Source organism: Gigantopelta aegis, chromosome 8, assembly GCF_016097555.1.
Source record: "Gigantopelta aegis isolate Gae_Host chromosome 8, Gae_host_genome, whole genome shotgun sequence".
NCBI classification, from domain to species: Eukaryota; Metazoa; Mollusca; class Gastropoda; order Neomphalida; family Peltospiridae; genus Gigantopelta; species Gigantopelta aegis.
The window spans coordinates 53,103,876-53,248,054 of record NC_054706.1 but is presented as its reverse complement, the minus strand read 5'-3'; the positions used below and the strand labels follow the sequence as shown (position 1 = coordinate 53,248,054).

The 144,179-nt window shown below is 35.9% G+C and overlaps 5 protein-coding genes across 9 annotated transcripts; 3 read left to right on the top strand and 2 right to left on the bottom strand.

Moving 5' to 3' along the window:
* Positions 1–1,224: 1,224 nt before the first annotated feature.
* On the bottom strand, positions 1,225–17,095 carry LOC121379201 (N-acetylglucosamine-1-phosphotransferase subunit gamma-like). Its single transcript, XM_041507699.1, has 9 exons — positions 16,977–17,095; positions 12,685–12,739; positions 12,157–12,288; positions 11,326–11,409; positions 8,587–8,680; positions 6,999–7,196; positions 4,443–4,598; positions 3,376–3,475; positions 1,225–1,395 (listed from the first exon to the last, which is right to left on the bottom strand). Exons 1-9 carry the CDS (start codon positions 17,074–17,076, stop codon positions 1,289–1,291), a joined length of 1,026 nt encoding a protein of 341 aa, XP_041363633.1. The 5' UTR covers positions 17,077–17,095; the 3' UTR covers positions 1,225–1,288.
* LOC121379202 (4,5-DOPA dioxygenase extradiol-like) lies at positions 16,639–20,736 on the top strand. Its single transcript, XM_041507701.1, has 3 exons — positions 16,639–16,696; positions 17,621–18,097; positions 19,809–20,736. The coding sequence occupies exons 2-3, from the start codon at positions 17,668–17,670 to the stop codon at positions 20,207–20,209; spliced, it is 831 nt and encodes a 276-aa protein (XP_041363635.1). The 5' UTR covers positions 16,639–16,696; positions 17,621–17,667; the 3' UTR covers positions 20,210–20,736.
* A 5,622-nt stretch (positions 20,737–26,358) lies between these two features.
* Positions 26,359–52,993, top strand: LOC121379118 (zinc finger CCHC domain-containing protein 24-like). 4 transcript variants are annotated; one of them, XM_041507597.1, is made up of 4 exons: positions 26,359–27,180; positions 33,243–33,431; positions 49,384–49,548; positions 52,756–52,993. In XM_041507597.1, the coding sequence occupies exons 1-4, from the start codon at positions 26,851–26,853 to the stop codon at positions 52,867–52,869; spliced, it is 798 nt and encodes a 265-aa protein (XP_041363531.1). In that variant the 5' UTR covers positions 26,359–26,850; the 3' UTR covers positions 52,870–52,993. The 4 variants fall into 4 exon arrangements, with proteins under 4 accessions (XP_041363531.1, XP_041363530.1, XP_041363528.1 ...); XM_041507596.1 differs by having other exon boundaries at positions 33,243–33,440; XM_041507594.1 differs by having other exon boundaries at positions 26,360–27,180; positions 33,243–33,440; positions 52,732–52,993.
* Positions 52,994–66,179: 13,186 nt separating this feature from the next.
* LOC121379029 (microsomal triglyceride transfer protein large subunit-like) lies at positions 66,180–123,009 on the bottom strand. Of its 2 annotated transcripts, XR_005958798.1 has the most exons (20): positions 122,580–123,009; positions 115,502–115,686; positions 114,385–114,594; positions 113,134–113,253; positions 112,553–112,692; positions 110,551–110,639; positions 109,444–109,520; positions 105,598–105,758; positions 102,702–102,870; positions 98,864–98,974; positions 97,188–97,403; positions 96,561–96,775; positions 95,773–95,870; positions 94,764–94,885; positions 93,493–93,723; positions 91,434–91,588; positions 90,115–90,285; positions 88,121–88,269; positions 67,475–67,523; positions 66,180–66,461 (listed from the first exon to the last, which is right to left on the bottom strand). XR_005958798.1 is itself a non-coding variant. In XM_041507471.1 (19 exons), the coding sequence occupies exons 1-18, from the start codon at positions 122,638–122,640 to the stop codon at positions 88,122–88,124; spliced, it is 2,679 nt and encodes an 892-aa protein (XP_041363405.1). In that variant the 5' UTR covers positions 122,641–123,009; the 3' UTR covers positions 66,180–66,461; position 88,121. The 2 variants fall into 2 exon arrangements, 1 of the variants encoding a protein (XP_041363405.1); XM_041507471.1 differs by lacking the exon at positions 67,475–67,523.
* A 134-nt stretch (positions 123,010–123,143) lies between these two features.
* LOC121379030 (tRNA methyltransferase 10 homolog A-like) lies at positions 123,144–138,033 on the top strand. Its single transcript, XM_041507472.1, has 7 exons — positions 123,144–123,471; positions 125,681–125,846; positions 127,353–127,424; positions 128,155–128,226; positions 132,405–132,551; positions 135,267–135,372; positions 137,649–138,033. The coding sequence occupies exons 1-7, from the start codon at positions 123,284–123,286 to the stop codon at positions 137,981–137,983; spliced, it is 1,086 nt and encodes a 361-aa protein (XP_041363406.1). The 5' UTR covers positions 123,144–123,283; the 3' UTR covers positions 137,984–138,033.
* Positions 138,034–144,179: the final 6,146 nt, after the last annotated feature.

Below are 144,179 nucleotides of genomic sequence, written 5' to 3'. Positions count from 1 at the left end.
TAGCAAGGGATCTTTGATATACCAGTCGTGCACTGGCTGGAACGAGAAATAGCGCAATGGTCCCATGAAGGGAATCGATACCAAATAGACTGCATCAACCAAGTGCTTTACCACTGGGCTACATCCCACCTCTGGTCTAGACATGAGACAAAGCTTCTTGCCACATATTTTTCTGATGGCAATTAAGAGAGTTTTTCCAGTATTGCATACCATAGCAACATACCAGTAATGGTGCATTAGTTCAATTAGAAAATTATCCAAAGCATCCCAATAATAACTGATGGATCAAGTGCTCGTAGACGAAATGGTCCATGTCATATTTGGTGAAGTCCAGACTGACATTATTCTAATCTGTTGACAAAAGTTGAGACATCGTACAAATTGTATGCAGGCGACATCATTAGATTGGAGTGAGTTTTATAAGCATAGGCCTGGTAAAACAATCGAAAGTCTGGCTTGCAGAGACTCAGTATTATAAAAATACTTATTAAAATACTTTTTGTTCTTAACCTAACCAAGCCGGACTAAAATTAATTTACTGGTTTAATAAAAAATGTTTTATTTAACTACACACTCCACACTTAGTTACGGTTATATGGTTAAAGACCACACGGATATTGAGAGAGGAAACCCACTGTCGCCACTTCATGGGCTACTCTTTTTGATTAGCAGCAAGGGATCTTTTATATGCACCATCCCACAGACAGGATAGTACATACCACGGCCTTTGTTACACCAGTTGTGGAGCACCGGCTAGAACAAGAAATAGCCCAATGGGTCCACAGACGGGGATCGATGCTAGACTGACCATGCATCTGGCAGGCACTCTAAAAGAATGGGAGTTAACATGGAAGATTTTTAGTGGTTTGTCTTTCTTTGCTAATAATGCCAAAAAAAATAATTGCTGTGAAATGAATTTAACTAGTGAAACGGCTTGAGAGGTATAATAAGCAGTACAAAGTCTTATTTTAAACCACGGATATGGGGGGAGAAAGGAAGGAAGTGTTTTATCTTGTGAAATAACTGTTTTGATACCAGTAACGTTAAAAATTGAGCAAAATAATTGAAACTAATAATAATAAAAGACTGCAAATACACTTATGGGTACCTGAACATCTTTTTGTAGATTAAAAAATATATATTCTATCCTCTTCAGTTGTATATGTGCAAACTTACTTTTAGAATAGATGTGAACTATAGGTACAATATAAGGAAAAAGAAAAATATATAAAATAATTTATTCTCATTATGTACACTATGAACAGAATGATGAATAGGCAAGAAATGGTTAATCACTCTGGAGTCTGCCTGTATTAAGTTGTGTAGAACGTGTACTATTGACCGTTTCAGCATTGTTGGATTCGTTAAGGTTAGTCTTGACAGTTGAGTTTCCATCTGAAGTAAAGTTAAACATACAAACATATTGTGACAAATAAATAAATTATTTTTACAGTTTAAAAAACAAAAAGTAAAGTAAAGTTTGTTTTATTTAACGACGCCACTAGAGCACATTGATTTTTAATCTTATCATCGGCTATTGGACGTCAAACATGGTCATTCTGACACTGTTTTTAGAGGAAACCCGCTGTCGCCACATAGGCTACTCTTCTTTACGACAGGCAGCAAGGGATCTTTTATTTGCGCTTCCCACAGGCAGGATAGCACAAACCATGGCCTTTGTTGAACCAGTTATGGATCACTGGTCGGTGCAAGTGGTTTACACCTACCCATTGAGCCATGCGGAGCAATCACTCAGGGTTTGGAGTCGGTATCTGGATTAAAAATCCCATGCCTCGACTGGGATCCGAACCCAGTACCTACCAGCCTGTATACCGGCCTGCCATGGCCACCGCCAGTTTAAAAAACAACTGCAGTTATCAATGGCTTTGGAGCAAAAAACGTGTCCAAATCTTAATTTGTAAGAACCATAACTCCAGAAATCTTATGGTATGAAAATACATCTGGGATCTACTTGACTCAGTATCAACTTAAAGGGACATTTCTGAGTTTGTTGCATTGTAAGATGTTTCTGACTAATAAAATATTTCTACAATTAAACTTGCATATTAAATATATTTTCTGGTTTAGCATATCCATGTCTGTATTTTCACTGTGTTTCTGGTCGTCTTAATATTTGTAAGAAGCCCAAACTGGATTTTGTCTTCAAATAATTTCGTACGTATGAAAAATATTAAAATGATCAGAAACGCGTTTAAAGGGACATACCCTAGTTTCAAGCCGTGAAAATTTACACTAACTTTAATTAATCTACAAACCTGTAATACATTTGGATAAAGTTATAATTGAGTGAAACACGAGTCTGTGTGACTTTGAAATGGTGAAATACCCTATAAAAATTGATTAAAACTCGACTTCATAAAAATATGAGAAATGCATTTTGCGATATTAAAAACACCAGGATGACCAAAAACATTTTGAATGTACAGAAATTGATAGTGTAAACCATAAAATCTAAGTAAAGTATGATTTCAGTTATCACAAACGGCTATAATAGTAAAATATATGCTTAAAAACTAGGGTATGTCCCTTCAATATACAGCCACTAATATTTTATGTAGAAAAATATATTTGATATGTAATTACAATTGTTAAAAAGTCTTTGTTAGTCGATAACATCTTAAAAAAAGTGCAGCAAAATCAGGAATGTCCCTTTAAGCTATACATTACACAGGGATGGGGAACCTTTTTTTTAGGGGGGGGGGGGGGAGATCCTGAAAAAAACCCTTAATATCCTAGATGAAAAACTGGCAATACCCCCCCCCCCCCCCCCCCCGAAAACCCTGCAAAGTTTTCTGGCTTCATGTACAAGTATGGAAATAATTATTTGAAGAAATTATAAAATATTTTAAATTAAATGAAGAATATTATTTGTTTAACGACACCACTAGAGCACATTGGTTTATTAATCATCGGCTATAATTTTGACATATAGTCTTCAAGATGAAACCCGCTATATTTTGCCATTAGTAGGCAAGGGATCTTTTATATGCACCATCCACAGACAGGATAGCACATACCACAGCCTTTGTTATACCAGTCATGGTGCACTGGCTAGAACGAGATATAGCCCAATGGGCCCACAGACTGGGATTGATCCTAAACAGACCGCGCATCAAGCGAGCGCTTTACCACTGGGCTACGTCCCACCCTTAAAAGAAAAACTAAATGAATAACTTGACGAACTGGTTACAACACAATCTTTTGATCAGGATGTTATTATATTAACAGAACATGGTTGTCTCGAAGGCATTAAAATTAACAATGTTAGGATGAACATAATTATGATGTCGTTTCAAATCAAAGCAAAAGTATTTTAGTAGAATCTAGACCTCAGAGTTTCATGATGCTACATACCTTTACTTGTTTTTTCTATGCCATTTTGGCTGTCTGTAATACCATGCAGTTCTAATAACGTTCTAAGTCCTGCCATTTCTGTTCTGAGGTTTGTCAATTCCTGGGGAATGATAATGAAACAAAAAACATTTGAAATCATCACATGTTTATAGAATACATTTAAAAACATTTGATTTAGCAGTAGAGAACTATCTCGGGTGGTGTGTGGGGGAGGAGAGGGTATTTATTCTTTCCTGTCAGATTTACTTCAGTTTAGCAATCATTATAATGGCTATTTGTAAAGACCCTACATAAAGTATATTTTTAATGGAGGATGAGAAATACTTTCCATTAATGTTATTTCTCGTGCGCATTTCCACTCGTATATACACTAATACGATTACTTGTTATATTGGGTACAATCAAGGCCCTTTACATACATTTCCCCCAGATTTTCTTCCATTTGTTGTTGATTATAATTTTATTTCTGTGATCCCCATAATGCACATTATAAAGTTGTGGATTCTCCTCTTGAAAGTGTATCAAAATGTTCTGTTGTAAACTTCCCAACTCTATTTTCAATATTGCTGTCCATGTTCCAGTACAATTAGGAGGCGAGATGTAGCCCAGTGGTAAGGCACTTGCTTGATGTGCGGTCGGTTTGGAATCAATCCGAGTCAGTAGGCCCACTGGGCTATTTCTCGCTCCAGCCAGTGCACCACAACTGGTACATCAAAGGCAGTGGTATGTGCTATCCTGTCTATGGGATGGTGCATATAAAAGATCCCTTGCTGCTAATCGAAAAAGAGTAGCCCATGCAGTGGTGACAGCAAGTTTCCTCCCTCAATATCTGTGTGGTCCTTAACCATGTGTCTGACGCCATATAACCGTAAATAAAATGTGCTGAGTGCGTTGTTAAATAAACAATTTCTTTCCTTCCTTCCAGTACAATTAGAAAATATCTGGACAATTACCTCCTCAATTTTCGCATGCGAAAATGCGTGTACTACATCGATAAACTTGATTGCAAAATCGAGTTAATGTAAAGTGGGCTTAAGACCTGGGTAAGAAAGTGCTATGGGTGAGACCTGTTTACACTGGTCCAGAGTTTCAAGATCTCCCTTTGCTTGCTTCTCTTCCTGTATAGCTTTTTCATTGGCTTCATGTAACAGGTGTTGTCTCACATCTGCTGACAATTGGAGTCCTGCATCTTCAAAAACTTTGTTCAGTCTTTTCTTGTAACCCTGGAAGATGAAACATATCCACAGCAGTTAGTTGTAAGCACTTTAATCAAAGCAAAATATAATATATATTTTGTTTCAATCATTTTAAACAAAATTAAACCAAATATTTGTGTCATTCAGAACAGATATTCAAGAATTATAACTACTGCAACAAATATTATTTTTAATTTTATCAAAGCAAATGCAATTACATACTTTAAAACCCAAATAATAGGGGATATCTTTTCTTAAAGTCGTAATAGTTAATAAAATAAATCTTTTAAGAACAGTTTGCCAAGAACTTTAACCACTTTAAAAAAAAAGTTTATCTCCTATTAAAGGTAGACTAAACTCCAACAAGAGCCTTATGTGTTGGAAAGATGCATACCCGGCCCACCAACACATACTGACACTTTAACAAATGAAAAACGCGTAATTTTAGAATTAATAAAAAACCATGATTATTCCTGCTAACTGGGGGCAGCCATTTTGTTTCGGTGGTGGTGGTATAGCTTGGGGCAAAGTGACATCAGCTCAGGTCCAACTTCTCTATTATGCACAGTGTAAACAAATGCTCTAATTTACAACAAGGCACTTCGCTTTCATCAACCTGACTTGCAAAACAACATAAATGACTTGACAGTTTAATAAACTATTTAACTAAATATATTTCAATTTGCATCAATATAACGAGTTATAGTATTTTTTTCTTTTAAAAAATCCAAAGAAAAAATGCATATTATTAGGCCTATTGGTAGGATACGTTCGAGCAAAAACGACCACTCACGATACCCAAGTGATAACTGGTCAATTTTGTGATTTTAGATGGGAAAGTCTACTTAATCAAGGGTTTTACAGAATTACTTACAGTAATAAAGCTGGTAACGTCCATTACGATTTGAGGTTATCACACAATACCCTATGATCTTAATAAAAGAGGCACGTCTTTTTAGTGTGACTAGACACAGTGTCTAGGGACCGTCTAAATATACACCTGCCAATCAAGAACCACAGGTACAGGCCACGGAAAGAAAAGAAAAGACCAATTAACCAAGAAAACACTCCGACTATTATTTCAGTACGTGGGTTAATTTATATACAAAATATAATAGTTATTTCAACACTGACAATGGTGGTTTATTTTGTATTGAAAAATAAACCACATATACACGTTGCTGTGTTATTGGGATTGTTATTACAGAACATTGCGATACATCCGCAAAAATCAGGTATGTTTTGTTTCTTCAGTTCGAAGACTAATTCCTGACATGACACGTTAGGTAAAATGTAACCACCAGCTTGCCAGAGGTGTATTCACTGGGATGGTACAAAATGGCTGCGCGCGTTATATATAATAGCCGTCACATTTAACCGTTTTATTAATTAACTATACGATTATACTTGTTGATATTAAGCAATAATGTGCATTATGTATTGTTGAATATGCACACCAGTCCAAAAGCCTTGCTTTAGCATTCCTTTAAAGGGACATTCCTGTTTGCTGCAATTTTTAAGATGTTATCGACTAACGGAGACGTTTTAACGATTGTATTTACATATCAAATATATATTTCTGCATAAAAATATTAGTGGCTGTATATTAAACATGTTTCTGATCGTTCTAATATTTGTACTAGAAATATTTTATTAGTCCGAAGCATCTTACAATGCAGCAAACTCAGGAATGTTCTTTTAAAAAGACTGTCCTGAGTTTGCTTCTAATGTTAAGATGTTTCTTTCTAACTAAACTGCATATTAAGTAAAAAAAAATATTACGAATATCAGTCTACAGTATATATACAATGTGTTTCCAGTTGTCTTAATTTTTGTAGTAGACCAAATTTGATTTTACCTCGCAATAATTTTATATGGATGAAAAATGTATATATTGGGGAAATAAAATGAAGTTAAAACTACTGCAAACATTAGGACAAACAGAAACACTGAACTTGAGAATGTTCTTATTTCTCATTCTATAGTATACATAAAATATACAAGATACATGTAATATACACAAACATGGGCAATATCTGAAGTGAGAAGTTAGGCCAGACGACTCTCTGTCCATTTGGGCCTGATTAAACTTTTTAAATTTCTTATAATTATTTCAACCCTCAAAAATCATGACGGCAGTCAGCAGTGTTGTTACAAAATTATTCCGCGAGAGAAAATTTTATTATTTTAGGGTATTTATAACTACATTAATGTTGTTTATATACTTTCCTAGTTTCTATATTTTTTTAATTCCCTTTGTTATTACCAGCTTTCAAAATCAACAGATTTTTAAACATGTTAAATTCCCATTTGAATGAGTTTTTGATTTTTGTAGTAATCAATAGGGTGGTTGTAATGATCAAACACAAGTAGGCAATCTAATTGAGAAACATTGGCTTCAGGTAAAACAACAAAAACAAGTCCCACCTTTTGTGTAATTTCCTTCCTGTCTAGCTGTCCTTCCAGTTCATTCCACCTGTCCTGTAGATCTGCTGTTAAAACTGGATACACCAACATGGCAAACCGATGACACACTAGTTGTGTTCTAAACGTCAGTTCGTACTCACAGGTTCGTGATTCAGTGACATTAGTTACTTCACTCTTATTACCACAGACAAAAACAACCTGTTTGTACAAAGTGTATATATAAAACAAACATTGTGATCATCAACATAAGTATACACATTATATTATATTCTTACACACCCATTGGTGAGAACATCATTCGTTATTTTGGATAACATACTTGTTTACACATGTACGTGCAGTGTTCGAGATTAACGGTATCCCGATATCCCGGGGATACCAGAATTTAATTTTGGATACCAGACTTCAAGAACCCAGTATCCCACTGGGATGCCATATAATACTAAATTCTCAGGTGGGATACCAGATTTTGAAATGTTAGTATCCATTTGGGATACTGGCCAAGAAATTTAATCTCGAACACTGACGTGTGTTAATAATTTCAAGACATATGACTGGCTGCTCCTAGATGATGACCAGGTCACCGATGTCATACATCCTACGAAAAAAACGGCACATTTGAAATCGATTACACTGTGACGTATAGTTAACCTGACAATCATTTGTCGGACGTGTAAATGCAAGAGCTGCCAATAACTTTTAGTCGAAAAAGATGTTAAAATTTGCTTAAAACCTGGTTTTTGAGGATATATAAGAAATGTATAATAATACATCTGTGTCCGTTAGATACCATTTATCTCACCACTCATTGTTTAAAAACATATCAAACTCGCTTTCAGCCATTCATGTATTATTCTCTATTTGACTCTTGCAAAATACAAACAACAGTTACTAGTTTTAATTTTAAAAAATCTTTTTTGCCGTCAAGAGACATCGTTTGCTGCCTTGGTAAAACATACAAGTCTTAATTTTGTTTTTGTCTCCATTATGTATTCTTGTAATGTGCTAATAATGCATTTACCTGCATGTCCTTTTACCAATAATGAATGCAACAGCCAGTTGAAATGCATCATGGTTTCCACAATTTGCAGTCAGTTTCATATAAATGTTTTAAATTAAAACCTTTGTTATAAAACACAGGCCTCAGTGAATTGAAAATCTGCATAATACATTTATGGGCGACTCAAAAATAAATTCTGGTAATCCATTTCTTTTGTGTGCATAACCCATTATGTCTGTCAATTTAATATGCAAAAAAATTAGATTTGCTTGAGCAATGCATGAATTTTTTCTTTTTTTCTTTGGCATAGCCAGGATTTTAAATTTGGGGAGTGGGAGTGGCAAAAACATGGTCTGTGAGTGTTATTGGGGAAAAGGAGTATGTAAAACATGGTGGGGGAAAAAGAGGTGTGATTGGGGACATAGCCACTCCCCTCCCCCTCTGGCTACGCCAGTGGATTATTCTCAGTTTTCAATTCTATGTCATGATCAGCATATAGAGTACATGCTTTTGTACACAGAAGAATACTGTAGAGAGGTGAATATTATATAAGAAAGTTTTTACCGAAGGTTTAACTGTATGCCTTACCCTCACAGATCTAAATTTCTCGCCACACGAATCTCCCTCTCTCAGCAACATGGCAGTGAATGTGTTATTGCTAATCTCCCATTCTTGCCAAACGCTAAATGATAAAATAGTTGACTTTTTAAAACATGGTTCAAATATAGGCCTACTTTAACCTGTATTTTTACTATTGTACCTTTTCAGTGAAGTAACATGTCCAGGATAAAGTGCTTGAAGCTTAGAGTGATACAAGCATGGAAATATATTAACACAATGATTATAAGGTCTACACTGTACAATAATTAGATACATTAATGTGGGTAAGGATAAGGCCATTTAAAAAAAATAAAAAATTTATTATAATAGAAAAATGTCTTAAATATAAATATAAATAAATACATACGGTAAATATAAATATAATAGAAAAATGTATAAGTTTGACTCTGCCAATTACCAATCAGTTACCAGGCCTTGACCTTAAGTTTTTTCAGTGGTAGCCCACCGGGCTACCAGGTTATAAAATCTAGTAGCCCTCAGTAAAAATTGGTAGCCCCATAACTTGAAAAAAAGAGAAAAAACTCAAAATCATATATTTTTATTTAAACATTTAGGGTGGTTGTTTTTAAAATTATGAGCAATATACTGTGAAATATATATATATATATATATATATATATATATATAATAAAAATAATTTTAAAAAAAAATAATAATCCATGTCCACATTTAAAACTACTGGCTGGAAACCACCACCACCAAAAACCCGACCTATCCTACCTACAGTAACTTGTTTGGTACAATTCCAGAAACACACAATAGTATTTGTTTGTTTTTTAATTACTATTAATTTTGTTTAGATCTAATCTCGTAATGAAGGCTTACAGAATAATTATTATTGAAACACTTCATACGGTTTTCACGTGCAGAACTTAGAAAAACGTAAAAAGAAAATGTGATTCTTAAGAAAAGTATTTTAATGTGTGTCCAGCACTAGTGCAGAACTGTCTGCTAATCGTACGATCCTGAAGATCGATATTGCATATTTTAATACTTAAAATGGCTGTAACTATCTTTAATAGGTGCCATTTCGAAGAATCTTAACAAAACTTTCCTTTATTCTAAAATAATAGCGGTTTTTATTGACGACAATAAACTTGTAAATGCCATAAGCCAATTATCCCAGACAGAGGATCGCCATGTGTGTTTGTGTTATCACGTGACACGATCAGATGCCATTTTGAGCGAGGATATCACGCGAAGCAATAGTAAACGATAAGAGAAATTTAATTAAAAATAATTTGTAAGAAAGATTAATATTTTTAACATTGAAAACATTTGTCAATTTATACATTTCTTTAACATAATATAGATATTAATTTTGTAAACAATAATCTGATAATTTGCATAGGTAGCCTAGAAGAAAATAAACAGCGATTGAGTTATGGTTTAGTTTAGACTTCAGCTGGCGGCAAATAGTCTTGATAATACAAGGCATTAGTTATAAGTAGGCGTCAAAACAACGGGCCATATTGTTGATTGTCATAAATAATTACGAATAGATAACCTATGACCCGAATGGAAATTCTATGACCAGTACGAACCCTGTATATCTGGCCACTAAATTACTTCAAATTATTTGTATTAGTCCGCTATGTTAAAAAAACATCATACCACTGGCAAATATATTCCTTTGTTTCTCTTAATCATATTGCGCAACCGCCAACTGTTGGTCAGACTAGGGGAGCAATTAACAGTTTCAGCAACTCGTGGCAGTAGAGAGCGTGCACATGAAAGGGTGGAATTTCAGACACCGATCACTTAAATGTCTTGCCGATTGTGGAGGGTGCATAGTACCAAAGAAGAGAGTACCGTGTCAAAGTTCGACGTGCACCGTCAAATATTTACGGAGTAAAAGCAGCTGTGGGTGTGATTGGTAGTAATATGTGACATTGATTATTTGTGCAAATACTATTATCCATTGACAATAAATAAATACACTTTTATTTGTTATACAGTTGTTATGCAGTATATACCAGAGGTTGAAACTAATGCGGGGTACCCCCAAAAATGGAACTGCAATTTTCAGCAAAAATGACGGTTGCTATTAAAAACATAAATTAAATCTCTTACATGATACGTGACCCCCCATTTTCTTGCAGCTAGATTAGATGTGAGGTGCCACACTTTCTATTGCTGTACTTCCTGGGTGTGTTGAAACGCTGCTTATATCAGTTTTATTAGTAAACGTTAACATTATCGGCAATAGGAATTGATTTGGTCTAATGGAACCTATAGTGACTGGACATGTCAAATCATTTGGTAGCCTGGTGGACTACCGGGGTTAGACAACTGGTAGTCCGAGTGAGAAATCGGTAGCCAAAAAACCCCGGGCTACCGCTAAGGTCGAGCCCTGGTTACTAGTATAAACATCCATTGCATGGGGGGAATGCGTTAACTGTTTCTCCAGTTTAGATAATGGGATTGATGTAAACTGGTGGTTGTGTTTATGTGTACATAAAGATAAGATATATTCATTTAAATAGTTATTAAAGGTAAATTTAGCAATTAGTGGGTTCTATCCTGGTGAACACTGTAGGTGCACAATGCTTTTAATTCAAATCCTTAAAACCTAATATACGTCCAACCAGTTGTGTAATTGAAAGTTCATCAGTTGGTGTAAACTGTTTATAACTGATGGTTGATTATGAAATTCCATTCGATTCCTAACACTAATATTTACTGATATAATGATAAAATACATACCCAAGAACACCATTATATGGGTTCCATCGTAGACCTTGCTCATGTTGAGAAACATTGTAGAATGGACAGAACTTGTACTTGTATCTATTAATAGAAATAAAATAAAATAAAAGTACAATACTAACATGGCAATAGATTTGCTTGATTCTTACATTAAATATGATACAACTGTGAAGAGCATTAAAATATGTGTAGGGAAGAATGTAATATATGATCCAAAAATCTTGGAAGACTGAAATAATTAACATTCTGACATACTAGCAGAGGCGGATCATGGGGGGCCCCCTAAAGTTTGCGACAGTTATAATTTTATTATCTATTAATTTTCTTCTTTTTTTTTTACAATCGCCCATCCAAACCTCCACCGAAGTTCCCTTGGCATTCCACCTCATGTCATTGGGGCCCCCCTTAAATGGATTTTTCTGGATCCGCCACGGACTAGTACAACTTCCAAACGAAAAATATTTAAGACATAGTTTTATTCCTTATTTTACCAGCAGGATCATACCAGATAAGCCTTGTATATTAAGATAATAATTTAATTTATTATAAACAAAGTAACAAAATACATTTCATTTCTGAAATATTACAGTAATAACATTTAACAACAAGGTAACAAGTATTTACTACATGCAGTCCTCGGAATAAAAAAATCATCTTCCTATGGCAATTTAGTACAGATAATAACAAAGTAAATATGTGATAATAAAAATGGGACAGAAGATAATTTTGCAACAGGTTTTTGTGATGACACAAATTTTCAAGGGTTGTACATGTAATAATCAACTCTACATGATACTTGTAAGAGGTGTTACAAGCAGATGAACTTACGTTTCATCTGTTTTTGTAAAACATTTTCCAAACAGTCTCTTCAAATGAGGTGGGCCGGAAAAATTGGCTGGTTTCACTCGCAACTTAAGAGATTGGTCTTGTGGCTGGTAAAAACTACCCATACCAGCATACCTACAAATACAAGTAAACACTAATAAAAGATATAGTCAATTTAATTAAGTCAAACAATTCGGTATTCTGCAGGCATTTAGTACTATACATATATAAAGCATTTAAGTATTAGTAAAACAATGAAAAAAGATTCTTTATATCACAGCTCTCGCGATTCAGAAATTAGCCCTAGTAAAAACAAATGCTATGGCAACAGTTGTTTGCTTCAGCAAAAATACACTGCTTTGGATTTTGTTAATGTAAATTCATGTATATCTATACATGAATTGATATTACATTGCCTTTTATGTCACTGTGGTATGATAATCTACTTTTAAACATATACCGAAAGTTTTAGGATTGATGTCATGAATATAGGCAATTAGAAAATTATAGTTCCGAACAAGAAAAACTTGCCCATATGTTGATGGCTCATCTACTATCTTCATTTCCACCATAGAACTGAGAACCCCTGCAAAGCAGAACACAACGTATTGTAGTTATGACAATGTATACTACTCAAAAGAATTTAAGGGTCAGACGATATTTTCGACATTATTTTCTGAATGTCAATTATATTAGCTAGACCATAATGTCACGCATGGTATTGTTCCATTTTGACGAAAGTGGGTCTAAGCAACCCATAAATGAATTAAAATCCACTGTCATTGACACTGTCGACTAGTTCTAATGGCGAAAACATGCTTACATTTGCACGTAAATTAGGGCGAAAGCGAAAGGTCTGCTAAGTGCCCATTACTTGCTTTTTCACAAAGCGCTTCATTTGCACGCTTTGCACGTGTATTCCATGTTCCCAATGCTGAATTTCCGTATAATTGGAGCGTTCGTGTACGGTGCACACTCCAAATTCGACAATGGTACGACTTCAACTGACTATCGAAGATCGAGGAAGGGCTATTGCTTGGCTTCAGGATGGCAATACGCAAAGAAATGTTGCTCTGAGACTTGGTGTCAGAGTGTCGTTGGCCGACTGTGGCAACGGTACCAAGCAACGAATTCTGTTCGAAATCGTCCACGTTCGGGAAGACCCCGAAGCACTACAAATAGAGAGGACCGCTACATCACCAATATGGCTCTACGTCAACGCACAACCACTGCACGCCGATTACGTGACAATCTGCGGACTGCGACTGGAACTCGAGTGTCTGATCAAAACATACGCAATCGTCTGAGAGCCAATAATCTACGCTGCCGTCGCCAGGCTGTTCGACCACCACTCCTACCACGTCACAGAACGGCCAGACGTCACTGGTGCACGCTTCATCTGCGGTGGCAACGTGTTCAGTGGGGTCGAGTGATGTTCACTGATGAGTCCAGGTTTAGTCTCCAGTTCAACGACGGTCAGGTTCGTGTCTACAGACGTCCTGGGGAGCGCTTCGCTGACGTTAATGTTAGACAACGTCACCGGTTCGGTGGTGGCAGCGTCATGGTGTGGGGCAGCATCTCTATCCACCACAGGACCCACCTCTATGTGGTGGATGGCAATCTGAATGGAATCCGCTATCTGAATGAGATTATCCGGCCGTTGGTTCTCCCAGGCCTTCAGCAGATTGGCGGCGGGGCAGTTCTGCAGGATGACAATGCCAGACCCCACCGCGCCAGGGTGGTAACGGACTTTCTCAGACAACAAGGTATCGCCAGGATGGATTGGCCAGCATATTCGCCTGACTTGGCCCCAATAGAGAACGCCTGGGACGAATTAGGCAGGAGAGTTCGGGATAACCATGCCCCTCCGGCCAACCTTCATGATCTGGGTCAACTTCTTAAGGCAGAGTGGCAGGCCATTCCCCAAGAGTTCTTCAGACGTCTGATCAACAGCATGAGGCAACGATGTGTCGAGTGTATTCACGCCAGGGGTGGATTCACACACAATTAAACGAATGTTCTAATGTGTAAAATCCATGTTTGACAACCTTCAACTTTGACAGCATGTCATGTGACTTTCTTGTATACAGTGACGTTTATTTGTGGGTTTTTGTAAATATGGAACAATAAATAAAAAAATTGGTGTAGTTTACATCATCAATCTAATACACTCTGAAACTTATTTGGTTATAAATTTTTGACCCTTAAATTCTTTTGAGTAGTATACATACAGATAAGAGGATGTAACTTTAACCTGAGGGTTGAGATGTAGCTCAGTTGTATAGCGTTAGTCTATGTGATGGGTCATAGGATCAATTGTCCTTGTTGGACTTGGGAAGGGGGAGGGGGGTGCTTGTCACAACTGCTGTCTATAATGGCAAAGTACATATAAAGGATTCCTCGCTGCATTTTTAGTAAAGGCTAGCTTGTGTGGCAGAAGCAGGTTTCCAAATTTTCTCTCTTGATCAAGTGTTGATTTAGGCATGTTGTACACCAACTATATATATACATGTAGTTTGAAATGTATCATTAAAACAAATATTCCTGTGGTGGATCCAGAAAATCCATTTAGAGGGCAGTGTTCGAGATTAAAATTTTTGGCCAGTATCCCAGTTGGATACTAACATTTCAAAATCTGGTATCCCACCTGAAAATTTAGTATTATATGGTATCCCGGTGGGATACTGGGTTCTTGAAGTCTGGTATCCAAAATTAAATTCTGGTATCCCCGGGATATCGGGATACCGTTAATATCGAACACTGGAGGGGCCCCCAATGACATGTGGCCGAAGTGCACAAATGTTCCCAAAGGGTATATTAGGATTCTCCAACATAAACAAAAATGAAAAAATTAAATAAAATTATAACTGTCGCAAAATGTTATTATTATCTGGAAAAAATAATAATTTAAAGCTGAAATCTTGAGCATATACTTTAACCATTAGGACAGACAGTCAAGATCAGTTACCTTTCCATTTGGTTGAACAAAATTCAGAAATAAATGCATGCGAGTAGTCTGCTCTTTTTCAGGGGAGACAGCATGTAGTTTGCAAACACGCAAACGTGTAACTTGTTGACATTTTTGTGGTAATTTCAGTCCATGCAAATGTAGTGCTTTTTCTGTAAAATGGGTTCACTCAATTCAGATTTAGTGAGTGTATTTGTTTAAACCAACATCCTGGGAGAAAGATCTGGACAGCAGGGGTTGTCCTTTTCAGAGTATGTTGCCGCCATGCAGGCAAAGGTGCATAAAACACAATCCATGGGCCCACTGATATTAACAAAAATGCTTAGACAGCCACTAATGCTACATGTATATAGTTTGTTTTGTTTAACGACACCACTGGAGCACATTGATTAGTTAATCATTGGCTATTGGATGTCAAACATTTGGTAATTCTGACACATAATCATCAGAGGAAACCCGCTAGTTTTCCTAATGCAGCAAGGGATCTTTTATATGCACCATCCCACAGACAGGATAGCACATGCCACAGCCTCTGATATACCAGTTGTGGTGTACTGGCTGGAATGAAAAATAGCCCAATGAGCCCATCGACGGGGATCGATCTCAAACTGACTGCACATCAAGCAAGCGCTTTACCACTGGGCTACATCCCACCCCTACGCTATATAGAAACATATAGTGTAAATAATTGTAGACTGTGGTCAGATGATGCTGGGTGTTGTTTTTTTTGTCTCCCAATTTCTGATAAAATGGTCATGTAGCTTGGCTCTGATAGTAGCCTATATAGTCCTTTCAACGCGGAACATCTTTTTTCATACTATGGAATTTACTACAAATATTTTTTTGTTATTTTCAAAACACTTTTACTTTTGTTCTTACATTAAACCAAACTGAAATTATTTACACATTTTATTAAATTTCTGTTACATTCATTACAATATAACATCATTCCATTGATCCAGACATTGTGATCAACGGGAGTATGTTCAATTCTCGATGAACATAAAAATTACGTTGTCAGGGAACGTTATATCTAATGATGTCATTTTATATCGGCAAGTTGTCTTATTCAATAAGTTATTGAGCGTTACTGTTTGTGGACCAAAAATAATTCATAATAAAGTATGAACTTTTAGTTTTATTATTAGCAAGTGTGATTCAAATTTAATTATATGTATTGTGTTGTTTCTTTTACATTCATCTGGGTATGAACAAAAAAAAGTCATCCGCAAACTTTAGTGAGAATGGCTTCGCCAATTCACACATTTTGTGGATGATTTTGTTTTGGTTCATACCCCTGTGAATATAAAAGAAATAATGGAGAATCCTTAATTAAATTTGACATTTTGGTGTTTAAAATATATTAATTGATTCTTGAATTCTTCTTCTTTTTTTCTTTTCTTTTTTAATAGTCTCAAGAACAAGAACTAAAATGTTGCATGACAATATACAAATTAATTATCTAGACAGTATCACTGGCAAATTGACAACTTATTTGGGGTCATTCAGGTCAAGGACGTTTTTAAGGAATCACGCGCAGTCGAGTTTAGTAGTTACTCAGTCTTTCATGTTTTTGTAAGTTTGTAGCTCACAGTAGTACGATTTAGACATGTTACTGTTTATATCATTGCACACCGCACTATGGTTGCCACTTCTATTGTCCCCAAACCATAATTGACAGTTTCCACTGCGGAAATTAACATTTAACTTGGGGATGAAGTAGCCAACTGGCCATGTTTTAATTTTAAGCAGAGACACCCGGTCACACCGACAGTCACAGTCAGTGGGTTTGGCAGAGCACTGTTAATCGCTAGAACTCAAAATATAAAAAGCTTGTTACCAGGACCATACTTACTATTGGGTGACATGCTCAATAATAAAAATGCTGCCATGGACAATATCACATTATCATAAAATAATATTTTATTAGTTTTAATGCTTGTTAAAGCATCCATATCGCTTTTGTGTGTGTGTGTGTGTGTGTAATTTCCTCCTTTTTTCTAGATACACCATAACACAAGTAGCATATTTCAGCTCGTATATTAATGAAACTGTGCCTATATCCACTGAACTGAACTGAGCGTTCTATATTTATCACGCTAATAGTTTTCCTTCCGGAAATGAGACAATACCCAAAGTATATTTTCATAAATCCGTTATGGTATATACCCACGAATCCTAAAGCTAACAGGTGTCTGTTGAAGGAAAGCCACCCTCTCTGAGGTCAATGACAATTTGAGTCTTGTTTACAGATCAAGGTATGGAACTACATGTATCTTGTAGTTTCATTATTTGTTGTTGTTTTGTTTTATTTTTATTTATTTATTTTGAGGGTGGGTGGGTGTGTAGGTGTCCGACTCCGGTGAATGAAATCAATTTAATGTTGCTTAATTATAAGTAGCCTATATATTTAGTTTCCTATCTTCATACAATCTAATTAAGATCGGCTCAAACAGATTTATCCATATTCTGCATTGTCTTCTCTTAATTTATTGCTAGGCTACAGTTCACCTTCACCAGGCTCCCACTCTACATAGTTTTGAACCATGACTGAATCGCAACCCACGATATTTCTTTCCCATGGAGCAGGGCCATCGTTCTTCATCAGTACTAAAGATATGCCCCAGCTAAAAGGCCTCGATAAGGATTCGGCTGCTGCAGATTTCTTTAAAACTCTGGTTGCCAAGGAGAACCTTCAAGAACCCAAAGCCATTCTTGTGATCAGCGCCCACTGGGAGGAACGCGTTCCCACTGTGCAGACGACAAAGAGTCCAAGTCTGTACTACGATTACCAGGGATTCCCAGAAGCCACGTATCGGCTGTCATGGCCTGCACCAGGAGCACCGGATGTTGCTCTGAGGGTAAAGACACTGCTGGAGTCGTCTGGTTTCAAATGCAACACCAACAGCGAGAGAGGTTTCGATCACGGGGTGTTCGTCCCGCTTGTCCTCGTGTACCCCGAAGCTCGAATTGCAGGTGTGAAGGATGTTTATATTATTGGTCGAAGAAGTATATACGTTTGTCATTTGATAGAATACACATGTAACTTTTTGAGAGCTTTTTATATTTTATTGCCTGCAATATACTAGTCGAGTATGCTACGCTTGAATTCTTAAAATATAAATTTTGGTGTGGGAAAAACGATGTTTTATAAACATTACAATAGCGCCGAATTTATGAAATGCATTAGTAAAAACAGATAGGCCTATAGGTGGTTCCAGTAGTCGACGGTCGGTTGACTACTGTTGCCAACCTGGGGCCTAATTCACAAAGGTCTCTTAGGCTCTGTTAGACCACAACAAAGCATCCTCTTTGCAAGTCTTTTAGCATTGCACTGCGAGATCGCAAAGTTGCAAGAGTTGAGCGAATTAGGCCCCTGATTTTGATTTAGAGTGTGCGATCTTCCGCAGCTGTGTGCATTGATTCCGTTTTCAGGATACTTGCAACAATAATACTGAATGTGAATATAGAAGTATTCTTTGCTTGCCAAGTAGGCTACATGTATATTATATACAACTGTATAATATCTCAGACAGCAGTTGCCCAACATTGATTTTGTTTGAAACTTTAATTGTCGGAATTATTGTTTGTGAAAAGACTGCTGGCTACTAGAAAAAAAGCCTGCTTGTCAATGTCGAAACCAATATTCTTTGGTCCACTACTGGCCCACCATCTGGGACATGCAGCCTTTCGCTTTAGGACAAAAGGTGAAAAATCACACTGCTTAAAATGTAATGTCGCCGAGGGTTCAAACGAGGGATATGATGTTTCTTTTTTACGTACTTAATTACTTACTACTCATTACGACCTCTGGTGTTGAGGGTATCGACATTCATTAATTTATAAATACTTATTTTCGTGATTTTATCTAATCAAGGTTCAAGCACGCTGTCCTGAGCTAACTGTATAGGACACCCAATGAGTCCTTAAACTCGCTTTGAGTGGGAGATGATACCGGGCTAACGCAGTACCTCCCAACCTTAAAGGTACAAACCTTAGTTTTTAAACACTAAGGCATATTTTTAACCTAGACTCTAGTTTCAACCCGTAAAAATGGACACTAAGTTTCATTAATTTACAAACCTGTAACAAATTTGGATACAACAAAGTGAAACAAGAGTGTGACGTTGAAATACTCTTACAAATAGACTAAAATGCGACTTCATACTCGTTACTTCTCAGACGCACGTGCTTTTTTAAAAATATGAAAAATGCATTTTGTGGTATTAGAAACACCAGGATGACCAGAAACACTTCGGTTGTACGGAAATGGATAATCTAAACAATAAAATATAAGTAATGTTTGATTTCAGTGATCATAAACGGCTCTAATTGTGAAAAATATGCCTTAGTGTCTAAAAACTAGGGTCTGTCCCTTTACGTTCGATGGCTTAAGCACTTTACCACCGATGCTAGTGGTACCGACAAAGTTCCTCTACCTCAGTTAATCTTATGCCATTCGCTGTATGGTGACCCAACTGTGATTTGACGTTTTGCAATCCTCACAATAATTGACGTATCGAAGTCTGCTTTTTCTGTGGATGTGGTAATTTGTGTAGTCGTGAACACAATCTCTAACTTCATCAGAGAATTCTGTCCAAGACAGGTATATCTGTAAAATATGTATGGATATATATTTGTAGAAATACGTACCTGTAGTATATTAATTTGCCTTTTTGTTTTCCAGTGTGTCAGCTGTCGCTCATGGGCAGTCTGGATGTGGAAGACCACCTGAAGCTTGGCGAAGCTTTAGCTCCTCTAACACAAGAGAACGTCCTCATCATTGGAAGTGGCTTCACCACCCACGGCGGCAACATGTTGGAGCAGCCGGGACCAGCCGCGCCCTGGACGCTAGAGTTCCAGTCTTGGCTGCACGATGTACTCACGACCCCGCAGTACACGGCAGACGACAGGAAACAGAAACTCATTCGTTGTAAAACAAACGAGTTTTTCCGTCTAGCCCATCCGAGGATAGAACATTTTCTTCCCATAGTTGTCACTCTGGCTGCTAGTGGTTACAGAGCTGGGCGGGTGTTATTTTCTGAATTCTTTTCGAAAGTTGGAATTCTGGAACACTACATGTTTTGAACTATCCGTTTATTGTGTTATATATAAGTAAAATTTGAACTATGGTTTAAAAAAACCACAAAAACAAAACAAAAACAAAACAAACAAACCCTGTACCAGTTCGAGGATATTTTGAGGCCTTGTGCGACTTTTCATGTTGTATGCTCTCCTTAGTAACCATGGTAACTTGTGACAATGTAATAGTAATACTAAACCTTAATCAAACATGTGTTTTGTTTAACGACACCACTAGAGAACAACGATAAAGCATCGGCTTTTTGATGTTTACTATTAAATATTGGGAATTCTGACACGTGGTCTTCAGAGCAAGCCTGCTTAGCATAATAGCGAGTTTGATTTTTTTTTTACACTTTCTAAATCAAGTATTACAATAGACCTCTGTCACATTCCACTGCGTATGCCCGTGTTGCGGAGCAACTCGTGTACGCTAACCGTGAACTTACGCGAGATCTCGCAAAAATAGCCCTGTGTACAAGTGTTTTTTGTTTTTTTTTTTTTTTTTTGGGGGGGGGGGGGCATAAACAATGGGAGGCAACGCAATAGGAATGTGAATATCTCCATGATTAATTATTCTATCAGTAGGGAACCCGAAAATTCTGTCGACATCCAACAAAGACTCTTCTTCTTTTCGTTCCTTCTTGTAATGATATCACAGAGAGATGTTTGCTGCCAGAATGAATCTCAGTGACACTGAGGATCCCTGGTCTTATTGGAGACATTTGTGAATTATTGCTTATGACGAAATAAAACATATTTTGTTGTTAAAGAGACATTCCTGAGTTTGATGCATTGTAAGATGTTTTCGACTAATAAAATATTTCTACGATTAAACTTACATATATATTTTCTTGTTTAGAATATCAGTGTCTGTATATTCAATGTGTTTCTGGTCGTCTTAATGTTTGGAAGAAGCCCAAAGTGGATTTTGTCTTCAAATAATTTGACCTAGTACTAATATTAGAACTACCAGAAACACGTTTAATATACAGCCACTAATATTTTATGCAGAAAAATATATTTGATATGTAAATTACAAGTGTTAAAAAGTCTCTCTTAGTCGATAACATCTTAAAAATTGCAGCAAACTCCGGAATGTCCCTTTAACGCCCAAGAAACCATCTGTTCGGATCCGTACACAATAAATATCGGATGGGCGGAAATAATATTAATGTGCGCGCGTGTATGTATGCAGATATTTATCGTATTTAATATGATTTAAATATTCATAAAGCATTATACGGATAAATACATTCAGGATTCTTGTCGGGATTTCTTATTACCCAGTTATTTAACGACACACTAGAGAACAATGATTAATTAATCATCGGCTATTGAATGTCAAATATTTGTTAATTCTGACTTCAAAGGAAATCCGCTACATTTTCCCATTTGGAGCAAAGCTAACAAATGTATATGCACTTTCCAACAGGCAGAATAGCACATACCACCGCCTTTGATATACCTGTCGTGGGGAACCAGTTAGGATGGGACACCCCCAAATTAATCCGCTGAGGAGGTTCGACCCAAGCACCTCAGGCGAGCGAGGTTTTTTCTGCTTTCTCTCTCCCATTTTTTTATTGTTTCTATCAAACTAAAGGGGATCTTATAATAATAATATTAATGATGATGATGATGATAATAATAATAATAAAAATACATTATTAGTGTACCCGGATTTTTGTCTTACTGCATCCCTAGTTATTTTCGGTTTGGGATCGATCCCCATCAGTGGGCCCATTGGGCTATTTCTCGCTCCAGCCAGTGCACCACGACTGGTACATCAAAGGCCGTGGTATGTACTACCCTGTCTGTGAGATGGTGCATATAAAAGATCCCTTTCTGCTAATCGAAAAGAGTAGCCCATGAAGTGGCGACAGTGTGTTTCCTCCTTCAATATCTGTGTGGTCCTTAACCATATGTCCGACGCCATATAACCGTAAATAAAATGTGTTGAGTGCGTCGTTAAATAAAACATTTCCTTCCTTCCCTAGTTATGTTAGACTGGGTATAGTGGCCCTGCTCACATGTAATATACACTGTTAACGGTATTACTGATAGAACACACGGGAGAAGGTTTTTTCATTCATTCATTCATTCATTCATTCATTCATTCATTCATTCATTCATTCATTCATTAGGGGCTGGATCTAAGTCAGTCGGTAGAGCGTTCGCATGAAGTGGTTTCGACGTTGTTTCGAACCACCTCAGTGGACCATTCTCTGATTGGGCTTTGGTCCAAACCAGAGCTCAACTACTGTTATATCAAAGTTCGTGGTATGTGCTGTGCTGTCTGAGGAAAAGTGCACATAAAAGATCCCTTCACGCTGATGAAAAAATTTAACCGGTTTCCTCTAAGACTACGAGTCTGAAATTACCATATGTTTGCCATCCAATAGCCGATGATTAATAAATCAATGTTCTCTAGTGGTGTCGTTAAACAAAGCAAACAAACTGCTGTTATATCAAAAATCATGGTATATACTGTCCTATCTGTGGAAAAGTACACAAAAGATCCCTCTTTGCTAATGAAAAATGTAGCGGGTTTCCTCCATCGAGTCAGAATTTACCAAATGTTTCATATCTAATAGTCAATGATTAATAAATCCAGATCTCGCCCCCCCCCCCCCACTTTCCCCCACCACCTTTATATTTGCCTGTCGCCCCTTAATACGTGTAAAAGACAGACACACACACCCATACAATCATGGCTACACCAATGATGGTAATTATTTTAATCAAGAACACCCCCCCCCCCCCAAAAAAAAGACCCCACCATTTATTTATTGAACAGGTGCGCGTTTTCCTCAGTGTAACGTTGACCTAAAAACACTTTGAACGTAATAAATTGTAGTACTATGTTCTGTAAAAACTATTGACCGGTCATTTTTGAGGTCTCCTCTAAATATAGTTATTGTTATACTTTTCTTAGCATAGTTATTGTTATACTTTTCTTAGCTAAGCATGCGGCAAATTCAACACATGCAATTACAATTAGTAATGATATACATTGTTTCAATTTTTATTTTGGTGTTTATTTTTTAAATTAAATAGGTTACCAGCGTGCTCTTTTAAATATGTGTTTTTTATGATAAGTTATTTATGTTTTTAACCTCTTTTTATAATAGGAAATAGGAATTTAATAGGGCGGTGCGCTGCTCCTATCCTAGGGTATGCAACATGGTTCTATACCATACTTGTATGCGCTAGGTTTCTAAATTAAAGTGGTGCCAGCGTCCGATGAATGGCATAACGTTCTGTTTCTCCAGGATTATGGAGAGGCGCCCCTGGACTTGGAATCGCCAGGATACGTTTTTATATTGCCAGACTCACCAGACGCTTAACTTTCCCTGTTTAAATACTTTTTTTTTTTTTTTTTTTTTTTTTTTTATTATTATTATTTTTTTTTTTTTTTTCCTTCTCTGGTAGAATCGTTGGCCCTTGGGCCTAATTTTTGATGGGGGCACCGAGACTGGAGGGCACGACGGTTGGGTTGGCCGGGGGGGGTGCTGGGTGGGTGGGGGATACTCCACCGGAAGATGGTTAGGGCGGTAGGCGTAGGCGGTTTTGGTCGTAAGAGTTGTTAGGTTTGTCCGGGGGACTGCCCCCCCCCGGAACCTTCCCCGGTTTCGGCCACACCGAAGTCCCCAATACGATGGGTGCCCCTAAGGATGGGGGCACCGAGACTGGAGGGCACGACGGTTGGGTTGGCCGGGGGGGGGTGCTGGGGGGGGTGCTGGGTGGGTGGGGGATACTCCACCGGAAGATGGTTAGGGCGGTAGGCGTAGGCGGTAGGCGTAGGCGGTTTTGGCCGTAAGGGGTGTTAGGTTTGTCCGGGGGACTGCCCCTCCCCCCCCCCCCCCGGAGCCTTCCCGGTTTCGGCCACACCGAAGTCCCCAATACGATGGGTGCCCCTAAGTAAAACATATTTCCCTATTAAAAAAACCTTTTTGTGGCTGAAGCCTAACCTCTTAGTCACCTGCCACCCCTATTATGAGGGCTAATTAATATATTTAAAAAATTATTTTAAAATATATTTATATTTAGGACTGCCCGATCTAAATTTGCGTTACAAATTGTTAGTTGTTTGATGTATATTAAATATTGTTTGGGAAAATAACGCAAAAATTATTTATTGTAAAGTCCTTTTTCCCTGTTTGTTTAAATATCAAAATTGCCCCAGTAATTGTTCTGTCCCAGGTTGGACTACTGGCATCCGGTGGCCGAACCTGGGATAGACATGCTCGAAACCTTCGTGGTATAGGAGCATGTAAATATTTTATTGATTGATATACATTGTATACATGTATGTGTGTATATATGTACATATTCAGTGGCGTAGGAAGGTGCCAAAACGTGTGGGGGTGGGGGCACACTTTTATATTTAAACACTTTTCCACTATTATAAACCAAATATAAAGCAAAATATCTCAAAAGAGGGCACATGCCCCCCCCCCTCCCCCGCCCCGCTTCAAACGCCAGTGATATACGTGTATGTATACACCTGTTTTCTTGCGTAAAAAAATTACTAGTCTCAAAAACCTGAACATTTGTTTACCACTGTGACAGTTATGTCAATATAGTAATACATGTTTTGAGTTCCTAAAGTATTAAAACGAAAAACATAATAAAAATAAAATAATGATTTTTTTTTTTAAACCACACACACACACACGCGCGCGCGCGCAAAATGAAACTACTGAAAAACGACCCCCCCCCCCCAAAAAAAAAAACCCACCCAAAAAAAACAAAAAAAAAAAAAAAAAAACACCCACAAACAAACAAACATCAAAAACAGAAATAAACAAATAAGTAATGTTTAAATTCCCTAAAATACCTATTAACAATTAATATTTAGGCGACTGTGCAGGAAATTGTACAGGTGGGATGGGAATCTGGATACGTCTTTAAGCATAGGCGTACGGGCTCCCATTTTTGTAGGGGGCAGGCTTGTTTTTGTCCGAATTAAATAAAAATGCCCGAATCTGGATAACAACTTTTTTTTCATATTAGCATTACTGCCAAATAGCTATATAGGATAGCAAACAAATCACTACGCATTTTTATATGGATTACAACTAATTTTGCGAGTAGAATGATGAAAATACATGATTAGAATGCCTCAAATTGGTACATTTTGTCCGAATATCTCTATCGTTTTTACCCCAATTTGAGGTTTTGCTCCAGCACTAAGGGGACAGTCCCTCCCCCCTGCCCCCACTGTCTCGTACGTTTATATATATTTTTTTGGGGGGGGGGAGGGGGGGGGAGTTCGGCTCATGCTCCTCCGAAAAATACACCGGGGAAACCCCCAGAAAACTCGGTTGGAGCGGAGGGTTCGACCCCAAAGCCCTTTGCATACGCGCCTGATTTAAAAAGTAATATTAATAGTCGTGGTCCAAGTCGCCAAATGCTAGAATTTTGCGAATATATTTCATTATTAATTTAATTCTTCATTCAAAGATAGCATGTCCTTTACACACACATTATTGCCAATATAATAGGCAGGTTAGGTCGGGTTATTATTTTCTACTTTTTCTTCTTCTTCTTCTTTTCATCTATATAAATAAAAAATAATCGGCCTTTCTTGTTTTTAGGTAGAGTCGTGTTTCCGAATTTTTTAAATTATTGTTATTGTTTGTTTGTTTATTTTTGTTTATTTATTTATTTATTTATTTATTTATTTATTTATTTATTTATTTATTTATTTATTTTCAAGTGTAGAACAGAACACGACTAATCAAGTAAAGGTGTTAATATAATAAGAACACCCAGCAGTTTTATATTACTAAAACAACCATCTTATACAGTGTAACATTATGCATGCATGCCTTGTTCAAAACGGCATTTACCAAGGCGGTCCTATTTAAAACAAATAAACTACTCTGATATACGCATATAAAGAACGTCTAAAAGGTTAAAAAGTTGATTTCCTGTGCTTGCTTAGCAAAATGCGCTTGAGGTGCTTGGACAGAACGGCTAATGAAAGACGTGATCAAATTCTATTAGTCTTCTCGTTTTTTGTTGTTTTGTCCATTAAACTATAAATAGTCTATAAACACGTGGCATTTGTGTTCTTTACAATTGACTGTACAGTCCTGTTTCAAATAACAAAACAAAAGGCTCAACAGGTTTATTGGTGTAAGGGCAGGGGTCTTACGTAATTACATCAATTATGAGGAAGAAACTTTTAACTCCAGTGACCATAACACTCCACCGAAGCGTCTTGGATTACGGCAGCAACATGGAGGAACAAGAGGTAACCCAGTTTGCCGAGTTACCGTCAAAGAGGCAGTTGCCGTGGCAACAGATGAACTTTAGGTCAAGATTCAGATCCAAGACAGAGCTCTTTGACTGACAGACATGGGCGTGGCTCAACTGATGGAGAACTACGATTAGACGAACTTTAGGTCAGAAGGGGGCGTGGCTCTATAAGATGCACAACTGGGATAACATTGGGATCATTTTTCTTCGTTTTTATTGACAGGAATGGGGCGTGACTCTGCTGTCACGGAGATCTATGATTGGCACGTAGTGGAACCGATCTCTTGGGAACTACTCTTATTTCGGTCATTTTTCGGCACAGAGCTATACGTCTTTTTACAAGTTGGTGACTGGACCAGGTTGAGGTCTTGATTCCCAACATGAAGGAAATGTCGTCCCTCGCTAGCATCGACACGTCGGCGTCAGTGTACCAACCGGCGCAGCTACTCAACTGGGTGTACCTCACCCTGGCCGACTCCAACGGTCCCCAGGGCCTCCAGAACAGTCAGTCCGTGTACACCGACCCTTGGACGGCCAACCAGAACAACCCCCAGTCCGTGTCTTCGCTGAACACTGTTAGTGTTAGTTCCCTGCTGCAGAAAACCAACCAAAATATCTTCACCGTGAACCACCACCACATCCCCGCCGCCACCGATCCCTGGTCCAGTCCACCTCAACACACAGCTATCCACGGCAACGTCAACGCAACGGTGAGTCTGAAAACCAAGAATTTTAAAAGATGAGGGTTTTTTTTACATCTTCCCCTGCACCACGTTTTTTTTCAAAGTTAAATATTACACAAGAAATAAGAAAATATTTGAATTTTTTAGTTTCCTTTTTTTTCAGATTTTTAAAATATTTTTAAATATTTAAACTATATTAAATTAGCTTATTTATTTACTCTCTTTTTTTTTTGCGCTTTTCTTTTATCTAATTAAATAGATTATAAGGTTGGGTTTTTTTAATTTTGAGAAATTCTGCATTTTTATGTCCTATATGTTAATGTTTGGAAAAATTTGGCATTGCTTATTTATTATTTTTTTTTTTTTTTAAATTAGTTCCTAATACAGTAATACATTTGTATTAAATCATAATTCACATTAAACAATTTCTTTCAAATAAAACTAATATTTGTAATAATGAATGTTTTCAGTTATATTGCTATTTATATTGATACATTCATTTTTGTTGATCCTCAGCTGAAGTTAATAATAACAGATTAGTTTATTGCAGCCAGTTGTGGACTACCTTTTTTGTAATTTTATTTTTTTATAATTATAAAATGTCTTAGGTCCTAAATTACAAAAATAATTAAAAAAATTAAAGGTTCAATTTAAGTTTGACCAAATGTATTAATATTTATTAATGTTTGTTGTGAAGGATCATACTTTAATAACATGCCTATAAAAAATCAGCCAAATTTCATTTACCCAGTACTATAATTTGAAAATCTAATAGGCCCAGGGTGACTGATGGGCAAGTCATGTCAAGGTTAAAGTTTGTTTTGTTTAATAACACCACTAGAGCACATTGATTTATTGGATGTCAAACATTTGGTATTTCTGACTCGTAGTTATCAGAGGAAACCCATTACATTTTTCTTAATGCCGCAAAGGATCTCTTATATGCACTTTCCCACAGACAGGAAAGCATATACCACAGCCTTTGACCAGTTGTGGTGCACTGGTTGGAACGAGAAAAATCCCAGTCTATTGAAATGTCAATGTTTGCATTTGGACTGTTATTTCAGTGAATATGTGATGGAATTTGTTTAAAAGTCATTTAATTATTATTAGTAGTAGTTTTATAGTATTTAATTACAAAACATTACATTTAAAAAAATATTTTTTAAAATTAATTAGTCAAAGATTATGTGTGGGGTTGATTAATTTGTAGTTGTTTATCACAAAAACAAACTAAAAAATTGTGAACTGTGGCAAATGCAACTTTAAGAAAAGTTCAATGTATTGTTAAAAAAATTACTGTTATGGTTTTGGTAATCATGTTTTTTAATTAGCATATTGCTGTCCAAAGTGCACAATAAAGAATATTTTTGAATTAGTTTATTTTGTATCTAGATTATAAACAATTTTAATTTCTAATATGAATAAATAAATCGACTATTAAATTTTAAATTAGTAATGAAGGTGGTGTTAAACATTTAATATACATTTAATTTATTTTTAATTTATTAAACAAAATATTTATGTACTATTTAATACACTAAAACAGGGCTCACACCAAAAGTAATTTTGTTGTGTTATTTTAATATATATTTGAAAGTGTTTCTTAAAATCCATCTCTTTATTGCAATGTAGTTCAACTAATGTCTAAAATTAGTAATTCAACAGTTAATTTTGTCTTTTCATCCTAAAAATTAAAAAAAAGATATCACAAAATACACATACATTTTGGTAAAGTGAAGGCACCAAAACTATATTGTAAACTGAATTAAAATTGTCACAAATTTTTTATTAAAACCAGTAATTAATACTTTGTAAAACAAAAAACCTTTAGAAGTTGGTAATAATAAAAGAACGCCTAAGTTTATGTTATCAAATTTATGCATTATAAAAGTGTTAAATTGACCAAACAAGCCAGTGAGATCAAATTGATTACAACTATTGCTCTACAACTGTTATGTTGTATTAAAGAAAAAACCCACTATGCTACTTTATCATCTTGTGTAAATAAGGCAGCAATCTATGTCGTAAGTGGACATTTCATTTTCATTTCAACTTATTTTCGTGCTTATATCCAAGCATGCTGTCCTGGGCACACTCCTCAGCTATCTGGGCTGTCTGTCCAGGACAGTGGGTTAGTTGGTGGTTGGTGAGAAAGTAGAGGGTGTAGTGGTCTTACACATACCTATTGAGTCGTTAAAACTCTCTCTGCATGGAAATTGGTACTGCTGCGAACTTGGTACCTACCAGCTTGATGTCTGATGACTTAACCATGCCACCACTGAGGCCGGTGTAAGTGGATATGGTTTTTTCTCTCATTTGGACACTCGTTTATGCATTTCACACCCAATTAGTGCTGATTAAACACTGCAAGGTGTCATGAAACAAACATTTCTTAATTTCCATCGACTCTCCACAAGGACAATATAACTGTCAAAGGGAATTTTTTTGCAGCAGTTGTGTGGAAATTGTTAAGAACTTCCCTCTCTCAAGACTTGCTATTGCTTCCTTTTCCTGTAAGGCTACTCCTTCAGAACTTCAAAACCCCATAATCCTCTCTCTGTAACAGCAGTTTATGCAATTAGGCAGTTTTCAAATGGGTTGTGTGCTAATGAAATGAATGCAGTAATATTTCCCTATAATTTTTATCACTTATCTTATACGACAGACTGATAGGCCGACTGTAAATCATTCTTCAAGCCCCCCCCCCCCCCAGTGTGGCTTATGTTATGTATATGTCTCAATTGGGCAGTAAAAACTTACATTTCAGGGTTAAAATAAACCTTCAAGCCCCCCCCCCCCCCCCCCCCCAGTGTGGCTTATGTTATGTATGTCCCAATTGGGCAGTAAAAACTTACATTTCAGTGTTAAAATAAACCTTCAAGCCCCCCCCCCCCCCCCCAGTGTGGCTTATGTTATGTATATGTCCCAATTGGGCAGTAAAAACTTACATTTCAGTATACACGTGTGTATGTGTGTGTATATATATATATATATATATATATATATATATATATATATATATATATATATATAACATACATGTACATGTATATATATATATATATATATATATATATATATATATATATATATATATATATATATATACATACATGTACATGTATATATATATTATATATACATGTGTGTATATGTATACTTTATATTCAGTACCTTTTTTTATCTGTTAATTTTTAAAAAGTAATTACATAATTGTGAAAAATAGATATGACAAGCTAAGCATAATTTTTGGTAAAGAGAATTTATGAATTTCTATCTCCAATCTGGGTCATATAAATATGCATCATCAGATGCATCATCAAGGGATGTTGGTATAAGGGGTAGGAATTTATGTTTCACCTTCCTGTGTTAAAGGTCAAAGTCGTTTACCAAAAACAGAAATACAGGGCACAATATTTCACGCGAACCGCCGTTCTGTTCGCGTGTCGGTTATGCAAAATTAAATTTACGCGAACCACAAATGGGTTACGTCGTGATCTTTAGACGTTCAGAAATTAAAACTTGCAGACTTCATGATTACAGGAAGTTTATTCATGCAGACATACTACTAGTATTCTGACAAATGTTTTAGACTGATTCTTAGATACTTGATGCGTGGCAAACCAGTAGACAACGGTATATTGCAACGGTTGTGACTTGCAACCAAAGGTTCAGTATAGAGTCGAGCCAAAAGTTTTAAAGAAATATGCACGGACCGCTAAGGCGCCTAAATTATCTGCTGCTATTCTATTGCGTTTGGTGGTACTAATACGCTTCCATACTAAAGGAATATATGTAGACATACTATTGGATTGCCTATAATTTTACAAAGGTTGAAAATGGTTTTAACGTAAACAAAAATGCAAAAATGTCACAAAAGCTGAAAAATACTAACATCGCATAATGAGCTTTAAATAACAAACATTTGGAATGTGACTGTAATGTAGAAGTACCATCGATAAAGTGAGGAACAGTGCTCTACCCTCCTACTCTGCCCCCCCCCCCCAATGATAAATTGAGGAGCCGTGCCCTACCCCTCCTCTGCCCCCCAAATAATAAATTGAGGAGCCATGCACTACCCTCCTAATCTGCCCCCCCCCCCCAGCAATGATAAATTGACAAGCCGTGCCTTACCCCTCTACCCCCAATGATAAATTGAGGAGCTGTGCCCTATTCCGCTCTATTGTGGAACAGCGGCTCTCCCCCTCCTCTGCCCACCACCCCCATGATAAATTGTGGAACAGCCCTAAAGTGGTCTTTCTTTTTGTGTTGTTATAAGATTTATTTTTATTAATCTAATCATGCACCAATGAGTAGCCTGTTTTATAGTTCAGAGGAACTGGACATTTGTTGTTTGGGTTTTTGGTGGGGTTTTTTTTAACCTGCTGTATACTAAATTTTACATATCAGTGACAAATGGTAGCCTTTATTTGTTATTTATAAAAGAAAATTATTAGTCTAATCATGCACCAGGGAATGGGCATTTTTCCTCCAAATGTATCTATTTTGTTTCACTACTGGGCTGATATTTAGTCCTTTTACAACAGTGTTAACTTCCACAAGCTGCACAGAGGTTCTAGAATACGGTGGCCCGATGCCCGAGGACAGTGGTTTTTAGATTCGGGCAACTACGATCATACGAAAACAATAGAAACATCTACAAGTCACTTCTTTCGATTTGCAAGCATTAAAGAAACTGTTTTATAAAACGTTTTCTTTTGTATTTTGTTTTAACTTTGTTTGAGCTAAAAATTATGTATTTAAAATATAATTTCAACGTAACTTTGAGGTAACCGATCAGGTAATCCACAGGTTACGCAAATATAATTCATGTAACCGAACAATTGGTTACCTAGGTAAAAACCACGTGAACTGACTTCCGGTTACCTCAGATTTCGAAGTATTGTCCCCTGGAAATATCAACTAAAAATAGAAATAACATGTCACTGCTTTAGTGACTGTATATATATATATATATATATATATATATATATATATATATATATATATATATATATATATGAGAATTTATAGATTATAGTTATTATGAAGAAGTTCAGTTGAAGATCAAGGTCATCTGTTACTAAAAAATAGAAATATATCATCACACTAGGAACTTTATTTCTTATCCAATGAAATTGCATGAAATTTCATTTTGGACTAGTATCAGGACATGAAGAACAAGTTTGTGTATTGCTTTTCTGTGTCACAGGTCAAGGTCATTGTTTACTAAATATTTGTTTTACAACCTTCCTCTAGTGACTTCAATTCTCATCCAGTTCACATGAAATGTCACTTATAGAAATAGGATCAGAACATCTTGAACCAGTTTATGTTTTGTCTTTGTGTCAAAGGTCAAGGTCACAGTTACTCAAAATATAAATTGCAATATCACTACTAATTTCATTTCTCATCCAATGTTCATGAAATGCGACATACAGAAATAGGATCACACAGTTTTGACGGGATTTTAAGTGTTTCCATGAACACAGACTGTGTATAGCCTCAGCTAATGGGGGCTGGCTATCTACACGACAGCAGCAAACATTTTGTTTTCAAGATCTTAATTAGCGATATTTCTGGTCAACTGAAAATTGATTAGCAATATTATTCCTGTTTTTAAAATTGTGTAGTGATCTCTGTAAGGTGCGTAGCGAATCACAAGGTGATACTGAAAAAAATGTAAGACTATCACACTATCTAAACTTTTCCATGTATATGCGAGTAAATGCGCTTTTTCATTTCATCTAAAAAAACAACATGATGTTCAATACTGTTGACCACACAAGGTTCATTTGCATGTTTTCACGGTTTGAAGTTTATGATGTGTGCCTTATATTATAAATTATAACCAGTTTAGATTTGTTAGCATTGAATATCTTTATTTGTTTATTTATGTGAAATACTTATACGTTTGCCATCTTGTCAAAATATATGTATAATTGTATTATGTACCTCATATGCCATGGATTACGGCCTGATAGTAAATAAAGTAAGCAGTTTTTTTCCAGCCCCTCACAAATCCCTGATCATGGGTTAGATCTAGTAAATATATATAAAAAAGGGCTGACCTTGTTTTATTTCAGAACCACTATGCAAATGGCAATGTGTCCACTCTCTCTACAACGTCTCCGTACGGCAGCATCCAGGATCTTGCTGATCACTTCAACGACCTGTCACTGTCCTTGGAACGGAAGCCTAGCAAGCGCCCCCCTTCCACGTACCTCTGTCACCTGTGCTTCAACAAGGGCCACTACATCAAAGACTGTCCCCAGGTAGGCAAGGTATACCTGTTTTACTATTATCTAGACGTTCTTGCTGTGTGTCCATTGTTTTCTCGTTCATCTTTTTTTAATTTTAAGATTTTTTTGGTGTTTTTTTGGTTTAATGACACCACTAGAGCAAATTGATTAATTAATCATCGGCTATTGGATGTCAAACATTTGGTAATTCTGACTCATAGTCATCAGAGGAACACTGGTACACTTTTCCCATCAGCAGCAATTAATCTTTTGTACTGCCTTTCCCATAGACGTGAAAGCACATACCACGGCCTTTGACCAGTTGTGGTACACTTGCACTTGCAAATTTTATTAGCCTTTTTTTTTTTTTTAACTTAGCCAATGGCTAATTTGGCTACCAACAGCATGAGCCCTGGGTTGGAATGAGAAAAAACCTAATCGGTTGAACAGATCCATTGACGTGGTTCGATAGATCCATTGATCCATTGACGTGGTTCGATAGATCCATTGATCCATTGACGTGGTTCGATCCTGCGACGCAAGCACCTCAGGCAAGCGACGCAAGCACCTCAGGCAAGCGACTGAGCTAAATCCTGCCCCTTGTATTTTATTTATTAAAACATGACTGACATAATGTTGAAACTAGCTGCACATTTTGTTGTTTTAAATCCATCCTTTTTTTTTGGTTGGGGGGATTTAGTGCATTTCCTCAAAGATTATAGGTCAGATTATCGAACGTTTTAAAAACTAAAGAAATTTAATGACGCACTCAACACATTTTATTTACGGTTATATGGAGTCCAACATATGGTTAAGGACCACACACATTGAGAGAGGAAACCCGCTGTCACCACTTCATGGGTTACTCTTTTCAATTAGCAGCAAGGGATCTTTTATATGCACCATCCCACAGGCAGGATAGTACATACCACAGCCTTTGATATACCAGTCGTGGGGCACTGGCTGGAATGAGAAATACCCCAATGGGCCCACCACCGGGGATCGATCCTACACCGACTGCGCATCGAGAGAGCGCTGTACCACTGGGCTAGGTCCCGCCCCAAATGTTTGATATCCAACAGTTGATGATGAATTAATTAATGTGCTTTAGTGAGGACGTGGGGCAAATCTGTCCAATCATTTTTTAAAACAAAAATGTAAAAATGTTTACTTTTTTTTTAATTGAAGAATCTTACTACAAGTCAATGTGGTGACCTGGGGAATGGAAATTTGAGTGTCTGAAGGGCTCGAACCTGTTAGCAGGGTTTGGGGACATGCTTTTTTTTTTAGAAAATTTAGAATTTCAGGCATTATGGCACTTCCAGCCTTGTACAGTAACAGAGAAAAAGTGGGCAGCATGGTCCCTGTAATTCTGCCCCCACAGCTCCCTGAATTGTTTAGGTAACTCTAATATTAATAGTATTGTGCTTATTTTCACTTAAAAGTTAACTGAGAGAACATTTGTGAGTGTTGCCTATATCGTGATTGGGGGCCTTGTGATTTTTTTACTAGTAATTTCTGCTCAGTGGCATAGGGATGGGGGAAAGGTCCATGGCATCCATGTCCCCAATCAAAATTTAAAAAAAAAACCTACTAAATTTAATAAAATCATACATACAAAAATCTATGCATACATGCATAGTGTGAGTTGCCCCCCCCCCCCCCCCCCCCCCACCCCCCCCCCCCATATTGGTTGCTCCCCCCAGTATAAAATCCTGGCTATGTCAGTGTTTCTGCTGCACTCTTCTGCTGTGTTCCAGCCATAAAACGTGTTATGGAAGTCGGTCAGACCTCTAGCACTGAGCGGAGACCTACCTGTGTCAGTTGAACTGCAGTTCTGTATAAACACGTCCATCAGTGGTACAGACACATGTAGAACCTATATATGTGTACCAAGTTTGTTAAATTTTGTTTTGTTTTGTTTAATGACACCACTAGAGCACATTGATTTATTTGTCATCAGCTAATCAGCTATTGGATGTCAGACATTTGGTAATTCTCACATATAGTCTTAGAGAAGAAACACGATACATTTTTCCATTAGTAATAAGGGATCTTTTATATGCACCATCCCACAGACAGGATAGCACATACCATAGCCTTTGATATACCAATCATGGTGCACTGGCTGGAACTAGAAATAGCCCAATGAGCCACTGATGGGCATTGATTTTAAAAACGCATGTGCGTCTGAGAAGTAACAGTTATGGATTTGAGTTTTTGTCCATTTTTAAGGGTATATCACCCTTTCAACGTCACAGACTCTTGAATCGCTCTGTTGTATCTTTATCCAAATGTGTTACAGGCTTGTAGATTAACTAAACTTGGTGTCCATTTTCACGGGCTGAAACTAGGGTCTGCACCTTTAAACAAATACTCCTTTCCTTTATTTGTTCTGCTACACGTAATAGTGAAAAAGTAAGTATGCTAGTATACCTTTCTGAGGGTATAGTGGGAAGGAAATGTTTTATTTAACGACGCACTCAACACATTTTATTTACGGTTATATGGCATCGGACATATGGTTAAGGACTACACAGATATTGAGGGAGGAAACCCACTGTCGCTACTTCATGGGCTACTCTTTTCGATTAGCAGCAAGGGATCTTTTATATGCACCATCCCATAGACAGGATAGTATATGCCACAGCCTTTAATTTACCAGTCGTGGTGCACTGGCTGGAGCGAGAAATAGCCCAATGGGCCCACTGATGGGGATCGATCCCAAACCGACCGGTTGCAAGGTCAGTCACACATGATGGACCTATTGGATCATTTTCTCTCTTACCAGCAAACATTCTTGGAAAGCTGTCCATCTATATCACAGAGTTGTCTTGTTCCAAACCTGAAAAGAAAGACTGTATTGTATGAATCATAAAGATGTTGAAATTATGCCAAATAATCAACTGTAAACTGACTAATAGTGTTTTATGGTGGTTATCATTTGAAGTTCTCTGCTTCTACCTAATGTTTTTTTTTTTCAGAGCAGTTTATGAATCATGTGTCTTTTCTTTCTCATACTCAGAACTTGTGAAATTGTGATGTAGATAACAATGAAAGGTTTTATCAACTGACAAAACATCTGTAACAGGGTATCAAATGTCAGCTGCATGGCAGTGCATGGTCTGGTGCCAGACAGAAATTTGCAGCTGCATGTGCACAATTAGTTACGTCTGCACACTAACAGCTGGAGTAGAGTCTCTTACAACTGCAGAAATGCTGCACAATGTGCTTTCCTGTCTGTGGGAAAGTGCATATAAAAGATCCCTTTCTGCATTAGAAAAAAAATGTATCTGGTTTCCTCTGACGAGTCAGAATTACCAAATGTTTGACATCCAATAGCTGATGATTAATTAATCAATGTGCACCAGTTGTTCCGTTAAAACAAAAACTAACTAAACTTTTTAAAAATGCTTGAAGTTTCTTAATTTTTCAACAGTTTTTATTTTTGAAAGTGGTTCATTTAAAATTTGTATGTGGGTGCCCTTTGTAGGAGTTCGTTCATGTGACCTTTTACCCTTGGTCTTTTCTACTAAAATATTTTCTAGATCTGCCCTTGCTACAACTACAGAACTTTTATCTGCTACAACTGTAGAACTTGTGTCTGCTACAACTGCACAACTTAAGTGTGTGACAACTGCAGAACCTATGTAGGCCTAACTTGTGTGTACTACAACTGTAGAACTTGAGTTTGTAACATATGCAGAACTTATATGTACTGCATCTGTAGAATGTAATTCTACTACAACTGAAGAATCCAAGTATGCTTTAACTAGGAGACTTGAGTGTCATTCAATGGCAGAACATGTCTTGTCACAAATCCAGAATTTATGATGTGTGCTACAACTGTAGAATTTACTTCTGCAGATATTTTGTGGGCTACAACTGCAGAATCTACATGCATGTATACTTTACTTGTAACTGCAAAACCTGTGTATGCTGAAACTGCAGAAATTGAGTTTATTAACACTACAGACTATTTCTATGTAACAACTACAGAACTTATGTATGCTACAACTGCAGAACTCCTCTTCATAGTCCATTCCTTGACGTGGTGAGGGGGCTTGTGTGTCTCAGTGACCCAGAGAGCTATGCCAATAGGAGCTTTGGCTTCTGTTAGGGACACCCATGCTGGACTGGTCAATGGGTAGAGACTAGACTGATATGGACTAAGAGTGAGGTAACCCTAACAGAAACCATGAGTGCTGAAGTCAGAGGTATTGGGCCGCACGGCGCACTCTATAATAGACCACAATACCATGCATCGACAGCTATTATGACTACACTTATGATGCCAAACGTGTGTGTTCTACAATTGCAGAACGTGTGTGTGATACAACTTCAGAACTTATGATGTGTGCTACAACTGTAGAATTTGTGTCTGCAAAACCTTTGTGTACGGTACTACAATTGCAGAACCTGTGTATACTTTACATGTAACTGCTAAACTTGTGTGTGCTGCAATTACAGAACTCAAGTCTATTACAACTGCAGAATATTTCTCTGTTACAACTTCAGAACTTATGATGTGTACTACAAATGTAGAATTTGTGTCTGCAGAACCTTTGTGTACGGTACTACAATTGCAGAACCAGTGTATACTTTACATGTAACTGCTAAACTGGTGTGCTGCAATTACAGAACTCAAGTCTATTACAACTGCAGAATATTTCTCTGTTACAACTGCAGAACTTATGATGTGTGCTACAACTGAAGAATTTGTGTTTGCAGAATCTTTGAGTACCACAATTGAGGAACCTATGTATGTTACAACTGCCAAACGTATGTGTGCTACAATTGCAGAACTTGAGTGTGATAAAACTTCAGAACTTATGATTTGTGCTACAACTGTAAAATTTGTGTCTGCAAAACCTTTGTTTGCTACAATTGCAGAACCTATGATATGTGCTATGACTGTAGAATTTGTGTCTGCAGAACCTTTGTGTATGGTACTACAATTGCAGAACCTGTGTATACTTTACATGTAACTGCTAAACTTGTGTGTGCTGCAATTACAGAACTCAAGTCTATTACAACTGCAGAATATTTCTCTGTTACAACTGCAGAACTTATGATGTGTGCTACAACTGTAGAATTTGTGTTTGCAGAATCTTTGAGTACCACAATTGAGGAACCTATGTATGTTACAACTGCCAAACGTATGTGTGCTACAATTTTCAGAACTTGAGTGTGATAAAACTTCAGAACTTATGATTTGTGCTACAACTGTAAAATTTGTGTCTGCAAAACCTTTGTTTGCTACAATTGCAGAACCTATGATATGTGCTATGACTGTAGAATTTGTGTCTGCAGAACCTTTGTGTACGGTACTACAATTGCAGAACCTGTGTATACTTTACATGTAACTGCTAAACTTGTGTGTGCTGCAATTACAGAACTCAAGTTTATTACAACTGCAGAATATTTCTCTGTTACAACTTCAGAACTTATGATGTGTGCTACAACTGTAAAATTTGTGTCTGCAAAACCTTTGTGTACTACAATTGCAGAACCTATGATGTGTACTACAAATGTAGAATTTGTGTCTGCAGAACCTTTGTGTACGGTACTACAATTGCAGAACCAGTGTATACTTTACATGTAACTGCTAAACTGGTGTGCTGCAATTACAGAACTCAAGTCTATTACAACTGCAGAATATTTCTCTGTTACAACTGCAGAACTTATGATGTGTGCTACAACTGATGAATTTGTGTTTGCAGAATCTTTGAGTACCACAATTGAGGAACCTATGTATGTTACAACTGCCAAACGTATGTGTGCTACAATTGCAGAACGTGAGTGTGATACAACTTCAGAACCTATGATATGTGCTATGACTGTAGAATTATGTCTGGTGAACTTTCATGTGCTACAACTGCAGAACCTGTATGTGTTGCAACTGCAGAAATTGAGTCTATTACAACTACAAAATCTTTTTCTGTTAAAACAACTATAGAACTTGTGTCTGCTACAACTATAGAACTTGTGTCTGCTACAACTGCAGAACTTGTGTCTGCTACAATTCCAGAACTTTTGATGTGTTCAACAACTATAGAACTTGTGTGCTATAATGTGTTACAACTGTAGAATGTGTTTCCAGAACCTCTGAGTTCTACAGCAGAAGAACGTGTATATGCTAAACCTATGTATACTAAGCTAAAGGGCATGACTTAACCCAGTGGTAAAGTGCTCACTTGATGTGAGGTTGGTTTTGGATTGATCCCCATCGGTGGGCCCATTGGGCTATTTCTTGTCACAGTCAGTGGACCACGACTGGTATATCAAATGCTGTGGTATATGCTATCTTGTCTGTGGGATGGTGTATATATAAAAGATCCCTTGTTACTAATAGAAAATGTAGCAGATTTCCTCTCTAAGACTATATGTCAAAATGACCAAATGTTTGACATCCAATAGCCAATGATTAATAAATCAATGTGCTTTAGTGGTGTTGTTAAACAAAAACGTTTCTTTCTTCCTATGTATATATATATATATATATATATATATATATATATATATATATATATATATATATATTGCAGATCTTGTATATGCTATATCTGCAGAACTTAAGATCTGTGCTACAACTGCAGAACTTTGTGTATGCTATATCAGCAGAATTTATTATGTGTGCCACATCTGTTGATAAATATACCGGTATACTGAACAGCACAACAAACACAAATACAGTCTAATCCACTTTATTGCATATCGGTTTATAGCATAAATCTGTTATTTGCATATTATTCTGCTGCACAGAACCATTTACATGTATTAATTTGGTTTTCCTCAACATTTCACTTTCTTCTTGTGCCTTTGGTTATAAACATAACATGAGTGGTGCACAGACAGAAAAGCTCAACTTGAGCAGTGTGGGCCAACTTTTGCACAGCTACTGCCCTCCGCTGACTTGGCATCAGGCGTGACACACTATCTGTCTGCTGAACACAACCCTGGGCTTGGTTCAGAGATAAACCTTGTAATGTAATAAGCACCAAGAGTACTCTTATTATGATGGTGTATGCTAACACCTGTAAGAATTATTTCGCCAGAACCTCTCCTCTCGGCACCTTGCCGTTCATTGGTAATAAGGACTGGTTCACCTGTTTTCTAGTAGACCAGGCAGTCTTTGCTTTCACATGTGTGCAAATGTGCCAAGGGAAAATGGATCAACTGAGTGTGTGTGTGTGGGAGAAATAGATTCCACTTGGGTCTAATACTTCAGTTTTAGTACCATCGGATCATACCTTTTAACTGCACCTGTTGGTCCGTCTTTTTCATCCATCTGTTGGGGGCAGGACGTAGCCCAGTGGTAAAGCGTCTGCTTGGTGTGCGGTCGGTCTGGGATTGATCCCCATTGGTGGGCCCATTGGGCTATTTCTAGTTTCAGCCAGTGCACGACGACTGGTGTATGAAAGGCCATGGTATGTGCTATCCTGTCTGGGATGGTGCATATAAAAGATCCTTGCTACTAATGGAAAAATGTAGCAGGTTTCCTTTCTAAGACTGTCAAAATTACCACATCTTTGACATCCAATAGCCGATGATTAAAAAATCATTGTGCTCTAGTGGTGTCGTTAAACAAAACAAACTTTTTCATGCATCTGTTATGATCAGTGTTAACAAATATTTGAGAAAGTTGAAGTTTGTTTTGTTTAACAACACCACTAGAGCACATTGATTAATTAATCATCGGTTAGTGGGTGTCAAACATTTGGTAATTTTGACACATAGTTATCAGAGGAAAACCGCTACATTTTCCCATTAGCAGCAAGGGATTTGTATATGCACTTTCCTACAGACAGGATAGCACATACCGCAGCCTTTGACCAGTTGTGGTACACTGGTTGAAATGAGAGAAAAAAAAACCCCATCAGTTAGATGGATCCACTGATGTGGTTTGATCCTGCAATGCAAGCACCTTAGGCAAGCACTCAACCGACTGCTAGAAAGTCACTAGGCCTCACAGAAGCCTGGGCTAGTGTCTTATATATCATAGTAATACAGTTGATAATTTCCACTATCCCAGACCAAAAAGTCACTAGCTGGAACCAAGTAGATTTGTCAAACCCTGATCCATCCATCAATTTTAGTATTTTCTAAATTATATTTGGTTTAATTTGGCAGCATTTTCATGGATTTAAAACAAATACATTTTTGGTTTCAAACTAAATGTATTTTATGCTTTCAAAATGTATAAAAGAAGTGAAGGAAAAAACGAAAGAAAGAGAATGTATCTGTATTTCATAACTGTGTATAGGCTCTGAAGTTACTTAAAATTCACAAATTCTTATATAAATGATAATAAATAAATAAGAAACAAAGGTCCTCACTGGCTATGTGTATATTAGAATGCCCCTACAGCCAAACATACCATTTGCATGTGTGTACAGTCTGATGATATCAGCAGATGTTCTGACATTCCAATCCAGTCACCATGGTTACTCATATTTTCAACAGCAAAAGGAGGCCTGGTGAAATTTTATCCTGTTTAGTGCAATAGGTAGATTTATGTTGGTGAAGATGCAAGCATTCTGCAGCAGACATGCACATAACATTGTAAATCACAATATGTTTTTGCAGATGTGTCAGGCTCTTTTTTGTGGGGATTCCCCCCCCCCCCCCCCCCACACCTCCTTTCTCTCTCACTCACACTCTCACTCTCACTCTCACTCTCACTCTCACTCTCGCTGGCTTTCAACTCGTAGAATAATCTTGTTGATTAAAAACGAGGGGATTTTTTTTTAATGTAGTGCTCATACTGGAACACATTTTGGTTCAGCCAATTTTCACATTTATAGAATATTTCCTTGAAAATTGTTAAAATATGACTAATGTAAGGAATATTTTATTAGCCAAAGACTGCAATGTTATATCCACTTTTTATAAAAATTAGCAATTTGCTAATTTGGCAATGGACAGGGTGAGCCTTACACACTTATGTGCACTTCCCCCTGTTTAATCTGTGCCTTCTGCACAAATTGTAATTAGCACCACATAGTACATGTGTACATAGGTGTCACCAGTGGGAGGGGTTGGTGGGGGGGGGGGATGTTACAACCATCTCTTTACAATTATACATTCAATCCCCCCCCCCCCAACCCAGTTAATATATAATTGCTCCTCCCATAGTCATGACATCTTTCAATGCCTATGGAATACATGTACTATTTATATTTTCACAAACAAGATAGCACATACCATGGTCTTTGATGTTAGAAAACTATTGATTTTTTTTTTTTAAATCCAAATTACCAGCAGTTTGCATTAGAAATGCGATCTTGATTGCACTTTTTTTCTTTAAAGATGTATGTAGATGCTGTATTCCAAGGCTTGAAATAAAATAAAATATGACCTATTATTTTTGTATAATGACACCACTAGAGCACACTGATTGGTTAACAATCAGCTATTGCATGGCAAACATTCAGTAATTTTAACATACAGTCTTAGAGGTGAAACACACAGCATTTATTTTTCATTAATATACACAAGGGATCTTATCTGCACTGTCCCACAGACAGGACAGCACATACCATGGCCTTTGATATACCAATCATGACACATTGGTTGGAATGAGAAATGACCCAATGGGACCCACCAACAGTTGATCCTAGACTGACCGCTTTACCACTGAGCTACTTACTACCTACCCCTTGTAAACAGCAAGCCAACAAAAATATTTTGTTGCCAAGAAAAATATAACCCCAAGATAAAAGAAATTGTGATGGTGTGAACAATTAGGATGTATTTTACACTTTTATATCATTGTGGAATTGAGATATAATAGCATCACAAGCTAAATTGCAGAAGAGATAATTGTATATACATGTATACAGCACACATATTTCTTGAAAAATGACATGCAATTTTTTTTTAAAGTTTAGTAGGCAGATTTCTATTTCATCTACTTGGTCTAAAACTTGCACTGCTTTTGCAGGCCATTATTTCATGCTCTGTGTTCAGATCAAAGTGTTTGCTTCAGATTGAAGCGAGTTAAAAAGTTAGTTTGTTTTGTTAAATAATGATGCCACCAGAGCACATTGATTTCTTAATCATCAGCTAATGGATGTCATACTTTTGATAAGTCTGACAAAGTCCAAGAGGATACCTGTTACATTAAGTTTCAAGTACACTGTCCAGGACAGTTGAGTTAATGATTAGTTTTGTTATTGGTTAGTGAGAGAGAGGTCAGTGTAGTGGCCTTACACCTATCTACTGGGATATGAACCCAGTACCTACCAGTCTTTAACTTGTGTCTGGTGGCTTAACCACTACACCACCAAGGCTGGGTTTTGGTGTTTTTTTCCATTGCAGCAAAGCATCTTTTATACTCAATGGCAACAGTTATTGTGACATGGATTGTTGGGAATAATAAATTTGTGATTGGATTTATGGATGTAAACCAGAGAAAATGTGCATGAAACGGCTGAAAGAAATGCATCTAAGCGGTTGTTGCAGCGATTGCATGCTTTGTGTAAGAAACATGGAATATTCGGGAGAAATCCTGTCCAGTGTTCACCATAAAAGGCCAGACATTTAGTTGTAAATCATTGCCACTCTGTGCAGCCTTCAGAAGTCAGAAAAACACCATTAGTGAACTGTTTAATGCAATTTCGTCATGCCACGCCTCAGTCATAGCGAGTCATAGGGATGCTTGAATCTCAGACCTTGCAGTGTGACGTCGCACATCAATTCAACATCCACAGATTCTACGACCAAAACGTCTCAGGCAAGCGATCTGCCTAAAACTTGGATTGACTCAGTGTGGAGGTGTAAACCAACTTCTCTCTGCTGTCTGACTAACCACTGCCTTACAACTGAGAGAGTGTGTTAACTCAGTGTGGAGGTGTAAACCACATACACCAACTTCTCCCTGCTGTCTGACTAACCACTGCCTTACAACTGAGAGAGTGTGTTAACTCAGTGTGGAGGTGTAAACCACATACACCAACTTCTCCCTGCTGTCTGACTAATCATTGCCAAATGGTGGATCATGTTTCAGAAACCAGACTTGTTTATGGACTGACTCTCTGATAACAAAATATAGTTTAACTATTCACCTGTACCAAATAATATATAGAACTACATGTATATATATCTATAAAAAAAACCAACCCAGAAAAAAAACCCAACATGTGGCACATAAACCTTTGAACATTAACAACACCAAAGAATCATATTCCACACAACACCGTGACTTGAGATAGGAAAAGTGAGCCTGATTTGTGGGCACCCACAGGGTCAACATTTAACCAGGTCATGCCAGAGGTCTGGCCAGCTGGTTATAATCAGGCTATCGGGAAGATATCTTATGACAAGACCAGCTCCGGCTATTATTTCAACCAAATCTTGGACATAACCAGCAGATAATTTAACCAACCGCACATGCTAGACTTGTAAACTGGTCAGAAAATTATTTTTCTTTACAACTTTTTGAAGAAAAATAAAATACTGTAATCAAATTTTTTTAAATTTCTTTACTTCTTCAGTAGTTGTTTTAATGGTAGCCTTCTTTGTTTAATAAACTAAATTCATAATTAGGAAGGAAAATTATTTTTGTTTGTTTAATATGATTTCAAGCTTGGAAGCAATACAGTCATTCTGTAATTATTAGTGTGGGAAGAAGGAAATGTTTTATATGATTTCAAGCTTGGAAGCAATACAGTCATTCTGTAATTATTAGTGTGGGAAGAAGGAAATGTTTAATATGATTTCAAGCTTGGAAGCAATACAGTCATTCTGTAATTATTAGTGTGGGAAGAAGGAAATGTTTTATATGATTTCAAGCTTGGAAGCAATACAGTCATTCTGTAATTATTAGTGTGGGAAGAAGGAAATGTTTAATATGATTTCAAGCTTGGAAGCAATACAGTCATTCTGTAATTATTAGTGTGGGAAGAAGGAAATGTTTAATATGATTTCAAGCTTGGAAGCAATACAGTCATTCTGTAATTATTAGTGTGGGAAGAAGGAAATGTTTAATATGATTTCAAGCTTGGAAGCAATACAGTCATTCTGTAATTATTAGTGTGGGAAGAAGGAAATGTTTAATATGATTTCAAGCTTGGAAGCAATACAGTCATTCTGTAATTATTAGTGTGGGAAGAAGGAAATGTTTAATATGATTTCAAGCTTGGAAGCAATACAGTCATTCTGTAATTATTAGTGTGGGAAGAAGGAAATGTTTAATATGATTTCAAGCTTGGAAGCAATACAGTCATTCTGTAATTATTAGTGTGGGAAGAAGGAAATGTTTAATATGATTTCAAGCTTGGAAGCAATACAGTCATTCTGTAATTATTAGTGTGGGAAGAAGGAAATGTTTAATATGATTTCAAGCTTGGAAGCAATACAGTCATTCTGTAATTATTAGTGTGGGAAGAAGGAAATGTTTAATATGATTTCAAGCTTGGAAGCAATACAGTCATTCTGTAATTATTAGTGTGGGAAGAAGGAAATGTTTAATATGATTTCAAGCTTGGAAGCAATACAGTCATTCTGTAATTATTAGTGTGGGAAGAAGGAAATGTTTAATATGATTTCAAGCTTGGAAGCAATACAGTCATTCTGTAATTATTAGTGTGGGAAGAAGGAAATGTTTAATATGATTTCAAGCTTGGAAGCAATACAGTCATTCTGTAATTATTAGTGTGGGAAGAAGGAAATGTTTAATATGATTTCAAGCTTGGAAGCAATACAGTCATTCTGTAATTATTAGTGTGGGAAGAAGGAAATGTTTAATATGATTTCAAGCTTGGAAGCAATACAGTCATTCTGTAATTATTAGTGTGGGAAGAAGGAAATGTTTTATATGATTTCAAGCTTGGAAGCAATACAGTCATTCTGTAATTATTAGTGTGGGAAGAAGGAAATGTTTTATATGATTTCAAGCTTGGAAGCAATACAGTCATTCTGTAATTATTAGTGTGGGAAGAAGGAAATGTTTAATATGATTTCAAGCTTGGAAGCAATACAGTCATTCTGTAATTATTAGTGTGGGAAGAAGGAAATGTTTAATATGATTTCAAGCTTGGAAGCAATACAGTCATTCTGTAATTATTAGTGTGGGAAGAAGGAAATGTTTTATATGATTTCAAGCTTGGAAGCAATACAGTCATTCTGTAATTATTAGTGTGGGAAGAAGGAAATGTTTAATATGATTTCAAGCTTGGAAGCAATACAGTCATTCTGTAATTATTAGTGTGGGAAGAAGGAAATGTTTAATATGATTTCAAGCTTGGAAGCAATACAGTCATTCTGTAATTATTAGTGTGGGAAGAAGGAAATGTTTAATATGATTTCAAGCTTGGAAGCAATACAGTCATTCTGTAATTATTAGTGTGGGAAGAAGGAAATGTTTTATATGATTTCAAGCTTGGAAGCAATACAGTCATTCTGTAATTATTAGTGTGGGAAGAAGGAAATGTTTTATATGATTTCAAGCTTGGAAGCAATACAGTCATTCTGTAATTATTAGTGTGGGAAGAAGGAAATGTTTTATATGATTTCAAGCTTGGAAGCAATACAGTCATTCTGTAATTATTAGTGTGGGAAGAAGGAAATGTTTAATATGATTTCAAGCTTGGAAGCAATACAGTCATTCTGTAATTATTAGTGTGGGAAGAAGGAAATGTTTTATATGGCGTCAGACATATGGTTAAGGACCACACAGATATTGAGAGGAAACCCGCTGTCGCCACTTCGTGGGCTACTCTTTTCGATTAGCAGCAAGGGATCTTTTATGTGCACCATCCCACAGACAGGGTAGTACATACCATGGCCTTTGATATACCAGTCGTGGAGCACTGGCTGGAATGAGAAATAGCCCAATGGGCCCACCGACGGGGATCGATCTCAGACCGATTGCGCATCGAGCGGGCACTTTACCACTGGGCTGCGTCCTGTCCCCATAATAAGAGTAAATGCAATAGAGGTTATTGGGAAAAGTAACAGAAAACTCGCTATACCATAGTTTCGCTGAAATCGGAGTATTTCAGCAGAAAACATTTTCATTTATTTAGATTTTTATATTTAAAAAAGTACAATAAAAGAATAAATTATGTTTTTGTTTTGACCATTTTCTATTGAAATTTATTGGCATGAATAGCTACGCATAACCATACAGTTATTTTTAAAAAGCATTAATATATATGTGCTACTTGTTTTTAATTTACATCTCCAATGAATAAATTTGTCTTCTTGGATCACTTTCAAATCTTACCCATTCATGCATTTATGTTCCAGCCAATATACTGTGACTGGTATATCAAAGGCTATGGTATGTGCTATCCTGTATATGAGATGGTGCATATAAAAGACCACTTGCTACTAATGGAAAAATGTAGTGGGTTTCGTCTCTAAGACTATATATATGTCAAAATTACCAAATGTTTTGATATCCAATAGCCGATGATGAATAAATTGATGTGCTCTAATGGTGTCATTAAACAAAACAAACTTTAACTTTTAAAAAAAATACTTTAAAAATGTACATCTCAAATTAATATATACTCTTAAAAAAAAAATAGGGGAACACTAATAAGGTATATTAGCTATAATAATAATAATAATAATAATAATACCGGTAATAATAATAACTTTATTTAATGAGGGTGACAGGTTTAGCACAAGCTAATCTTCCACTTGACCCTCAACAATACATTGAAACACTGGAAAAGAAAATACATATATACTAAGTACTATACTATTACGATAAATGCATACATACATATTGACTAGAGAAATCTTATATTTAACAGACATCTGTTAGTTGTATAATATTGACACTAAAGTCTCAAAACATAATTATTATATAGAATAAAAACTAATCAGCCAAATAAACGTCCATGAGATATTGTTTCAGGCTGCATTTAAAGTTTGCAAATGACTTCTGGTGTCTAATATCAAGGGGTATTGCATTCCATATCCTGAACACCTGAGTAACTGAAGGATTTTTTATATAGTTCAGTATGAGGCCTTGGTAGCTGAAGTTTGTTTTTGTTACAGGATCTTGGGTAATAATTACAGGTTTCAGATATTGGGGTAAGGAGAGATGTAATGTATTCTGGGGAGAAGCCATTTAGTGCTTTATATACCATTATGCCAATGTGGTATTTTATTCTGTCAGGGAAAGGTAAAATATTAATGGGGAATGGTTATATGATAATAGTGAATTAATTGGGCAAACATTACAACCGGTAGTTCAGTATTACAGTAGGTTTTATGACTACCAAAGATCTTGAAGGACGAATGGGGTCAGAAGTGAAATTTGAAAGTATGGCCAGTAGAATAAAAAAAGACTGACCTTCTTGGAAATTATCAAAATCGAGAATGACACGTGTACGGGGCAACTGCATGATGCATGTGCAAACTATGGAATGTATTTCGGTGTGTTGATAAACAGACCTGAATGTTCTTTACTAGGATGTCTGTGGTTAAAACGTATGTTCAGTCTAATAGTTGATATTAACATTAATATTTCAGATTCCCCTACTTTTTTTTAAGAGTATATTTGGCTGCTTGAGTCACTTCAAAATCTTGCCCATTCATGCATTTATTTATTTATTTACTTACTTACTTACTTTTTACTTACTTACTTACTTATTTATTATCAAACTGGTTTTACCTAACTTGTGCACCCAGTATTTAACTAACAGCTCTTTTTGCAGGCCAGACCGAAAGGTGAAAGCCTGACCCCATACCAGGGCAAGAAGAGGTGTTTATTTGCTTACTTACTTACTTACTTTTTACTTACTTATTTATTATCAAACTGGTTTTACCTAACTTGTTCACCCAGTATTTAACTAACAGCTCTTTTTGCAGGCCAGACCGAAAGGTGAAGGCCTGACCCCGTACCAGGGCAAGAAGAGGTGTTTATTTACTTGCTTACTTACTTTTTACTTACTTACTTATTTATTATCAAACTGGTTTTACCTAACTTGTTCACCCAGTATTTAACTAACAGCTCTTTTTGCAGGCCAGACCGAAAGGTGAAGGCCTGACCCCGTACCAGGGCAAGAAGAGGTGTTTTGGAGAGTACAAGTGCCCCAAGTGCAAGAGGAAGTGGATGAGTGGCAACAGTTGGGCTAACATGGGCCAGGAATGCATCAAATGCCACATCAACGTCTACCCCCACAAACAGGTGAGCTGCTGTGATGAACAGTGGCTTTAACACTGGCATGTACATGGACATCATTGAAATAAGATTTCTGGGATGATAAAATTGGCGGGTCTTTTTTTTACAAGCAATTTCTTGTAACTTTTATTTTGAATTGCTTTAGAAGCATATTTTGGGGGGATACATCTACCAGATCAAAGGCCCAAGCCCCCTGCCCAGCCCCAATTTATAACCTCTGATAATTATAATTTTGCACTTCATAAAATTTTATCAATATTTCTGCATTATTTCTTGTATGTCGAAATTTGTAATACATTCTTTGCATTATTCAATGAGAGTGCTTTTTTAATTTGCTGCTTGGCACGTGTTTGGTATGAGTTTATGATTGTTGCCAAGTTGTGGACTGCTTCATTTGAATAATAAAGTTGTTATAAAATCTAAATAAAAATTATTTTTATATAAATGGGAGTGGACTGTCTAAATTGCAAGTTGGGGTTTAAATATTAAAAATTTAAGTACAATAATAAATTGACAAGATGTGTGCATAATTGATGATTACTCTCAATAATAATCCTCATTTCTCTGTAAAGTTAATCTTTTTGAAAGTACCGAAAGGATTTGTCTTAACTTGGTGATAACTTATTTCAACAAAAACATAATTAAATGGAAGTGTGTGGATGGAAGGATGTGAACAATGCTCACAATGTTACCACCATGATCAAATACATACAGTCAAACCTGTACGAAGCTATCCACCTGTCTAAATAGCCACTTAAATTTGTCCTAAACAGTTAACAGTGTTTAATGACTTACAGATGGAATTCCTGCTTTTTGAAATGTACAGTGTTTCTGGGTTTTCCACTAATACTTTGCATACATTCTGAAAATAATCTTCCATTTTAGATCATTTGGCACCCAGTGTTTTGGGGTATGGCGCTATAGAATTGAATGCAACCACAGAGTATGGGGGGGGGGGGGGGGGGGGGCTTCCGCCAAAATAAACTGGGTTAAGTTAGTATTAGGGTTAAGAAAATCACACATTAATGATTAGAATAATTAATTTTGTCAAAAGGTTAACTTAAAAAAAAAAATCTGCATAAAAATTTGGTATGGCGCCATATCCATTTTACCCTCTGGCAGAACCCCTGGTGCCACCCGATCATCAATGTTAAAATTTCCTGATTTTACTCCTTTTTTTGTTAACCCACTTTCATCTTTGTTCAGTGGCCACCTGTTTTAAGAGGCCACTTTTGATCATTACGTAGTCTGTTAAGACAGGTTTGACTGTATATCCAATAAATGTTCATATCAAGACATTCAAATGTAATCTTTTAATAAAGTGAAAAAGACAGTGTTTTTTTTGGCCAGAAAATTAAAGTTGCTCTTATTACTAAAATATTATTAATTCATAGTTGCATTCATTGTTACCAGTTTATCAGCAGTATGTTTTCCTAAACTGACCGACTTGAAAGTATAGTGAAACCTCTCCAGACCGGACCCTCTGTAAACCGGAATTCCACCAAAACCGGACATTTTACAGAGCCCCTTTTTAAAAACCAGAACAAAACTTAACCTCTCTAAACCAGATCCCATTAAAACCATATATTTGTCCTGTTTCCAAGGGTGTCCGGTTTAGAGGGGTTTCACTGTAAATGATAAATGATAGAATCCGTACTTTACAGCTTTCAGTAGCATTATAAAAGTGGTCATAGAGAAAATAGTCCTGACGATCTTGACTTTGAATGGTTCTTAAAATATATTTTTAAGCAGTTGAATAATGTGTAAATTTACCAGTTACTTTTGTAAAAGCATTTGATCTTTATTATCATTCATTATATTTTGATATTTTGTTAATAAAACAAACAAACAAAAACAATGGCAGAACAAATTGCTATTAAAAATAAAGGAGTAATTTGTCCTAACTGTCTTACCTTCCTGACAAAGTTTGATTTGGTTTTTATTCCTGTCATGAGTAATCTTTGCAAGTATGCCCTTTCCTTTTGCACACACTTTTGATTAGCAAATATTGTTTTGTCAGAGATTTATAGGTGAAATAACATCTGAACTATTTGCTATATTTCTTTCCAAAAGGTTGCAGAATTCACTCTTGCATGATTTGGCATGGTGTTTCATGGGTTCCATTTTACTTGGATTTACAATTTATTTTGATTCTTATGATCATTTTCAGTTTCAATTTATTTAAATTAACTGATCTAATCGGATTTTAAAATGTGCTGCTGGGTTTTTTTCTTAAAATTTTAATTGCTTTATACTTTTAAGAGTGATAATGATATTAACTGTTAAAATTTATTGTTAGTTACAAATAATGTTCTGTAAAGTCGTAAGCAATGCATGATGTGCAGATTTTGCTTCTTTATTTTTCTGTTCCATTAATTGATCAGGTGTGGCTTGCTTGATCCTTTTTCTGTAATCTTTACGGTTACTTCACATAAACAAATATCTTTATCAACTTACCTGAAACAAGTGAGCCAGATAACAAGTTTTATTTCATACATTCCCAAAATTAATTTGGAAGTTTATAAAGTCGGCATCTGCTGTAAGTTAAATTTGTTTTTGTTTAAATTGACAAGTTTTGGTTAGTTTATCTGCCACTTGCACTTTATTTTATGTTATATGCAGATCTGAAAAACTAGGTTCATTTGGATATATTCATTGTCACATGTAGTCAAACAAATTAATTACAACTTTTGAAAAATCTTTTGAAAAAAATAATTCAAAATCAAGTACACCTTTAACCAAAAAGTAATACTGATCCAGAGAGCTTTCCAATGATTTTTATTCTGTACAAATAATACAAATAAAAAATATCTTAATTCAATGCACAAAACCATTTCATTTTTATTTGTCAGAACTGGTCAAAGGCCGTGATATGTGCTTTCCTGTCTGTGAAAAAGTGCATATAAAAGATCCCTTGCTGCATTAGGAAAATGTAGTGGGTTTCCTCTATTGGCTACGAGTCAGAATTACCAAATGTTTTACATCCAATAGCCGATGATTAATTAATCAATGTGCTCTAATGGTGTCGTTAAAAAAAAGAAATAAACAAAAGAAGTAATTACCAAAATTTAGCTTACATGTTACATTTTCATCACACTTATCCCTGATTTTCTTGTGTGCCTTATAACCTGCTTGTTGTGTTTTTGATTTTTGCTAACCCGTTTTAAACGTTTTGTTTTGTGTCTGAAGACACATCTGTTTTCGTGTCACCAGCGCCCCCTGGAGAAACCCGACGGCCTGGACGTCAGTGACCAGAGCAAGGTCCACCCGCAACACCTCTGTGAGAAGTGCAAGATGCTGGGATATTACTGCCGCCGTATGAACTAGATCTGTTGCTGGAACAAGGATTGCACATCATTGGGGGAAAATGGACTTTGAAATGTCACGGACATAATGGCTAAAGAAAATGGACATGAATATTACGAAATAAAGACTTTATTCTCTATGACAACAAAGGTGCTACTGTTTCTTTAGAGTGCTCCCAGCTTTATGTGCATACTGCAATGCTTCTGCCTATATCTGTTTTGTGTGACGTTTATGCAACATCAAGTTTGGTATTCGATAACAAATGGTACGTACAGGCTGAGTGATCATAAACAAAGTTTTAAAAACGGGCATCTTGAGAGTCAACTAAATTTAATTTCTCTGAAACTGTTCCAGGCAGTTTTTTCCCAAAAAACATTTATTTGGAGAGGCAAATTTTAAGCATATAAAATTTACAAATATTTGACTAAATTAATTACAAGATGTTTATTCAATTTGTTCAGTTATAAATTCTGCATCAGTACATTTTGACTGGATTACAAAAATATATTTTGGTTCATTCAATGTAGCCTACTATTGTAAATTCATTTGGGTTTCAAACATTATTTTACAATACAAACATACAACTATAAGTTAATTAGGCTGTTGAATGAAATCATGGAATTTGATGCCAACTTTCAGAAACATTTAATCCAGTGTTAAAAATCTTTTTGACTCTTGCTTGCAGTGACTATTTGACCTCAGTAGACTTTGAGATTAGCATTAAGCTCCACATTGCAGAAACAGTTCTAGTCTTGGTGTGATACAAAATATTTTTTATGCTGTGTGTTATGACGTTTTATCCTAATTATTAACATTATGCCTTAAGAAAGCTATGCAATTTAAAAAAAAAAAACCAAGAAGAAAGCTATGCAATTTAAAAAAAAAAAGAATAAATAAAATATAAAATACAGTAAAATAAACAATTGAGAATATTATTGTAATGTATTTACACAATTTTGTGCTGTAACCATTCCCATTACACACTATCAACAACATGAAATACAATGATAAATTTAGCCACAAGTCCCAATGTGATTATAATATACCCAAAATCATTGTTTACTACAATGTATTTCGAACAGCAAAATGATGTTTGACAATTTTTCCAAATTTTATGGAAAGGCAAGTGCCTCTATCCCAGCATTTAAGCAAAATGTAAATGTAAATTGAAGTTGTTAAAATATTTCATAATAAATCTGCCAAAAATTGGCATAGTTGACAAGACATTATTTAATATTTTGTTTGGTTATGACTAAATTTAGCTACTTCTCTTCCTACAATAACCATCAAATGGCTATAATAAGAACATATCTATTCAGTTAAACCCTAAAATCCCAAACCTTGATGACTGTCATATGTATGACCTTGGTGACTTTGTTTTCCAAAACTGTCATCAGACTGTTGCACACAGTTAATGTTTACAGTGATACAATCAAAAATACACGTCTAGCACTTAACAAAAGTATCTCACCTAGACTTAATAGAAGCCCAATTAATGCAAAATAGGTAACATAAACTTTTTTTTTCGAATCAAATATTTAATCCCCTATTACTGAATGTACACGGAAATATAGCTAATCTATTTAGCCAGTTGATAGCAACAATGTAACAGCACATGTGTTCAGCTACAAAACACATCACAATTATATTTTCAAAATTGCTGTATGCATTCATGTATGCTCGATATTTTTGTACGAAAATATTCCCTGTATTGACTTCAGTATTATGTATTTTTTGTTGTGCCAAATACATTATATTTTATTTCGTTGGCAGGAACCACTGCCAATTTCATTGCATTTATATTTGTATTCAGGGCAAGCTCTGGGCGAGCAGAAAATTCCTGCAAGATATCTTTTATTAAACTTTTAAAAAATTTAAGAAATCCAGTTATTTTCAAACAAAATTATAAATTATTCACCAGATTGAAATAAAATTTGCCAATTGGGTTTGAAATTTTCTCTGGGCAAGCAGAAAATGATTTTATTAAACTTAAAAAAATTGAAGAAACCAACTTATTTTTGAACAATTTTTTTTACATAAAATTATTTCACCAGATTGAATTGAAATTCACCGACTGTGAATTTTGCGAGTGACAGAGCTGGCCCTGATATTGTTGTGTGTATGAAATGTTTTAGAGCTGAAAAGGCCCGTCATTGTATTCATTTTCAATGGACCAGCCAGTCTCGTGAGAAATGCCATCTCACCCAGACTTCCCAACATTCTATCGCTGACCAAGAATTGGTTTTGATTTGTAAATTTCTGAACAGTTATATAAGTTTGCAACAAAGAAGGCCTTTGTCATTATTCAAGGGTTATTCTGAAGGTTTCTGTACTATGTATATATTTGATTTTTTTTCAATTGATCACTTGATGGAGAAGGACTGTATAAATTATGTCTTCTGTGTTGGTAATGATTTTATCATGATTTATTAAAAGAGAGCTTTTTTAAAAGCAAGATTTTGATGTATCAATATTTCCATCCACATTTTTTTTAATGGTGTTGAGTGGAGGCTCACAAAGATGGTTCAGGTATTGACAAAAGATTTCACTTTATATCTAGTACTAGGTCCATTTCAAACATCATATATTTTCGTATCATTTCTGTTGTGGCATTATTATCTGTATAATTTGATTTTCTTTTTATTAATATTGCAGATTTTATATAAAATATATAGCATGGAATTGTACATGCTAAGCACATTTCATTCCTGTCTTCACTATTCACTGTTAAGTTGCATGTTACATGTTTTATATTTTATTTATCATTTTCCAATTGTGAATTTGATGAAAGCAAAGATTTATTAGGTTATTGAAGAGCAAAAAAAAGATAAAGCTTTGCTTTGCTTTGTGACTGATGACCTGTTTTCAGGCTTGAAAAAATGAAAGGCCGATAGGATGCAATAAGTAGTACCTTTAGTAGCTGAGCTTTTACTATTAATCTCCCCACTACTGAACATTATTATTGTGATACAAATGTACAATGTTGAACATTGTAACAGACCATCAAAGGCATGGATTGTGAAACTACTGTAAATACATGATTTAAAACCTTTCTATTATTTCACACTGGCATTTGATACATGCTTGTGGTGTTTTTTTGAAAAACAAGTTTTGCATAAGAGAATAACATGTTAATAACATAAGTTATCAACTTTATTTTTTGAAAGTAAGAATGGAATTTCCCTTTTGTGCTAAAAAGAATGAAGCCGACGACCTTTGTTATTAATCTGTTATTGTTTGTTTTCCTGCAACTCAACAAGAAGAGTTAAAGAAGCAAACTTTGCAGTATGACATACAAAAATTAATCACTTCATTCTTGTAATATGTTATATTTGTCATGTTCAAAAATAGTTTTTAAACTCTTAATTTCTAAATATATAATTGTTTTTATATTTACCACCATACAAAATTTAATGTTTATTGATATTATTAACAATGTAAAGAATATGCCACTGAATATGTACTAATCAAAACAAACGAGTCCAGTGGTAATCTACTAGTAGAAGTTTACAACTTTGATTTAAATTGTTACTATAATCAGTAATTACGAACTGGTTGCAGGATAAACTGATATACAATGAGGGGCTTGAAATATACCAGTAAAGTTGGATATATTTGTTTTGTATTCGAGCTTCCTGCTTCTATTTTCTCAAATGCATACTCGTCCAGTCACTATTTAAAATCAGGCTCCTATTCTAGAAACACATGAAATATTTACACTACTTCTCATTTCTTTGACCTTTAAACATTAATGTTCAGTAGTGTATATATACCCTCCCACCCCCCCCCCCCCCCCCCACTTCATGTTATTCCCACACCCACCTGGTACCCTTTGTTTTATAGTCCAGTGCTCTGGATTTTTGGCTCAATGAAAAACGATGTAGATTTTTTAAGTGTTTTATTTAAACCCGGATACTCCTAATAGTATAGTCGAGTGTTACGTGTGTGTACATTTTGGTTTTGCTTGTAGATGTAGATTATTTGTTCAACAATCTGATGTATATCTTTTCAGTTAGTAAATTTATTATTTCGACATGTCAGTGTATATTTGAAGAATAGCTCAAATGAATATTGTTACTAAACATATGGAGAATAACTGGTTACTGTTTTAAGATATTGGCTTTATCCCACAAAAGGTTAGGATGGTGAATACTGCGAGGCTGTGCTGAGCAACATTTGGCATTCAACTTACTGGTAAGCAGGACAAAGCCAATATCTTAAGACGGTCATCAGTGATGTTATTTATCCTGCAATCCTACTTAACATGATTTGTTTTTTAATCAAATGCACCATTTTATTTTACAACTTTACAGTTTTCTCGAGTACTTAGTAGGCGCACATGTTGAATGAGTCGACTCCTACAATACCTATATACCAAAACAAAATAGTTCTTAAATAACAATTTATTTCTTATTTTTAAAAAAAAAAAATTGTCTTCAGAACATTAACAAATAAATAAATGAACTATGAACTTTAAATAAAAGAGTAAGTGATTTAAAACAATACAACATTCTTTTGCTGCTTTTAACTAGTGTAAAAGAAGTTCCATCCCAAAAAGTTATATTTTTGGTCATTTCATTTCAACTTATTTTCGTACTTGTATCCAATTAAGGTTCAAGCATATTGTCTTGGGCACACACCACAGCTATCTGAGCTGTCTGTCGCAGTTAGTTGTTAGTGATTAGTTAAGAGACAAGAGGGTGTAGTGGTTTTACACCTACCCATTGAGTCATTAAAAACTCGCTCTGGGTGGGAGCTAGTACCGGGGCTGTGAACCCTGTACCTACCAGCCTTATGTCCGATGGCTTAACCACGACACCATTGAAGCCGGTATTTTTATTTTTTAATGTCCAATATATTAATACATAGTGATTGCAGGATAAATCACTCTAAGAGCATATCACCATTGCATATTAAATTCTTTCCATAAGGAATTTTAGTTACCTAATGGATACCCAGATATAACAGCTTGACCAAACAAAATGACAAGATATTTAACAAGACCCCCCCCCCCCCCTTCATAACTAATTTAAGGAAATGATAACTAGCAAAAGCTATAAAATAAAATTTAGTTTGACAAAATGTTCATTTAATTACTTAAAACTAAAAAATGTAATTTAGTACATGTATTTTGTTCATTTAAAAAATATATATTTTTAAAAAACTTTTGAAACTGTTAATCATGTTTTAATTTGCTTTAGATTTTAGGGTAGTACATTTATTATGCCCCATTTCCTGCCCAAAAGTTTAATTTTTAGTAGAATAAATATGAACTGAACTTTATTTTTATTTGATTAATAATTTTTAATATTTTTTAGTAAACGTTTTTACCTCTGTATATTTCAAAAGAATCTCAGTTTTTCTCACATGCTATTTTGTGCTCATTCTTTAAAGTGTTGAAGCTAATGTTTTTAAGCTAATTTTTTAATTTTTGTTGTGTGTAGTAGTGACTGGAACACATTTTTAATGGAAAGAGATTACCACAGTATGGAACTGATTGTTTTACCAAATCTATTTTTGACCGATTCAAAAGGTGTTGCGCACTGAACAAAACCAGGATGATTAAAGTATATTTACACTTTAAAAATTATAATTATTGAATTCTTAGAATATAAATGATATTAAAGAGTTATCACAATATTATGAATATTAATGGCTATAAACATTTCATTACCATCTCCCAAAATAATCACATTTAAACACATAAATAATTTCTTAAATTTCTTATTAAAAAATTCTTTAATGAAAATTCAAAATTTTAAAAGTAAATTTTAAATATGTTGCTTGACATCCTGATTTTGTTTTAGGAATGATATGATGACTGAGAAAGTGATGAAGCTTTTGTGATACATTAATGTTTAGTGTGGTATGTTGTACAGAAGAATGATGGTTGTTAAGGAAGATGCCTTCCTCGAGCTCTTGGTTAATCAAGTAAATACAAATTAATAATGCTCATTTATCTTGTCAGTACATACAGAAACTGCAATTTAAAGGGCATTGCCATATTCTGAATAGGTTCTGTTTTGTTTTTTGCAAAGTTAAAACCTCAATAAATTTTCCATTGTATGAAATTGACATTTTAAAATCCATAGATGTGTTCATTACTTTGCGTGTGTATATTTTAATTCAAACTTTAATATTATTGTGCATGTTACCCATTTGAATTGCAATCATAAAAGCATCTTGAAAGACAATTCAAATGCCATTTTGAAGAATGAGAACTATTTATATTGTGTACATCTTATTAAGAGTTTTAACCATGAGCTCAAGATGGACAGTTATACTGAATGGTGCTAGGGTTTTAAACCCACATTAATTGTGATAGAGAAATGGTGTAACCTGGTATGGTGATGAATTTATATAATTAATAGGGCTTTTTAATCTTTCAAACATTGTTTTACAGGACATCCTTCTAAGTTCTTGTAACTTATATGTACATATGCAAATTATTTATTATTACATGTTTTGTGATCCATCAAGCCGATATAAACAGGTAGATGAATACAACAGACAGTTATACAACATCTATTTTCGATTTAATACATAAATAAAATCAATAATCAATAATAAATACATAAATAAAATCAGTTTTAAAATGTTAATGTCATTAATAAGAACTATGATTACAAATTCCATCAATGTATTCACTCGATACTAGTTAATATAATTAAGAAATGTGATATTTGTTTCACAATTTTAATAAAACAGATTGTCCTGTAAGACAATTTTAGATTGTGGCCTTATTTCTGTATGATGAGCATGTATGATGCTGATGTGTGTCTGTACAATATGTTGACCATGAAGTGCCTGTAATGTATCACAGAGCACTGGCAGTTTTGTTAGTTACTAATGTTGTATGAAGTGCATTGTTAATCAATCCAGTAATTCGGTATGATGGCAGAATGAAGAGTGTTGTTGATCAATCCGGTATTCAATATGATGGCAGAATGGACTGCTTGGTTTTGCTTTTCACCTTTTTATCTGCAAATAAAACTTGTTTTGCAGTGAATTTCACGCTTTGTTGTTCTGTTTAGTACTTGTGTAGCATTTACCGTATGGGCCAGTGGAATGGGTATGTGACATTTTTGGCATGCTTCCATCAGAAGACTGTTCAAGCATGACTGTCATGGGCACAACCTCTGACTTCTCCAGACAAAGAGTTCTGTCTAAGACGAGTCTGTTGTAGAGCATTAATTCTTTTTGTTGTTGTCCCACAACAATCAACTGATGAGCCAGTGGTAGAGCCCCAGTTGTTTTTGTTGTTTGCCCACAACAATCAACTGATGAGCCAGTGGTAGAGCCCTGGTTGTTTTTGTTGTTTGCCCACAACAATCAACTGATGAGCCAGTGGTAGAGCCCTGGTTGTTTTCACCAGATGTTGTTTTTTTGCCCACAACAATCAACTGATGAGCCAGTGGTAGAGCCCTGGTTGTTTTTGTTGTTTGCCCACAACCAATCAGTGGTACTTGATGAGCCAGTGGTAGAGCCCCAGTTGTTTTTGTTGTTTAGCCCACAACATCATCAGTGGTAGAGCCCCAGTGATGAGCCAGTGGTAGAGCCCCAGTTGTTTTTGTTGTTTGCCCACAACCAATCAACCAGATGAGCCAGTGGTAGAGCCCCGGTTGTTTTTTAGAGCCCCGGTGTTGAGCCAATGGTAGAGCCCCAGTTGCCCACAACCATCACCAGATGAGCCAGTGGTAGAGCCCTGGTTGTTTTGGTAGTTGTTTGCCCACAACAATCAACTGATGAGCCTGTGGTAGAGCCCTGGTTGTTTTTGTTGTTTGCCCACAGCAATCAACTGATGAGCCAGTGGTCGGGCTTCAGTTGTTTTTGTTGTTTGCCCACAACCATCACCAGATGAGCCAGTGGTAGAGCCCCAGTTGTTTTTGTTGTTGGCCCACAACCATCACCAGATGAGCCAGTGGTAGAGCCCCGGTTGTTTTTGTTATTAGCCCACAACCATCACCAGATGAGCCAGTGGTAGAGCCCCGGTTGTTTTTGTTATTAGCCCACAACCATCACCAGATGAGCCAGTGGTAGAGCCCCAGTTGTTTTTGTTGTTGGCCCACAACCATCACCAGATGAGCCAGTGGTAGAGCCCCGGTTGTTTTTGTTATTAGCCCACAACCATCACCAGATGAGCCAGTGGTAGAGCCCCGGTTGTTTTTGTTATTAGCCCACAACCATCACCAGATGTGGTATTAGCCCACAACCATCACCAGATGAGCCAGTGGTAGAGCCCCGGTTGTTTTTGTTATTAGCCCACAACCATCACCAGATGAGCCAGTGGTAGAGCCCCGGTTGTTTTTATTGTTGGCCCACAACCATCACCCGATGAGCCAGTGGTTGGGCATCACCACCTGACTGACTACATTGGCTCACTTGTGCTACTACTTAAGAAGGAATGTTTTAATTAAGGACACAACTCGTTTTAATTTCGGTCATATGGCATTGGATGTATGATTAAGTACCACACACAGAATTGGAAAAGAAATCTGCTACCAACTCGCAATTTTCTGCTCTTTCAGATTTCTTTTATATGCAGCATGTCGCAGACAGAATACACACCATAGCCTTTGTTTTACTAGTTGTGGAGCACTGGCTGGAATGAGCTGCTGAGCCATCCTTCATGCTAGTGAAACCTGCAAATTGGCATAGCTATCGGTAGTCAGTTGCTCATCAACCAATGTTGATATAACCGTGAATTCCAAACAATCATTCCAACCAAAATAAATTCATACAACATGTACTAATACGTTGTAACTGAACCATGAAGAATCTGTGCATGCATATATACTTTGGGGCTACCCATCCATAAAATATATACCCTCAAAAGGAGGGGGGGGGGGTGTCAGGCATTGTATACAAAGAGGGTATGGGAGGGGGGGACTGGGTTTCGTAAGTACTGTAGAAGATGTCATGTTTGTTTAAAACATTTAAATATACTTAACTTCTGTTATTTCTTTACCATCTCAAAAGTATGAGTATAAAATGTATGCAATCCAGGCTTCTAACTGTATCTATCTGATGAAGATTGGTGGATGTCTAAACATAGGCAGATGGGTTATGATCAAATATACAAAAGGTCTACAATGGGGCAGGGGTGTTAAATGTCGCAAATTTTATGTACTTGACAAATTACCTTTTATAAAATACATTTTGAATGTGGTAACCTAAGCAGAAAGGACAGGAATATATATAATCCTGAATCTAAAGAAATACAATATTTATGTAACTGTTCATTGTAAACCAAATGGGTAATATTTAATTAATGTATCTTTTATACATGTATATAGAAAATGAAGTTCATTTCACAAAATAAACAAATGGCTATGGTACATGCAGGTTGTAAAAATAAAACATTATTTCACTTTATTATTATAATACATGTAACTAACTAATTATCTCCAGATTCTCTTTGTGCTCGCTCTCTCTGTAGGTCTCTCTCTCTCTGTCTCTGTCTGGGGGCGAGACGTAGCCCAGTGGTACAGCGCTCGCTCGATGCGCCGTCGGTGTGGGTTCGATCCCCGTCGGTGGGCCCATTGGGCTATTTCTTGTTCCATCCAGTGCACCACGACTGGTATATCAAAGGCCATGGTATGTACTACCCTGTCTGTGGGATGGTGCATATAAAAGATCCCTTGCTGCTAATCAAAAAGAGTAGCCCATGAAGTGGCAACAGCGGGTTTCCTCTCTCAATATCTGTGTGGTCCTTAACCATATGTCCGACGCCATATAACCGTAAATAAAATGTGTTGAATGCGTCGTTAAATAAAACATTTCTTTCTCTCCGTCTCTGTCTCTCTGTATACTACATACACCAGCTCACACTCACACATACACATATACTAAGTATATGAGAATGGTCTTAATAATCCAATACAATTAACATGTGTCTGGCATTGGTCTTGTTTTTCACCCCAACTGGTTACTGAGATAAAGGTGAAGGAATTGGAACCTACATTCCGTTGAGTATCTGGACAGGAACATTAGAGGTCTGTTCTAATAGCAACAAACACTGCCAGGATTCATTCAGACAAGACTTATCAGCTCTGGCAGGGTGGTATCACACTGTGTGTATAAAGAGCCTTTCTTCCCACGATGGCTACTTGGTACCTTTTCTAGAGACATTCTTAGGGCTGCAATAGTGCACAGCATTTATCAGTGTGCGTAGTCGAGCAAATGATGTCAGTTATCTGGTGAAGTTCTATCCTGTACAACAAGATTATGATTTTTCATAAAACCAAAAAAACCCACTATTTTATGGGCATCTATATTTTTCTTCATTAGCTTAGCAACATTTGGGCTATATCAAAGGTCGTGGTATGTGCTATTAATAATAATAATAATAATAACTTTATTTAATGAGGGTGACAGGTTTAGCACAAGCTAATCTTCCACTTGGCCTTCAACAATACATTGAAACACTGGAAAAGAAAATACATATATACTAAGTACCATCTGTCTGTGGGATGATGCATACAAAATATCCCTTGCTACCAATAGAAAAAAATGTAGGGGGTTTCTTCTCTAAGACTATATTTCAAAATTATCAAATGGTTGACATCCAATAGCCAATGATTAATAAATCAATGTGCTCTAGTGGTGTCGTCAAACAAAACAAACTTTAATAGTGAGTGGCTAGTAAGTGAGGAAGAAAATGTTTTATTTAACGATGCTCTCAACACATTTTATTTACAGTTATATATACTGAACAAAAAAAGAAACTTCCGATTTGTACATATAGTATTTGTTGTGTTAAAGAATTCATTGTGTAATGAAATTATATAGGTAGTATTAGCCTTGAGCTGTATTATCAGGATTCATGAATTTTATCGATGATTTTTGCACTGTTAATCATCGACAACGTGAAATTCAATATGCACGTGCATGCATGGTTCGACATGTCCCGTGTAGTATTCGGTCAATTTGTTTTACTTGTCTTACTGACATTGTTGTCAAGTGAACGAAAACGCTTCAAAATTTGTAAAGAAATTAACGTTTTTTACATTGTAGCATTTTTAGTATGCCAAGAATACCCAAAAATGTACGCGAATGGGCAATTGGCATGCTTGATGCTGGCATGTCGACAGAAGACGTTGCAAGGCATGTTGGGAGTTCTAGTCGAGCGGTACGAAATCTTCGCATAAGATTTCGAATGACAGGAAGCACCAACGACTTGCCACGTCGTGGACATCCGCGTGTTACAACGCGTGGTCAAGACCACTATATCATGAACACGCATTTGCGCAATCGATTCCAAACTGCCACTGCTACTGCTGCTAACACACCTGGGCTTCATAATAACCGAATCAGTGGGCAAACTGTTCGTAATCGTCTGCGGGAGAACGGATGAATCCAGATTTTCTTTACAACGTGGTGATGGCAGGGTGCGCGTCTACCGTAGGAGAAATGAACGCTATGCTGACTGTTGTGTTCTTGAACGAGATCGTTTCAGGGGTGGGGGTTGTGTCATGGTCTGGGCAGCCATTGCCCATGGTTATGGTTCACCACTAGTCGTCATTGATGGCAATTTAAATGCTCAACGTTACCGCGATGACATTCTCGCTCATCACGTCATTCCTCTGTTCCATAACAATGCCAACATCTTGATTTTTCAGCATGACAATGCCACCTCTCGTACAGCTAGAGACACTGTACATTTTCTTAGGACAAATAACATTGATTTCATTGATGGCTGGCCCGCTAAAAGTCCTGATCTCAACCCCATCGAGCATGTCTGGGATAGTCTGGACAGACGATTGAGGCGTCGTCCCAACCCACCCGGTAACGTCAACGAACTTCGTCAAGCGCTCATTCAGGAATGGAACAATATTCCACAGGCAGAAATCAACACTTTAGTCAATTCTATGCGCCTGCGATGCACTGCAGTGGTCAATTCAAGAGGTGGTCATACCCGTTATTAAGTGTTGTTTTTGTTTTTTAACCCCTACCACACTTGGTCAAAATTTCTCCCAGTTTCTGTTAACCTATGGCCATGATTTTTGCACCAAACCATGCATCATGGAACACTCTTTAAACACATATATAACAATTATCCCCCCCCCCCCCCCCCCCCCCCCCCCCGTTTGTTTTCATCAAGTTATGTTCAAGCAAAGTTAGCGGAAGTTTCTTATTTTGTTCAGTATATATGGCGTTGGACATATGGTTATGGACCACACAGATATTGAGAGAGAAAACCCGCTGTCGCCACTTCATGGGCTACTCTTTTTTTTCGATTAGCAGCAAGAAATCTTTTATATGCACCATCCCACAGACAGGATAACACATACCACAGCCTTTGATATACTAGTCATGGTGCACTGGGCCCACCGATGGGGATCAATCCCAGACAGACCGCACATCAAGTGAATGCTTTATCACTGGGCTACGTCCGGCCCCAGTAAGTGAGGATTCAGCATTGATGGTGTCAGACTTAAAAACTAGTAGGTATTGAGTTCACATCTCAGTACCCGCTCCAACCCAAAGTAAGTTTTAACAACGCAATGGGTAAGTGTAACTTACTTCTCTTTCACTAACAACTAACCCATTGTCATGCACAGATAGTTAAAGATAGCGGAGATGTGTAGCCCAGGACAATATGCTTGAAATAAAAGCATATAAATAATTTAAAATAAATAAATGAGAGCATTCAATATAGTGGCCAAACACCATGCCACTGAACCAATACTGGGATTTGAACTCGGAACCTACCAGCCATAAAGTTGATATGCCTACCAATATGACGAGTCCTTTACTTGCACCCCCTTACCCCTCATTGAGAATGTTCTGCTGAGACAGTACAATCAGAGTAGCTGGTGGTCTAATTCAATCAGTGAACAGGCAGGATGGGTCAGTCCATCAGCAGTGTGATGTAATACTAATTACTAGAAGGAGCTGTATCTCCATGTGCTAGAGATAAACATGTGTTCTTGGATGGTGTTTATTGTGTACCAATCATCATTTGTGAACTCAGGGGTGAAAGGTTCCTAGCTGTACTAGCAAATGAGGAAAGGAATAGGCTTCAGAAGATAATAGCAACTAGGGGTGGGGGTGGTGTATTAATAGCACCCTATTGTATTAATTTGTAAGTTGCATGATCAGGCACAGATCAAGGGGGGGGGGAGAGTCGAGGAGTCCAGAACCCCCTACTCAGGACAACACATTTTGTTTCACTTATTTTAATGAATGACTAGGCACTTTTAAACATTTTTCATTTAATTAGTTGCATATGACCCCCTCCCCCCTGCAAAAAATTCTGAATCCGCGCCTGATGATACATTTAAAACTGTGCATTTCAGATTGTAGAAAGGAAATCATCAGAACCATAATTTCATTTTGATACTTTATTGTATTGTTCTGTGATTACCTAGTTTTAATCTCAAAAAAATAAAACTGTGCGACTATTTTTAACATATTTATAGTTCAAAAACATTTTTGTTCATATTAAAATAAATTACAGCATTGCACATGATATGAATATCAAAACATTCAGACAGCATAATGTACAAGTAAACTTCATCTGTCCAACATAAAACGGTCAAGGAATGGAATACTGATTGTCATGGGCTGTAGTAATACTGGAATCTTTGGTACGGTTGTTTAGTGACATCCTGAAAAATAAAAATAAATGATTTTATTACCATTATGGTTAAAAATATCTTGGTACATATCAAAGTGATATGTCCCACTAGAACGCCAAATGGGACATAACACTATGACATCACTCAATGATGTCATCGATTGGTGCACTACAACCTTACAGGAACATCAACGAAATGAGTTGAGTGATATAAATTAAATTCGATTATGGGTAATAAATAGGATATTATACTTGCTACCATTTCGTATCATGTTTATGGCCCTCGTGAAATAAACATGATATGACATGGAAGCTTGTTTAATATCCTATAATTAGATTAGTGCTCATACAAGCAGATATAAAATGGTACATAACTCAAGAAATTATTGCCAAATTTCTGGACATCAGATTATGTACCCAGGGCTGTGTTCCAAGAAGCAATCTTAGCAAGCACTAAGATCACATTACATGCCTAAGATAGTTATGGACTTGAGGTGATCTTAGTGCTAATGTTGGTGATCTTAGTGTTACAAAAGTTATATGCGAGGAGGGTAGCAAAAAATGCCCAATTTTACATTACATAAATACTGAATGGACCCTTTACTGTACTTAAGTATTTCTATAGTGAAGAAGGATAAAAGAAACATATCACAAAATCTGGTAACAGCAAATAATGTTTGTTTTAAAGGATATCCCTATTTGTGGAACATCCCTATCCCACAGCATTGCATGCTGGTATGTTTACTTATGTTACCTTGTACTACAATACAGACCTCAGAATTTTCTTGGAAATTCTTATCTCAAATGTTCATTTGTCAATGCTAGCTGTCTAACACAACACTGGTAATTCGATGTAGGGCACAAGATGTCTGTAAAATGTTTATGTTAGAATGACACAAAACACAGTATATCTTCTGAGCCGATTTGGTGATTATGTTATCAGACAAGCTTTTATATTTGTTTACCCCTAACACCTTAAAAACTACATTAAAACACTGCTGAAAACCCCCCCAAAAAACTCATATCATTCCTTATAAATTTTACCTTTTTTCAGCTCCAAAACCTTTGTGTTGTGCTTTATATTTGTCTATTCCTGGAAATAAACATGACTTCTATGGGTTCTTTTACAATTTAAGAGAAGTAATAAAGAACAGTAAACCCCTCTAAACCGCACACCCTTGGGACCAAGTAAAAAGTCTGATTTTAAGGATATCTAGTACAGAAAGGTTCAGTTCTGTACTGATATTTAAAAAGGGACCATGAGGAACGTCCAGTACTGAGGACTTCCAGTTTACAGAGGGTCCAGTTTAGAGGGAATTTAAAAAGGGACCATGAAAAAGGTTTGGTTTTTAAGAAATGTCCAGTTTACAGAGGGTCCAATTTTGAGCAGGTTCACTGTACTTTGGCTATGCACAACATAGCCACATCTTGCAAAGAAAGGAAATCATCCTGTAAAATACATAACCACTGGTTGAATATTAACTGCCAAATAAAACTAAGTGCATAAAAGTGCAAGTACTTCCTTTGCACATCACTGGAGCTGGCCCTGATCTCTGTGATATGAACTGATGTCTAGTTACTTTAATCAGTGGTATCTTGGAATAGAAGACGAAATGTACCTGTATAGTTATCAAGGAACTGATATAAAATGTTTCCTGCACCGTACATGTGATAAATTCAGCAGCTGCAGCACACAGAACAGAGACCAATGGATTAATTCTGAGTTTCCGGCTCAATTTATGAACATTGTACATGAAACAGCATCAAAAGAAACAAAAACTTTAAAGCATGCAAATGTTATAAAAAAATTCTTTGTATAACTATTAAATGCTGCAATGAAGCGTGATTTATTTGAATGTACCAACTTCTTAAATACACAAGCATTCTTAAAAATAGCATCTGTCTACAGTCAATTTATGTCAAAAGGTGACCAGTAAATTGGCATGTTCTGCCATTAATCTGTAAGTACTGCATATTGAACACTAAAAAGTTACACTTGGTTTTGTTTAATGACACCACTAAAGCACATTGATATATTAATTATCAGCTATTTGGATGTCAAACATTTGGTAATTCTGACATATAGTCTTAGAGAGGAAACCCGCTACATTTTTCCATAAGTAGAAAGGGATCTTTTATATGCACCATTCCAAAGACATGATAGCACCATCCAACAGCCATGATAGCACATACCATGGCCTTTGATATACGAGTTATGGTACACTGACTGGAATGAGAAATAGCCCAGTGAGCTCATCCTAGACTGACTGCGCATCAGGAAAGTGCTTTACTACTGGACTACTTCCCACTCTTTGTTGAACACAAGTAATAATATACACTGCAATTCTCTACATTGGCCATTCCAAAGATACACTGTATTATTTGTTTTTAAATTATTGTTTTTTTAAATCAATTTAAAAGTAATCTAGATTACTGTCTGGAATCTGCATCAGTTTGCATCAAGTTCAATGGTCAATTAAGTTTATTAAATGTACACTAGTCTTAGGTGCTTCATGTCAAATCATAAAGACAAAACCATTAACACTTTCTAAATTGCAGGGGCGGGACATATCTCAGTGTGCTTGCCATAATCAATCCTCGTTGGTGGGCCAATAGGGCTATTTCTCATTCCAGCCAGTGCTCCACACCTGATGTAGCAAAGGCTGTGGTATGTACTATCCTATCTATGGGATGGTGCATATAAAAGATCCATTGCTGCTAATCGAAAAGAGTAGCTTATATAAAGTGGCGACAGTGGGTTTCCTCTCTCAAAATCTGTGTGGTCCTTAACCAAATGTCTGACGCCATATAACCATAAATAAAATGTGTTGAGTGCATCATTAAATAAAACATTTCCTTCTTTCTAAATTGGATCTCTGTAAATGAAGAGTAAAAAGAACACCTGAGGTATACTTTGTTTCTGTATTAAATCTATTAAATAAAAATAAAACACATACTTTACAGAAATATAAATAATCACACATGGAACTATTTTCCCAAAATGTCCTGGGTTTTTTTTTTACTGTTTATGAAAACCATTTAAATTTCTGTTTTATTTCATAAAATATTTCAAGGTCAAAGACAATGGATCACACATTTTCCAAGAGCTGTTAATCTTTATTGTTTTTAGGAATGCTATTTTCTACATGAGATAAACTGTTTATAGTGGGGGACTTTGGTTGAACTTCAGCAGAGTGTGTTAATTACTAAACAGTCAACACATTTTGTGCTTTGTAGCTCAAAATAATGATCATTTAATTCGGGAAACATTTTAAAACAAGTTCTGATTCTCTATTATAATGATAAAAGATTTAAATAATTACTAAACAAAGATCATTAATCTTTTACACACTATCAAGACAGACAAAAAAAAACAGAAAGAAAGAAATGTTTTATTTAACGACGCACTCAACACATTTTATTTACGGTTATATGGCATCAGACATATGGTTAAGGACCACACAGATTTTGAGAGGAAACCCGCTGTCGCCACTTCATGGGCTACTCTTTCCGATTAGCAGCAAGGGATCTTTTTGCGCTTCCCACAGGCAGGATAGCACAAAGCATGGCTTTTGTTGAACCAGTTATGGATCACTGGTTGGTGCAAGTGGTTTACACCTACCCATTGAGCCTTGTGGAGCACTCACTCAGGGTTTGGAGTCGGTATCTGTATTAAAAATCCCATGCCTCAACTGGGATCCGAACCCAGTACCTACCAGTCTGTTGACCGATGGCCTAACCACGATGCCACCGAGGCCAGTCAAGACAGACAAATTCTCAGGTGTTAAAAATTCAGAAGTGGAGTCAATATAATTACTAAGAAAGAAAACTTAAATTGCTTTCATGCACATGAATTATGAATTTTATCTTCAGAATGTCTTTAACTTAAATAGAACCAACATTTGATTAATAACTGTATTTTTTCAGAAAATATTCATACTAGACATTTTGGCAATGTGTGTGGGTGTGGATAATTTTTGGTATGCTTCCATCAGAGAACTGTTAAGCATGCCTATCATGGGCACAACCTCTGACTTTGCCATAATTGCATCGTGTGGTCTATATTATGCCACAAAAAAATACCATAGCTTTTGATATACCAAACCTGGGGCACTCTTTGGGTTTGGAAACATAGAAAAATCCATATACATAATTACTTTGACCAGAAAATGCTAAACCATGTGGCATAAAAAAGCCCAAATGCAAATCAAATCAAACACTGTAGGGTATATATAATTATATATAACATATATAAAAGTAAGACCATACACCAACATCACCTCTTGATCTTACAGTGGCGGATCCAGAAAATCTATTTAGGGGGCCCGAATGACATGTAGCCGAATGCCAGAAACATTCCCCCAAAAATGCCTCTCATTCTCCAACATAAATTTTAAAAAAAAAATTTAAAAAAATATAACTGTCGAAAAATTTGAGGGAGGGTTGGGTGGGTGGGGGTGGGGGGGACCTTTGTGAATCACTGCATCAAAATATAACCCCTATACATCTATAATGACCCAATGCACTTCAAGCACGCTCTCTACTTTCATTTCATTTCAACAATTAAAGTTCAACCACAGTGTCCTGGGCACACACCTCAGCTATCTGGGCTGTCTGTCCAGAACAGTGAATTAATTGTTAGTGAGAGAGAAGAGGGTATAGTGGTCTTACACCTACCCACTGAGTCGTTAAAACTCGCTCTAGGTGGGAGCCAGTACCGGGCTGCGAACCCTGTACCTACCAGCCTTATGTTCGATGGCTTAACCACGACATCACCGAGGCCCTCTACTAACAGACTACATTCCCACTCAACAGCACTTACAGAAAAAAACCCTGTTCAACAACAGACATCATATGTGGAATGTTTACAACATTCAAATGCAGTAAAGTTAATTTATTTCAGCTACCTTATCAAATAAACCATCTCGATGAAATACTGGTAAGAAGAAAATTCCTTAACTTATGTAATTCAACAGCAGTTAGTAAATATTTATATAATTAATATTGAAAAACAGTTTGTTTTGTTTAATAACACCACTAGAGCACATTGATTTATTAATCATCGGCTATTGGATGTCAAATATTTGGTAATTCTGACATATAGTCTTAGAAAGGAAAACTGCTACATTTTTCCATTAGTAGCAAGGGATCTTTTATATGCACCATCCCACAGACAGGACAGCACATACCATGGCCTTTGATATACCAGTCATGGTGCACTTGGTGGAACGAGAAATAGCCCAATGGGCCCACCAACAGGAATTGATCCCAAACCGACTGTGCATCAAGTGGATGCTTTACAACTGTGCTACATACATGTAATTTGCACTGATGTCCATGATAATACCAAAAACTAACATAGCTAGCATGTATATAAATGTTGAAGGGTATGGGAACATATTTAATGTGCCAATATCCAAGAAAGTTCAGGCACGCCCAATCCGGGCTTAACCTCTGACACTGCCAATTACTAAGTCCGGGACAGGAGAATGTTGAAGGGAAGAGATGGAATCAGGCCCAGTGCTTATAAAACTTTTAGAGTCTAGACTCAACTCTTAATAGTGTCTGGACTTTAACATCAAGGCAATACCATACAAGTTGCATGTGTGTCACCTCATTAGAGATTTGAGGGGCGGGACGTAGCCCAGTGGTAAAGCGCTCGCTTGATGCACGGTCGGTTTGGGATCAATCCCCATCAGTGGGCCCATTGGGTTATTTCTCATTCCAGCCAGTGTACCATGACTGGTATATTAAAGGCTGTGGTATGTGCTATCCTGTCTGCGTGATGGTGCATATAAAAGATCCCTTGCAACTAATGGGGAAAAATGTAGCAGGTTTCCTCTCTATGACTATGTCAAAATTACCAAATGTTTGACATCCAATAGCCAATGATTAATTAATCAATGTGCTCTAGTGGTGTCGTTAAACAAAACAAACTTCTTCTTCTTCGAAATATCAAGGCAATACCATACAAATTTCATGTGTGTGACCTCATTATAGATTTGAGTTTAAAGGGACATTCCTGAGTTTGCTGCATTGCGTAATTGTAAGATGTTTTTGACTAATAAAATATTTCTACGTTTAAACTTACATATTAAATATATTTTCTTGTTTAGAATATCAGTGTCTGTATATTCAATGTGTTTCTGATCATCTTAATATTTGTAAGAAGCCCAAACTGGATTTTGTCTTCAACTAATTTTGTACATACGAAAAAAAAAAATTTTAGGAAATAAAATGAAATTTAACCTAGTACAAATATCAGTACGATAAGAAACATGTTTAATATACAGCCATTAATATTTTATGCTGAAAAATATATTTCATATGTAATTACAATTGTTAAAAAGTCTCTGTTAGTCGATAACATCTTAAAAATTGCAGCAAACTCAGGAATGAATGTCCCTTTAAGCTCTAAAAGTTTTATATGCACGGACCCTCATTTTCTTTTATTTTTATTGGGAAAACTATTCAACAGTAAAACTGCTATAAATAGTAACATACCAATATAATTATATTATTCATCAAGCATATTTTTAAAATGTTAATAACAGTACATGAATTAATAATATTTTATGTTAATTGCAGATCCGCTGACCTATGACAGAGTTGATATAAAACCCAAACTGATTTTTATCTTTAAGGTTTCAGTTTAAACAAAATGTGTTTTTAATTAAACTGCAATAAATCATAAAAATTTCATTATTCATCATGCATATTTTAAAAATGTTAATAACAGTACATGTATTAATAATATTTTATGTACATCCTCTGACCTACATGTATGATAGAGTTAATTTAAAACCCAGACTGATTTTTATCTCTAAGGTTTCAGTTTAAATAAAATATGTCTTTCAAAACTTAATTATACTGCAATTAATCATCATAATTTCATTATTCATGATGAATAATGTTAATAATAATGCATGCATTAAAAATATTTTATGTTAATTGCAAATACTCTGAACTATGACAGAGTTGATATAAAACTCAAACTGATTTTTATCTCCAAGGTTTCAGTTCAAATAAAATGTGTCTTTCAATGCTTAATTAAACTACAAATTAATCATCATAATTTCATTATTCATCATGCATATTTTAAAAATAGTACATGTATTAATAATATTTTATATATTACACATATTCTGAACCATTATTGAGATAATATACAACTTAAACTGATTTTTATCTCTAAGGTTTCAGTTTTAAAAACAAAATGTGTCTTTCAATACTTAATTAAACTACAATTAATCATCATAATTTCACTGTTCATCAAGGATATTTAAAAAAATGTTAATAGTAGTACATGTATTAAAAATAGTTTATGTTAATTGCAGATCCTCTGAACTATGACAGAGTTGATATAAAACTCAAACTGATTTTTTATCTCTAAGGTTTCAGTTTAAATAAAATGTGTCTTTCAATACTTAATTAACGTGCAATTAATCACGATGCTACAGGGCAGAGGAATTGCCAGAAGGAATAAATATTTGAGAGAGTGAGGCTCTTAGGTTGGACCCTGCTGTCACAGGCCATGAGGCGGTGATCAGGTTTCCAGCAAAACAACTCGCCACTGATTGTCAGATTACAGACTGCAGGTCTGGAGAGGGGACGTCTCAAAACAACACAAAATACACACTACCACACACATTTGTTTTGGGCCAGGAGGTAGCCCAGTGGCAAAGCTTTCGCTTGAAAATATACTTACCTTGATTTTATGTATTGTATTATACTTTTTCCCCACAGCTCCTTACACTGGTTTTACACAAATATATATAAATAATATTTTCATATACTTACCATTTGTGATACCCAATAGCCGATGTGTATTTTTGTGTTGGGGTATCGTTAAACATTCATTCATTCGCTTGATGCATGTTTGGTTTGGGATCGATCCCCGTCGATTGGCACATTGAGATATATCAACGGCTGTGGTATGTGCTATCCTGACTGTGGGATGGTGCATATAAAAGATCGCTTGCTACTAATGGAAACAATGTAGTGGGTTTCTTCTTTAAGACTACCAGTACATGTCAAAATTACCAAATGTTTGACATCCAATAGCCAATTGATTAACAAATCAATGTGCTCTAGTGGTGTCGTGAAACAAAACAAACTATTAAAAAAAAAGGGTAATTTTAAAATATAGTCTTAAATGAAATCGGCTACAGCAAGGATCTTTTATATGCACTTTCCCACAGACAGGACAACACATATGACTGCCTTCAATATACCAGTATTTGGGGCACAGGTTGCAACGACACAGAATTCGTGCTCATGAGACACTATGAGATAGACATGCAGGAACTTTTACATACTACCATAACTTCCATTCACCGATATTTAACATGAATACAAGTAATGGAACTGTTAGTATGTTTATTTACATGTATTCTTTCAATAAATTATTTTTCTTTTTCTTCCCATTATAAATTTAATTCCAGTGTGTCCAAAACGAGTCATATATCACAGTTAAGAGAGACAAGGACCGGAGTGTTGGGTTGGATGGCCAACAGTTCAGATCTAACATGTACATGTAGATCTAACAAAACGGGAAGGAAATATAGACTTCAAAGACAGATGGGGATACATCCTGGATTATAACTGCTAATTAGCCCATTATAGTTTTTATAGTCTTGAGTTAATTAACAAAATATTATTTATGGGATCAATTAATTTGTAGCTTAAAATTGTAAAATACAGCACTGGCTACTACCAAGGTATGATAATGAGATTTAAGGAATTGTGAATTGTGGAAATTGATTTCCAAATACATGTACTATATGGAAATGGGAATTAAAGATAGTTGCTCATTTTAAACTAAACAATGATATAGTAAGATTACTTTGTTGTAATAGTAAGAAAAGAGATAGAAAATATTCAGACAGTTGATTATTAACACTAATATCATACTATTTGTATGCTTAGGTATTCATTAACATCTTGTGAATTCATTAAAATGTTTGAGAAATCCCCTCTCTTTCCAGTAATTAATTCAAGCCATACCTTTACTATCTTGCTTTCAACAACTAATCCATTACAAGACAATAATGTATAAACAAACATTTCTTTTTGTCTTATTATCTGAAACCAGATGTTCAGATCTAGAAATAATTGCCTTTCAATACATTCATATTAAAACAAATAATGGCAATAATTTATTTCTGTTTTGTTTATATACATATATCTTGTTTAATTTTTTAGGAATACAGACTCCATGAAAAATAAATAAAGAAAGAAAGAAAGAAAGAAAGAAAGGTCATAATTTATCATTTTATTTTCCATTTTTTTGATTAAAATACCAAATATAATATGGGAATACACTACTGAACAAATGAAATAGTAAAACATGTTATTTTTAATTCTATTATTATTATTTTTAATAGCTAATACCAGTCAGGACTTGTGTAAATGATGGCCATGACAGCAAGTGATGGGTACAAAATTAGGCTCAAAGGAATGATATCTGAAGTAGGGGGCACAAGTCAGATTTTTATCTTTATTTACCATATAGGCCCTATACCTATACAGGCCACTGCATGACCCCATTTATTCATTACACAGAAATAAATCCAAGTAACCCATTTCCGTTTTGCATAACCTGTTATATCCAAGTAAATGGTGCTCCAAATTTCGCGCGAACAAAAAATAGGTTATGCAAAATTTGATTCGTTCTCGCAATTTTCAGAAACCTGGTATAGAGTAAGACAAAAAACAAAAACCATCCACAAAAACTCCGCAGATTTTTATGTGTGTGTAGGAGGGGAGGGCTTTTTCTACTGGCTGCCCTGGTTCCTAAGAGCCTGAACCCCCCTCCCCCAACAAAACCCCCATATTATTGACATATATAGAAAAGAGCAGAGATGATGCACAGCTTCCTCTCTTCCACAAAAAAAAGAAAAAAAGAAAAACACAAACACGTTTGTACTCAACAAAAGGAAGAAGAATGAAATGTTTTATTTAACGACGCACTCAACACATTTTATATACGGTTATATGGTGTCAGACATACGGTTAAGGACCACACAGATATTGAGAGAGGAAACCTGCTGTCGCCACTTCAGGGGCTACTCTATTCGATTAGCAGCAAGGGAATTTTAATATGCACCATCCCACAGACAGGGTAGTACATACCGTGACCTTTGATATGCCAGTTGTGGTACAATGGCTGGAACAAGAAATAGCCCAATGGGCCCACTGACAGGGATCGATCCCAGACTGACCGTGCATCAAGCGAGCGCTTTACCACTGGGCTACGTCCAGCCCGTACTCTACAAGTTCCTTACTGCATAATGCTGAATTTGTCTCTTATATATATTAGATAAAATTTACATATTGGCTACCATGTATTACTGAGAACAAAAATCCATGTTATATTACATGTCAACTTACATATTCTTTCTGTCTTAAAAATCTTGACTTGAGAAAATCCCCAAAAGTGAAATACTGTAGGGTATAAAGTTGAAAGAGAACAAAAGAAAAGGAAAAGAATTTATGCTGTATTTCACAACTTGACAAACAGCACAGTATGTTTGTAACAAAAAACTGGACAAAGTGGCATGTTGGCAACTAGAATGGCAAAGCCACAATGTCTTGCATGCATGTTATGTGCTAGATAGTCAAAAGATAAATTAATCCCTGTTAAGTGCTGGACATATTTTGTATGTTTTTTGTTTTGATTTGTTTTGTTTTGTTTTAAAATAAATTGTATGCATTGGTCTCAACATCACTTTCTCAATAATGTTTTGCAATATATTCCATAAATTGACTGATTTGGCTATATTGATGTGATGACCGATTGTAAAAATCTGTAATTTAGTATGTGGGAAATGTTAACTGTAATTATTTCTCTAGTTTAGATGATAGAATTGATGTAAATATGTTGGGGTTGGTGCTTGTTTTAATGTGTATGTAAAGAAAAATTATATTAAATAGTTAATAAATTGGTAATTTTTAGGGTCTATCTCTGTTAACATGTCAATTGGTACACAATGCTTACAATTCAAAATTTTATTATGTTCATAACTGATTGTGTAAATGAAAGCTGATAGGTTGGTGCAAACTGATTATAAAGAAATGTTTTATTTAATGACGCACTCAACACATTTTATTTACAGTTATATGGTGTCAGACATATGGTTAAGGACCACACAGATTTTGAGAGGAAACCCACTGTCGCCACTACATGGCCTACTCTTTCCGATTAGCAGCAAGAGATCTTTTATTTGTGCTTCCCACAGGCAGGATAGTACAAACCATGGCCTTTGTTGAACCAGTTATGGATCACTGGTCGGTGCAAGTGGTTTACACCTACCCATTGAGCCTTGCGGAGCACTCACTCAGGGTTTGGAGTTGGTATCTGGATTAAAAATCCCATGCCTCGACTGAGATCCAAACCCAGTACCTACCAGCCTGTAGACCGATGGCCTAACCACACGCCACCAAGGCCGGTAAACTGATTATAAATGATAATTGACGATGATGAAATTTCACCGATTCCCAACACTGTCTTATCTTACCCTGGGGTCAGATTCATGAACCTGAGAGATGTGCTGTTGAAGGACTCAGTTGCTGAATACTCATACCAAATAAGAAAGCAATCCTTCAAATGAATGAGCTGTTAGTAAAACTTTTAACCAATTTCATATGATTTTGACCTTGTAAACCATAAACAAACTTTTAGCTGAATATTACTCAAGTTCTAAATGATCTTGTCTTTGCTTTGAGTTAAACTTTTCAAAATAAGGTTAAAGTTAAAAGTTAATGTTTGCTTTGTTTAACAACACCACTAGAGCACATTGATTTATAAATCATCAGTTACTGGATGTCAAACATTTGGTAATTCTGAATCATAGTGTTGGAGAGGAAGATCGCTACATTTTTTCAATTAGTAGCAAGAGATATTTTATATGTACCATCCTGCAGACAGGATAGCACATACCATGGCCTTTGGTATACCAGTCATGGTGCACTGGTTGGGAAGGAAATTAAATCAGAAAATGAATCCACTAAGGTGGTTCGATCCTACGATCCAAGCACCTCAGGAATATACTATCACTTGGTGAACAATCATACCAAATAGGAAAGCTATCCAACTAAAAGATTCAAGAGTGAAAGGCCATGAGGGAAACTTTAACCAAGTTCTACATGACCTTCACCTTGCCCTGGAGTCACATTCATGAACTGGCGTGTGTGCTGTTGGAAGATTATGACTGGGTGAACTTATGCACTTGACTTGTACTGTGACAAGTATTTCAAGTACTATGGCAATCATAAGATTTATGTTTCAGTGTATTCAATAAACTGGTATTTCATGCATGAATACATTATGAAGTGCATCTATATTTTTTATTATTGAAAACATACTTTATTGGATAAAGAACAAAAATGTCAGACCATCTTATGAATGTTCTCTTATATACCATTAATTAATTAATTAATTAATTAATTAATAACACATAATGGTATTATTTACAACAGCAGAAGTTAACTTGAGGAAGGAAGGAAATGTTTTTATTTAACGACACACTCAACACATTTTATTTACGGTTATATGGCGTCAGACATATGGTTAAGGACCACACAGATATTGAGAGAAGAAACCCGCTGTTGCCACTTCATGGGCTACTCTTTTCGATTAGCAGCAAGGGATCTTTTATATGCACCATCCTACAGACAGGACAGTACATACTACGGCCTTTGTTACACCATTTGTGGAGAACTGGCTGGAACAAGAAATAGCCCAATGGGTCCACCGACAGGAATCGATCCTAGACTGACCATGCATCAAGCAAAAGCTTTACTACTGGGTTACGTTAACTTGAGGAAAGAACCACATTATTATCGTGTTCTGTTTCTGGTGCCATGCAGATTCGGTGGCCTAGTTTTCCAAATGCACATGTGTTTCCGATACTGCAGTGAGAGAAGGGTAAAGCATTATTGTAACCAGTCTGCATTCCTTCACACCAGTTCATACCACAGCAAACTGCTGAAATCTGTTGCTAGGAGACAGATAAGTAAAATGTGACAAAGCTGTCATGCATGGCATCAAAACTGAACCAACAATATCAATATCATAACATACACTATTGGTATCAAAACAGTTAATACTGAAATCACTGACAAATATGAAATGTATTGTATATTGGTAAATAAAATTGAAAACTTTTTTTCCACTTTCATAACAAATAACACAAAACAAAAACAAGAAATAATAATTAAAAAAAAAAATTAAAAACCCCCAAACAAAAACCATGGAACATTTTGTTCAGTATTACGTCGCGATTCACTACACAACTTTCAGAGATCACTACACAATTTTACAACATTAAATGGTAGTTGCTAATCAATTTTCAATTGACTAGAAATATTGCTAATCAAGATTTTGATAACAAAATGTTCCCTGAAAACATTATATATAAAATCTTGAATGTATATAAATTATCAGTGGCGGATCCAGAAAAGGGGGGCCCAATGACATGAAGCACAATGCCAAGGGAACTTTGGGGAAGGTTTGGAGGGGGATCGTAATTTTTTGTATTTAATATGTAATAAAATTATAACTGGCGCAAAATTTAGGGGGGTGGGTGGGCTGGGTACCCCCTAGATCTGCCTCTGATTATAATGCATGCAACTTCAGTAATATTACAGAAACAGTGCATATAATAGCTTATTTACTAGTAGACTGTGTTTTTGTTTGAAAGAACTCAAGAAAACAATTTAGTGGAGTAGGTTAGCTTGTTTTTTGGACTATACACACATACCCAATGGGACAAGACAAAATGTTATGTATGTACTCTTTTCACTTATATATTAATAATGAAAAAAAAAGGTGGGTGGGTCAGGTATAAATTTAAAAAAAACGAAATAAACAATTAGGGTCAGCCCTTTTTTCTAGGTGGGTCGAATTGCCAGAAACACAGCTTAGCTTGTTTAAGACACAATTTGGTATGCATATTGTTCTGATTTGGATGTAAGTTAAAGTTGATTTTAAACTGGATCAATATTGGAAATTTCACCATATCAAGATAACAGTAAAAAAAACAAAAAACATTTTCACTATATAACAAAAATATTACAATGTACTCTTCAAAGTTATTTGTAATTAAAAGCTTTTACTTTCATTTTATAAAGTTGTACTACACTCAGAAACATTTTAAAACATTGTAATGCAAAAGAACAAAGATATACTAGTAATTCTATACTTGAGATGGGGAGGTGTTCTCTTGATGGTCATAATTTTTTTTAAAAAGAAAACAAAAGAAATACTTTTTTGTTATTGTTTCTATAAATTCCCTTTACACTCACTACAACTCAAGCAAAACAACAAGATTTTATTACATATGCCAACAGCTGTTTACAGCTGATTGTCCATCAACTGCCTCTTAATCTAAGCCACACCCCCCAGTATAAACCCCACCTCCTTTCTCTCAATGCAAGTTCTGGCCACGCCCAGCACTGCATGTATGCAGCATTCCATTTGACAGATCAGTTTGCTCTTATTTGTGTTGGCAGATTTCATAAAACTGGCACTGGAGAATTGCATCACAACATTCATGGATACTTTGCATATTGGCTGAATGTAGCCCAGATTCTAAGAAATAGTACTAAAGGCTGATGTTAAAACCTCTTTTTTTTTTTACAGCGCAATATAGTTAGGCTGTTCATATAAGAAGAAGTTTGTTTTGTTTAACAACACCACTAGAGCACATTGATTAATTAATCATCGGCTATTGGATGTCAAACATTTGGTAATTCTGACAGAGGAAACCCGCTATATTTTCCTAATGCAGCAAGGGATCTTTTATATGCACTATATCCCACAGACAGGAAAGCACATACCACTGCCTTTGACCAGTTGTGGTGCACTGGTTGGACTGAGAAAAACCCAGCCTTTGTCCAGTTGTGGTGCACTAGTTGGAACAAGAAAACCCCAATCAGTTGAATGGATTCACTGAGGTGGTTCGATCCTGCGATGCAAGTACCTCAGGCATTCATATAAGTGCCCAGTATATTTAAGGAAGGTATGTTTTATTTAATGACACACTCAACACATTTTAATTATGATTATATGGTGTCAGACATATGGTTAAGGACCATTCAGATAATGGGCTACTCTTTCCAATTAGCAGTAAGGGATCTTTTATATGCAGCATCCTACAGACATGATACCACATACCACAGCCTTTGTTACAGCAGTTGTGGCCAGTATATAGAACAAAAAGGTTCGCTAGGTTCAAATTCAGACTTATTACCCATAAGGTTAAAAATATCTTGATTCATATCAAAGTGATAAACCATACTAGAACATCAAGTGGGACATGACACTTCGACGTCATGTGATGACATCATAAGATTTGTGCACTATGAACTTACCAAAGGCTAATCAAACAAGTTCAGTGATATAAACTGAAATCGATTATGAGTAATAAATAGAATAGTATTTATGTCCCTCGTAAAATAAATTTCACTGTCACTTGCTACAGCTCATGAAAATAATTTCAACAGGGACCTGTGACACGAAATAGAAGCTATAATAAATGCACTCAACACTCACACACACACACCCCACACCCCACCCCCCGTCCAGACCTCCCTATGCCCATGTATTACATATGGCCACATATGTATAGATAGTCAAAACCTAATCATGAACCTAGCCTAAAATAGCTGGGGTTGGGGTGGAGTTGGAAGTATAAAAAAAGATTCAGGGCACAGTAATATAGGGTTTCTCCATCTAGATAGAAAGGACATTATTAAACTGAAAACAAATGCTCCCCCCACCTGCCCCCTGCTATGTAAGACTCTCTAAGATCACACATTACAAGTGACTATTTGGACAGGTCTGAGGGTCTACAGACAGCAAAATTGGAATGAAAACCGACTACCCAGTATATTAGATATGATAAAGTACATAATATGTGTCTATCATGATTTTAGTTTTACTAGTCCACTGGCATAGGAAGTGTGTGTGTGTGTGGGGGGGGGGGGGGGGGCAAGGGAGGCATGTGCCCCCCCTTTTCTGATATTTTGCTTTATATTTGCTTCAAAATAGTGTAAATATAAAAGTGCCCCCCCCCCCCCCCCCACACACACTTTTTGGCACCTTCCTACGCCACTGCAATCCATGGTGGCAAGATAGTTAATTTGAAATGTATGTCTTTTTGATTAACTATTTACTCTCATTTGATCAAATAAGGCATCCCATTTTATACTGATTTGAGTGTCAACTATGTTTAATAAATCATTAAATTTCACTAAAATCAATTGAAAGAAGATCATAAAATATTTGAAAGTACCTTTTGAAAATTGAATTTTAATATATACACCAAAGCTCTAAATATTTACCCATCTTTTAATAAATTATTCAAACAAAAACACTAGAAAACATTTGATGTTATAAATAGAGAGTACTAAATTAATGCAGTATATAAAATATATTGTGATTTGAGTTTTAGGCTCATTAATAAAAAAACGGATTATAAAATATACAGCCAAGAACATTTTTAGTTTTTATATCAATTCAAGGGCCATAACTCTGTGAAAAATGGGTAAGCATAAAAGTTAAACTTAATCTGTAACAGTACATGATAAAGCTATACACAAAATTTCAGCTGAATATCTTGAGACATTGTTAAAAACACACCTGGAACCCTATATGTGGGACAGATGAAAGGACAGATAGACAAGACAGGCAGAAGGGTGGAGATTAAACCTATAGTCCCCTAATAAATTGGTAAAACTGTAAGTCAAAACTTTCCCTTCTAAATGTGAACTTGCCTTACTGATAAGAAAACTGATACTGGAACATCTCAAACTTAGAACAGAATGCTGCCAGAAAGTGTTAACTATACAACAGATCTAACTATTGTCAAAAAACCAGAAGATAATACAAAAATGATCATAAAGATGTCTAACAATTTCCCTCTCTTATTTCATAGTCCATCCAACAATGGACTCACAAATTTGTTATTTTCATGAGTTCAGAAAGGCCACACAACCAGTGTATGGGGCAATTAGATGTTAAAGGTTGGCACATCATTCAGTGACCTCAGACAGTGTTTACATTAAGAATGCCAACCTGTCGGGTTCGGGAGAGTTATACATCTAAACACTATGCCCTATCTTTGTTTCCCACTTTATTGACCCATACCTGTCAGATTCAATACTCATGATCAGCAAAACACTGATTTTAAAACATACACAAAAAAAAGGTACACCAGGCTGAACCCAGGCTTCAATCTCAACAAAAGTGTGATTGTGGCAACAGTTTGCAATGCAAAGTGCATATTTTTTTATAGAGTGGAGAAGAAACGGAAAAACCTAGAATGAATCTCTGACGTCATGAAGGAAATTTGATTCTTTTTAATCAAAAGATCTGATGGGAGATAATACTGTGGATGTGGAGAAAAGATCCATTTCAATAGGCTGGAACAAACAAAACTCTCTTTGGGAAGAAGAAGTTTGTTTTGTTTAAGGACACACTGGTGGGGGGAGGGCAAGGGGGCATCCCCCATGTTTTAGATATTTTGCTTTATATTTGCTTTATAATAGTGTAAAAGTGTGCGCCCCCCCCCCCCCCCCCCCCGGCACCTTCCTACGACACCACTAGAGCACATTGATTTATTAATCATCGACTATTGGATGTCAAACATATGGTACAGTAATAGAGAGGAAACCCACTACATTTTTCCATTAGTAACAAGATATCTTTTATGTGCACCATCCTACAGACAGGATAGCACATACCAAAGCCTTTGATATACCAGTCGTGGTTCACTGGCTGGAACGAGAACTCTATTTGGGATCACCATGCTTACATTGATCCTGCAATCACTGCATTTATTGTCAAGATTTGAGGACTATAGTCCTTCCCACAGGGAAGGTCTTTTTTCATACTATGGAATTTTGTAAAAAAAAACTATTTAGTTTTGAGCCGATTGTTTTCTAAATTGCACACACATTTTTTATTTGTTTGTTATTTCCAAAACACTTTTACTTTTCTTCTTATGTCAAACCAAACAAAAATTATTTGCAAAAAACATTTTTGTAGGAGGATGGAACGGACTATAGATACATTTCTATATTTTTGGTCACTGACAAAAAATATAACTTTTTTGGATAAACTACTTTTAAATAAGTTATGATCAGAAAATGAATGTTGTATTGTTAAAAGTTATTTATTCTTTCATTTCCAGTTGTTTTCTTAAAAACCGTTTTGAAAATAATTTTTATTTAAAAATAAGAAATAAATTGCTGTTATTTAAGAACTATGTTGTTTTGGTGTACAGATATTGTAGGCGACAAGACATTAAACACATTTGGACATACTACTCTGGGAAATGGTAAGTTGTAAAATAAAACAGTTAATTTCATTAATTTTTCATTATATGTGGATTGCAGAATAAATAAAAATAACTGGTTATTGTCTTAAGATACCAGCTTTATTCTGCTCAGATCGAATGAATAAACCTTTTCAGAATAAAACTGATATCTTAAATATATTCAAGTGCATCTTTTTTCTGATTTTTTAATTTTGTATGTATTTAATACATATGTATTTAAATTCAAATTAAACACAACTGGCCTTGGTGGTGTAATGATTAAGCCATTAGACTTAAGGGTCGCCACCTAGTACCTGCTCCCATTCAGGGCGAGTTTAACGACTCAATGTTTAGATGTAAGGCAACTACACTGACTTTTTTCTCACTAACAACTTATCTACCCCGGAAGCAGCCACTAGTGATGTCAGAGACTGAGTCCGGGGCAGGCGTGCCTGAACCCCTGTGGATATGGGCACGTTAATAGAGTTCCCAGTTCCCGTACTAACAACTAAACACTAACTAACTAACTAACTAACTAACTCTCCTGAACAGACAGCCCAGATAGTTGATGTGTTTGTCCAGGACAGCATGCTTGAACCTTAATTGGATATAATCACAAAATGAGTATAAATGAATAAATGAATGAACAAACAGAAATTTAAACAAAACTGGCCTCAATGGATATAGTGATTAAACCACCAGACTTAAAGGGACAGACCCTAGTTTCAATCCGTGAAAATGAACACTAAGTTTAGTTAATCTACAAACCTATAACACATTTGGATACAGTTACAATTTAATGAAACATGAGTCTGTAACTTTAAAATGGTGAAATACCCTCTAAAAATAGACTAAAACTTGACTCCATAACTCTTACTTCTCAGACGCACGTGCGTTTTTAAAAATATGAGACCTACATTTTGTGATATTAAAAACACCAGGATGACCAAAAACACTTTGAATGTACAGAAATGGATAATCTAAACAATGGAATCTAAGTAAAGTTTGATTTCAGTTATCAAAAATGGCTCTAATAGTAAAAAATATGCCTTAGTCTTTAAAAACTAGGGTGTGTCCCCTTTAAGAATGGTAGGTATTGGGTTTGCATCCCATGCAGTACCAGTTCCCACCCACATCATCACCACTACACGTATTTGTACAATACAATTCCATAGTGTAAACAACACTGTACAATAATCTTTTTATTATACATTAGTTTCATAGTACCATATTTTCCCATGTATTATGTGCACCCATATATAATGTGCACCTCCGACTTTGAATGTTTATTCCAAGAAAAACCCCATAATACATGGAAAAATAGGGTAGCAAATTTTGATTTGAGAATTACTTTTAAAACTATACTTCTGTTACTTGTAGTCGTGCTATGTTAGCTAATGTTAAATGTATATTTTTTCAAGAAATGATGGCATACATTTATTTCAAAATGAATGATGTCATATTACAACACAGATGGCAATCAAATGTAAATGTGAGAACAACAAAATATTTGTTTAATTTCTGTCTTTTTTCCACCTCCAATTTTCTATTTTTCTTTTTCATTTCGACTTATTTTCGTGCTTATATCCAATTAAGGTTCAAGCACGCTATCCTGGGCACACACCTCAGCTATCTGGGCTGTCTGGTCAGGACAGTGGGTTAGGTGTTAGTGATTAATGATTAGTGAGAGAGAAGAGTGTGTAGTGGTCTTACACCTACCCATCGAGTCGTTAAAACTCGCTTTGGGTTGGAGGCGGTACCACGATGCAAACCTTGTACCTACCAGCCTGTAGTACGATGGCTTAACCACTGCACCACAGTGTCCATTCCTTAGTTAAAAACCATAACTCATGTTTATGACTGGGCAAGACCATCCATAAAATAGATTAGTGCTGACCAGCCTTGGTGATATCATGGTTAAGCCATCGGACATAAGGCTGGTAGGTACTGGGTTTGAAGCCTGGTACCGGGTTTGCAGCCTGGTACCGGCTTCCTCCCAGAGCGAGTTCTTACGGTGTCAATGAGTAGGTGTAAGAACACCGCACTCTCTTCTCTCTCACTAACCTCTAACAACTAACCCACTATCTTGGACAAACAGCCCAGATAGCTGAGGTGTGTTCCAAGGACAGTGTGCTTGAACCTTAATTGGATATAAGCACAAAAATAAGTTGAAATGAAAGGTTAGTGCTACTTGGATGGCTACAAGAGACAAGCACCTGCTACTGTTGGAGAGATAAGGACTGGAATGAGGAGGTGGACAGCAAAATAAGTTAAAAGATAGGAGGAGCTACAAGAATGGCAAGAAATGACATGGAATTTAAAGGAGAAATGGTAATTGTTGACTCATTTATTATCATTTACATAAAGGGGCAGGAAATGAAGGGGTGTTGGAGAGAAATTGGAATTGACAGGAAACAAATGTGAGCAGAATCCATTTTTATAGTGGCTTGAGTCATTAATTATTTTTTAAAGGGACACGCCCTAGTTGTTAACCATTACACCGTTGTTTTTCGCTATTAAACCCATTTTTTCACAAATAAAATTGCACTTTACTTACTGTTTATTATTTAGAATATACATTTCCATTCACCTGAAGTGTTTTTTGGTAATCCTGGTAATCCTGGTGTTTGTAAAACCACAAAATGCATTTTTCGTATTTCATAAAAAGCCATGGGCCTCTGAGAAAAAAAAGTTGAGTAGACAAGGTCTAATCTATTTTTAGAGGGGATATTCCCATTTTAATGTCACAGACGTTGGTATACCACGTGACCGTTATCATTTTGGTTCGGTTTGTTTTCTCGTGCACGGTTCGCGCAATCAACATCCGATTTATTGTCGTTTGCTTGTTGTTCATTTGTGAGATTTTTCTTCACAGTTCGTGAACATTTTCATTAACAATAAAGTTCAGACAAGTAAGTATCTCAATACAAAACGTTACAAACCCTTAAAACCAATAATTTTGCTAAGTCTTACGATATCTGGAGAGGGGATACAACCAGGACAGAACAGTTGGAACATGTCCAGGAGAGGTGAAAGGAACGCACCCCAAATCTGTGCGCACTCTGTGAAATTTGTCGTGACGTAGACATTGTTGTGCTTCGAGCGACATCTACCGGTGACATCAGAATACTAACTTTCAAAATTATTTCAAGCAATTGGGACATGGGGATTCCCATGGTATTTATCGATATAAAACCTGCTTTTTCACTCCATTTGATAAAAACGTGATCTAAGTATGTTACAGGTTTGTAGATTAACCAAATTATAATTTATTTTCGCTGGATGGAACTAGGGCGTGTGGCTTTAAAGACTGGAAAGGTTAGTACATATCTCCGATGTACAGGAAATCAAAGAATTATTAAATTACCTTATTCTTGGCCTTCATTGATTTTTTTACATTCTTCCGAGTTGGCTTTGTTCAGTAAATATGACTCGCCAGGAAATGATGACATCCTTGTTATTTTCTTTATATACTTCTTAGATTTTTTTATCTTTTCAAATTTTTTCAATGTTTGTCTGAAACAAAATAGAACAAGAAATGGTGAAACCAACATAATTATACATTATCTTTAACACTTAACCACAAAAAAGAGAAAAATAACAACAACAATCAGAGGTTATTAGATGTCAAGTGTATATGTGGTAATAGTGACACTTGGTTTATAATGGTAAAGAATAAACATACTACTGCCAAATAGAATCAAGGAATCTTTTTTGTGCACCTTCCAGTCGAAATGACAGCATAATTATATTATAACCTTTGATATACATACCACTCTGATCGGGATCAATTCTATGACCTATCACAAATCAGGCAGAAGCTCTACCAATGAGCTACATCTCAAACAACAACAATGAGTCAGGGCCCAATTTTACAAAACACCATAAGCTTAGTTTTTCACATAAACGTAAATTATCTACAACTAAATCACAATTCTTATTATTAACAGTACAACAAATATAGTTTGAAGTACAGATATTTTTGTTTCTTTGGCTTTAAAATGCTCCATCTTCCTTAATGATGTAATTTTCTGTGTGAAATAGATGCCAAACACATGTAAAATAATGACCGATATAAAAGCTAGCTTCAGACATAAACTTACAATGTTTTGTGAAAATGGCTCCTGGAAGGGTAGTAGAAAAGACTGAATTAATTTTTGGGCATATCCTTCCATATGTATTTTGTTCCAGCAATACACCCAGTAGGGTCAATATGGTTTTAAATATACTGATGGAAAGAAATAAGGGAACACATCGAATTGTAGACCAAATTTAATTCACTACTAGTGTAATAATGTCTGTGTTTCATACCAAGTTGTAATGTGGGATTGAATGTATGTAGTATTGAATGTGCTGCCTATATGTTCCCAGTCAACTTCTGACAATATCAATTGATTTTTGATGCAGTAATTATTTCTTGTTGCTATCTGTGTGACCCTTTATTTCTTTCAATCAGTATAATTTCCCACATTTGCTTCATCCTTCTACCAATCTGAGAAACTGCAGCCAAACTGGCCGAATTGTATAAGTATGTCATATCTCACCCAGAGGACAATATTTCAAAATCTTAGGTATCCAGAACTTGGTGCAGGTTATTTTCACCTAGGTAACTGATTGTTTTGTTACACAAATTATATTTGCATAGCATATAAAATTCTGATGATCCTGAATTTTGTAACGTTCAGTTTTAGAATGTAAAGGTTCACCATGCTTTCTGTCCTGAGACAGATTTCTGGCTATCCAGAGACCGGCCTCGGGATAGATATGCTCGAAGCTCTAGTGGCATATGAGCATGTTCAAAACGTACCCGACCAACCCGGTTCACCATGCAACTATCAGTTCGCATGACTTTAAAGTTGCGTAACCATCACATGATGGTTGTCACGAAATACTGTGACCTGCTCACACAATGGTTGTCATGAAATACTATGACCTGCTCACACAATGGTTGTCATGAAATACTATGACCTGCTCACACAATGGTTGTCATGAAATACTGTGACCTGCTCACACAATGGTTGTCATGAAATACTGTGACCTGCTCACACAATGGTTGTCATGAAATACTGTGACCTGCTCACACAATGGTTGTCATGAAATACTGTGACCTGCTCACACAATGGTTGTCATGAAATACTGTGACCTGCTCACACAATGGTTGTCATGAAATACTGTGACCTGCTCACACAATGGTTGTCATGAAATACTGTGACCTGCTCACACAATGGTTGTCATGAAATACTGTGACCTGCTCACACAATGGTTGTCATGAAATACTGTGACCTGCTCACACAATGGTTGTCATGAAATACTGTGACCTGCTCACACAATGGTTGTCATGAAATACTGTGACCTGCTCACCTAAATGTAAAATCTGGCCTCTTCATTTGGAGACAGAGTTTGACCGGCATATCGTAAAAATCAGCAACTGTCATGAAGTCGATTGCCGATGCACCTTCACAAGAGAATTCTACTCCAGCTGTAAACTCTGATGATTCCAGCTGCATTAAGCCTTCAATGTAAATAGCACCACTGAAAATGTAGTAGAAAAAACCCTGATGTCATTGTTTAGTTGCAAAGGTTTTTAGTCTTCAAAATAAGTCAGTGCCTATATTATAACAAAGGAAAGAAGATAATTGCATTCACATAGCTGCTAATAATGTCTTAAAATAAGGTATTAACATCTCAAGATTATTGAAAAAAACAAAAACATTTGATGTAAATTGGCTTATTTGAAATCTGTCGTTAATAAAAATCATGTTATCTATCTTTAAACACTTAACTGAAGACCACAATAAAACATTGGACAAATACTAATTTGTGATGAAGCAACCACATTAAGGCAATATTTAAAATTGCTTCAAAGGACACTGTGTATAACAACCACCTCTCTATAAATATTCTGTATGCATATAAATGTATCTATATTGACATGTAGATAAAGGACAATTGCCCATAAAGGACATCTCAGAGCAGGGATGGGATCTACCTCAGTCGTTATTGTGCTTGCTTGAAAGTAAAGTACAGTTTGTTTTATTTAACGACGCCACTAGTGCATTGATTTTTAATCTTATCATTGGCTATTGGACGTCAAACATATGGTCATTCTGACACTGTTTTTTAGAGGAAACCCAGTTGCCACATAGGCTACTCTTTTACAACAGGCAGCAAGGGATCTTTTATTTGCACTTCCCACAGGCAGGATAGCACAAACCATGGCCTTTGTTGAACCAGTTATGGATCACTGGTCAGTGCAAGTGGTTTACACCTACCCATTGAGCCTTGCGGAGCACTCACTCAGGGTTTGACGTCGGTATCTGGATTAAAAATCCCATGCCTCGACTGGGATCCGAACCCAGTACCTACCAGCCTGTAGACGGATGGCCTAACCACGCCGCCACCAAGGCCGGTTCTCAGAGCAGGGATGGGATCTAGCTCAGTCGATGTGCTTGCTTGAAGTGCATGTGTCATAGGATTGATTCTTTACTTAAATAGAATCAATTCCTTGAATGTGTTTTCCCCCTCCCAACCCACTACTGAAATATTAAAGGACATGGTATGTGATGTCCTGTCCATGGGAAAATCCCTTGCTGCTAATGGAACGATGTATGGGTCAAAATTACAAAATGTTCGAGATGCAATAGCTAATAATTAATAAATTCTCAACATGTTTTGATTACCTATTTTTGATAAGGGAATCACAGTTTCTGTTCCACAGGCTGATACTGACATATCCCGACAAGTCCATTGACAAAACACCTGTGACTGCAACATTCATAATGAGACCATTAGAAAGATGGACTCTTTGGTAGTGGTCCTGGAGAAGAATATTGGCCTGAGGAAAAAATTAAACAGAAAAATTAAAGGTTGTATCTTGAAAAATATAGCAGAATTTTATTTATTTTTTTTAAATTTAAAGCTGAACTACAAGTGTGTAAATCACACTTTATTAAATATGTATATGCACATATAACAGGAAAATAATACTGGACTCAAAAAGTTACATTTTCATCACTAAAACCCATAAAACAGAGAACATCAATTTTGTTAAATATGGCTGTGAATTAATTACTGTAATGCTGAAGTTAATTTTGAAGAAGCATTTCCTGTAATACTGAAGTTAATTCTGATGTCAAATACCTGTACTGTTGAACAAGTGTTATATGTAATGCTAATGTTAATTTTGAATCAGAATTATCTGTAATGCTGAGATTAAATTACCTGTAATGCTGAGATTAAATTACCTGTAATGCTGAGGTTAAATTCCATGTAATGCTGAGATTAAATTACCTTTAATGCCGAGGTTAAATTACCTGTAATGCTGAGGTTAAATTACCTGTAATGCTGAGGTTAAATTATCTGTAATGCTGAGATTAAATTACCTGTAATGCTGAGATTAAATTACCTTTAATGCTGAGATTAAATTATCTGTAATGCTTAGGTTAAATTACCTGTAATGCTGATATTAAATTACCTGTAATGCTGAGGTTAAATTACCTGTAATTCTGAAGTAAAGCTGATGTTAAATTACCAGTAATGCTGAGATTAAATTACCTTTAATGCTGAGGTTAAATTACTTGTAATTTTGAAGGAGCATTTCCTGTAATATTGAAGTTAATTCTGATGTCAAATACCTGTACTGTTGAACAAGTGTTATATGTAATGCTAATGTTAATTTTGAATCAGAATTATCTGTAATGCTGAGATTAAATTACCTGTAATGCTGAGGTTAAATTACCTGTAATGATGAGGTTTAATTACCTGTAATGCTGAGGTTAAATTACATGTAATGCTGAGATTAAATTACCTTTAATGCTGAGGTTAAATTACCCGTAATGCTGAGGTTAAATTACCTGTAATGCTCAGGTTAAATTACCCATAATGCTGAGGTTAAATTATCTGTAATGCTGAGATTAAATTACCTGTAATGCTGAGGTTACATTACCTTTAATGCTGAGATTAAATTATCTGTTATGCTTAGGTTAAATTACCTGTAATGCTGATATTAAATTACCTGTAATGTTGAGGTTAAATTACCTGTAATTCTGAAGTAAAGCTGATGTTAAATTACCAGTAATGCTGAGATTAAATGACCTTTAATGCTGAGGTTAAATTACCTGTAATTTTGAAGGAGCATTTCCTGTAATACTGAAGTTAATTCTGATGTCAAATATCTGTACTGTTGAACAAGTGTTATATGTAATGCTAATGTTAATTTTGAATCAGAATTATCTGTAATGCTGAGATTAAATTACCTGTAATGCTGAGGTTAAATTACCTGTAATGCTGAGGTTTAATTACCTGTAATGTTGAGGTTAAATTACCTGTAATGCTGAGGTTAAATTACCTTTAATGCTGAGGTTAAATTACCCGTAATGCTGAGGTTAAATTACCCGTAATGCTGAGGTTAAATTACCCATAATGCTGAGGTTAAATTATCTGTAATGCTGAGATTAAATTACCTGTAATGCTGAGATTAAATTACCTGTAATGCTGAGGTTAAATTACCTTTAATGCTGAGATTAAATTATCTGTAATGCTTAGGTTAAATTACCTGTAATGCTGATATTAAATTACCTGTAATGCTGAGGTTAAATTACCTGTAATTCTGAAGTAAAGCTGATGTTAAATTACCAGTAATGCTGAGATAAAGCTACCTGTAAAGCTGATATTAACTTACCTGTAAAGCTGATATTAAATTATCTGTAAAGCTGATATTAGCTTACGATATTAACGTACCTGTAAAGCTGATGTTAACTCTGAAGGAGCGTTCCACACCGCGGACATCAAGCCGGACATGCCGCGGAAAAACTCGATCTGTTTGAGGACGACGTCCATCATCATGAAGGACATCCCCGCCATAGACTCCACTCCTCCACTATCCTCCTCTGGCGTCTTGTCATCAGGGGCGGGCTCCTCAGAACTGTCGTCACTCATCATCGACTCCAGGCCTTCAGCAAATATGCTGAACTGAAAACAAGGTATTACATTTATAACAGTCTCACGTGAACTTTGTTTTGTTTATAATGTCACCACTGAGGCACATTGATTCATTAAATTATTAGCTATTGCATGGTAATGTTTGACTCACTACATTTTTCCATTAGCAGCAAGGGATCTTTTCTGGCATGGATGCAGGATTTCTGAAAAGGTGGGGGGAGGGGAGGTCCAAATGTGATGACTGATCTCTCCTTTTACACAGAACTGTTAATTAATTACGTTTCCCCTTAAAGGTTATGGTCGGTTTTCAAAAATGGGGGAGGATCCGGACCACTGGACCCCCCCACCCCTTGGATCCGCTACTGCTTTTATATGCACTTTCTCCTAAAAATGGACAGCCTTTGATATATATATACCAGTGGTGCTGCACTGGTTGGGATGGGAAAACCCCAATCAAGGAATGGGTCCACTTAAGTGGTTTGATCCCACAGTGCATGAAACCTCGGGAGAGCTAGATCCCATCACTCATATACAATGTACATGTACAAGAATAGTTTTTAGGTATAGTAGTGTTAAAATTAATTAATCCAGCAAACACGAATATGAAGAAATATTAAATCTACTTTAAATTTTATTAATGTTCCTAAAAGATTTTGTTAAAATACTCAGTAATATATATTTTAAAAACCTAAACCAATCTACATATCATTTTTTAAAATCAACTTCTTCATCCTTTCTCACACCCTCTCTCTATCCCTATCAAGTTCCTTTTTGTTTTAACATGTAAAGCTTCATTTTAAGTTCAAAACATGAATTAAAATCAAGGGTTACTTTTTTTAATCTGTATATTAAAATAAATTGACACCATATTAGCTAGGTTTCATTTCAAAATTGGGACAGAAAACATGATAATTTTATGTTTTTAAGGAGGATGTAGGGGACAAGTCAAATGGCGCCAAATACTAAAGTCTAGCTAGATGACTAATCACATCTTGTGAATGAAAAAGAAATGAAAGAATGTTACTTGGAATATTTAAAAACCCGAGAGAAAAAAACAACAATACACATACATCAAGGAATGGTTGAGTCCACGTATTTCCAAGCAGATTCACATCCATGCCACTTCGCTTCATGACTCCAGAATTAGAGTTTTCAAATATCAGTCTGTATGTGGCATGCATATCACTTGTTGCTGGAAAAGAAAATTTGCCATTGTGTTTTCACAAATTGTCCAAAGTGAAACCTCTAAAACCCGAACCATCTGTAAATCAGAATTCCCTCAAAACCTGACTTTCTCATGGGCCCTTTTTAAAAATCAGTACAGAATGTCTAAAAACCCGATGACTCTTAAAACTGGTCTTTTTACTTAACAATGTTCGAAATAAGTACTTGTCCGTTTGTCCTGACAAGTACAAATACGCTCGGACAAGCAAGATGTACCTCAATGGTTGTCCAGTAGACAAGTAAAAATGTCCAGTGCATTTTTATTTTGAGTAGTCAAAAACATTGTCCTTGTAATTTTAAATAAAACAAACCACTTATTTGGACAAGTGAAAATATTGGTGGACAAATAGATTTCTAGAAATACTTGTCCAGTGGACTAGTGAAAATTTCTGCTCATTTCTATCATTGCTTAGTCCCATGGGTGTCTGGTTTAGAGGGGTTTCACTGTAGTACTAACACCTACAGTCCATCTACATCAAAAGAAGACTGGTGAAATTCCAGGTACTTAATTCTATAATGATTAATGCTACAACTTTTTATAAGCCATAAAACCCACACCAATTTCTATAGCATGTTTTATGTATTATAATGTAAAGTTTAAGTTTCTAAGTTTTAAAAAAATCCCATAAAATATCCCATCTTATAATGACTTATCCTTAAGAAAAGACAAAAAAACTGAATATTTTATATAATAGACAATGGAAATATGGTAGACTATTGGCTTTAGTACAAATTTAATGTCATTTATTTTATGATTTTATACACAACACTTATATTCTAAGCAACCCTGTTTTAAACAAGACAAAGGAAATGTGAACAAGTGGTGATAACTCCAGCATCATAAAACTGACTTACTTGCCAAAAAGTTGGTGAACACACTAGATTTTCCTCTTTGAGCCAAAACATTATAGTTGTTAATTTTTCTTTCCTTATAAATGCTTTGTAATGTTGATCTGAAAAATAAAATAAAACAAACGGAAGGTGAAAATAAAGGTAGTTTCATACTGTGTACAACTCTTTGTTTTGAAAAACAAATATATTTTAGGTAATATTTTAATAAATTTAAATTAAGTAATATTATAATATGTTTAACATATATATACAATAATTACTGTAGTTACATTGAGATTTACAGTTTACATTTCGATTTAGTTTATATTTCGATTTACAGTTTACATTTCGATTTACAGTTTATATTGAGATTTACAGTTTATATTGAGATTTACAGTTTATACTGAGATTTACAGTTTACATTGAGATTTACAGTTTACATTGAGATTTACAGTTTATATTGAGATTTACAGTTTACATTGAGATTTAGTTTACATTGAGATTTACAGTTTACATTGAGATTTAGTTCATATTGAGATTTACAGTTTACATTGAGATTTACAGTTTACATTGAGATTTACAGTTTACATTGAGATTTAGTTTATATTGAGATTTACAGTTTACATTGAGATTTGCAGTTTACATTGAGATTTACAATTTACATTGAGATTTAGTTCATATTGAGATTTACAGTTTACATTGAGATTTACAGTTTACATTAAGATTTACAGTTTATATTGAGATTTACAATTGAGATTTACAGTTTATATTGAGATTTACAATTGAGATTTACAGTTTATATTGAGATTTACCTGAGATTCTGATCCTGTTTTGCTGCATCTTCAATGTTTTGTTTTATAAACATTGCTAACTCATAATTGGTTTGGTCCGTGATGGAGAGAAGAATATTTCTGAGTGTTGATACTGATGGCTTGTTTTGTAAGATGACATTCAGAGCTGCTATTCTCACACTAGTATCATAGGTCTTTTCGTTCTGATGAAATATTCTCAGCATTGCTTCTGTCACCTAAAAAATAATTTACATTCAACAAACACAACAGAATGTTAAAATCTGATGGCTTGTTTTGCAAGATGACATTCAGAACTGCAATTCTCACACTAGTATCATATGTCTTCTCATTCTGATGAAATATTCTAAACATTGTTTCTGTCACCTAAAAACAATTTACTACATGTATTACCTACAAATTAATATACATTCAAGATAAAAAATAAAATGTTTTTCCATCACCTAAAAAGTGATTTACATTCAGCAATAGCAATATCATTTTGCACAAAATAATTTACATTCAATGTAAATAATATATTTTACAATACTTTATTTCTATTTCCAAAAATTTCCAAAAATAATTACATTCAAATTAAAAATTAAAAATTTCTAAATTTCAATTGCTTAACTATAACCATTTACAACGTACCTCTTCTGTGATGAACTGCTTATCCATTCTTCGCAGCGCCTTGATGGCCATCTCGTTCAACATGCTGGTGTTGGCATGCTCTGCATACGTAGTGATGGTTATCACAGTGTCCGACAGTCCAGCATTGCCCAGTGCCCTCAAGTACATTCCAATAGAAACTTCTTCTTCACTCTTACTGAGTCCAGTCAACAGCAGACTTCGCAAGTCTTGTACAACCTGAACACACAGACAATATTTAGATTAAGGCGGCCAAACCTCGCCACTTAAGGGGAGCTATCACCCTTGCTCCTCATCAATCCTAGGCAGAGCTAGTTTAAGGATCTAACGCCATATAACCGTAAATAAAATGTGTTGAGTGCGTCATTAAATAAAACATTTCCTTCCTTGTAGCACAAATAACAGTGGGCCCTCTTCTCAGGATATATATTTTGCAACCCCATTGAGAAGAGTGGAAAAATGACCTGGGGAAAATAAATGTACACATCACTGTGGGGTCCCCTGAAGAGCGGGACCCGTAGCACATGCTATATGTGCTACTAGGATAAACTGGCTCTGCTCCTAAGTCTAGTTCAAGGACAGTAATTTTAGCTCCCCTTAGCATGTGATTTTATATGGTATCAATATGGTAATATCTTAAATGGCTTCCCATAATCTAATTTAGGGGAGCAATTAATCAATCCAACTAAAACCAATTTCACATCGAGGTCTGAGCTTATCCCAATTTGTTTTCACTATTTTTTCATGGCCATCAAAGTCTGTCAAGTCTCATACATTTTTCAGGAAACTCACACAATTGGTCCGTTTCTTCTAAAATGACTTGAGATCAGCACTGTGCATTCTCATACAAGCACACACAATCAAATGCTTTTAATAAATTAAAACCTCTCACATTTTCCTGACCCCTCCCCCCAAAAACCCCATTTCATTCCATCTCCATCAAAATCTTACTAAGAAACAAATCTATAAGAATAATACCAATCAAGGGGCGGGATGTAGCTCAGTAGTAGAGCGCATGCTTGATGCACGGTCGGTCTAGGATCGATCCCCGTCGGTGGGGCCCATTGAGCTATTTCTCATTCTAGCCAGTGCACTATGACCGATATATCAAAGGCCATGGTATGTGTTATTCTGTCTGTGGGATGGTGCATATAAAAGATCCCTTGTTACTAATGGAAAATGTAGCCAGTTTCCTTTCTAAGAATATATTTCAAAATTATCAAATGTCTGACATCCAATAGCCAATGATTAATAAATCAATGTGCTCTAGTGGTGTAGTCAAACAAAACAAACGTTTTAAAACCAATCATTGTGCTAAATGTTTGTAAAAAAGCTATGTTCTTAATAATCTGTACATGTGACAATTAATACACCTGTACCTGCTGCAACAGGCCTCGGTGGCACAGTGGTTAAGCCATTGGACTACAGGCTGGTAGGTACAGGGTTCGCAGCCCGGTACCGGCTCCCACCCAGAGCGAGTTCTTAAGAGCTCAGTGGGTAGGTGTAAGGCCACTACACCCTCTACAATCTCACTAACCACTAACCAACTAACAACTTAACCCACTGTTCTGGACAGACAGCCCAGATAGCTGAGGTGTGTGCCCAGGACAGCATGCTTGAACCTTAATTGGATATAAGCATGAAAATAAGTTGAAATGAAATGAAATGTACCTGCTTACCTGGTTTGTACATTTGTCCTTGACTTGACAATAGGTGTGGACAATGGCACTTGTGGCAAGCATCAGAGATTCTTTAAGACTTTCACTTGGTATGTTCGTCTTCAGGATTGACTGCAATTAACATAACAGGCTAAGTCACTGCTTTCACTAATACATGTATTAAAGACACAGCAGAGACGAATCTCACCAGCACCCCCTAAATTTTGTGATAGTTATAATATTATTATATATCAATTTTAATTTTTTTACAATCCCCCTCCAAACCTCCCACAAAGTTCCTTTGGCATTCCACCTCATGTCACTAAGGACCCCCTAAATAGATTTTCTGGATCCACAACTGCACAGTGAAACCGGTTTAAACTGGATCATACCAGGGACCTACAGTAATATTTATCCAATTTAGGCAGGATCCGATGTTTGGAGTGTCACATTTTAGAATTTAAAACATTTGGGACCATGAAACTTGATCGGTTTTGACAACATTCTTTTTTGTTCAGGGTACAGTTTAGACTGGTTTCACTGTACATATGTTTTTCATGTCACAAATATTGTGTAAAGTATGATGTTCAATGAAATATTTTTAAGATGTGCTACAGAATACAGGTAATGCACCTTTGGCCACTAAATCTTTTACAGACATTTATCATATTCTGTCAAAACCAATGACATTAAGTTATGTATATGTTGAAATATAATCAAATCTGTGTTAAGCAACTACCTTAAAGGTAGGGTCAACTCAAACAAGAGCCTTATGTGTTGGAAAGATGCATACCCGGACCACCAACACATACTGACACTTTAACAAATGAAAAATGCGTAATTTTAGAGTTAATAAAAAAACATGATTATTCCTGCTAACTGGGGGCAGCCATTTTGTTTCGTTTTTGTGACGTCCGGTAGGATAGCTTGGGCCGAAGTGACGTCAGCTCCTGACCATCTCCTGCATGTACAGTATAAACAAAAACAGTAATTTTCGACAAGGCACTTCTCTTTGATCAACCTGACTTGTAAAACAGCATAAATGATGTAATAATATAAATAAACTATTTAACTAAATATATTTCAAGTTGCATTAACGGAACAAAATGGGGTTATAGTATTTTTCTCTGTTTAATAATCCAAAGGAAAAATGTACACTATTAGGCCTATTAATATGCTACGTTGGAGCAAAAACGACAACCCACGATACCCAAGTGATCATTTTCTTTTCTTTGGGACTACATAATTGGTCAGTTCTGTGGTTTTAGATGGAAAAGTCTACTTAATCAATAGTTTTACAGAACTATTTACAGTAATAAACCATGTCCATTACAATTTTAGGGGCGACAGGTAATATTCCACAATACCGGTATGTATTTTTGTGTCTAGACAGCGTCAATTAATTGGCTCGTCTGGTTACCAATCAAATACACACCTGCCAATCAGGAATCATAAGGTAGAAGCAACTAACAGCATAGACCAATTAACTAAGAAAACACTCTGTGTATCATTTCAGTACGTAGGTTAATGCATGGGCAAAACATTGTTAATTGTTTCGACTTGTTGTGTAGCCACTTTGACAATGGTATTTTATTTTGTATTGAAAAATAATATATTATATAGTGCTGGATATACTTATTGCTGGCTTACTGGGAAGTGTATTATTACAGAACATTGCAATGTATGACTATTTATCATCCTGCAAAAACCAGGTAGATTGTGTTTCTCTAGTTCTAAGGCTCATTCCTGACGTTACGCTTTAAGTATTACGTAACCACCAGCTCGCCAGAGGGCGTACTCACTGAAATGGTACAAAATGGCTACGCCCGTATATATAATAGCCGTCACATTTAACCGTTTTATTAATTAACTATATGATTATACATGTTGATATTAAGCAATAATGTGCATTATATATCGTTGAATATGCATACCAGGCCAAATGCCTTAATTGTCCTCTCCTTTAAGGATTAGATAACAAAATCTCCTCTTAAAACAATGAATACAGGTGAGTTTGGAACAATACAGTAACCTATTAAAAGAGGTGATTGCTTAATACATATAGCCACCTGGCAGGTTTAACTATAGTTTATAGGGTGGGACATAGCCAGTGATAAAATGCTTGCTTAAAGGAATGCTAAAGCAAGGCTTTTGGACTGGTATGCATATTCAACGATACATAACGCACATTATTACTTAATATCAACAAGTATAATCGTATAGTTAATTAATAAAACGGTTAAGTGTGACGGCTATTATATATAACGGGCGCAGTGAATACGCCCTCTGGCGAGCTGGTGGTTACGTAATACCTAACGTGTCACGTCAGGAATTAGTCTTCGTACTGAAGAAACAAAACATACCTGATTTTTGCGAATGCATCACATTGTTCTGTAATATTATCCATCCCAGTAACACAGCAACGTATATATGTGGTTTATTTTTCAATACAAAATAAACCACCATTGTCAAAGTGTTGAAATAACTATTATGTTTTGTACATAAATTAACCCACGTATTGAAATAATAGTTGGAGTGTTTTCTTGGTTAATTGGTCCTTTTTTTCGTGGCCTGTACCTGTGGTTCTTGATTAGCAGGTGTATATTTAGACAGTCCCCAGATACTGTGTCTAGACACACTAAAAAGACGTGCCTCTTTTATTAAGATCACAGGGTATTGTGTGATAACCTCAAATCGTAATGGACTTTACCAGCCGTCCTGCTGTATTACTGTAAGTAATTCTGTAAAATCACAAAACTGACCAATTATGTAGTCCCAAAGAAAAGAAAATTATCACTTGGGTATTGTGAGTGGTCGTTTTTGCCCGAATGTATCCTACCAATAGGCCTAATAATATGCTTTTTTTCTTTGGATTTTTTAAAAGAAAAAAATACTATAACTCCATTTCATTATATTGATGCAAATTGAAATATATTTAGTTAAATAGTTTATTATACAATCAAATCATTTATGTTGTTTTACAAGTCAGGTTGATGAAAGTGAAGCGCCTTGTCATAAATGAGAGTATTTGTTTACACTGTGCATAGAGAAATTGGACGGAGCTGACGTCACTTCACCCCAAGCTATACCACCGGACGTCACAAAAATTAAACAAAATGGCTTCCCCCAGTTAGCAGGAATAATCATGTTTTTTTATTAGCTCTAAAATTTTTCATTTGTTAAAGTGTCAGTATGTGTTGGTGGTCCGGGTATGCATCTTTCCAACACATAAGGCTCTTGTTGGAGTTTAGTCTACCTTTAATTCACAGTCAGTCTAGGATTGATCCCCGTTGGTGGGCACATTGGCCTTTTTCTTGTTCTAGCCAGTGCACTATGACTGGCATATCAAAGGCTGTAGTATGTGCTATCCTGTCTGTGGGATGGTGCATATAAAAGATCCCTTGCTACTGATGGACAAAATGTAGTGGGGTTTCCTTTCTAAGACTATATGTCAAAATTACAAAATGTTTGACATCCAATAGCTGATGATTAATAAATCAATGTGCTCTAGTGGTGCCATTAAACTAAACAAACTCTAGTTTATTTAAACTAGAAAAGCTACTAATCCAATCATTGCCCAGTGCTTATAAAACTTTTAAAGTATAGACTTGAGTCTCTGATGACATCTTGAGACTTTATATCCAGACAACACCTTGCATGCATATGACTTCATTAAAGATGTGAATCTAGAGTCTAAAAGTTGTACAAGCATGGGCTCTTTTACCCTTGATCTCCACAAGGATCCAGTCTAAACAGAGTTCACTCTAAAACAGTGACTAGACTTTATTATACCTTCATAATAATATTACGTAACATTTACCCTTACAAACAAGCCCTTAATGTCCAAAATGTTACTTACAAGTAGGTTTTTAAGAAGGTACTCTCCAGGATGTGTAGAGTATGCTGCAGCCAGCAGGAAGCGTTCTGGGTGTTCTGTGGAATAGTCATCGTCAAAGACAAGCAGGTCCATCGCAGCCTTCAGGCTGGCTGATGTCTGCGTGGCAGCAGCAATGTCTATCAACTGAGGTCTGAAAAATCACAGCTTATTCTCTTACTTGTTAGGCATTAATAAACCTTCTTAATAAAAGAAGGTTTATTATCTCCAGAAAAGAAATATAGTAATGCCAGGGTTGGGGGCTCAGCTATCACTACCTTACATTAATGTTATAGGATAAACAATATACAAGAAGACAAATAGTATGTTATGACAGTATGTAAACACTTTACCACAAAGAGGAAAGAAGAAATAATAGAAGGATGTAAAATAAATAAATAGATTAAAAAAAAAAAAAAAATGATAATTAAAAAAATAATGATAATAAAATAAAAAATATAATAATAATTTAAAAAACAATTAAAAAAAATGAATAAATAAAAAAATAAAATAAAAATGAATAAACCTTATTTGACGCCCAATAGCCTATGTGTATTTTCGTGCTGGAGTGTCATTAAACATTCATTCATTTATTATACCTTCTACTAACTGTAAAATGTACACACTTGTAGTAGCAGATGCAAGACTTATAATCATAATCAGGATTTAACTGTTTGATCTAGGGACAGCTAAAACTGTTGTTTGGGGGAGATTCTACATGGGTGTACCAAGATTCAAGTTCTTTGGGGCATCATGGACATTTTCCTTCTTCTTATATACAAGTACTGAAATAGTCTTTTAGACCAACTATAGTTCCACCTCTACCCATCCCAGTGTAGTAAACTGAATATGTCATTACAAATTGCAAAACATCTTTAACCAGTTAAAGGTAACCAAACTAGGATCAGTGGCTTTAACATAAGCTCAATAAAACATTCATGGCTTAATGGTGCTATCTCACAGCTTAATGGTGCTATCTCACAGCTTAATGGTGCTATCTCACAGCTTAATGGTGCTATCTCACAGCTGAAAGTGCCATATTGGACTATTTTTACATTTATTTGTTATAAATAATTACATATTAACATAAGCTCAGTAAAACATTCATGGCTTAATGGTGCTATCTCACAGTTGAAAGTGCCATATTGGACTATTTCTACATTTATTTGTTATAAATAATTACATATTAACATAAGCTCAGTAAAACATTCATGGCTTAATGGTGCTATCTCACAGTTGAAAGTGCCATATTGGACTATTTCTACATTTATTTGTTATAAATAATTACATATTAACATAAGCTCAGTAAAACATTCATGGCTTAATGGTGCTATCTCACAGTTGAAAGTGCCATATTGGACTATTTCTACATTTATTTGTTATAAATAATTACATATTAACATAAGCTCAATAAAACATTGGTGCACTATCTCACAGCTGAAAGTGCCATATTGGACTATTTTTACATTTATTTGTTATAAATAATTACATATTAACATAAGCTCAGTAAAACATTCATGGCTTAATGGTGCTATCTCACAGTTGAAAGTGCCATATTGGACTATTTCTACATTTATTTGTTATAAATAATTACATATTAACATAAGCTCAGTAAAACATTCATGGCTTAATGGTGCTATCTCACAGTTGAAAGTGCCATATTGGACTATTTCTACATTTATTTGTTATAAATAATTACATATTAACATAAGCTCAGTAAAACATTCATGGCTTAATGGTGCTATCTCACAGCTGAAAGTGCCATATTGGACTATTTCTACATTTATTTGTTATAAATAATTACATATTAACATAAGCTCAATAAAACATTGGTGCACTATCTCACAGCTGAAAGTGCCATATTGGACTATTTTTACATTTATTTGTTATAAATAATTACATATTAACATAAGCTCAGTAAAACATTCATGGCTTAATGGTGCTATCTCACAGTTGAAAGTGCCATATTGGACTATTTTTACATTTATTTGTTATAAATAATTACATATTAACATAAGCTCAATAAAACATTCATGGCTTAATGGTGCTATCTCACAGTTGAAAGTGCCATACTGTACTATTTTTACATTTATTTGTTATAAATAATTACATATTAACTGATCCCACATATAATCTTTGGATAATAACCAAGGAACGTCGAAATTATAATGTTGTTATTTAACGACACACTCAACACATTTTATTTACAGTTATATAACATCGGACATATGGTTAAGGACCACACGTATATTGAGAGAGGAAACCCGCTGTTGCCTCTTTATGGGCTACTCTTTTGCTAACAGCAAGGGATCTTTTATATGCACCATCCCATAGACAGGATAGCACATACCATGGCCTTTAATGTACCAGTCGTGGTGCACTGGCTGGAGTGAGAAATAGCCCAATGAGATCGATCTCAAACTGACTGCACACCAGGCAAGCATTTTACCACTGGGCTACGTCCAGCCCACGTGCTTACAATGAATACAAGTAGGTTCTTGTTTTATTCAATCTTATGAACTGGAGAATCCACAAAATCTAGTCAGTTGATTTTTGGCAAATAGATGACAGAGACAGATGATTTACACAAAGACAGCAAACTTTTTGGCAAAATCCGCCTGGCTTAACATTATGAAGTGTTCACTTCAACTGTATGTATTCAATTACACTGGTCATCCTCTAAAGATTTCCATTATTTAAAAAAAAGTCTGTTCTAGCAAATTAAATTATTTAGCTACAATTTTTTAATAGATATATAGAATTTAATATAAAGGATAATACATAATTTTGGCAGGATACCACCATTATGCAACTTTAAGCTGACAATTTGTAATCACATCTTGGCTCTTTGTGAAGAATAAAGTATTTAACAGTAACTCACACAATTAAATATGAATCTTTACTGGTCAGTACTTCAGCTATGGTATCTTTTCCTGAATTCCTGAAGCTTCTCAACATTTTTACAAATGCTTTAGCTGAAGGCACAGTAGCTAACTGCTCTTTCTTCAAATCATCATGCAGTTTGGGTATTAATTTCAGTGGCTGAAACACAAACATTTAAAAATCTTACTTTTTCAACAGATAAATCTGCCATATATAGAAAATCAAATAAATATATTTAAAGTTGAGATTTTGCCTAGGATATAATATAATGAAAAAATCAATTTCATGATGTTCATGTTCTTTTTGTGTGGGTTTTTAATTTAATTTAAACTATTATATGACCGTTTGAATACAACTACTAGTATGTAGGCATACACAAACATCACTTCTAAATTTTAATTCATATACCGGTAGTTAATATGTTATAAAGAGAAAATAAATTCACTGGTCTTGGTGACCTAGTGGTTCAGCCATTAGGCCAAATAAAATAAAAAGAGTTGGTGATCGTCCTTTTGATCACACAAATCAGGGTAGGTGGGGAGGTTTTTTTTTTTTTAAATTCTGTGAAAAACCCTGGAGACCATTTTGTTTGCGGGTGATCATCCTTTTGATCACACAAATCAGGGTAGGTGGGGAGGTTTTTTTTTTTTTTAAATTCTGTGAAAAACCCTGGAGACCATTTTGTTTGCGGGTGATCGTCCTTTTGATCACACAAATCAGGGTAGGTGGGGAGGTTTTTTTTTTTTTTTTTAAATTCTGTGAAAAACCCTGGAGACCATTTTGTTTGCGGGTGATCGTCCTTTTGATCACACAAATCAGGGTAGGTGGGGAGGTTTTTTTTTTTTTTTTAATTCTGTGAAAAACCCTGGAGACCATTTTGTTTGCGGGTTATCGTCCTTTTGATCACACAAATCAGGGTAGGTGGGGAGGTTTTTTTTTTTTTTTTAATTCTGTGAAAAACCCTGGAGACCATTTTGTTTGCGGGTGATCGTCCTTTTGATCACACAAATCAGGGTAGGTGGGGAGGTTTTTGTTTTTTTTTTAAATTCTGTGAAAAACCCTGGAGACCATTTTGTTTGCGGGTGATCGTCCTTTTGATCACACAAATCAGGGTAGGTGGGGAGGTTTTTTTTTTTTTTTTAAATTCTGTGAAAAACCCTGGAGACCATTTTGTTTGCGGGTGATCGTCCTTTTGATCACACAAATCAGGGTAGGTGGGGAGGTTTTTTTTTTTTTTTTTAATTCTGTGAAAAACCCTGGAGACCATTTTGTTTGCGGGTTATCGTCCTTTTGATCACACAAATCAGGGTAGGTGGGGAGGTTTTTTTTTTTTTTTAATTCTGTGAAAAACCCTGGAGACCATTTTGTTTGCGGGTTATCGTCCTTTTGATCACACAAATCAGGGTAGGTGGGGAGGTTTTTTTTTTTTTTTTTAATTCTGTGAAAAACCCTGGAGACCATTTTGTTTGCAGGTGATCGTCCTTTTGATCACACAAATCAGGGTAGGTGGGGAGGTTTTTTTTTTTTTTTTAAATTCTGTGAAAAACCCTGGAGACCATTTTGTTTGCGGGTGATCGTCCTTTTGATCACACAAATCAGGGTAGGTGGGGAGGTTTTTTTTTTTTTTTTTAATTCTGTGAAAAACCTGGAGACCATTTTGTTTGCGGGTGATCGTCCTTTTGATCACACAAATCAGGGTAGGTGGGGAGGTTTTTTTTTTTTTTTTTTTTTAATTCTGTGAAAAACCCTGGAGACCATTTTGTTTGCGGGTGATCGTCCTTTTGATCACACAAATCAGGGTAGGTGGGGAGGTTTTTTTTTTTTTTTAAATTCTGTGAAAAACCCTGGAGACCATTTTGTTTGCGGGTGATCGTCCTTTTGATCACACAAATCAGGGTAGGTGGGGAGGTTTTTTTTTTTTTTTTTTAAATTCTGTGAAAAACCCTGGAGACCATTTTGTTTGCGGGTGATCGTCCTTTTGATCACACAAATCAGGGTAGGTGGGGAGGTTTTTTTTTTTTTTTTTAATTCTGTGAAAAACCCTGGAGACCATTTTGTTTGCGGGTTATCGTCCTTTTGATCACACAAATCAGGGTAGGTGGGGAGGTTTTTTTGTTTTTTTTTAATTCTGTGAAAAACCCTGGAGACCATTTTGTTTGCGGGTGATCGTCCTTTTGATCACACAAATCAGGGTAGGTGGGGAGGTTTTTGTTTTTTTTAAATTCTGTGAAAAACCCTGGAGACCATTTTGTTTGCGGGTTATCGACCTTTTGATCACACAAATCAGGGTAGGTGGGGAGGTTTTTTGTTTTTTTTAAATTCTGTGAAAAACCCTGGAGACCATTTTGTTTGCGGGTGATCGTCCTTTTGATCACACAAATCAGGGTAGGTGGGGAGGTTTTTTTTTTTTTTTAAATTCTGTGAAAAACCCTGGAGACCATTTTGTTTGCGGGAGTAGTAGCCAACAGTGCATGCGCCTGGATGTTGTAGTTCCTTCACTGGCCGCCAGATGGACCTGGTGATGGTTTAACCCATTATGGTGCTTATGAAAGTTGAATTGCTACTATCTCAACACATTTTTAACAGTTTTTAACAAAATAAAAAATAAAATAAATTCAGGGGCGGGCACATTTTTCAGGTATGGGCGGGGACGATCACCAAATCTTTTTTTTTTTTTTTGGCCTTAGCTTTAATGGTTCCATGTGGAAGTGTGAGGTCATTACATTGCTTTTTCTCTCACTAACCACCAACAATTAACCATAGATTAAAAAAATATAAAATATAAAATAAAAACAAACCCAAAAACTATTAACCATAAATCTGTGGCCTGGCCAGAGAGTGTAATAAAATGTGATTGAAACAAACTTGGATTATAAGCACAAAAATAATTTAAAATGACATGAAATTAGCAAGTACATACTTGACATACTTGCGACTTAAATTATATTAAAGCAAAAATAAAATGTGATTTTTTGGAGTGTTGGTAAAATATCTGTATATAGAGAATACTAAACGCGTTCCTGTGTGAGACCGTTTATATTACAACGAGTGTATTTTATTATCATTCATCACAAGTGAGTGATGTACGATTTAAAACACACGAGTTGTGATATAAACAGTCTCACATGGGAATGAGTATAGTATTTTATTTATTACACAGCACATCAATGAATAAAAATCATACAGTATAACTTCCAAAATAACTAAACAAGACTTGAAAATGCACAGGTTAAAGACTGGGAAAACGACGTCATGTTGTGGCTACCTCATTTAGCTATATCAATGAAACCTTGCATTCCTATGCCACACATCTATCAATGAAGTTTACACAAACAATATTATAAACATATTCAAGGCTAGACTCAATTATTAAAATATATATTTTGTTAAAAAATGCTGTTAACATTAATTATAAGAATTGACAGCAAGTATTTTTCCGATTTAAAAATATGAATCGAAAGAACCATGTGCACACTTTTTGCATAACATATATGCTGAGTTGTACTCTATGACACTGTTGCTCACGAGATCAGAGGTCATAACCTCTCAAAAGAGGTATTTTCACATATGAAGAGATGATAAATATCACACAGGTATCTCTTTTACCACTGTATAATAAAAAAAAGTGTGCAAAATGTGAGGTGTGATACATGTAGGTCATAGGATCAATCCCATGTAACAGACCATTGAATTATGTCTCATCCCCCATAATAATTATTCAAATAATACCTCAAAGGCATTTACATGGCAAAGTACCTAATATTCTTTTCCTATGATAAAAACACTTTGCACCAGTCTAAATGGTAACAGAATTATATGTGGATGAAGTACCAATGGGACTTACAGACTCACAATTTTCTGTGCAGTGTGTAGCTTCGGATATACTTGGCAGTAACGATGGAAGTAATGTGCTACCTGTTTCTGAAAGAAGACCAAATAGATCTGGAATGTCAAAATTTTAAACTAATTTTAGGTACAGCATTTAAACCGATTTCAAAATATAGTAAAACATTTGGTAAATTTGGTTTTAAAATGAGAAATCAAATTCGAATTGTTCTTAGTTGAATCAAATACATTAACTGTAGAGATGCATCCAGGCAGTGGCGTACCTAGGGTGTGGCAGGTATGGCATGTGCCTTGGCGCTAATTGAAGTGGGAGTGCCACTGTGCTGTTTGTATTAAGTCAGACGTTATCTAAAATATGGGTGTCAGATGTTTGGACAGGGGCTCAATTTCAGTGCTTGCCATAGGTGCTCTTTTCCATAGATACGCCACTGCATTCAGAAAATAGTATGCAGGAAGGACTAACAGGAAAATGACACATGAACAAGCTCGTCAAAAGGGCATCCCAATGCAACAAAAATTAAAACAAAAAAAATGGGCACTTGAATATTTTTAGGGATGATGAGCCACCTGGTACCCCCTTGGATCCACATCATATTGTTACCAGACACCATAGTGCTTATAAAACTTTTCAGAGTCTATACTCCAGAGTCTGAGACAGTAAATTAATGACAACGCCATACAAACTGTGTGTGTGTGATGTCATTAGAGACAGAGTCTGGACTCTAAAAGTTTTATTAGCATGGGCCCAGGGGTGTTGTAATTTCAGACTTTAAGAGTACAAAACATATCAAGTAAAAATTGTATCTACAATCAGGTGAGAAGATATTTAGAAAAAAGGAATTTGATTATTATGTGAATAACATTTTTAAGGTTTGAACTTTCCTTTGAATTAAAATAGAAATTTTAATTATATACAAACTCATACTGTGTCAATAAATATAAAAACATTTTTTTTTTTTAATATAACTAAAAATCAATCACTCCATTTCTGCTATGTACACACACACACACACACACACACACACACACACACACACACACACAGCTATTATTAACCACATCAAAAGAATGCAAACAGCACACAACAAAGCAAACAAACAAATACCTTTTTCTAAATATTTTATTGCCTCTTCCATATTTGCTGCTGTTATTGTAGCTGAATTATCTATAATGTTTTGAAACGTTAGATGCTGGCTGAGAACAAAAGAAAGAAAATGAAATGCACACATACACATACATGTACAAGCTTTGTTATCTTGTTATGAGCTGAAACATAAGTTTGTGAAAATAACACATTTAAATTATATGAAATTTTGATGTATAACAATTACCAAAATCAGATACACTCTTTAGTAGCAAAACAATGTCATATAATATTACTTGAATAAATTAATAAGTTCGCATTAAAAATAACCCATCTTTATAACAACCAAAAATGTTTGAATCTTCAGTTTTATGTTTTTTTTGTTAGTGCAAAGCCATTATAGTACTGGTAAGTCACATTTTATCATTTGGTATTCTATGTATGGTATCCACTGGTTACATTATAGGGCTATAAGACAAAGGGAAAACAAAAGTCGAATATGTGGAATGCAATACAATGGCATGATTTGTCATCCATCTTCAGCGCTGGAATTAAGATGCATAATGTTATTTTACATTATTCCTTAATCTCATTATCATCTAGTGTAAGTGTTGGGTACTTGGGTCCCGGTCGAGTTTGACCCTCAAGTACTCTAGTCCAATATTTTGGACTCGTGGAGACCCTAATTCTATGAGTGTGAGAGTGAACTAGTTTTACATGCCCCTATAGCACAAGGGTTTTAGATGTCTGTCCCAGAGTCTGGTCTCCCGCATAGCTGGGGATCTGACCTGGGACAGATGTTCTATGAAAATACAATACTAATGAAATTAATGTATTCAGTTAAGTTAATAATTAACTAATTCCCATACAAAAAAAACCCAAACCACTAATTAATACTGTATAATTTATTATTGTTAAATTACTATACATGCTAACAGAAAACAGTAGCATGTAGAGGACACCAATTGCTCATGGATACTGGAAATCAATTCACTATAATTATGGTTGTACTAAATTTAGTTGAAAGCATTCACTAGTGCTCACTCTTCACGAAATACAAGTTTACAGTTTTAATTAAATATTTTTGCTCACAGTAAAAACAATTTTTCTAACTCAGTGATGATATTCATGTTCGTCAAGACATTACTACATGGATTATAAACTTTTATTTGGAATACACTACCATTTGAAGAATGTTTTTACCAAATTTGTAAGTCTGTCAGATAGCAATTTGAGAAAACAAGCAATTATAACATCAGGTATAACATCATGTATATAACACTAATATGATATATACATGATGTTATCATTTGAAGAATGTTTTTACCAAATTTGTAAGTCTGTCAAATAGCAATTTGAGAAAACAAGCAATTATAACATCATTAATATGATATATACATGATGTTATAATTGCTTGTTTACATTATAAAGAACTAATCTACTCCACCATACAGGTAGTACTAAACCAAATAACTTCTGGCTGGGTCAAAGTTCGAGGTGCACCAAACTTTTGATAAAGAAGTTAACACCATAAGTCCTGTGATTGGTTATAAATGTGAGTGTGTTGATTGTAAAAAGAATTAGTTTCATCTGGGCTAAAAACATATGAAATTTTATTTCATCTAGTACCGCTGTGTCAAGTAGCCTTGTGCTTGAAACATGTATGGGGTACCTGTGAAAAAAAGTACTCAAATTTTGTGCGAAACTAAGGGTGTTGTAAAAACATCTGGTTATACCGAAAATGAGCCAGGAAAGATACCATTTTCTTTAGTTAATACTTTGAGGTAGGGGTTGGAATACTGACATTTATGGGTCATAGTTTGGTTGATATATTGCACAGTGTTTTTAAACACAAACGTTAACATGATCGCCTATGGGATTTTATTTGGTATAATATAACCTACAAGAGGCTTTAGCCTTGCATGATGTATCAAACAAGACATTTTTGTGTTTTACTATATTTTTTTCAATTTTAGTTTTAACGTGTTTTGTAAAAAATCCCAAACAATCTTCAGTTGCTCACCTGACTGTGGCTTCTCCATTAAGATCTGTTCTTATATCAAGAAAACTTTTGACTGTATTAGTTCCCGTGACACTCTTTATAATGTCTTCTTCCATGGTATATTCCTGTGTTGTGATGCTCAGCACATTAACACCTAAAGCCTGTAGGTAACACAAACAAGTATTAAACAAGAGATAAATATATATGGCAACAGACATGAATACAGTACTTGTATAATAAGTAAATTATATTTATAAAAAAACCCACAAAAAATCCTTCATTAAGCAGAAAAAAGTGCTGGATTTTTTTTAATAATGTGAAAAACATTCTTCCAGTACAGTTTTGATGTACACAGAATTTAAGTTAAAGTTTAATTTGTTTGACGACACCATTAGAGCACACTTATTCATTAATCATTGGCTACTGGATATCAAACATTTGGTAATTCTGACATAAAGTCTTAGATCTTTTATATTTATTTTCCCACAGACAGAACACCACATACCATGGCCTCTGCCACACCATCCATGGGGCATGAGCTAGAATGGGAAAAACCCCAATCAGAGAATGGGTCCACTGACAGAACTAGGTATATTTCTTACCTTATTAGTATTGGAGTACTGTCCTGCTATCTCCAGATTCTTACAGTCTGTCTTTGTCTTCGTTACTGTTGACGATGTAGGTCTGGTGTACTGAACTGAGCACTCACCTGATATGTCAACCTGAAAAAGGATAAAAAAGGGATGGAAAGTTAAAGTTTGTTTTGTTTAACGACACCACTAAAGAACATTGATTTATTAAGTTTGGGCTACTGGATGCCAAACATTTGGTAATTTTGACATTATTATATATAGTCTTAGAGAGTAAACCTGCTACATTTTTATTTAGTAGCAAGGGATCTTTTATATGCAGGATAGGACAGGATAGCACATACCACAGCCTTTAATACACCAGTTGTGTGTACTGGTTGGAACAACAAATTGCCCAGTGGACCCATTGATGGGGATCATACTTTACCCCCGACAGAGGGATGAATGCACAAACTGATGTATGAACCAATGGACAACTGGATTATTAACTAGCTGGATGGTTAAATGGATGGATGGACAATGGATTTATGGAAGGGGTGATGGATGTACCTATACATATATATGCATGGACGGATGGATGGTTGGACAATCAATTGAGTGGATGGATGGATGGATGGATGGATGGATGGATGGATGGTGGTTGGACAATCAATTGAGTGGATGGATAGATGGATGGATGAATGAATAGATGGATGATTGGATGGATGGTTAGACAATCAATTGAGTGGATGGATGGATGGATGGATGGATGGATGAATGGATGGATGGTTGGACAATCAACTGAGTGGATGGATAGATGGATGGATGAATAAATAGATGGATGATTGGATGGATGGTTAGACAATCAATTGAGTGGATGGATGGATGGATGGATGGATGGATGAATGGATGGATGGTTGGACAATCAACTGAGTGGATGGATAGATGGATGGATGAATGGATGGATGAATGGATGGATGGATGAATGGATGGATAGATGTATGGATTAATGGATGGATGTTTGGACAATCAATTGGGTGGATGAATAGATGGATGCATGGATGGATAGACAATCAATTGGGTGGTGGGATGGATGGATGAATGGATGAATGGATGAATGGACAATCAATTGGGTGGATGGATGGATGGAAAGACGGACAAACAGACTGATGGATGGATAGATGGACAATCAGATGGGTGAATGGAAAAAGGGATTAAAGGACTGATGAACTGATGATGTATGAACTATTTTTGCTTCTAGACATTCGATTTAAAAAGCCTTACCTCTGTCCTTTCCCCTGGTTCATCTTGGACTTGGAACAAAGAAATTATTCCTTTCTTGATGTTTGAACAAAATGCCGGATCAGACTGTGGAATAAATATTTTACCAACAGAATTTTTTTCAAGTTGGAAGTAAATTGAATGCTTCAGTAATGATCCCAATGGCTTTTCATGGTTTTCTCTTGATGCACTCACAACTTTGGCCGAGTTCAGCTAGAAAAAAAGATAAGAAAATAACACCCAGAACAAAATGATAAAAACTTGAAGTATACATGGGTATGTTAATTAATTAATGCAATTAATTCAGTCAGCATCCAAACTCCATTCCAATATTTATTTACATGCTTATATACCACTAGGGTTTCAAGAATGCTCTCCAAACTCCAATCAAGACAGATATCAATTAACAATGGGGAGATAACTTTGGACAACCTAAATACTTGACACACAATAATTCTTGTGTATTTTCTATTAATTTACAACAATCACATTGAATCCCTGTTTATTCATAGTGACCATTAAACACTCTCCAATATGAAGTTTGAATAGTCTCCTAAGTGACCCCTGAACATTTTCAAAAATGACAAGACTATGTTAACAGTTGATAGGAAATGGCAAGTATGATGCACAAATAGTTGGAGAGGCAAAAACTTTGTTTTGTTTAATGACACCACTAGAGCACATTGATTTATTAGCCATCGGCTATTGGATGTCAAACATTTGGTAATTTTTACATATAGTCTTAGAGAGAAAACCTTTTACATGTTGTCATTAGTAGCAAAGGATCTTTTATATGCACTGTCCCATAGGCAGGACAGTTAAAAGGGTGCAATGACATAAATTAAGATGCTGGGAGATACCCCCACCCCTCCCCCCAAAAAAGCCCCCAAACAACAACAGGGGCGGCACAAATAGTATGGCCATGGCCGTACCACTTTTGTGTGTGTCTGTGTGTGGGTTATATTTGCTATATCTGTGAAAATGTTGTTACAAGTAATTTGAAAGATGCGTCTGGCAACCAAGAGCCGTACCACTATTTTTTACACTGTGCCGCCCCCGCCCCCCCCCCCCCCCCCCCCGCCCAAAACAATAACAACAACAAAATAGATTAAGATCTTACCTTGAGTTTAAACAGCTGTGAATCTGCATCCTGGTATATCGGTGATACATCAACATCAAGGGTGATGTGTAGACCTGCATCTTTCTGGGCTTTTGTCAGCTTGCGACTGTTTAGATCATTGAATAACACTGCTGACGAGTATATATATTTGTATGTTTTTCCAGTCTGGTACTTCAGTGCCGAACCTGTAGCAGACAAAGAGTTAATATAGAACTTAAGTGATTTCCCTAGAAATTTGGTAAGGCATGGTAGACCAAACACTTTTGGGGCATTTTCACCATTTTCGTGGCACTCGTTTTTCATTAAAAATAAACAAAAATTAATTGAAATAAATATTAATGTAATTTATGTGCTTGCTTTAATAAAGGAATGGCAAAAGATATAAAAGGCATATTTTATTAATTAATAATACCTTTTTGGATGTTTCATAAAGGCAATTTTAGAATTAATTAGTGAAAAAGGCTTGTTTAAAGCCGCACACCCTAGTTCCATCCAGCGAAAATAAATTATAATTTGGTTAATCTACAAACCTGTAACACACTTAGATCCGTTTTTATCAAATGGAGTGAAAAAGCAGGTTTTATATCGATAAATACCTTGGGAATCCCCATGTCCCAATTGCTTGAAATAATTTTGAAAGTTAGTATTCTGATGTCACCAGTAGATGTCGCTCGAAGCACAACAATGCCTACGTCACGACAAATTTCACAGAGTGCGCACAGACTTGGGTGCGTTCTTTTCACCTCTCCTGGACATGTTCCAACTGTTCTGTCCTGGTTGTATCCCCTCTCCAGATATCGTAAGACTTAGCAAAATTATTGGTTTTAAGGGTTTTAACGTTTTGTATTGAGACACTTACTTGTCTGAACTTTATTGTTAATGAAAATGTTCACGAATTGTGAAGAAAAATCTCAATACAAATGAACAACAAATTGGATGTTGATTGCGCGAACCGTGCACGAGAAAACAAACCGAACCAAAATGATAACGGTCAAGTGGTATACCAACGTCTGTGACATTGAAATGAAAATATCCCGTCTAAAAATAGATTAGACCTTGTCTGCTCAACGTTTTTTTTCTCAAATAGGCGTTCGTTTTTAAGAAATAAGAAAAATGCATTTTGTGGTATTACAAAAACCAGGATTACCAGAAAACACTTCAGGTGAATGGAAATGTATATTCTAAATAATAAACGGTAAGTAAAGTGCAATTTTATTTGTGAAAAAGTGGGTTTAATAGCGAAAAACAACGCCGTAATGGTTAACAACTAGCCGTAACTAGGGTGTGTCCCTTTAATCTCAGGGCAGCATGGTGCTGATTAAGGCAAAATGGTGCTAGACTACTGAGGCATGGTGCTGCACCATGCTAAAACAAGCTTGGGAAACATTAGAATGTTGACAGGCTTGATCAATTTGCGGGGTCGGGACATAGCCCAGTGGTAAAGCATTCGCTTGATGCGTGGTCAGTCTAGGATCGATCCCCGTTGATGGACCCATTGGGCTATTTCTCGCTCCAGCCAGTGCTCCACAACTGGTATAACAAAGGCCATGGTATGTACTATCCTGTCTGTGGGATGGTGTATATAAAAGATCCCTTGCTGCTAATCGAAAAGAGTAGCCCATGAAGTGGCAACAGTGGTTTTCCTCTATCAATACCTGTGTAGTCTTTAAACATATGTCTGACACCATATAACTGTAAATAAAATGTGTTGAATGTGTCGTTAAATAAATATTTCCTTCCTTCCTTCTTTGATCAATTTGCCCTCCCCAATCCACCCACTAAACCATAAATTTGTATCATTAAACACAGGCCTCTGAAAATTACAAGAATGGTCATTCCATTCGTGCGTTGCTCATGTAAATCTAATTCTGCATGACCTAGTTTTGGTTTTCACAAAATTTTGAGCACCATTTACATGAATATAACGGAAAGAAGGAAGGAAATGTTTTATTTAACGATGCACTCAACACATATATATATATATGGCATCAGGCATATGGTCAAGGACCACACAGATATTGAGGAAGGAAACCTGCTGTCGCCACTTCACAGGCTACTCTTTTTGATTAGCATCAAGGGATCTTTTATATGCACCATCCCACAGACAGGGTAGTACATACCACAGCGTTTGATGTACCAATCTTGGTGCACTGGCTAGAGCGAGAAATAGCCTAATGGGGCCACTGACGGGGATCGATCCCAAACCGACCTCGCATCAAGCGAGCGCTTTACCACTGGGCTATGACTCACCCCGAATATAACGGGTTACACAAAAAGGAAATGGGTTACATGGATTTATTTCAGCGTAATCGATAAATGGTTCATGCAGATTTTCAATTCTCAGACCAGAGGCCTGAAACAGACATCTACCTGAAAATAATTGAGGTGAGTGATTAACTGCTCTCTTAAAGGGACAGACCCTAGTTTTTTTCAAACACTACAGCATGTGTTTCACTATTAGAGCTGTTTATTATCACTGAAATCAAACATTACTTATATTTTATTGTTTAGATTATCCATTTCCGTACAACCGAAGAGTTTCTGGCCATCCTGCTGTTTCTAATATCACAAAATGCATTTTTCTTATTTCTAAGAACGCACGTGCGTCTGAGAAGTAGTGGCTATTGATTTGAGTTCTAGACAATTTTTTAAGGATAGTTTCCAGTTTTAACATTACAGACTCTTCTTTCACTCTGTTATGACTTTATCCAAATGTGTTACAGGTTTGTAGATTAACTAAACTTAGTGTTCATGCTTACGTGTTGAAACTAGGGTGTGCACCTTTATCCAAATGTGTTACAGGTTTGTAGATTAACTAAACTTAGTGTCCATGCTTACGTGTTGAAACTAGGGTGTGCACCTTTATCCAAATGTGTTACAGGTTTGTAGATTAACTAAACTTAGTGTCCATGCTTACGTGTTGAAACTAGGGTGTGCACCTTTATCCAAATGTGTTACAGGTTTGTAGATTAACTAAACTTAGTGTCCATGCTTACGTGTTGAAACTAGGGTGTGCACCTTTATCCAAATGTGTTACAGGTTTGTAGATTAACTAAACTTAGTGTCCATGCTTACGTGTTGAAACTAGGGTGTGCACCTTTATCCAAATGTGTTACAGGTTTGTAGATTAACTAAACTTAGTGTCCATGCTTACGTGTTGAAACTAGGGTGTGCACCTTTAACTTAGAGGGGTGGGACGTAGCCCAGTGGTAAAGCGCTCACTCGATGCACGGTCGGTCTGGGATCGATCCCCGCCGGTGGGCCCATTGGGCTATTTCTCGTCACAGCCAGTGCACCACGACTGGTATATCAAAGGCCGTGGTATGTGCTATCCTGTCTGTGGGATGGTGCATATAAAAGATCCCTTGCTGCTAATCAGAAAGAGTAGCCCATGAAGTGGCGACAGCGGGTTTCCTCTCAATATCTGTGTGGTCATTAACCATATGTCTGATGCCATATAACCGTAATTAAATTGTGTTGAGTGCATCGTTAAATAAAACATTTCTTTCTTTAACTTAGATTATGAAGAGCCATTTAAGATATTACCATATTGAGCATTGATATTTAATAATTTTGTAGTAAATTTGTTTTAATTCACATGCCTTGAACTAGTCTCAAGGGACAGGGCCATACCCTGATCAAAATCTGGGGGTGGGGGCACTACTTTTTATAAACAAATAAAACAATATACAATTATACTGCCCTTGAGGGAGTGATGGCGAGCCAATGTAATATCTCTTCTTAAATGGCAATGTCTTTTTTATTTGCTTGGTTATTCCTTGCCAAACATTGTTATGTATAATTCTACACTTCAGTTTTTATCATGCTCAAAGCCCTTTTGTCCCAATGCAGGTGCGGATGCAAGATTTCTGAAGGCATGTGTGTGTGTGTGTGTGTGTGTGTGTGTGTGTGTGTGTGTGTGTGTGTGTGTGTGTCAAATGTGATGACTGATCTCTCCTTTAACACAGAACAGTTAATAAAATCACATTTCCCCTTAAAGGTTATGGTCGGTTTTCAAAAAGGGGTGGGGGTCTGGACCCCATACACCCCTGGATCCACTACTGCAATACACCAAAAATCTCCTGGAAATCTACCATTATACCAACACCTTTTTATTAACAACAACATGGAGGATTTTATGGCTAATAGTTAGTTTTGAAAGAAACCAATTTCAAAAAATAGAAGAAAAATATACATCTATCTAAAATAAAGCTGAAAGCGTAATTCCTTCACACCCACCCACTGCCTTCCCCAACCCCTAGCTACTAGTGACATTCCTGCATGTGTTGCAGTGTGAACAAGCAACCTTGATAAGTACATCAAGTTGAGTACTTCAATATTTAATAACATGTTGCTGCACATAACCAGTTGTTATCAGGAAATATGTCCAGTGCTGACAGCTAGGTCAAACATCATTACACATTGACATGCTGGTAGTAGAAAAAGGGATGTTACAGCTAGATAACAACATGAGAGTGGTGAAAGGCAAGGTTTTCAAGTATACACCACCTACAGAATAAAATAAAATAATTTGCTCTAACAATAATATATCTTTGAATTCAATGCCTATTAATCAATGCACTCTTTTCTTTAATTATAAATCAAGCACCTGTTTTAAGAACAGAATTTTATAGCAGTTTTGCATATCAAGTACATTACATAAGTTATCAAGCAGATTACATGTCAGCTTGTTAGCATAATTGTCTAACTAATTTTTAGAGCTTTCATTCTTCTTGTTCAGATAATCTTTAAAGAATTAAAAAATGTTTGTGGAAAAATAAATTATTTCCATTCAACGGCATTGTTCTTAAAATCTCTAAAAATTAGTTAGACAATTATGCTAAGAAGGTGACAATAAGTTATCAAGTTGACTGAAATGAAACTGTTAAAAATAAACCTTCGATAACCTCTTCCAGACAAAACTATACTTAATTAATTTTGTAACATTAATAATCAATAAACGTTTGTGGGGAAATTACCTGTAAACTCAAAATATTTTAGGTAAATTATATTTTAAAAGTTTTAAGATCATATTTTGTTAATTTGGCCAATATTTCTGATGCCCATCTCAAAAACTTTGCATAATAACTAAACAAAAAGTATTCATTTTTTTTATTCAATATATAAGGCCAAACAAAATAAATTTCTGGTCTCTGGTCTCTGATCATATAAATTTTTACCCTCGAGCATCAATATTTCATTAATTTTTTTCTCCTGCGGTATGACGTCGATTTTTACGGGACATAAAACTGCATTTGGAGTCAAAATTGTCTATATGCTGGCTTGGACCATTAGCTTTCTCTAATTTATCTCTAAAACATGTCCTGTTGTTCAGAATGAGTAGCATGGCTTGTTTTAAAAATATTTGTGGCCAAAGTCAAAGTAATAAAAATTAACCTTGGCTATACAGAAAATGCAGGGCTAGCTCTGGCACAGCACAATATTTCGCCAAATTCTCTATTAAATTTGAAAAATTGCAAATATCAACAGTTTATTTTCTTTAAAATGTCAATTATTAAATGAAATTATTTCACCAAATTAAAATAAAATTTGCCAACTGCTTTAAAAATTTGCAATTGGCGAATTTGGTGAATGCCAGAGCTAGCCCTGAAATGTAACAAAAAATATTTAGATATGTACCAAGGCAAGGGAGGGGGCACCATGGTCACCTTAAAGCTTTTCTGCTTTTCTGTGCAATCCGCAAAAAAAGAACAAAAAAAAGAAGCTGCATCCCTGCATCAATTCGAGAACTTTGTTCTGACCAGAGACAGACTTCTTCTTTTTTTTGCTTTATTGTAACATTTCAGTAAAGATCAGAAGCGGATATAGGGGGGTGGCCCAGCCCCCCCTAAATTTTGCGATAGTTATAATTTTATTATATATTAATTTTCATTTTTTTTACGATCCCCCTCCAAACCTCCCCCAAAGTTCCCTTGGCATTCCACCTCATGTCACTGGGCCCTCCCTAAATGGATTTTCTGGATCCGCCACTGAAGATTTTATATTGAATTTCATGTCCACGAAAAAAATAAATAAAAAAATAACACCCAATATGTGATGTCACAGTTTGAATTTAAATTGCATCTCCACATTGAAAAAAACATGGATTATAATTAAATATCCATTCAAAATCTATATGCTATTTTATTTTTTTTACCAATGATTCTTAAGGAACTCAAAGTTTATGCCGAGTGGTGAAATGTTACAATTTATTAGAAAAATTAGAATTTAACAAACCAGAGGTCTAAATCACTAAACTCTCGCAACTTTGTGATCTCGCAGTGCAATGCTAAAAGACTTGCAAAGAGGATGCTTTGTTGTCTAGCAGTGCCTAAGAGAGCTTTGTGAATTAGTCTCCAGAATTGATCACACAGGTGACTGGGGGTGGGTGCATGGGTGAATGTTTTAGTATACACCCATCACCCACAAAATAATTTGTTTAATGATTTTATACACCCATCACCCATAAAATAACATTTTAACATTTTATACACCCATCACCCATAAAATAACATTTTATACAACCATCACCCACAAAATAACATTTTATACAACCATCACCCACAAAATAACATTGTATACAACCATCACCCACAAAATAAAAAATGTAATGATTTTATACACCCATCACCCATAAAATAACATTTTAACATTTTATACACCCATCACCCATAAAATAACATTTTATACAACCATCACCCACAAAATAACATTTTATACAACCATCACCCACAAAATAACATTGTATACAACCATCACCCACAAAATAACATTGTATACACCCATCACCCACAAAATAACACTTTATTTGAATTATGAATTTAAAAAACAACAACCTGCAGAAGACCTACTATATACAAACTAATATTGGAACTGACCCCTCTCCATGTAATCTGAAACAGCCTTTGAATACTAGGCCTACTACTGACGTGTCCTGTGGCACTTTTTATCTCTAGTCTTCGACTTGCTTTTGCCATGTTTCACAGCACTTACGGTGCCAACGAAGTTCACCATATTAACATACTATTCTAGCTGATGTGTCTTTTGATATCTGTATAGTACGTATGAAATTACTCACAGTGGTAAAAGAAAAACGCCAAAGACACGAGAGCGGCGAGCGCACAAGACAGTTTCCCCATGGCTGCTGAAACAAGAGTTTAACGTCCTAGTTTCCCAAGTTGAAGTTCAGAACACATGACCAAAGTTCAGTACGGCATTCGCAGTCCAACAATAACGATAGACGTGTAAACCTTGTCCTCTGATTAAGCAGATTAACGCCATTGAGAGTGCGAACATCCATTCTGCTGCAATGACTCTTATCTTTGACACTTTGATCAGGATTTCCTGCATTAAGTAGGCATATTGTTTTAGATTATCGTAAGCAGATACCAAGCCTACAACTTTTTGTAAATAAAAAAAAAAGTCGTTTGTCAAAGGTATTCTTTCAAAATAAATAAATAAATAAATAAATGCAAAAGATTTTACGTGTTCAGTTTAACATCAAAGGAAAAACAAAATTATATCCGTTTTTGATGTATTATTATGTAATGTGATACTTTTGGATTAAACTGTTGAACAATGTTGTAATAGCAGACGACATCTCGTTCACGCTTGCGTGAAATCTCGCAGTAACAAAGATGTCTGCGCCCATCGTCCAACGTGAATGAATGGATTTGTTTCGCTTGTCATTTCAGTAACAAAACATTACATTCAGTTTAAAATGTATTGAGCATTGTTAATATTTCAGGAGGAAAAGTTAAAATAATTTTTAATAAGTAGAGTATGGAAAGACAAGTAGAAAACGAAGAAAACCTTAATGTTAATGAGAAGGAAGAGAAAGGTGGTGACCACAATGAAAGAACTCAGGCAGACGTTCAGAAGGATTCTAGTCAAAATACTACCATATCAAAAAATCAGTTAAAAAGACAACGGAAACATGAACGGTGGCTGCAGATCAAAGCTCAGAAACGGTATTATTATTATAATAAATATCAGGCCCCTAGGAACGGGGGCAGGTGGGGGGTTGGAGTGGTGGGGGGTTTGGGCCCTACACTTGTGAGCCTTTTTTCTTCTTCTTTTTTTCACATATTAATGTTTGCCATTGTAAGCAAAATCTGATATAGAGTTTGTACCTGAGCCGTCAGTGCCCCCACCCCACTCCACGGTATAATATCCGCCCGGTCCCCTCCATTATTATTTTTAGTTGGGGTTGGGGTTGGGGTTAAGGTTAGGGTTAGGGATGGGGGGGACCGGGCGGATATTTTCCCCACTCCACTCCCAGTCGTTCCTGAGATTTGCTGAGATGGATCATAGTCATAACGGCCCCAGTACTAAACGGCCTTAACAATAATTGGTCAAAACGACCCTAAAAAAGTCAAAACGGCCAAAGTGAAAAAGGTCAAGACGGCCTTAGTTATAATACTTTAAAAATGTATTTCATCTACACAAGTGTCAAGAAAGATAACTGTGCAAAGACAGTTTTTATAGTACGGTCTCACTACACGGATATTATCTGCGTCTTATTTATGTTTGAATAAACAAAGAGTTTAAAATCTACATATGTGGTTAGTGTACTACCGGTAGTACATCTGTGTTAATATGTAGATTTTAAGTACAGGTAAGTTTTGGAGAAACATGAATAGTTATTATTATAACCATTCCAAACACATCTCCCGAGCCATTATACAAGAGATTGCACCAAGCAAACCCCAACCCTACCTCAAAGCCCATTGAGCTTATAATGAACTTATAATGAGCTGTTGTGTGTGTATATTATTTTCATTATTATTTAAGAATTGAATGTTATATTTCTGACGTTCATGCGATGATAAACACCAAAACAGTTTTACACACTGCCGTTCATACATAAATGTGTAGGCTAAAACAGTTTTGGTGTTTATTATCGCATGAACGTCAAAAATATAATGTTCAATTGTTATAATTATTTTCAAATACAAGGTCAATTGGTGGTCTTAATTATATTAGTAAATTGGGGGACAGGTCCGTTGTGGCCCCCGGGTGAGCAGCGCCACTAGGAACTCGTTCAGACGATACGCACTCACACAGAAAACCTAGATGGTCCACTAATCCTCCATCCCTTTCTGTGATTGAATTCAGTGTTGTTAAATAAAATGTTAATTGGTGGTCTTAATTACAATAGTATATTGCATTGTGTAGGCTAATAAATTGTTACCAGTGATTCCGTTGTTTTGGTTGTTTTTATATATATGTTTATATAGGCTATATTGATTACTAATTATTACTAATGGGAATTAATTTAATGTGATAGTACCTATTGGCCATTCTGACCATTTCTTTTGGCCGTTTTGACTTTTTCTTTGGCCGTTTTGACCATTTTCTTTGGCCGTTTTGACTTGCATGTTCAGGGCCGTTTCATCATGGGGCCGTTTTGACTGCATACTGCTGAAATTGCATAGGGCAAAATACATCCAGTTATCTGCCGTCTGCCAGTTTGCTTGTTTTTGGAATACTCTTCAAAACGGGCAGAAGTATTGTGACATAATTAATCTGACGTCATGATGAATGCGTTATACCTTAGCGCATGTCATGACGTTAGATTATGTCATATTAACCCACCCCTCTTCAAGAGTAATAATCTGGACTGTATAATACTATTCCATAATGCTAATCCATAAACAAGCAAAATGTCAGACATCAGAAAACTGCATGTATTTTGCCCTGTGCATTCACAGTGAAGTTGATATCAGTGACATTGTTACCGTCTCGTATGTGCAATCTGTGTCACTGTAATGTTTTTTTTTCTCACGATTTTAACAAACATAATAACATTAGCTAACTACTGTAAACTGTTGTCCATTTTAAAATATCTGCAAAATGGTACATCATGAAGCTGTCAAATGCCAGGTTTTTTCCGACAGGCAGGGTCTCCCGTGGATGAAGTGACATGCTTTACTTGCTCTAACACCTTTTTTGGATGGAATAGCCAATCTCCAAAACCCGGAATGTCCATTTCTGGATGATCAACACAATGTACTATATGATAAGTCAGTCTTAGCTAATAATAGCTTAAAAGTATTAGTCCTCATGGTTTTGAATAATTTTAAATATTATGATGTGTGTAAATATTCACGCCAAGATGGGTGTAAATTTTCCTATCAAAATATCACACTCGTGGCTCATGATATATATTTTGTTTAGAAAAGATGAAAAACTGAAGAAGAAGAAGAAGTTTGCCGAAGCACGAGAGAAAGGAGAATTAAGTGGACCAACACGGAAAAGCCTCAAGAAGAATTGCATGCAACATTCCAGCTGCAAGATTAAAGTCGCTCTCGATTGTTCCTTTGACAGTTATATGACACCAAAGGTTTAATATTTTATAAATGTTTTATGCGTTTATTTTGGTATGGAGACAGTTTTAGGTAGAACATTTAGAAGGGATGATTTTTTGTTTCAAGTCTTAGTGAATTTCATTTCTGATTTATCACAAATTTTGTTTCTTATTATCTAATCTTCAATTTCTTGTTGTCGGGGGAAACCCCATGGATCAGGTATCGTGATATGTATCTTATCATGGTCTATGTATTGTGATACGTATCATATCATGAGGTAGGTGTATCGTGACCCTTAGTATACAGGTATCAGGATCAGGACTGAGGTTTACATGTTCTAGCTTGTGTTCAATCCTGCTATGTCAAAAAGTGGTGAAGTAATGGATTTTGAAAAATAATCACGTTTTGTGTCTGTTATACATCTGGTAAACAATTTACATATTAAGCAATTATTCATTGATTTTAACTTATTTTCGTGCTTATATGCAATTAAGGTTCAAGCACGCTGTCCTGGGCACACCCCTGAGCTGTCTGGGCTGTCTACCCACTGAGTCATTAAAACTCACTCTGGGTGGGAGTCGGTACCGGGTTGCAAACTCAGTACCTATCAGCCTTATGACTGATGGCTTAACCATGACACCACCGATGCTGGTGAATTAATCTTTTTCTCAAGGTTAGTGTTATATTTCTCTGATATTTGGCTATATTATTTTGATGTTTATTTTTAAATACTATTTTCTACTACAATTCATACCTTAACTCATTTTATATCCTTGACTTTTACTTACTTCCTTTTGCCTTAGCAGGACAGAATCAAAATGTTTAAATGAATAATGCAAATTACCATGAATGGTAAATACTAGCTCCAGTAAAGTACAAAAGTGGGTATGGCACCTCAATTTCAACCAGATATTTCTCCAAACTATTTAGAATTGAAAAGTAAAGTTTGTTTTATTTAACGACGCCACTAGAGCACATTGATTTTTTATCTTATCATCGGCTATTGGACGTCAAACATATAGTGATTCTGACACTGTTTTTAGAGGAAACCCGCTGTCACCACATATGCTACTCTTTTACGACAGGCAGCAAGGGATCTTTTATTTGCGCTTCCCAAAGGCAGGATAGCACAAACCATGGCCTTTGTTGAACCAGTTATGGATCACTGGTCAGTACAAGTGGTTTACACCTACCCATTGAGCCTCATGGAGCACTCACTCAAGGTTTGGAGTTGGTATCTGGATTAAAAATCCCATGCCTCGACTGGGATTTGAACCCAGTACCTACCAGCCTGTAGACCGATGGCCTAACCACGATGCCACTGAGGCCGTTTTTTTTAGAATTGAGGGCTGATAGTTTGTACAACTCCTTTCTACTACCAGAAGTAATTTTGTGGAATTTTTAAAGTGAAAACTGAGGGATCCCCTAGGAAGATTTCTGAAAGTTAGGTTATTTTACATGTTAGGGTGTTTTGTTTGCAGCATATCTTTTGAGTAGCCTTATGATAAAATGTGTTTTTAAAATTTAAATTTTTGTTACAGGATGTTGTGCATCTTGTTCAGCAGATACAACACAGCTATTCAGCAAATCGTAGAGTTGAAAATCCTCTTCAGGTAAACTATTTTGTAAACATTAGCAATTGAGAAATACTGTTGAACCATTATTACATTCTGAATGATAATATGTAGAAATTGTGTCTGTTTCACTGAGCTGCCTATGTCAGTTTAATTAGTATTCATAAAGTTAGTTTTGTTTTGTTTAATGACACCATGAAAGCATATTGATTAATTAATCATTATATGCCCTTTCTCACTGATTTATTTGATGTATCTTTCATGGGATGGAATAGGAAAAACAAAAAGACAATGGGTTCGCTGAAGTAATTTGATCATACAGCCATGTTTGTTTACAAAACTTCAATACATGTCTGTATGACCTAAAAACAGTGATGTATGTATGGTTGAAATGGGTAGCGGGATGTAGCTCAGTGGTACAGTGCTCACTCAAAGTGTGATCGATCTAGGATCAGTTCCCGTCAGTGGGCCCATTGGGCTATTTCTTGTTCCAGCCAGTGCTCCACAACTGTTGTAACAAAGGCTGTGGTATGTACTATCCTTTCTGTGGGGTGGTGCATGTAAAAGATCCCTTGCTGCTAATCAAAAAGAGTAGCCTATGAAGTGGTGACAGTGGGTTTCCTCTCAATATCTGTGTGATCCTTAACCATATGTTCAACGCCATATAACTGTAAATAAAATGTGTTGAGTGCATTGTTAAATAAAACATTTCCTTCCTTCCTTTAAAAGAACTGAGAAACCAATCTTTATATTGTATGTTTTTTAACAGTTCTATGTGTGTGGTGTTGATGGAAAGACAAAACAGAGACTTGAAGATATTGGAGACTACAAAGGATGGGATGTAAGTATTTTGTGATGATGTCTTTAAAAAGTAATTTCTAGAACTTTATTGATGGTTAGAATAGTGTAAGTCTTTCTGTGTAAGGTGGTTAACTTTAAGTCACTGATTTTTTAGAAATAATACTTAATACATAGACCCAGTGATTTTCCGCGATCGCGGAAAACGGACGGAATTCACGGAATTCCCATTGTGAAATGGAATTACGATTTTCCGCGAAGTTAAAAATTTTTAATACCATTTTACTATTGCCACACACTGTAAAACTGACGATTGGCCCGTGTGCAGTACTATTTGCAAACCCGTAGTGTCGTATTTACCGGGACTACATTCAGCCAGACCGAGCGGAAAAGCGTCCGCTAGACTGGATTATGCGCTTCACAGTAAACCAAATGGCCACGTTGGAAACCAAATACTTCGCAAATGTTAACAAAAAGTTTGCTGGCTGAACTTGGGACTGGTTTACTGCTTAGTCTGTTGCGCCTGCGCAGACGAGACAGTTTTTTTTTTCAGGAGTAAGTTCAGCCAGCGTTTTGTCGCTAACGCTCATCTCGGAAGACTGATTTTTACGCTAAACATTAAACCAAATGACCACTTCGGGAACCAGTCAAAATATGTTTGCAAACGTTTAGTAAAAAACGGCTGGCTGAACATTGCATTGTTACTTTATTTCCGCTGTGTCATGCGCATACTTCACATTGCAGACGACGTTAGACTGTCAAAGCGGTGAAACAAATGTTTACGTTTTGTTGACATAAGCCCTGTTGAATAAAACAATGCTCTCAATTATGCTTTATGTAGTTGTTATAATTGTAACCTTTGCTCCGATTTTTCACTACTAATATGAAGGCCTACTTTAATTTAACAAAAAAATAGTGACGCGTGACGGCAGTCAATTTTCGGACCCTTGTTTTGGTTTCGTACAAAGTAAATAAAACGGACTGAACGGTAATTTGTTTTATATATAATATATTTGACAAAAGGTACTTTTTTTTTTTCCATCTTTTAAAACTTAAAGTGCTGTGCCAGACCATACACTAAAATTTCAAATTCCACAATTAAATGCTTTCTTAATTCATTGCAATAATATTTTACACGATATGTAAATCAATGATTACGAAAATGCCCCATAAAAGTATTAAAACATCACTCCCGTAGAACACTGCCGGAAACGACCGAGTAAAATTATCGGTAAAAACATTTGCCTGTAAATAGCCGTGACGTCACGAAGGGAACGCGCTTCACAGAAACCTACCACGAGATGACTTCCAGCGCAAGCGAAAGTGGGACCGACAGCGACTGCCAAGCTCATTGATCATGCGATTCTTCTTTCGATGATAAATAGTGTAGTAATGATGACTGGACTAATATTTGTGCAACACAACAAATAATGGCTTATCAGTTTGAACCTGGAACGTCTTCCGACGAACCACCAGCCTGACAGATGACGATGAAAATGGTCGTGGAGACAGCTTACCACTAATTTACAACTTTTATTCTTGTTTTGTTTTGTAGCTTTTCGTGTGAATTATTTTGCTACACTGTATGTTCTAAATACTTGTGATGTAGTAGAAAAGACGATAAATTCTACGAGTCAAGTGGACCCGATATCGGTAATTTTAAGAAATAAACAAAAACGACTTTTAGTCCGTCCCATCCCTCTATGAAGATGTTTTTTTTGGTAATAACAAAACAATACAATTTGTGCAGTTGTGAAAACAGTCTGCTCAGAAATAAATAACTTATTTTAATTTAAAAAAATAAACAAAAACGACTTTTAGTCCGTCCGTTTGTTTTGGAAATAACAAAACAATACAATTTGTGCAGTTGTGAAAACAGTCTGCTCAGAAATAAATAACTTATTTTAATTTTAAAAAATAAACAAAAACGACTTTTAGTCCGTCCCATCCATCTATGATGTTTTTTTGTGTGAATAATTTCAGTTTAGTTTGACATAAAAAAAAAAAGTAAATGTTTTTTGGAAATAACAAAACAATACAATTTTTCTGTGTGCAGTTGTGAAAACAGTCTGCTCAGAAATAAATAACTTATAGCACATTCCATAGTATGAAAAAAGGTTTTCTCTGTGGGAAGGTATAGTAAAATTAATTTAATGTATTTATAGTCTGTTTTACAGGGAACGCCTTTTTTCATACTATGGAATTTACAAGTCATTTATTTCTGAGCCGATTGTTTTCTAAGATGCATACAAAATTAGCTTCTTTTTTTCCCCTTCTTTTTTACAAAAAAACCCCTACATTTTTGTAGGATGGGACGGACTAGGCTATAGATACTTACTTGTCTGTACTTTATTGTTTTAATGTTCTCGAACTGTAAAGAAAAATCTCACAAATGAACGAGATGCAAACGACAACAAATCGGATCTCGATGATTGCACGAACTGTGCATGAGAAAACAAACTGACCGGAGTTGAAAGCATAACGCAATTTGGGACATTGACGATTTGCACCCCGAGGTCGTTTCGGTGTGGATGGCGTCGGCTTGTTGTCATTTGTTTTGTGTTGCAGAAATATTGTTGGTACGGCATCTTTTTGTAAAAGCCATAAAACATGGTATTCCCATATCTCGCTTAAGCCGACAAGCCAGTTCGGACGAATCGAAACTAAAGTGTCTGCTGTCGCAACGGTATCCGGCATTTTCTTCCTGTCCAGTACTTCCACGTTGTTTTAATCAAATTCACACACAGCTTTCTCACAGCAACATTACTAGGAAATGTGTGAAGACTAAATTTATCGGCTTTTGTATTGCTACAGCCGCCAACAACATGCCGTTTAACCATAATAAACACAAAAGAAGCAATGAACAATGTCGCTGACTATCGAAAGGAGTTCCCTTCGTGACGTTACGGATATCTTACGGAAATTCCCGAAATGAATTCAGCTGGTTCTGTTTTTCAGGGGAATATTTTTAAATGGAAAAAATACTGGTATATAAATTATTATTATTATTTTTTTTTAATTTTCTAATCATATTAAATAATATCTTGATTAATATAGCTTAATACATCATACATCTGGAACAGCACTTTAAGAAAATTAATATTTTGTCAAGAATTATGAAAAAGTAAACAGCGTTGTCTGCCTGTTATGTTAATTTGTCACAACTTATGTTATTTAAATTGTTAATTAGGCCTACATATTCATGATATTGTATTCTCAAACGGAAATGAAACGGAATTTACAAAAAAATGAAACGGAAAATAGCTTTTTTTGAAACGGAAAACCACTGGGTCTAAATACATATCTTGCTGTGCACTGATTGGGTCACAGATGCCATATAACCGTAAATAAAATGTGTTGAGTGCATCGTTATATAAAACATTTCTTTTTTGATTGGGTCATTTATTAGTTATTTATAGACGTGCTATAGAAGTGAAATATATAATCATATGTCATTATTGTTTCGGCTACTGTTACTTGGTGACCCTAGGATATCTTGGTTGATATATTTTTTCTGCTTTGGTGGAGGGTTGGGGGAAGGACACCTTAAACATTCAGAGCCAAATTTACAAAACCTGTTTTTATCTTGCACATATGTAACTACATACTTTTACGATGCTTAGGCCAAAAAACCAAACATTTCTGCTCAGCACATCAATACATGTATTTAAAAAAAATTCAAATTTCCAGAGATAGCTACAACAAATAATGCTTTGTTGCCCCAAATAATAATAATGTGATGCACCATGACATTTTTGTTCCAAATGAGGTCATTTGGGGGCATAGTTGAAGTCTTAAAAATTGTCTTTGCTCTATGGAAAATGTGAAGAAAAGCATTACAGGTACCAAGACAAATGAGGGTGAACCATAGCCAATGAGGAGGACATAAAACCCCCAAAATATACCAACCTTTTCTGTGCAATCCATGTTTTTAAAAATGTTCCCCTTCCCTTACCAAAAAAAAGAACTGCCAAAAAAACAAAACACATTGCCACATTAATTCTGGAACTTTGGTGTAACCAGAGACCTATTATATATATTTTTGGGGAGCCTTAAACATGTATCTTTTAGAAAAACAGACTTCGTAAATTTGGCTCAGTCTTTGTTATTCATTTTATCATCCAAGTGTTTTTTTTTACAAGCTCAGTATGTAGAGACGATTTGTGCTGTGTTGAGACAATTTGCATGTGATGAATATTTAAGTGTATTATGTGTTTGCAGGTGTACATGGAAGACAAAAACTATATTGATGCGTTTGACAAAGAGAGAATTGTATACCTGTCCAGCGAATCTCCGAACATTTTGAAAACACTGGATGAGGATAAGGTTTACATCATTGGAGGACTTGTTGATCATAATCATCATAAGGTAATTACCTATAGTCCTTCCCACAGGGAACGCCTTTTTTCATACTATGAAATTTACTACAAGTTATTCATTTCTAAATTGATTAATTTTGAAATTACACACAGAAATAGTAAAACATTTTGTGATTTACAAAACACACTTATTTTTCTTCTTACGTCAAACTAAACTGAAATTATTTACAAAAAAATATTTGTGTAGGATGGGATGGACTATAAATATTAAAATGTTTATACAGAGAAATCTCTAAAAACTGTAAACCAGAATTCCCTCAAAATCAGATGTTTTACAGGGTTCCTTTTTAAATATCAGTACAAAACAAAACCTACCTAAAACAGATATCCTTTGTAACTAGACTTTTTAGTTGATCACATGAGTGTTTCACTGTACGACAGTTGTAGTGTATTGGATATGGCAAATAGCACATATGTTTTTGTAGGGCTAACACTGGAAAGAATTTAGTCCTTACATTTTCGTCCTGGGAGGGGAAGTGCCTCCCCACCTCTGGTTCCTACAGACTGTACTAGGACTACTACTACTACCTCTACCACTACCACTACCACTACCACTACTACTACTGCCAACAATAATAAACGGTGCATCTAATTGCTAATAACAATAGGTTAGCCACTAGTACCCGGTGACGAATAGCAAATTTAGGCTAATTGCGGTTTATATATAAAATTTACTATTTCAAACACTAGTATAGTCAACATGGTCAGTGATGGACTATCATTGTCGTCTTATTCCGATTCATGAGTGCTCCGCAAGGCTCAATGGGTAGGTGTAAACCACTTGCACCGACCAGTGATCCATAACTGGTTCAACAAAGGCCATGGTTTGTGCTATCCTGCCTGTGGGAAGCGCAAATAAAAGATCCCTTGCTGCCTGTCGTAAAAAGAGTAGCCTATGTGGCGACAGCGGGTTTCCTCTAAAAACAGTGTCAGAATGACCATATATTTGACGTCCAATAGCCGATAATAAGATAAAAAATCAATGTGCTCTAGCGGCGTCGTTAAATAAAACAAACTAAAACAAACTAAACTATTTCGATTCAAGTATCATGATTGCTGCAGCAGCACTTCCTCAACAGAAGCACCCATGTTGGTAAAGTAACTTCCTGTTCCAAACTCATTCCTTTCACTGTCCAGGACAGAACAGTTGGAACATGCCCAGGAGAGGTGAAAGGAACACACCCCAAGTCTGTGTGCACTCTGGGAAATTTGTCGTGAAATAGGCATTTCTGTGCTTCGAGCGACATCTACCGGTGACATCAGAATACTAACTTTCAAAATTATTTCAAATAATTGGGTCACGGGGATTCCCATGGTATTTATCGATATAAAACCTGCTTTTTCACTCTATTTTATAAAAACGTGATCTAAGTGTGTTACAGTTTTGTAGATTAACCAAAATTAGAATTAATTTTCGTGGGCTGAAACTAGGGCGTGCGACTTTAAAAGCTAGTTAATTTAAACAACATATTGTTGGCCAAATACTAAATGATGTAGGTACTTCTAAAACTAAAACAATTAACAGATTGCCACTTTGGCTATGGGTTGGGTGAGCACTGTTTATTGTATGACTTTTCCTTTTAAAATAGAACTGAATGTATGTTTTTAATACATATATTTATTACCCCAGCAAGCACTCATAATGGGGAAAATAAAAATCATAATTTCTCACTGAGAAGTTATCACGCATTGGTCAAATGAACAATACTATTGGATGATGTGACTCTTACAAACCAATTACCTTGTCGGTACTAAATATGACGTCATCATGATTTGGCAAACACACACAATGATGTCATGTAGCTTAAAGAGTTTGCGTTTACGGCTGTCTTTTTTTGGTGTTAAATTTATAACAAAATGTAATTTTAATACAATTCATTATAGATTTTGTACCAGAATAAAGATAACTTTTGTTTTTGAAAATAATCTATGAATGTGATTAAATTACAAAGTTATAACAATACTCACAACAGTGCGTAAAGTGGTTTATATTGTTTCTATACATGTATGTGCTATAGGTGTGTCGAAAATAAAGGCTTTTAGAGAAAAAAAAAGCTGAGGTAATAAATAGAATAACAAACTCGGCACCAGTTATTATCAAGTTTATGTCCCTCATGAAATAATTTTCATTTGTCACTCGCTAAAGCTTGTGACAACTGAAAATTATTTCGCTCAGGACATAAATAACTGGTAACTTGTTTATTATCCTCCATTTAACATTACTGCCAACTTTTATTATAATTTTTTTGAGTGAATAGTAAATTGTAATTTTTATGCTCCTAAAAATTAAATTATGCCTTAGTTGAGGAAGTCATTGTTATTCGTATAGCAAATAAATACTCTGAATACATGTATTATTAGTACCCTATTGGTTTCACCTTTGTCCTTCTGTCTGTTCATCTGTGTGTTCCACATATAGGTTTCCAGCCTGTTTGTTTCAATACCTCAAGATATTGAGCTGAAATTTTATATGTTGCTTAATCATATACTGTTAAAGATCATGGTTTACTTTCGTGATGATTTACCCATGTGACGATTTACCCACTTTTCACAGAGTTATGGCCCTTGAACTTTGGCGATTGGAAATTTGTTGGGCTCGGTAGGGGGCATGTATTGCTTTAGCAGTACTCTTAGGAATGTCTTTTCTGCTGTGTGTATAATGCTTTGTAATTTTCCAATAACATTATTTATTGCTGTCTTGCAGGGTCTGTGTCACCAATTAGCGGAAGAGAAAGGAGTGGGCCACGCCCAGCTTCCAATAGGAGAGTACATTGAGATGAAGTCTCGTAAAGTGCTCACCATCAACCACGGTTTGTCTTTAGGTTTACGTGAAAATCAGTATGATACAGGGTGACATCTAATTCAGTTGGTAGGTTGCTAGTCTGCGGTGCTTGGATCATAGGATTGAACCCCCTCGGTGGACCCATCCTTTAATTGGATTTTTTCTTATTCCAACTAGTGCCATTCAATTGGTATATCAGAGGCTGTGGTATGTGTTGTCCTGTCTGTTGGAATGTTTATATAAAAGATACCTCGCTACTAATGAAGCGGTATAGTAGACTAATTCTCTGATTGAAATTTTTCTTATCCCAACCAGTGCTCCACAATTGGTATATGAGAGGCTGTGGTATGTGTTGTCCTGTCTGTTGAAATGTTCATATAAAAGATCCATTGCTATTAATGAAAAGGTATAATAGACCCATGCTCTGATTGAAATTTTTCTTGTCCCAATCAGTGCTCTATAATTGGTAATATCAGAGGCTGTGGTAAGTGTTGTCCTGTCTGTTGGAATATTTATATAAAAGATACCTTGCTACTAATGAAACGGTATAGTAGACTCATTCTCTGATTGAATTTTTTTTTATCCCAACCAGTGCTCCACAATTGGTATATGAGAGGCTGTAGTATGTGTTGTCCTCTCTGTTGGAATGTTTATATAAAAGATACCTTGCTACTAATGAAACGGTATAGTAGACTCATTCTCTGATTGAAATTTTTCTTATCCCAACCAGTGCTCCACAATTGGTATATGAGAGGCTGTGGTATGTGTTGTTCTGTCTGTTGAAACGTTCATATAAAAGATACCTTGCTACTAATGAAAAGGTATAGTGAACCCATTCTCTGATTGAAATTTTTTCTTGTCCCAACCAGTGCTCCACAGTTGGTATATGAGAGGCTGTGGTAAGTGTTGTTCTGTCTGTTGAAACGTTCACATAAAAGATCCATTGCTACTAATGAAAAGGTATAGCAGGTTTTTTGTGCACATAACTTGTCAGAATTACCAAATGTTTGACCTCCAATATCTGATCATTAATCAGTGTGCTCTAGTGGTGTCATTAAAAAAAAGAGAAGAAACTTTATTTTCATTATGATAATGTTATGTTTTACTATTATTTTTTGTAAAATTTATTTATTACTTTTTATTATTATTATTTTTTTTTTACACAATTCTTTACGCTGTTGAATTTTTATATTGATATTGCTCCTCACAATATTTTAGCCTTTACCATACTTTGACACCCAATAGCCAATGTATTTTTTGTGCTGGGGTGTTGTTAAACATTCATTCATTCATTACTATTATTTTTTGTTATCTATTTTTAATTATCTATTTAATAACAGTTTACTGGTCATTTATACATTTAAGAATCATTAATTGGGCCTAACTCAAGTAACAACTAAACTCAAAACACCCATAATACACATATTTACTATAGTTAATTAAACACCAAAGCTGCCAATGGAACTTTAATTGCTTAATTGATATTTGTCAACAGGACACAAGTTACCTGTAACAATAATTATATGTAACTCTGACAGCAAACTAGAATATAAGATACTGTGGTAGTTTCTACTGTGATATTTAGAACAGTTAACAATATTGGTCTGATTGTCCAGTTAAAATGTAAACAGTTTACATTAAATGAACACAATGGGTCTACAGTATTCATTTTAGGTTCAGTTCGGTTAGAGGGTTTCTAGTTTAGAAGGCCAAGTTGTGGTCTTAAAAGATGGGTAATCTATGGGTCAGTGAAAAATTTACTGGTTTGAGGGAATTCTGGTTTAGAGAGGGTCCAGTTTTTAGGGGTTGCATTGTATTTTGATACTTTCACTTTGTGCCTCAGTGTCTTGTGACTGGTATATCATAGTCCGTGGTATGAGCTGTTCTGTCTGTGGGAAAGTGCATATAAAAGATCCCTTGCTGCATTAAAAAAAATGTAGCGGGTTTCCTCTAATGACTATATGTCAAAATCACCAAATGTTTAACATCCAATAGCTGATGATTAATGGATCAATGTGTTTTAGTGGTGTCATTAAACAAATCAAAACTTTTAAACTCCTCATTGCCTCATGACTGGTATATCATAGTCCGTGGTACGATCTGTTCTGTCTGCGGAAAAGTGCATATAAAAGATTCTTTGACTAATTAATGGAAAAATGGAGCAGGTTTTTACTTTTCCAAATGTTTGACATCCAATAGCAGATGATTAATAAGGCTATGTCTTTCAGTAGTGTTGTTAAACAAAACAAACTGTTTAACTTTGTTTTTATCAATGTCTGGACCCTTATTTTTGTTTTGTTTCAGTGTTTGAAATTTTGCTGAAGTATACTGAAACAGGAGACTGGCAGTCTGCGTTCTATCATGTTCTACCTCAGAGGAAAGGATTCTCTGTGCGTGAAAAAGACCCTTCTCAAAACAGTGAAGTGCCACATGGTGACACTGACGCAAAATCTGATGTGACTGACAGTGTTGACAGCTGTGATAACAAGCAAACTGCTGACGTAAGGGAGACAACTTCAAATGGTGGCGGCACTAAAGCAGTTAATTCCTTTGAATGTATCAAAACCATTGAAAGTTCGCCAGAAAACAGAAATGTTGATTTGTCTTTAGACAGTAAAAAAATTTTTCAACAAGGTTGAGTCTGACCAAGAAAAAGTTACCTAATAATAAAGTATTTTTGAATAAACTACATTATATTTTTTTTTATTATTTCTGTGGCCACTGCATATTATGTGTTATTTCGTTTAACTTTATTTTCATTTTTTATATTCAATTAGATTTCAAACATGCTGTCTTGAGAGCACATACCCCAGCTATATGGGATGTCTATATGATATGGATTAATGGTTTGTGGTTAGTGAGAGAGAAATTGGTGTTGTGGACATTCACCTCCATAATGACCTGTTAAAGCATTATTTTGAAGGTTAAAAATATTGTTTTGTTTAACGACATCACTAGAGCACATTGATATATTAAGCATCAGTTATTGGATGTCATACATCTTTCCATTAGCAGCAATCGATCTTTTATATGCACTTTCCTATAGGGTGTATACTACCAAATCAAATCCCATAGACGACAATAGTAACATATGTGGCTAAAACTCCTACCTGCAACGTATCAACCGACATAAACGCCACGGATATAAATACTACCACCCCTCACACTTAAAGTGAATCAGAAAAAATTGGGGGTCAAGCTGCTCGTTTCTGAGATAACGGATAGCGTCTATGACTACCCTAGTTCCGCACAAAATTCGAGTACTTTTTTTTACAGGTACCCCACGCATGTTTCAAGCACAAGGCTACTTGACACATTGGTACTAGATGAAATAAAATTGCATATTTGTTTTACCCAGATGAAACTATTATTTTTTACAACCAACACACTCACATTTATAACCAATCACAGGACTTGTGGTGTTCACTTCTCTATCAAAAGTTCGGTGCACCTCGAACTTTGACCCAGCCGGAAGTTATTTGGTTTGGTACTACCTATAGACAGAACAGCACATACCACTGCCTTTGATATACCAGTTGTGGTGCACTGATTAGGATATGAAAAAAAAAATCAGTGAATGTGTCCACTGAAGTGGTTTGATCTTATGATTCAAGTACCTCCGGCTAGTATTCTAATGACTCAGCTAGATCCCGACCTATTTAGAAAACGTAACTACTATACCAATCTAATTAAAATTAGCTCCACTATTACATGTAGATCTAACAGCAGGCCGTTGGAGCTCATGTCCAGTTGACCTTTCATTCGACCAATCAAAACCTTACTTGCAAAATCATGCCAGTGATTTGAAAATAATTTGAAAACATTCGGGATTATGCCGAGGGTATACGAGATGATTCGGGTGAATTACGAAGTATACCGGAAACTAATTTCAATGTAAAATTTTATATAAAATGTGTTTCAAGACGAAAAAAAACAACCTGTGATGGTATAGCCATAAAATCTGTTTATACTAGTATACAATCCAGAGGTCATTACTGCACTTTTCCCCCTGTGTTTTAATGTTGAAATAGACCAACAAGTTTGCCTATTGCATAATTAGTCTCGCCTGATATTTTTAGAATTTGTATGCTTCCGAATAACCTATAAAAGGTGAAGTGTAATTGGTCGATATTTAAATTGTTATTTATAAATGAAATGTCACCTGGACATGGGAGTCCACACAATGCTGTTAGATCTACTGGTAGCTCAGTGGTACAGTGCTCGCTTGATGCGCGATCAATCTAAGATTGATTCCCGTCAGTGGGCCCATTGAGCTATTTCTCGTTCCAGCCAGTGCTCCACAACTGGTGTAACAAAGGCTGTAGTATGTACTATCCTGTGTCGGGTTTTCTGTCAATAACTGTGGTCCATAACCATATTATGTACATGCCATATAACCATAAATAAAATGTGTTTAGTGCATCGTTAAATAAAACATTTCCTTCCTTCCTTACTGACCGGCCTCGGTGGCGTCGTGGTTAGGCCATCGGTCTACAGGCTGGTAGGTAATGGGTTCGGATCCCAGTCGAGGCATGCGATTTTTAATCCAGATACCGACTCCAAACCCTTGGTGAGTGCTCCGCAAGGCTCAATGGTTAGGTGTAAACCACTTGCACCGACTAGTGATCCATAACTGATTTAACAAAGGCCATGGTTTGTGCTATCCTGCCTGTGGGAAGTGCAAATAAAAGATCCCTTGCTGCTAATCAGAAAGAGTAGCCCATGTAGTGGTGACAGCGGGTTTCCTCTCAAAATCTGTGTGGTCCTTAACCATATGTCTGACGCCATATAACTGTAAATAAAATGTGTTGAGTGCATCGTTAAATAAAACATTTCTTTCTTTCTTTTTCCTTCCTTGCCACTGAAATCAGTTGTATATTTTTTATTCCGTGTAAGACGTCAAATGTTAAAGGTAATGTTACATTTATAACAATGGTGAAATATGTTTAATTGTTTTTGTTTATATGATTGCCATTTCATGTCTGTTGAGGTTTTGCAATGAAGTATGGAAACTGAACTGCTGTTAGCTTGTATTACTATTTGCAAAACCAAGTAAGTATGTGAAACCATCACAAAACTAGAAGCTGGCAACTCCATTGACCAAGCCATGTTTCTAACCCCCACCCCCCACCCCCCTCCGGAAATGTAGTTTTTTTTGCAAGAGTTATTAGTAATTAAACAACAATTTTGTCATTACAATTAAACAGTCCTTAACGGCAAGAATGCATAGCATTCATGTTTTAAATGGCTCAACAAAATATTGCTTGACAAAATGTGAACACTTAATTTATAAAGTAGTTTGTTAAAACAACTACTGTTCATGATATGGATATGTAGCAATCAATTGTTCTAGCTTTTTAAAAAGGTTAAACTTTGTATCGTTTAACGACACCACTAGAGTCCATTGATTTTTTTATATATTTTTTATTATTATTATATTTTTTTTATTCCACTGCCCCCTTTCCTTTCTCTCCTTTGAATTCCATCTCATTTCTTCCTGATCTGGCAGCTCCTATCTTTCAACTTCTTTCGCTGTACACCTTCACATCCCAGTCCTGGTCTCTCCAACCGTGACAGGTGCTTGTCTCTTGTGGCTATCTGTGCCACACACCTGTACTCCATCAGCTTTTTAGCTGGCACAGTCTGACCACTTCGGGGAATGTTCAGTAGTTACTTCTGGCACTTAAGAGGCACTTGTAACCACCTATGCACCCTTACTACCGGAGGTCATTAGTTAGTGCCGTGGATCAGACCAGCTTTATTAGTGGCAGAGGACGAGGATGCCAGGTGGGTGCAGGGAAATACACAGACTCTGCATCCGTGGAGGATGTTGAGACAGGTAGGCGATAGTGTGGACAGATCAGAAGACGGTCGGAAGAAATTGACAGAAAGGGTCGAAACAGATTGAAATTGAAAAGTTTGCTTTAATATATATTAAGGTATAATGTCTGCCCCTGTATTATTTTTAGTTAGGGTTAAGGTTGGGTTAGGGTTAAGGGAGGAGGGGGGGGGGGGACCGGGCGGATATTTTCCCCGGGATTTGAACCACTGTCGTCAGCTTGATTGTCCAGAAGCTTATCCACTAGACAACAGAGCTCACTAAGTCCACTGAGTCCATTGATTTATGGTAGTTCTGACACAGCTTCAGAGGAAACCTACTACATTTTTTTCCATTAACAGCAAGGGACCCTTTATATGCCCTTTCCTGCAGACAGGACAGCACATACCATGGTCTTTGATATACAAATCATGAGGCATGAGAATGGGTCCACTCATGGGGTTTAATCCCATGATCAAAGCACCTGAAGCGAACACTACCCCCCCCCCCCCCCCACACACACACACACCCTTCCCGCTGTTTAAAAGGTTTACAAAATGTCTAATGAATATGTTTAATGAATATGTAAACGATTTTAACAATGTAAAATATCTTTGAACGACAACATTTTTAGGTGTATTTTAAGGTGTGTAGTATAAGGGTTATTTTTTTTTTTTAATTCTAACAGCTGTAATAAATTCATACTAAAGATTGAATCTAATAAATGGTAATAGATCAGGAAATTATCGTGTTGGGGAGCCTGAATTCACGGACACACTATATATTAGAATATGTATTTACAGTCACGCACACTACGCCTATGCACGCACACGCACACGCACTCGCACATCGATGTTTCAAGTTTTCTTTCATATAGACTGCCATGAGCAGACTGCTATGAACACGACGCCATGTATGGAAGTGTTATTGTATAGGTGTGAAGGTAGAAACAGTATTTTGCTCGACCATCGGATAAAACCAGCAACATATAGAGTGTCGAAACGGTAACATATGGAGGCTGGTCGTTTGGTTCGTCTTGATTTGTAATGCTTATCGGATATCTATATACAATATTTTCACGCATCCGACCGAAACAGATTGCCAGGGGCGGAGATGGGTTAATGAGTGGTGAACCCGTTCCACAGGCGCGTGGAATCGACATCTGTAGTGAGGGAGGGAGGGGGGGGGGGGGAGGGACACAAGCCAGATTTATTAATATAGAGTATGAAAAAACAGGAGAAAAAAAACCATCGTACATTTTCGTCAACAAGTGTGTGCGTGTTTGTGTGTGTATGCGTTTGGGGTGAGGGGGGCACATAGGCGTTCCCCAGGTTCCTACAGACTTCTTCCATCCAGTACTATAGTCCATCCCATCCTACAAAAATAGTTTTGGTAAATAATTTCAGTTTTGTTTGACATAAGACGAAAAGTAAAAATGTTTTGAAAAAAAACCTTCCCCCAAAAACCCAAAACCAAAACAAAACAAACCTATTTTTATGTACAATTTAGAAAACAATCGTCTCAGAAATAAATAACTTATAGTAAATTCTATAGTATGAAAAAAATGCGTTCTCTGAAGGAAATGATTATAACTAAACATCCAAACATCCAGAAATTTCATCCAGGATCCAGACGCCTGTAGTGCAAACGTTACATTGAATTTTATACATCATATAATTCATGTATGCGTTACAGGTATCTCCCAAATAATTCAGTAATCATTTGAAGATTTTATACACAGCAACAATTGTTTTAATAACTCATAGTCCTCGGAAGATGCTAACAATTGGAGGTGCCAGTAATATGTTAATTCGACTTCCAGAAAGGGTGGGGATGGGAAACAATGTATTATTTGCCCCTTGTCCACCTCCGTCTTCCGACATCTGTGATACTTGGAGGATATTTCATGTTTTTTGTCAAATATGATTTATATCTCATCGAGTGAAGTTTGCAATCATATCTTAAGAGTAGCGCTTGCGCAACGAGTGTGATATGATTGCAAACTTCACGAGACACCCAACTTAGGGTGACACCCAACAACAGCTACTATCGGCATACTAAGTTCAAAACTATACGTAGCTCTACATGTAGCTCCCCTTTATAATTCGGCGAACCGTTCAAAAATACATCCAATTCCTTCATAGAAACTGCACAACCTTTACTTTTGATTTAATCCTACGGGACATTCAAAATTCCATAGCACCAAAACTACCCACCCGCCAGCTACCGACTCCGGTCGGGCTGCTGCTGTTCTCTATGCACCGTGGGCCCATTGGGCTATTTCTCGTTCCAGACTGTATCAAAATCCGTGGTATGACATGAAGTGGCGACAGCGAGTTTCCTCTCTCAATATCTGTGTGGTCCTGTGTCTGACGCCATATAACCATAAATACAATGTGTTGAGTGCGTCGTTAAATAAAACATTTCTTTCTTTCTTTCCGTATGCACCTGCCAGTGTGGGCGGTCCCCTCTACCACCCACCCCAACCATTTTCCTGTCCTGGACAGAGGAGCCGGCCAACAGCTTGCTCTGAATGGGCACGTAAAACCCTGTGACCATGACCACGGCCCCATAACTACTAAATTAAATGTTCTTTCCTTTCACCAATCCAGAAGCAACCATATTTTCAGGTGGGGCGGGACGTAGCTCAGTGGTAAAGCTCTCGCTTGATGCACGGTCGGTTTGGGGTCGATCCCCGTCGGTGGACCCATTGAGCTATTTCTTTTTCCAGCCAGTGTACCACGACTGGTATATCAAAGGCTGTGGTATGTGCTATCCTGCCTGTTGGATGGTACATATAAAAGACTCTTGCTACTGATGGACAAATATTGCAGGTTTCCTAACACTATATGTAAAAATTACTAAATGTTTGACATCCATTAGCCGATGATTAATAAATCAATGTGCTCTAGTGGTGTCGTTAAACAAAACAAACTGTCTTTTCAGGTATACAAATACCATATGATTTACAATATGAGAAAAAAGAGAACAAACACTTTTTATAATTTTTTCCACAT

Coding starts and splice junctions, on each gene's coding strand:
- LOC121379201 (XM_041507699.1), bottom strand. CDS start 17,076: ATGGATGCTTTAACAAGCATTAAAACTAATAAAATATTATTTTATGAT. Junction 11,410..12,156: donor TTTACAAAAACAGATGAAAC/GTAAGTTCATCT, acceptor TTCTATTAATAG/ATACAAGTACAAGTTCTGTC. Junction 1,396..3,375: donor CATAGAAAAAACAAGTAAAG/GTATGTAGCATC, acceptor ACTTTACTTCAG/ATGGAAACTCAACTGTCAAG.
- LOC121379202 (XM_041507701.1), top strand. CDS start 17,668: ATGACTGAATCGCAACCCACGATATTTCTTTCCCATGGAGCAGGGCCA. Junction 18,098..19,808: donor CCCCGAAGCTCGAATTGCAG/GTGTGAAGGATG, acceptor TTTGTTTTCCAG/TGTGTCAGCTGTCGCTCATG.
- LOC121379118 (XM_041507594.1), top strand. CDS start 26,851: ATGAAGGAAATGTCGTCCCTCGCTAGCATCGACACGTCGGCGTCAGTG. Junction 33,441..49,383: donor ACTGTCCCCAGGTAGGCAAG/GTATACCTGTTT, acceptor CTCTTTTTGCAG/GCCAGACCGAAAGGTGAAGG. Junction 49,549..52,731: donor ACGTCTACCCCCACAAACAG/GTGAGCTGCTGT, acceptor TTGTGTCTGAAG/ACACATCTGTTTTCGTGTCA.
- LOC121379029 (XM_041507471.1), bottom strand. CDS start 122,640: ATGGGGAAACTGTCTTGTGCGCTCGCCGCTCTCGTGTCTTTGGCGTTT. Junction 115,687..122,579: donor GGCGTTTTTCTTTTACCACT/GTGAGTAATTTC, acceptor TGTCTGCTACAG/GTTCGGCACTGAAGTACCAG. Junction 94,886..95,772: donor GTTCACCAACTTTTTGGCAA/GTAAGTCAGTTT, acceptor TTTCTTTTCCAG/CAACAAGTGATATGCATGCC.
- LOC121379030 (XM_041507472.1), top strand. CDS start 123,284: ATGGAAAGACAAGTAGAAAACGAAGAAAACCTTAATGTTAATGAGAAG. Junction 128,227..132,404: donor GAGACTACAAAGGATGGGAT/GTAAGTATTTTG, acceptor ATGTGTTTGCAG/GTGTACATGGAAGACAAAAA. Junction 135,373..137,648: donor AGTGCTCACCATCAACCACG/GTTTGTCTTTAG, acceptor GTTTTGTTTCAG/TGTTTGAAATTTTGCTGAAG.